General features: G+C 56.5%; 6 protein-coding genes across 32 annotated transcripts; 3 read left to right on the forward strand and 3 right to left on the reverse strand.

The window, feature by feature from the left end:
• Positions 1-2,638: 2,638 nt before the first annotated feature.
• Positions 2,639-8,419, forward strand: ABHD16B (abhydrolase domain containing 16B). Its single transcript, XM_064382910.1, is given in 9 exon segments — positions 2,639-2,853; positions 3,427-3,540; positions 3,660-3,757; positions 4,108-4,201; positions 6,283-6,349; positions 7,145-7,436; positions 7,439-7,670; positions 7,672-8,016; positions 8,018-8,419. Coding segments are annotated over 9 exon segments (1,806 nt in total). The 3' UTR covers positions 8,367-8,419.
• Positions 8,420-10,539: 2,120 nt separating this feature from the next.
• TPD52L2 (TPD52 like 2) lies at positions 10,540-30,536 on the forward strand. 9 transcript variants are annotated; one of them, XM_012440500.2, is made up of 9 exons: positions 10,540-10,654; positions 13,758-13,903; positions 15,856-16,004; positions 18,114-18,173; positions 23,055-23,156; positions 26,331-26,357; positions 27,287-27,328; positions 28,325-28,373; positions 28,875-30,536. In XM_012440500.2, the coding sequence occupies exons 1-9, from the start codon at positions 10,636-10,638 to the stop codon at positions 28,968-28,970; spliced, it is 690 nt and encodes a 229-aa protein (XP_012295923.2). In that variant the 5' UTR covers positions 10,540-10,635; the 3' UTR covers positions 28,971-30,536. The 9 variants fall into 9 exon arrangements, with proteins under 9 accessions (XP_012295923.2, XP_064238671.1, XP_012295924.2 ...); XM_064382601.1 differs by lacking the exon at positions 26,331-26,357; XM_012440501.2 differs by lacking the exon at positions 18,114-18,173.
• A 5,650-nt stretch (positions 30,537-36,186) lies between these two features.
• Positions 36,187-73,750, forward strand: DNAJC5 (DnaJ heat shock protein family (Hsp40) member C5). Of its 3 annotated transcripts, XR_001105393.3 has the most exons (6): positions 43,260-43,435; positions 66,564-66,681; positions 67,523-67,736; positions 68,847-69,018; positions 69,104-69,177; positions 69,462-69,550. XR_001105393.3 is itself a non-coding variant. In XM_064382611.1 (5 exons), exons 2-5 carry the CDS (start codon positions 66,575-66,577, stop codon positions 69,563-69,565), a joined length of 597 nt encoding a protein of 198 aa, XP_064238681.1. In that variant the 5' UTR covers positions 36,187-36,209; positions 66,564-66,574; the 3' UTR covers positions 69,566-73,750. The 3 variants fall into 3 exon arrangements, 2 of the variants coding, with proteins under 2 accessions (XP_064238681.1, XP_012295936.1); XM_064382611.1 differs by lacking the exons at positions 43,260-43,435; positions 69,104-69,177 and adding an exon at positions 36,187-36,209 and having other exon boundaries at positions 69,462-73,750; XM_012440513.3 differs by lacking the exon at positions 69,104-69,177 and having other exon boundaries at positions 43,281-43,435; positions 69,462-73,750.
• A 3,274-nt stretch (positions 73,751-77,024) lies between these two features.
• UCKL1 (uridine-cytidine kinase 1 like 1) lies at positions 77,025-90,853 on the reverse strand. 15 transcript variants are annotated; one of them, XM_064382609.1, is made up of 15 exons: positions 90,699-90,853; positions 83,190-83,377; positions 82,941-83,047; positions 82,584-82,754; positions 82,431-82,502; positions 81,515-81,704; positions 81,368-81,429; positions 79,467-79,486; positions 78,295-78,393; positions 78,132-78,225; positions 77,986-78,048; positions 77,786-77,908; positions 77,570-77,677; positions 77,343-77,499; positions 77,025-77,254 (listed from the first exon to the last, which is right to left on the reverse strand). In XM_064382609.1, the coding sequence occupies exons 1-15, from the start codon at positions 90,809-90,811 to the stop codon at positions 77,178-77,180; spliced, it is 1,644 nt and encodes a 547-aa protein (XP_064238679.1). In that variant the 5' UTR covers positions 90,812-90,853; the 3' UTR covers positions 77,025-77,177. The 15 variants fall into 15 exon arrangements, 14 of the variants coding, with proteins under 14 accessions (XP_064238679.1, XP_064238680.1, XP_064238677.1 ...); XM_064382610.1 differs by lacking the exon at positions 79,467-79,486 and adding an exon at positions 80,617-80,633; XM_064382607.1 differs by having other exon boundaries at positions 83,190-83,380.
• A 1,936-nt stretch (positions 90,854-92,789) lies between these two features.
• On the reverse strand, positions 92,790-102,853 carry ZNF512B (zinc finger protein 512B). 2 transcript variants are annotated; one of them, XM_064382614.1, is made up of 17 exons: positions 102,774-102,853; positions 100,104-100,226; positions 99,663-99,742; positions 99,079-99,207; positions 98,344-98,984; positions 98,033-98,259; positions 97,864-97,935; positions 97,621-97,758; positions 97,342-97,466; positions 97,154-97,246; positions 96,935-97,033; positions 96,566-96,736; positions 96,046-96,240; positions 95,737-95,838; positions 95,407-95,469; positions 94,730-94,828; positions 92,790-94,367 (listed from the first exon to the last, which is right to left on the reverse strand). In XM_064382614.1, exons 2-17 carry the CDS (start codon positions 100,222-100,224, stop codon positions 94,116-94,118), a joined length of 2,607 nt encoding a protein of 868 aa, XP_064238684.1. In that variant the 5' UTR covers positions 100,225-100,226; positions 102,774-102,853; the 3' UTR covers positions 92,790-94,115. The 2 variants fall into 2 exon arrangements, with proteins under 2 accessions (XP_064238684.1, XP_064238683.1); XM_064382613.1 differs by having other exon boundaries at positions 99,663-99,805.
• A 3,636-nt stretch (positions 102,854-106,489) lies between these two features.
• SAMD10 (sterile alpha motif domain containing 10) lies at positions 106,490-109,818 on the reverse strand. Of its 2 annotated transcripts, XM_012440544.2 has the most exons (4): positions 109,382-109,818; positions 109,128-109,299; positions 107,948-108,088; positions 106,490-107,803 (listed from the first exon to the last, which is right to left on the reverse strand). In XM_012440544.2, the coding sequence occupies exons 1-4, from the start codon at positions 109,643-109,645 to the stop codon at positions 107,781-107,783; spliced, it is 600 nt and encodes a 199-aa protein (XP_012295967.1). In that variant the 5' UTR covers positions 109,646-109,818; the 3' UTR covers positions 106,490-107,780. The 2 variants fall into 2 exon arrangements, with proteins under 2 accessions (XP_012295967.1, XP_012295966.1); XM_012440543.2 differs by lacking the exon at positions 106,490-107,803 and having other exon boundaries at positions 107,832-108,088.
• Between the last annotated feature and the right edge of the window lie 547 nt (positions 109,819-110,365).

The following is a 110,365-nucleotide window of genomic DNA, read 5'->3' on the forward strand; positions in this document are numbered from 1 at the left end:
CCAGAAGGACACCAGCTGGCCGACGGGGAAGCCCACCTGGACCGTGAGGGACTCCAGCCACACTCACCCTCCTGGTCCCTGCCCCCACTCAGGTCGCAGGCACTGCCTGGGACTTTCCAGGGGGCTGAGCAGCTGACCAGGAGCCTTTGCTGGGGTGGCCAGGGCACCCAGGCACTTCCTGCACCTCCTCCCTCCTTGCAGCCCCAGCTCCCGGGCCGCTCCTTCCTCCCCCGCCCCAGGGGCTTTCCACAAAGCCTGAGACCTGCTATTTTTAGCCGAGGGAAGAGGGACCAGTTCCTGGCCCCATTGCCGCCCTGAAGGAGCCTGGGCTAAACTGGGGCTGGGGTTGTTGGACCTAGGGTTGGGGGAGAGGCTGCCATCCCCAGCTCAGGCACACCTGCGGTGCAGAGAGGAGGCTGCAGGCCTGGGCTCCCAGCCCGCTTGGTCGGCTGAGCGGCTCACCCTGGGGAGGTTGGGCTCAGGGCCTGGGTGGGCTGCCGCCCGCTTCCTGTGGCCGCACCCCAGCACTTCAAAAGCTGCTGGCCGCCCTGTGGTCAATCCAGGCTCCCACGCAGCTGGAGGGGCTGGGAGGGCACACGCAACCCGGCAGCTGCCACCTCCCCTCAGGGCAGCTTCAAAGCAGCAGTGGGGTGGGCAGCCCCCTCCTGCCACCCCCCCCACCCCATGGTCAGCTTCAATCCCAGCACTTGCACGGGAGACAAGAGGCAGTGACTGGGGCCCTAGCTGAGCCCCTGCTCTGCTGCTCTGCTCCCCATCCCACAGCCGTCCTGGGTGGGCTTGGGGCAAAGACCCAGGTGGTTCCTGGCCCCCAGATCCCGTCCTGAGGCAGGGGCCACCTTTAGGGGTGCCTGTGGGTTTAGGCAGCCTGGCCATGGAGTCAGTACCCCTTCAGGACCCCTCAGGACAGCCTCTCTTTCTTCCTCCTTCCCTCCCTTTCTCCCTCCTCATCTCCAACTGGAAGTGGGCAGGAGGGGAGGGGCCGTAAGGGAGAAGGGGCTCCCTGTCCCGGCCTCCGGGCTGTGGTGGGGCTTGACCAGGCGCCAGCTCCCGAGGGATGGCCAGGGATGGCCAGGGCGGAGGTGTTGGGGGCAGGGACCGAGAAGCAGCCGCCCCAGAGGACAGAGAGTGCCGGGGGGGCGGGGGACAGCTTTCAGGGTCCCCTGGGGTCAGCTCTGGGACGGTTGCCATTTTTAATCTGCACAAGTGATTTAGAAGGAGTCGCCAGGGCTGCAACCTAGATCCACTCGGAGCGAGCTCAGGAAGTGCGGGAGGCGCAGCCCAAGTCCCACCCCCTCCTCCCAGCTGTGACCGCAGGGCAGTAAGGACCCTGGAGGAAGCTTCCTCCTCTCCTGCCGGCCAGAGCCTGGGCTCACGGTGACCCTGAATGTCCGAAGTCTGTCTGCGGCCTTGCTGGGCCCCTCCCGCTCCGGGCTGGCTCTCCCCTCCCTGCACCCCCTCCCCTCCTCCTCCACTCTGGGGCATCCACGGACCGAGGCCCAACCCGGCTGCAGGGCCAGGGGGTCCCCAAGACCTAGGGCCTGGAAGGATCCCCATCCCTGGGCTCGCAGCACAAACGCCAGGCCCTAGTGGATCCCCACTTTCAGCCCACCTGCTCGGCAAGTGGGAGCCACACGCCCCGGGAAGGAAGGCCTGGGGGTGGGCAAGCTGCCGGGGTCCCCACCAGGACCTTGACTTGGCTGCCAGCGACCACCCCACCCCTGCTGACGCAAGCTCCGGGCACAGGGAGGGAGGGAGGGAGGAAGGGAGGGAAGGAGGGCTCAGTCCCCAGTCCCTCTGACCACCCCAAGACCTGTGCCTGCTTGCGGCCCCATCCCCACCACCCACCACCCGAGTTGCAGGTGTGGTAGAGGCAGGGAGGGGAGAACGCACAGGAGTCCTTGGGCCACTGCCCTGAGGGATTTTCGATGGTTCCACGACTTGGGAAGCAGGAAAGAGGGACATGCTCTGTGGCTTCCTGTGGACTGGGCGCCCCTCGTGGACTTGGAGTTCCCAGGAGAGACTCCTATGGGGAAGCATGTGCTGAACCCTCTGGGCTGGGCCCCTGGCCTGCCCGAGTCACAGGCTGGCGAGGCCAGAGGCAGGGGCCAGGAAGCACCGAACCAGCTCTTAGGCCAAGAGCTAAGGGACCCCCATCCCTTCCATTCATCAGCTGTCAGGGCCCAGCGGCAGTGCCGCCTCCCCTCCTCCCCGCCCCCCCAGGGCTGACAGGCCCAGATCCACATCGTGGTCTCCTTCGCCTCACGGGGTGCCCCCCAGGTGAGGGTCTCCATAGGGCAGCGCGGGAAAAGCTGGAGCGGAGCACCTCACGGGGCGGAATGGCTGCTGGTGCCGCCTGCTCAGAGGCCAGGATCAGTATTCGCTGAATACACAACACAGAGGGACCAATGAAAATACGGATAAAAGTGTGGAGCCGCCGGTGTGGCAGGAAGAGCCTGCAGAGAAGCTCCCTCAAGGACTCACAGGCGACACAAGCACAACCCGTGGAAAGCGATCGGGCAAAGCTCCTGGCTTAGGAACGCCCCCTTGGACTGAGCCCGGCGCTGTGGAAATCTGGCCTGTAAGAGAAGCCCCTAGAGGCCACGGTCCTTGGACAAACATGCGCGACGCAGCGTGTCTGCAGCAGGGACAGACCTGGAGCCCGTGTGTCCGGCAGCAGAAGTGGACACGGTGGTGCCAGGGCAGGAACTCCCGGGGGAGGCGGGGCCTTCGCGGGCCTGTGCACGAGTGTGCAGCGAGCTCAGGACGCAGCTCAGAGAAGAGCAAGCCCGCTGCAGAGCGACGTGCACGCCAGGTCTGTTTCCGTGCAAGCAAGTGACAGACGACCCCTAGAAAAGGCTCTGTGCACGTGTATGATTGTCGCAAATAGAGAGGGTGTGAAAGGACAGACCGGCAGCTCTGGACATCCGGGAGGGAACGCAGAAGGAACAGTTAATCGCCTTCCATCCCTGTGCCGCTGGATGCCATGAGCATGTTACATTTTGAGTAACAAAAATAAGCACTCATCTTATATCAGAAACTGGCTACTGTGCTAGAGTTTTCAAAGCCGGGGTGAGCCTGGGCCCTGAACATACCCTTCACACTGTGTGTATGCGGCCCAGGGGACGGTCTACCATTCCTGCATGGAGTCTGCAGACATGGTGGACTGCCCCAGAAGAATTCGGCCCACATCACACAGGCCAGCAGGACTTTCTTTTTACGCGCAGCACTGCCATCATAGCTCACTGCAGCTTTGTACTCCCGGCCTCGAGCAATCCTCCCCCTTCAGCCACCGAAGTGGCTGGAACCTTAGGCTTGACCCACCATGCCTGGCACCTGCAGGGCTCTTGACCCCCAACCCAGACTTTACCTTGATGTGGGGAGCCGTCCCCCCTCCCTCCCTGACAGTGCAGGTGACATCAAGGATTCTGGAGGGACCCTGGCTCATTCCCACAGCTGGGAGCACACCTGGGAGGAGCCGAACGCCAGCGTGGGGGTCCAGAGGCTCCAGTGGTGGTGCTTGTAGGCAGGGAGGACGGTGAGTCTTCCACACACACAGCACAGTCACCCAGGGGTGTGTGCTGGGAAGGGCGTTGGGGGGTGCCCTGGGGAGGGCTGCTCACTGGTGTCCTCCATCCTAGGCAGGAGAGAGGCCGGAGCACAGGCCATGCGGGGATCCAGGACCGAGAAGGCCGTGTGCAGCACTCCCCACCAACGCCACCGTCCTTGAGGGCGCTGAGTAATTAATTCTCTGCGACTCCAGATGTTCAGCAGCTGTCTTGGCCATTTCCGCCCCTTTCCTGACCCTGCATCCTCCAGGAAGCATCCCCTCCTGTCCTTGGGCTCCAAGCCACCCCCACCTTCCCTGCACCCCATTTCCTGAGCAGAGGCGTTTGTGCAGACTCAGTTTCTGCACCCACCAGGGTAGCTTCAGTTTTCCCAAGGCCTGGGCACTGCTCCCTGAGTCCGGGGCTGCTGTGGTGGGCTGACTCCCTGATGGATGCCCTCTGCCTAGGGCTCTGATCCTGGCTCCTGCCCCTCCGGCCTCTGGGACTGGTTTTCTCTCTCTCCTCTCCTTTCTTCTCCAAGGTTGGCTCTGCAGGCTCCTGTGGCATAAATCAAGGGCCTCCAGGGAGGCCCAGCAGAACTGGCCCGGGAGCGAGCCCTGCCCCAGTGTGGGAGGGTGGGAACCAAGGGGTGGAGGGCTCAGAGACAAGCAGGCCCTGTGGGGGTGGGGTGCACACTCAGATGTCTGCCTGGAGGGCACTGGGGTGCCAAGGGGAGTGGTTGCCTCCACAAACTGATCAGCAGGGACACAGGCCCCCCTCCACCTTGTGGACACTTCCCTGAGCTGATGGGGGTGGGGGCACGAGGTCACGGCTGCTGCAGCTGGTCCAGTCTGGGGGCTCTTCTGCAGAGGGGACAGCTCCCTTCCTGTCACATGCTTTCCTGTCTCAATAGAGCTGGGGGTTCTGGGGCACTTGGGCTCCCGTGGTCTGGTGGGGCCAGGGACTGGGCCAGACACAGGATAAGGCATGGAACCCCTGGGGGCCAGTGGCTCCAGCCCGCTGACCTCTGCCCCTCAGAATCCGGTCCCAGGCTCTCCCCTCCTCCTCTCAAGAACTTCCTGCTGTGTGTGTGTGTGTGTGTGTGTGTGTGTGTGTTTGTGTGTGTGTGTGTGTGTGTGTGTGTGTGTGTGTTGTGGAGGAAGCTAAGGGCAGGTGGGCCTGGCTAAAGAAAAGCCTCCATTTTCAAACAAGTCCCAGAGCAGATCAAGCTGGGAGACTCCCCAGGAGGATGAGGCTTCTCTAAGCAGAATCTGTTCAGGGGAATCAAAATAAGCTTAGTGCATCCAACATCCTGGGTGGACAGCCCTCCTGGACCCCGGCCGCCACCAGGATCTGAATGGGGAGGCAGGGACCCCCCTCAGGGCCTCAGCTCTGTTGCTGGGTTCACTCCTGTGGTCTCACACAAAATGGGCCGGGAGCCTTTGGGCCCACAGCCCCCACCCACCTAGGGCAGGCAGCCGCTGAGTTTATGAAAGAGGCTCCTGGAAAAAGGAACCCTCTCCTGCCCTTTGCAGAAGTTCTCATCTCCACCCCTAGCCACAGGAGGCTCCTCTCTCCTCAGGGCCAGGGGTGGACACCTGAGTGGGACTGAGAAGCCCTCTGTCCTGGGGCAGGGCTCCTGTCGCTGTCCAGGACCCAGTGGAAAGGACGGTGTGACAGGTGCACCAGTGGACCCCAAGACACTCTCTTTGTCCTTAGAGCCTGAACAATCAGCACAGCAGCCAATCTGAGCTCAAAGCTGGATAACCAGGAAAATCTGGATCTCAGCTGTGTGTGCGCCTGGGGATAGGGCTGCCGGATTTAGCAAAACAAAAACAAACTGAAAAACAGAATATCCAAGGTGCGGTGGCTCACGTCGGTAATCCCAGCTACTCAGGAGGCTAGGGCAGAAGAATCGCTTGAACCAGGGAGGCAGAAGTTAGAGTGAGCCGAGATGGCACCATTGCACTCCAGCCTGGGCGACAAGAGTGAGACTCCATCTTTTTTTTTTTTTTGAGACGGAGTTTCACTCTTCTTACCCAGGCTGGAGTGCAATGGCGCGATCTCGGCTCACCTCAACCTCCGCCTCCTGGGTTCAGGCAATTCTCCTGCCTCAGCCTCCTGAGTAGCTGGGATTACAGGCATGCGCCACCATGCCCAGCTAATTTTTTTGTATTTTTAGTAGAGACGGGGTTTCACCATGTTGATCAGGATGGTCTCGATCTCTTGACCTCGTGATCCACCCGCCTCGGCCTCCCAAAGTGCTGGGATTATAGGCGTGAGCCACCACGCCCGGACTGTAATTCCAATTTAACTGGTCTATTATTCTGTATTTAATCTGGCAACTGGAATGGGGGTAATAGCCCCCAAATCACTTGCTTTGTCAGTTGGTCCCTGTCCTTCTGTTCCCCAACCCCTAACGACAGCAGCAGTCCTCAGCTGACTCCCCAAGGTGGGGGCGGGGGGGCTGTTTGGGTCAGGTAGTGCCTCTAACCCAGACTTAGAGCAGGAGGGCAGAGAGAGGGTGCTTCAGCCTGGAACTTTCCTAGAAGGCTGGGGTCAGGCAGACATGGCACCTGGCTCAGAGGCTCTGGCTGGATTTGCAAAACTCCTTGATGGTAGCATTTCTGTTTTTGGTCTGGGGAGCTGTTGAGTCCCTTGAGCCACCCCCTCCCTGGGGCTCCCCCTGGCGGACAGCCTCTGACCCTGCCCTCAGGTGGGCTGGCCCTTTCCAGGGCCGGGGAAAAAGGGGAACCCACCAGATCCCTCCAGAAAAGAAGGAGGTACAGCCTGGGAGTTGGGTCAACCAGGGACTGAGAAAGAGGAACCCCAGCCAGGCAGGACCTGTCCGAGGTCACTGCTGCTCCTGGCAGCCAGTGAAAAGAGGACCCAGAAAAGGAGGGGGGCTTGTTTCTGGTCTGCACCCGAGAAGGAAGGTGTACAGGGGAGGGGCCAGCAGGCCAACAGCAAACGCTGCCTTTCTGGTGCAGCAGCTCCACCGGGGAGATGAGATGCAGACCAGCGGACCCTGGAGGGGCAGGGGAGGGAACCCACTGCAAGCCTGGCACAGGCGGAGGAAGCCTTGCCTTCTTCCTAGTGAGACCCTGGCCCTGGCAGGGAGAAGTCAAGGCTGCCCCTTTCTGGCCTGTGAGGTTGCCCATCTCCAGGTTAAGGAAGAGGGAGGCTGGGCACAGGGATTCGCACCTGTAATCCCAGCACTGTGGGAGGCAGAGACCAGAGGATGGCTTGAGCCCAGGAGTTCAAGACCAGCCTGGGCAGCATAGTGAGACCCCATTTCCATTTAATAAATAAATAAGGAAGAGGGAGGCAGTTGCTGCTCAAAGCATGGGTGGAAGGCTGGGCCTGGAAGTGTTTCACTGGTGGGGTCCTAGCCAGGGGGTGACAGGCAGAACCCTGGGTCCATCATCTCCGGGAAGCCTTTGTGTGCTCATCACGGAGCAGCAGGATGCAGCCTCCCCTGGCCCTGGAAGGCCAAGTCACAAAGGCCATCAGGGCCGGCCAGGTGCCAGCATGTCCTAAGACGGCTGGGTGCCCCTCACGGAGGGGAGTGACCGCAGCGACCGCCCGTGTGCTTCATCCGCTTCGTGAAGGCGCTGGTGCACATGTTCAAGAGCTACCTGACCGCCAGCTACACCGACACCTTCCGCGGCTGGCCCGTGGACTTCCGCTGGGATGACGTGGGCGCGGCGGGCGTGTGGCTGCTGCGGGACGCAGCGCGGGGCGCGCAGAGCCTCCTGCAGCAGCTCCGCGAGCTGCCCGGACACCTCGCCAGCTATGCGCTGGCCCGCTCGCTGGGCCGCTGGCTCGCGTACCCCGGCTCCGTGTCCCTGATGACGCGCACTGCTGCCTCCATCAGGAGCGCCTCCTGGAGCGGCACCACGGCCGGCGCGCCAAGCTGGTGGCCTGCGACGGCGGGATCGACGGCACGTTCCTGGACCGCCGCCAGCAGCCGGGCGGCCTGTCTGCGCCGCTCGAGGCCGGCCACTCCATGCTGGGCTGGACCCCCCCTGGCTTCGGCGGCAGCACGGGCGTGCCCTTCCCGCAGCACGACGCCGACGCCGTGGACGTGGTGGTCAAGTACTCCCCGTCTGCGCTTCACGCCCGCGCACGTGGCGGTCCACGGCTGGTCCGTCGGCGGCTTCACGGCCACCTGGGCCACCATGACCTACCCAGAGCTAGGCGCACCGGTCCTGGACGCCACCTTCGACGACCTCGTGCTGCTGGCGCTGAAGGTCATGCCGCACAGCTGGAAGGGGCTGGTGGTGCGCACCGTGCGCGAGCACTTCAACCTCAACGTGGCCGAGCAGCCGTGCTGCTACCCGGGGCCGGTGCCGCTGCTCCGACGCACGCAGGACGACGTGGTCAGCACCTCGGGCCGCCTGCGGCCCCTGCAGCCCGGCAACGTGGAAGGCAACCGCGGCAATGAGCTAGCGCTACCCCGCCGTGATGGCGGGAGAGGGCCAGGCCGTGGTCACGCGCTGGCTGCGCGCTGGTAGCCTGGCACAGGCGGCTGCCTTCTATGCATGCTACCGCGTGGACAAGGAGCGGTGCCTGGCGCTGCTGCGCTCCTACCGTGCACGCTGCGAAGAAAAGCTGGAGGGCGAGGAGGCCCAGGGGCCGCACGGACCCGGCTTTCCACGGCTGGTGGGTCAGGGCCTGAGGTCAAGGCGGCGGTGGCAGCTCGCACTGTTCCTGGCTCGGGAGCACCTCAACAATGTGGAGGCGACTCACTGCAGCCCTCTGGAGCCTGAGGACTTTCAGTTGCCCTGGGGGTTGTGACCGATGCCCCTGCGGGGGATCATGCACTGAAACACCTTCCTGGCCTTCCTGGTTCCCCTCTCCAAACCCCCAACCAGTAACCCTGGCCCTGCGTGGGGCGCGGCGGCGGGAGGCTCCCAACTTGCTGTTTGGGGGCAAATGGGCAGAACGCAGGAACCTGGTGCTCTCCGTCCTTCCCTGGGGCATTCTGACCTTCCCTCTGTTCTTCCTTGCTCTGCCCCCTCCTTTCTGTCTCTTCCTCCCACAAATACTTTTGGACGCACCCACCCAGCTCCTAAAGGAAATGCAAAAATTAACCTGACCCAGTTTACGGCAATCCTGTGTGATGGGTGCCTCTATCACCACATAAGGATGATGGGAAGAGGGGCTGTGGGGTCACAGGGAGGAGCCCCTCACCTAGCCTGGGTTACAGCTGGCTCCCAGGAAAACGATGCCAGCTGTGCGCTGAAAGTCTGTGTAAGCTGCTCTGTGACAGGAGGACACTGGCATTGCAGGGTTGTAAGCAGGTCTCAGTGGCTGAACATTCCCAGGAGTTTACACTCTGCAGGGCTCCCTCCCACCTCCAAACTATGGGCTTCCACACCAGGGCATTCACAGATGGACTGCAGACTCACATGGTGGCATGTGAGGCTACAGATACACCTGCACAGGCCAGGGGACACTACTGGGTGTCCCCTGGAGCCAGGCCTGGGCTGGCCTGGTTAGATTGAGCAAAAATCTTTGGAAAGAAAGAAAGGCAGGAACTGAAGAAAACATTACTGAGAGCACCAGAGCAGCATAAGGCCACGATGGTAAGAGACTCCGGCCTGTGCAAGAGTACCAGGAAGACACCTGTGGGAGGAGGTGGCCAGGTGAAGGAAGGGGCAGTGGGAGGAGGGTCCGGAACCACCCCAGGCTGGAAGGCCAGGGTGCAGTCCTAAGACCTCAGATCCTAAAGGGCTTGAATACCATTTAAGGCTTTTCTTCCAGGAGCAAATAGGAGCCAAAGAAGGGAAGCTGTGGGACTTGTTTTTTTCGTGGGGCCAGTTGCCTGGTGGTTCCACGCCTCTCCTCTGAGATCAGGCATCCTGTTCCAGAGTATCCTGGTAGCACTTGCGGAGTGACCTGGGGCAAGTCACTTTAACCTCAGCTTCCTCATCTGTGGAGTGGGGAGGGCCCAGAGTTGCCTGGGTCGCGGTGAACAGGAAGTGAGACAAGCCCCGGGGTGCATGGCACACTGGCCGGAGCTCCAGGGTCCACGCCCAAGGGTGGCAGAGTAGAGGACTTGAGGAGCCGAGTCACCTCCAGTCGGGTCTCGGCCACCGGGTGGGCAGCGGCGCCTGCAGGGCGACGGGCCGAATCGCGGTCTTTTTCACCGCAATCCGCATACAGTAAAAAGTCCCCATCAAAAGGACAAACTAGCCGGGCGCTGTGGCTCACGCCTGTAAACCTAACACTCTGGGAGTCCGAGGCGGGGGGATCACCTGAGGCCAGGAGTTCGACACCAGCCTGGCCCACGTGGAGAAACCTCGTCTCTACTAAAAATACGAATATCAGCCGGACGTGCTGGGCGCACCTGTAATCCCAGCTAATGGGGAGGCTGAGGTAGGAGAATCCCTTGAACCTGGGGACGGAGGTTTCAGTGAGCAGAGATCGCACCACTGGACTCCAGCCTGGGCAACAGGGGTGAAACTCCGTCTCGGAAAAAAAAAGGACAAACTAAAAAACAGAAAATAAACACAGGACTCACGGGGGAAGGCTGACCCCCAAAGTCAAGCGTCGGGCTGGAAAGGATCTCACGGGGTCAGAGTCGGAGCCGCCAAGGCGCGCGAGCCCCGGCACCAGTCCGCAGCTGCATCCGCCCCGGAAGGTCCCCTGGGACCCTGCGGCGGCTGCCCACAGCGCCATGTTGGACGGTCCTCCCAGTTCCCACCCCGCCGCGCTCCCGCTACTCTGACCGTTCTACCTGTGCGTCTCGCTGGTAGAGTCAACCTGGAATGGATTCCCTCCGAACCCCTCCTCCCTTTCCGGCTTCGCCCGCAGTTTCGGCCTATCGGGTTGAGTCAGATAAACCAGGACGGGTCAAACGACACTCTGATTGGACATCACTGGTGGGGCGGGAGGAAGGCGGAGCCCGCGCCCGAGCGGAAGTAGCCGTCGCGTCGCTGATTACGTAACGTTGCGGGGCCGAAGCAGTTCCGCTGGCCAGTGTGTACGCGGCGAGCCACTCCCGGCGCCGCCCGTTCGGCTCTTTTAGCGCCCGCGACAGCGGTCCGGACGCCGCCTGAACATGGACTCCGCCGGCCAAGGTACCTGCGGGGCCCGGCGCCTCCGCCGCAGATGGGCCCAGGCCGCCGGGTGTGCCCCCATTCCCGGGGTCGCGTGTGCGACTCTCGGTCCTCGCAGCCTCTGTTCGCCCACCCCTCGCTCGCCCCTCTTCAGCTCCCGGGCCGCTGACCTCGAAGCTCACGATGGTCGTGCTGTGCGTCTTTCGCCCGCGGCCCAGACCGCTCCCTGCGCCCTCTCCAGCCGCCCTCCCGGTCTTCTCTGGGACCTCGCCGGGGTCTGGTTCCCTGGCGGCTGCTGTTGCTCCCGTATTTGGGTTCCCTCGCTCCAAGCAGGTCTTACTTATGCCGCCCCTCTCCCCGCTGTCCCGTCTTTGCTCGCTCTGCCACCGCGGGGTCCCTGCGCGGGGCACCTGGACCCAGTCCGAGGTGTTGACGGCTCCCGAGAAGGGAGAAGGGGTGGTGAAACAGTCTTCGCGTTCAGCAGAGCTCCCCTTAGGTGGCAGCTGTGCTCGGAGCTCAGCCTACTTAGGGGTTGCCTCATGGAGAGGGGTGGAGGGGGTCAGGGGCACGCCCAGGATACCATGCTTGTTTTCAGAACAGTCACCTCGGAGCAATACAAGATGGCCACTGAGGGATATGGAGCGAACCCAGGAGATTAAAATCTTGAGAAGATGGTACACATCTGTCTAGCATTTTGGGCTCTAGAGAGGGATGCTAAATTTCTAAGTCAAGATAACCACACAGGATAAGTTCAGGAAGCTTTTCCACTGTTTAACCTGCAGCTGCATAGTAAGCATTATATATATTTGAGAGGGAGTCTTGCTCTGTCGTCAGGATGGAGTGCAGTGGCACCGTCTTGGCTCACTGGATTCTCCTGCCTCAGCCTCCCAAGTAGCTGGGGCTACAGGCACGTGCCACCACGCCCAGCTAATTTTTGTGTTTTTAGTAGAGACAGGGTTTCACTCTTTTGGCCAGGATGGTCTCGATCTCGACCTCGTGATCCACCTTGGCCTCCCAAAGTGCTGGGATTGCAGGCGTGAGCCACTGCACCAGGTTGCATATGCATTATAATTCCTGGGTGCCGCTTTGTTCTGCAAGGCATTTATTTATTTAGAGACAGCGTCTGTCTCTGTCACCCAGGCTGGAGTGCAGTGGTAGCTCACTGCAATCTTCAACTCCTGGGCTCAAGCGACCTTCCTGCCTCAACCTCCCGAGTAGCTGGGACTATAGGACTACAGGCGCACCACGCCAGGTTAATTGGTCTTTCTACTTTTTTGGCGGGGGCAGGGAGGGGGCAGAATTTTCGCTCTTGTTGCCCAGGCTGGAGTGCAATGGCATGATCTAGGCTCACTGCAACCTCCACCTCCTGGTTCAAGCGATTCTCCTGCCTCAGCCTCCCGAGTAGCTGGGATTGCAGGCATGCACCACCATGCCCTGCTAATTTTTTATTATTAGTGGAGACGGGGTTTCTTCATGTTGGTCAGGCTGGTCTTGAACTCCTGACCTCAGGTGATCTGCCTGGTTTGGCGTCCCACAGTCCTGGGATTATAGGCGTGAGCCACCGAGTCTGGCCTTATTTATCTTTTTTCAAATAGAAGAGAAAGGCTGGGCTTGGTGACTGACGCCTATAATCCCAACGCTTTGGGAGGCCGAGGCCGGTGGATCACTTGAGGTGAGGCGTTTGAGACCAGCCTGGCCAACATGACGAAACCTGGTCTCTACTAAATTAGCCAGGCATAGTGGTTCGAGCCTGTAGCCCCAGCTGCTTTGGAGGCTGAGGCAGGAGAATTGATTGAACCCAGGAGGTGGAGGTTGCAGTAAGCAGAGATCACGCCACTGCACTCCAGCCTGGGTGACAGGAAGACTCGTCTCAAAAAAAAAAAAAAATCAGAATCAGTTGATAAAACAGAGGATAAACTTCACGTAGTAAGCATTTCTCGAGCGCCAAGAAAGCGCACAGCTCCAGTCCTATGGGACGTTTGAAGGGAGTGAACTGCCTCCAGCTTTTAAAAAGGGTATCTTGCTTAAGTGCATTCAATCTGCTTGTTTTGTTTTTTAATTGAAAAGGCATAGTTTTTCTTATTTTTTTTAAATAATTTTTTTCATACCAGATCAAGTTGTTAGTAGACTCCTTAGGATTTACACAGTTGACAAACATATCTGTCATTAGGGACACTTCTACATCTTTCCAATCTATGCCTTTTATTTTAACTTACTTTTTTTTTTTTGAAACAGAGTCTCACTGTTGCCCAGGCTGGAGTGCAGTGGTGCAATCTTGGCTCACCGCAACCTCCGCCTCCCAGGTTCAAGTGATTCTTCTGTCTCAGCCTCCCGAGTAGCTGGGATTACAGGCGTATGCCACCATGCCCAGCTAATTTTTTGCATTTTTAATAGAGAAGGGGTTTCACCATGTTAGCCAGGATGGTCTTGATCTCCTAACCTTGTGATCTGCCCGTCTCGGCCTCCTAAAGTGCTGGGATTACAGGCGTAAGCCACCATGCCCAGACTTATTTTAGTTTACTTTTAAGGTCGGCTCAGTTGCTCACGCCTTTAATCCCAGCACTTTGAGAGACCAGGGTGGTCACGAGGTCAGGAGTACAAGACCAGCCTGGCCAAGATGGTGAAACCCTGTCTGTACTAAAAGTACAGAAAAATTAGCCAGGTGTAGTGGTGGGCACCTGTAATCCCAGCTACTTGGGAGGTTGAGGCAGAGAATTGCTTGAACCTAGGATTTAGAGGTCGCGTGAGCCATTGGCGCCATTGCACTCTTGCCTAGGTGACAGACTCCATCACCAAAAAAAAAAAAAAAAAGTGGAAGATCTGTTAGATTGAGCTGTTTTCTTCGTAGCAAGGGTTTCCTGCCTCTGAAGGTGCTATTCTCACTGGGAAGCTGTCTTGGGCCAGCATTTCTCATGCTCTGAAGCAGCACACGTGGTGGCCTGAGGTGTGGCTGCCCTAGTCTGACGCCCGAGCTGTCCTCACAGACCTTTCAGAGAAGAGGTGTGAGTCTCTGGGGTCTCCCTCCCTCCCACCTTTGCTTTTGTCCTGCTAGAGGCCTCCACCGTATTTACTTAGAAGTAAGTAACTTACTTGACACTTTCTGGCCTCATTTTGTCTCTGGCAGATATCAACCTGAATTCTCCTAACAAAGGTCTGCTGTCTGATTCCATGACCGACGTCCCTGTCGACACAGGTGTGGCTGCCCGGACTCCTGCTGCTGAGGGTCTGACAGAGGCTGAGGAGGAGGAGCTCAGGGCTGAGCTGACCAAGGTGCTGTGGCTTGACTGTCTGTTCTGGTGGCGTTAAGGCCCTCTTGGATTAATGAGAGGCCAGGGTACTGGCCATGTTCTGGAGGAATTGCCTTGGGTGGCCACCCACCCTGCTCTGCCTTCCCACGGATAGTGGGGCTCTCTTTGTATGTGCCCAGCTCCATGCACTGGACTCAGAGCCACCTGGCAGTAGAGACAGGGCATGACTTCCTCTCCACACCTCTGCCTGGTCCTTCCCCAGTGCTCCAGGGAGAGTATTCACACACAAACTGCCTCTGAGCAGCCATCTGCTGGGAATGTCTCTGTTGGAATTAACACTTGATAATCTTTTTTTTTTTTCGAGATGGAGTCTTGCTCTGTCGCCCAGGCTGGAGTACAGTGGTACGATCTTTGCTCACTGCAACCTCCGCCTCCCGAATTCGAGCAATTCTCCTGCCTTACGCTCCTGAGTAGCTGGGACTGCAGGCCCCCGCCACCACGCCTGGCTAATTTTTTGTATTTTTAGTAGAGATGGGGTTTTACCATGTTAGCCAGGGTGGTCTCAATCTCCTGACCATGTGATCCGCCCACCTCAGCAGGCGTGAACCATTGCACCCAGCCTAATTTTCGTATTTTTAGAGACAGAATTTTACCATGTTGGTCAGGTTGGTCTCGAACTCCCAGCCTCGAGATCTGCCTGGCTCAGCTTCCCAAAGTGCTAGGATTGTAGTCTCGAGCCATGTGCCCAGCCAAGAAAGAGAATTTTTTTTTTTTTTAGGACGGAGTCTCACTCTGTTGCCCAGGCTGGAGTGTAGTGGCATGATCTTGGCTCACTGCAGCCTCCACCTCCCAAGTTCAAGTGATTCTCTTGCCTCAGTCTTCTGAGTAGCTGAGATTATGGGTGCATACCACCACGCCTGGCTAATTTTTGTATTTTTAGTAGAGACGGGGTTTTGCCATGTTGGCCAGGTTGGTCTTTAACTCCTGACTGTAGGTAATCCGCCTGCCTTGGCCTCCCAAAGTGCTGGGATTACAAGGAAGAAAGATAATTCATTTTTTTATTTTTTTGAGACGGAGTTTCACTCTCGTTGCCCAGGCTGGAGTGCAATGGCGCAATCTCGGCTCACTGCAGCCTCCGCCTCCCGAGTTCAAGAGATTCTCCTGCCTCCCGAGTAGCTGGGATTACAGGCGAATGCCAGCACACACGGCTAATTTTTGTATTTTTAGTAGAAATGGGGTTTCATCATATTGGTCAGGCTGGTCTCAAACTCCTGACCTTGTGATCCACCCACCTCGGCCTCCCAAAGTGCTGGGATTACAGGCACAAGCCACTGAGCCCGGCCAGGGTTTTCACCTTTTTAAAAACATGCCCAGTCCCAGGAAAGAGCTTGGACAAGCCTGGCATGGTCATCCTGGGTGATTCCTCATGACTGCAAATGGACACAGTGATTGGTAGCTCTACCAGAACCATTTAGCTCGGGGGCATGGGACAGTTCTCCAGAGTCAAGTTCCTAGTCCCAGATTAAAACAGATGTCTGCTGGCTGGGTGCAGTGGCTCTTGCCTGTAATCCCAGCACTTTGGGAGGCCAAGGCTAGTGGATCACCTGAGGTTGGGAGTTCAAGACCAGCCTACCCAACATGGCGAAACCCCGTCTCTACTAAAAATATAAAATTAGCCAGGCGTAGTGGTGCACCTGTAATCCCAGCTACTCGGGAGGCTGAGGCAGGAGAATCGCTAGAACCTGGGAGGCGGAGGTTGTGGTGAGCCGAGATTGCACCATTGCACTCCAGCCTGGGCAACAAGAGCGAAACTGTTTTAAAAAAAAGAAAATCTGCTGTAGACACTATTCCTAGGATGAGTTAATGCTTCGGTAAGCGGAAAGTTCTTGTGTAACTCTTCTGGCACTGGGTGTGAGGATGTCAGTCACTTCCTGCAGTAGTGATGGCTCATCATGTCAACTGTGTGCTTTGCAGGTGGAAGAGGAAATAGTCACTCTACGCCAGGTCCTGGCAGCCAAGGAGAGGCACTGCGGGGAGCTCAAGAGGAGGCTGGGCCTCTCCACCCTGGGGGGCTTGAAACAGAACCTGTCCAGGAGCTGGCACGATATGCAGGTCTCTAACGCGTAGGTACCTGCCCCGGCCGCACGCCGGGGGGCAGGAGGGAATGTGGACCACAGATGTGTTTCTGGCTTGTGGTCGGGGGAGTGTCTTCATGCTCAGTGTCCAGCCATGGAGTTGAGTGGCCTGTTTGGAAGGAGCCAGTGGGAGGCTCTGAGCTCTTGACCCAGGGACTCTGCCTTTTTTGGAGAGCTTGGAGTCTACATGTGTTTTATTTATTTTTAAATTTTTGTATATATATTTTTTGAGACAGAGTCTCTCTGTCGCCCATGGTAAAGTGATCTCGGCTCACCACAACCTCTGCCTCCCAGATTCTAGCGATTCTCCTGCCTCAGCCTCCCGAGTAGCTGGGATTACAGGTGCCTGCCATCACATCTGGCTAACTTTTACATTTTTAGTAGAGACGTGGTTTTGCCATGTTGTCCAGGCTGGTCTCGAACTCCTGACCTCAGGTGATCTGCCCACCTCTGCCTCCCAAAGTGCTGGGATTACAGGCGTGAGCCACCACACCTGGCCTTTTTTTCTTTTTTGTGGTGGTCTCACTCTGTCACCCAGGCTGGAGTGCAGTGGCGTAATCATGACTCACTGCAACCTCAGCCTCTTGGGGTCAAGCAGTCCTTCCATCTCAACTCCCTAGCAGCTGGGACTATAGGTGTGCAGCACAATGCCTGGCTAATGTTTTCACGTTTTGTAGAGACAATGTCCTGCTTTGTTGCTTAGGCTGGTCTGAAATTCCTGGTCTTAAGCAATCCTCCTGTCTCGGCCTCCCAAAATGCTTGGGATTACAGGTGTGTGCCACCACACCCAGCTTATGTGTTTTAAAAAGGCAGATGGACACACTGGCAAGTTGTCCAGGTGGAAATTGATAGGAAGAATGTGTTTCAGGGTCCAGACTTGGGAGAGCACTGATCAGGTCCTTACTGTGGGTGTGGCATGGTCACAGCCTGTGACCCAGATTTGACCACATGGGCTGGACTCAGTGGCTCATGCCTGTAATTCCAGCACTTTGGGAGGCTGAGGTGGGTGGATCACTTGAGGTTAGGGGTTCAAGACCAGCCTTGCCAACATGGTGAAACCTCCTCTCTACTAAAAAATACAAAAATTTGGCTGGGCATGGTGGTGTGCACCTGTGATCCCAGCTGCTGGGGAGGCTGAGGCAGGAGAATCTCTTGAACCTGGGAGGTGGAGGTTGCAATAAGCCAAGATTGTGCCACTGTACTCCATCCTGGGCAACAGAGCAAGACTCTGTCTTAAAAAAAAAAATACAGGGCCGGGCCTGGTGGCTCACGCCTGTAATCCCAGCACTTGGGGAGGTCGAGGCAGGCAGATCACGAGGTCAAGAGATCGAGACCATCCTGGCCAACATGGTGAAAACCCGTCTCTACTAAAAATACAAAAAACAGCCGGGCATGGTGGCACGTGCCTGTGGTCCCAGCTACTTGGGAGGCTGAGGCAGAAGAATCTCGCTTGAACCCAGGAGGTGGAAGTTGCAGTGAGCCGAGATTGCGCCACTGCACTCCAGCCTGGCGACAGAGCAAGACTCCGTCTCAAAAAAATAAATAAAATTTAAAAAATTAAAAAAAAATACAGATATGATCATATTGTCCCACAACCGTAGGACCTCTGACCTTTTATGACTACATGGTCCTATAACCCTCGGATCTCTGTCCCAGATGTGGCCCAGCTCTCTGAATTTGGGGCCTGCTGCTTTCTCTCACTTGGCCGTTTCCACGTGGCTTTTCTGAAACATGACCTTCAAGGTGGGGGCGGGCGTGGAATGTTTCCCAGAAGCCATGTTCCCACAGAAAGATCAAGTCCGCTTCATAAATGTCACGTATGAAAAGCCCATGTTTTTGTCCTAGGACATCATAAGTTTTGAATCCCAAGGTGTTCTGGAGCTATGGGCTGTGCCCTCCCAGTCCCCTGAAGCTCACCGGCGGCCTGGGGCCTGCACAGGGCGTGTTGGGGCCGTGGACCCTGTTCTCGGGCTGTCTGTGGAGCTGATGTTCCTGCCAGCTGGTCCTTCTTTGTCTTCCTTGGAACCTCACTTGCAGTTTGAAGCCGGAGTTAAAATTGTTCTTCTAAATAATTCACTGTAGACTTTCTGTTTTTAGCTATGTGAAAACTTCTGAGAAACTTGGAGAGTGGAATGAGAAGGTGACCCAGTCAGACCTGTGAGTGCCTGTGCCCTCAACACCTGCTCCTTCCTCCTCCCCGTCTCAGTCGGAAGGGGGCTGTGCGCGCTTAGCACAAAGCTTGTTTTGGTGTTTGCTGGCTCTATTTTCTTAATCTTACTTTTCCTCTCTCAGCTAAACTATCCTTTAAACTTCTGTGGAACAGGGAGTCGTAGCTGAAGGACACTCTCTCAGCTACCTGACCACACCTAAAACTCCCCTCTGCCTGACACATCCCTTGGATAAGAGGCCTGCACTGGTCCCGGCTTCACCTCTCACTGATAGAGCTGCTTGGCTTCCCACAGTGCACAAGCCGGACAACACCACTTGGCCTGATTTTGACGGTGGCAAATTTTTGTTTGTTCTAGCCCTAAGCCTTTTCCCTGCTTAGCTCCAGCTGGTGAGTCTCAGAATTCCTTTCATCCATTAGAGGTAGTTCTTGAGTGGAGGGTGTGGTGTAGGATGTGCTGGTGGAATTCAAAGTCCTGGTGGTCTGGGTGGCGCCGCACTGTCGGAGCATCAGCCAGTGTGGATTAGGTGTGGGTAGTTGTGTATGTGTGTGTCCGGTATAGTTCAGAGGGACTCCTAATGTTTGGAGATCCTTCAACTAGATAATTGCACTTCATTGATTTGTGCTCCGTATGATTATAACTTCTTTAAACTGAGTAGAGGAATATTTTTAAACCGTCTCTGTGGGAGTTTTCCATCAGTTATTTAGAAGGAAGCCCTGTCATTGTTGCCACAGAAGACCGGCAGAAAGTCCTCCCATTTTTGGCTGAAAGGAAGCGGTTGCTGGCAAGCTTGTCTTGAAGGTCCTGGGGGGTCAGGCTGGCGCTCTGTGTACCTGGAGCCTTTGTGTCTAGTGTCACAGTGAGGGGCGGTGTCAGGACCTGGCAGTTTATGGGCGTGGCCACAGCAGCCAGCTGTTGACCTAGGTATTCTAGGAGCACTGGCCGGCTATGTCTTTAGGGCTGCATTGAACAGTGACTTTGCTGGGCTGCAGATGTTTCTTAGGTTGGGACAGTGATGGTCATCCTTACAGTCTGAGCATCAGGCAGATGCACAGTGCAGACTCAGTCTGCAGATAGTCTTAGGAGACTTCATTGCTGTCTGTAAAACCAGCTGACCTAAAAAAGCTGCCGGGATCCTATTCCAAACAGTGTTTCAGAGGGCTTGCTTGCAGCACTCAGAATCCTGACCCCTCTGGAGAAACCTGTGGCTCAGCATGGATGCATATGGCCGGTGCATCACCTGGCAGAGGCCATTTCCTTGAGGTTTCACCCCCAGTTCTGGGGGGAGACCTGTCAAACTGGCAGCTCCAGAGTGGAAGCGTTTCTGTACCAACAGCCTAGGGCGGGGGAGTGGATGGCGGCGGACGGGGCGGGGCAGGGCAGGGCAGTGGTCTCTACCTGGGGGGTGGTGATGGTCTCTACCGGGACAGGGCGGCCCACGCAGAGGATGATGGTCTCTACTGGGACGGCCCTGGTGGGGGTGATGGCCTCTACCGGGACAGCCCAGGCTGAGGGCGATGGTCTGTACTGGGATGGCCCAGGAGGAAGGGACGCGGCGCGGCACGTGGAGCCTGAGGATGTGGCCGAGGCATATGCTTCTCCGGCTGGTGCCTCTCCTAGTCAGGTTTCAGGAGATGGGCTGCAGGCCGCCTCCACTGCCCAGAGCTCTTGCAGAGGAAGGCAATCAAAGCTCCCTGCACCCTGACCCGTTTGTTTGTAGACCCTTTCAGCCAGGGGCAGCCTGGAGGGTGGGAAGGAGTGGAGTGGAGTGGCTGGGTGGAGTGGAGTGCCGGTGCTTGGCCCTGTGAGGCTACAGTGCGGCCACGTTCTCCTCAGTGGGTCATGTCTGTCTGCGAGAGCAGCCCTGTTCTGTGAGTGGTGAAACGATTGCCTTGTTGGATTCTATTTACAGGCAGAGCTAACTAAAAATCCCAGTGCTGAGAGGGGCATTGTGTAGATTCTGGAGTTACGAGCTGGTTCACTTTGCTTTGTTTTGGTTGTAGGTGACAGACAGCATGACTCAAGGTAGCATCAACCAAACAGGGAGTGGGGAGCACTCACCCGGCAGAGAAGCCCCAGGGAGGGGGAGCGCTCACCCGGCAGAGAAGCCCCAGGGAGGGGGAGCACTCACCCGGCAGAGAAGCCCCAGGGAGTAGGGAGCGCTCACCCGGCAGAGAAGCCCCAGGGAGGGGGAGCGCTCACCTGGCAGAGAAGCCCCAGGGAGGGGGAGCGCTCACCCGGCAGAAAAGCCGCAGGGAGTAGGGAGCACTCACCCAGCAGAGAAGCCCCTGGGAATAGGGAGCGCTCACCCGGCAGAGAAGTCCCAGGGAGGGGGAGCACTCACCCGGCGGAGAAGCCCCTGCTCCAGCGCTGCAGCCTAGCAGTGTGGCCCCGTGTGGGTCTCCCTGGACCAATGGCTGTGGCCTGGGACGTGGTGTGCTCTGGCCAGGCCTGGATCACCCGTCTACCCTGAGTGGGAGTGGCGGCAGCCACCAGAGGAAGACTCAGGAGAGCGGGAGTGCCAGGATGTCCACCAGATACCCTGTGCTGGCCAGGGGACAGCTCAAACTGCTCTGTCCAGGGCTTTCTTCCTAGAAGGTCTTAGTGACTCCCAAATGGGTGTTGGCTGGGGTTGCCCGGCCTGGCGCTCTCAAGTACAGCTGAAGGTGGTTATTGGGTGCAGATGCTGGCTCTGAGCCCTGCCCCTTCCTCCTGGGCCCAGCTTCCTCATCTGTCACAGAGTAATAACAGCACTGCCTTCTGGTTCATTTGAGGAATGTGTGTGCCTGCGTATTTGAGGCTCTCAGAACAGACTTGCGGCCCTGTGAGCCTTGGAAGGGGGACCTCACAGCTGCTGCTGCTGCCACTCCGGAAGCCCAGGATGGGACTAAGAAGGGGAAAGGAAGGCTGGGCACGGTGGCTCACGCCTGTAATCCCAGCACTTTGGGAGGCCGAGGTGGGTGGATCACGAGGTCAAGAGATCGAGACCATCCTGGTCAACATGGTGAAACCCCGTCTCTACTAAAAATACAAAAAATTAGCTGGGCATGGTGGCGCGTGCCTGTAATCCCAGCTACTCGGGAGGCTGAGGCAGGAGAATTGCCTGAACCCAGGAGGCAGAGGTTGCGGTGAGTCGAGATCACGCCATTGCACTCCAGCCTGGGTAACGAGCGAAACTCCGTCTCAAAAAAAATAAAAATAAAAATAAATAAAATAAAAACAACAACAAAAAACAAAAACAGCCATGGTTCTAGCTGCGCAGTCAGGATGGGAAAGTGCATCCTCTGGGCCAAGCATGGTGGCTCACACCTGTAATGCCAGCACTCTGGGAGGCCGAGACGGGCGTATCACCTGAGGTCAGGAGTTCGAGACCAGCCTGGCCAACATGATGAAACCTTGTCTGTACCAAAAATACACAATTAGCCGGGCATGGTGGTGGGTGCCTGTAATCCCAGCTACTTGGGAGGCTGAGGCAGGAGAATCTCTTGAACCCAGAGGCAGAGGTTGCAGTGAGCCAAGATCATACCACTGCACTCCAGCCTGGGTGACAGAGTGAGACTCCATCTCAAAAAAAAAAAACAAAAATAGTGCATCATCTGGGTAGGTCTTGGGCTGGGGGCCCGAGCAGGCACTGGGCGGGCACGAGAGCTCTGTGCTAGGATGTGCTGTCGGCGCTCACTTGCCGTGTCCCACATTCATGTCAGCTGCTGGGGGCTGGAGAGTAGCGGCACGGCTCACGTGGGGCCTCCTGCAGGGAGTGCTTCGAGGGCCTGTGAGTGAGGGCTCCGGAAGGCTCGTCGTTGGTGCCTGCTGGGATCTGGTGTCGCCAGTGGGAGTGGGTGGAGCTTGTGCCTTCTCTGGCACCCATTCCAGATGCCACCCAGTCAGGGCCGGGGCTTGCCAGCTCTCCAGGTTGGCACTGGCAACGCCAGGACGGCCCTGGGAGCCTGTCTCTACTCAGCCTTGAGCTCCCTGACTTCATTCAGGGAGGAGCTGTGGTGAGTGGCCGTCGGTTCACATTTCGGTTGTGGGCTTTGTTACTGGAGGTGCCGTATTCTGTGCTTACGGTGGCAGCTGGATGAGGGCCAGAGATGTCAGGTGCTGACTGCTGCGGTGGCCCACGTGTCCCTGCAGCCGCAGCATCCTGCCCGCTGCCCTTGGCCTGTCCCGTGGACGCTGAGGCCCTGGAAATTTCGTTTGGTGGGATGCACCGTGTTGGGGGGACACTTGGGGACCTGGAGGGGATGGAAGCACGGCCTTCGCTAGGGGCACTGTCAGAAGACGCCTGGGGACAGAACTGTCCCGTGTCCCCGTGGAGCACGCTGTGAAGCTCGTCTCCCACAGGCCTGGTTGAGCTGCGTTTTCTCCCCTCAGCACGGTCTCGTGGGAAGAGGAAAGGGGGCCTGTACCGATGTGTTAGGGTTAAGGATCCGAGAGGCCTTTCTGCTCTGGTGCTGCCTACACGCCTGCACCTCATGGGGCCCGTCGCTCTCTAGCAGGCAGCTGGGGCATCTTCTCTGTAGTCAGAGGGACTGTGAGAAGTCAGGAGAGTGGGCTCAGTAGGTGTCGGGTGAGGGGTGAGTTGGACTGTGAGATGAGAAGGCAGCGTCATTGCAGAGCTGCGGGCCGTGACTCAGTGTTGCTGAGAGCTCCTGGGCGAGCACCGCATGGGCTGCTCCTTGCTGCAGGGGCCTCTGGGGGCCGAGGGGCTCTGGGTCTGCACCCCTCTGCGGCCACCTGGCGAGCATCCACCCTTCGCTCCAGCTCCTTTCCTCGGTTTCCCTCGGGCTCGCTCCCGGTGCTTTGCCTGGCTGTGGATGGTGGCCCACCCATGCTTTCTGGTTGGTTTAACTGGTGTGTATTCTTCCAGCTACAAGAAGACTCAGGAAACTCTTTCACAGGCAGGACAGAAGACTTCAGCTGCCCTGTCCACAGTGGGCTCTGCCATCAGCAGGAAGTTTGGAGACATGAGGTGAGACCTGACCCTGACCCTGCTGCCTTGAGACCTGGCCAGGGCCAGTGCAGGGTGAGACATCGGAGGCGCCACGGGAAGCCTGCCTGGAGATCAGGGCTCAGGCGCACTGGCTGAGGGATGTGGCTGTCACGGCCCCCGACAGTCCGTGTGCAGACCCTCGCCTGGGAGGTTTGTCCGTTCCCATTGGCTGCTGTTCTGCCATTTGTTTTTATTTATTTGTAAGATAGGGTTTCACCGTGATGGCCAAGCTGGTCTTGAACTCCTGACCTCAGGTGATCCACCCACCTCGGCCTCCCAAAGTGTTAGGATTACAGGCGTGAGCCACCGCGCCTGGCCTGTTCTGCCATTTCTGTGTTCTTCAAGGAGGGTGGCTGCTAGAGCCGTTGGGTGACTTGTAGTGCTCAGGGTTGGTGAGGGGGGAGTGTGCTCCTTGAGGCCTCACTGAGAGGCAGCGACCCCAGCCTGGGGGGCAGGGGCAGGCAGGACGACAGTCCCCCCCATCTCCAGGACAGGTGCTCGGCGTGGCGCGTCCTCAGGGTGATGCCGAGGTCTCAGAGCGCGGTCAGACACCAGGAGGCTGTAAATGAGCCTTCTCTCCTGGAGGCTGGTGACAGCCACCTGGCCGTCAGAGGTCCCTCAGCAAGCAGTCCTGGGCCCAAGGATTGAGCAGGGGGCCGGCGCATCTGCCCTGCCTGCCCTGCTCTGGGCTCCTTGACCACAGCATGGTGATGAGGGGATCGAGCCAGAGGCCTGGGTATGATGCTCAGCTGGGCTACCTCCTGGCTGGGCCTTGGTCGGACCTGCCTTCACAGGGCTGTATGAGTGGGTGATGTGGGTTGTCCCCGTCACTGGCATGTTCCAGCCTCTGGGTGCTGCTGCCCACCCTGCCCTGACTCCTTTCCCATTCTCAGAAGTGGTCTTCTGGCTTTTGGATCTCAGGGAGTGCCTCCCTGCAGCTCCGACCCAGTCATGGCAAAGGTGGGTGCGGGGTTCCTGGAGGGCCGGTGTGCGGTCACAGCACTGACCCCCCGAGTCCTCCCCTCTTCCCCTCTTGTGACCTGTGCAGCATTCAGAGATAGGTGCATCTCCTGCTGGGCTGGCTCGCCGCTCTCCGCCTGCCTGCCTTAGGTTAGGTGTGTCCTGCCTTCCCGCCTGGGGTTGCTAGGTGGGGGTCGTCCTGCACCAGCCCCTTCCCCTGACCACTGAGCCAGAGGCCAGGACAGACGGCCACACACCCAGGCACCCACCCTGCCAAGCAGAGGGGACAGCCAGTGCCCAGGAGCTGTGCCCACTTTTAATTTTGTTTGTTTGAGGTAATGTACCCTCCCACACCTGAAACTTTTATTTCGAGAGGTGTTCAAGCCGCACAGTCATCAGTACGCAGTGTGTGTTTCCTCTGCACACCCTCACGTCCAGGGCTCCACGCTCCCTAGCAGCTGTGACTCGGGGGGTCCTTGTGGGGCACTCTATAATGCAGGTCTCACCGCCCGCTGAGCTCTGGGCTCGGCCTCGCAGGGCTGTTTCTTCCTGAAAATGCCGGTGTCAGCACAGAGCATCTTCAGGAAGCAGCCGGTGTCTGCCATGCCTAAGTTACGCCAGCCATCAGCAGGCATCTCGCCCACCGTAAGTGTCCTCACTCCCTTTTGAGTTTGTTCAGAGCATCGTGGTGGAAATCCACGGCGCAGGCAGAGCCTGGGCACTGACCGGAACGGCCGTGCACAAGCCAGTCCTGGCTGCTTTGATCCGGGCAGTTCTGTGTGCGGCCTGTTTTTCTCGGGAAGCCCAGGGACACAGTCCCAGTTCCCTGCTCCCTCTCCTCTGACGGGAGAAAGGCTCTTGCTCTCTGCAGGCCTGGGGTTGGCAGCTCTCTGTTGTGTAGCCTCAGGGTGCGGCTGGAGGTGAGCAGAGTTCCTGTTGCAGTGACACCGGCACAGCTCTGTCAGCGTGCCCGGCCACACTGTGTCACGTGTTTGTACATGTGCCCTAATACATGGGGCTGGCTGGAGTGCGCGGGGCCTCAGGCTGACCTGGGAGGAGCCAGCTCGCTCCAGTTGGTCGGCCGTGTTCACGGTGCCCGTGGTGATGTCCTGTGTGCTGCTGTGCCTTGCCCCGCTTGCTCTTCCATTTGTGTTTGTAGTGGTGGTGGAAACTCTGACATCTGGAGCCCCTGGTGCATCCCCCTCATCTCCAGGCAGTCACAGTTGGTTTCTGAGGTCTGGGCCCCTTAACATCTTGACTTAGAGACTGAGATTGAGAGCTCTCTGCTCCCTGAAAGTGAAAATTAGGCTCCGGGAGGGTTATACCCTGAGTTAGGGCTGGATAAACCCAACAGACCCTCCTGACCCTTGGGTGGAAGCTCCTTGGGCCAGCTGCCAGCACCCACGTCTGTGATGGGCCTGCCCTGGAGCACCGGTGATGGGGATGGGGGAACAGGTCAGAGAGGGGTTTACACCGGGGTCGGTCCCCATCCGGCTCTGTGGTCTCCTAGACAAGGCACCTGCCCTCTCGGAACCTCGAGTGAGCTGAGCATTTGTGAGTTCTTCACTGGTTCCCTCCATGTCGGAGTGGACCTGGCTGCAGTACGTGGTGGCAGCCGCCCTCGGACACACCGGTTTCCGGGTTGGGGTCTGCGTGCATGGATGGAGCTCAGGGCAGACGTGCTCGGCACCAGGGGTGTCCCACATCCTCCCACAGTACTTGTGTTCCCACAGCTGACGCGCTTTGGGGCACACAGGCTGCTCTGGTTCTATGGAGCTGGCCAAGCCCAGCTGTGGTGCCGTGACACGTTTCACACCTTCGTGTGGCTCGATGGGGCCAGTCGTGCTCCAGGTGCTGTGGCTTCTTCTCTCCAGCCTCCAAACGGGTGTGTCCTGGGACGTAAGACGTGGACAGGGCATGGACGGGGGCCTCTTGTGCACAGCCACAGGGCCGAGCACTTGCTAGTGATGAGCTCACAGGTCCTCCTGTTGAGTCAGGATTTGAGGAGACTGGAGACAGGGCTGTTCTCCCTGACCGTGTGTGGACTGGAGGAGCCATCCTGGATGGTCTTCCCCTGCTGGACCTTCTGAGCATGAGCGGGGGGCTTGGGGCTCCCCACAGAGGGCCGTGAGTAGGTGCTGGCCTCCCTCGCTTACGCTTCATTTCCTCTTCTCTCCTGCTGCCACCTTCCAGGGCTCATCCATTCTCACACTCCTTTAGGTAAGGCTGAGCCTGGACACCTGTGGAAGACTTTTCTGTGAATCGGGGCAAGGTGGGCTCTGGCAGGGCCTGTGGGAGACTGTGCTGCTGGAGGGCTGGTAAACATGGGATCACCCCTCTCAGCGGTGCCAGCCAGGCGGTTGCTGCATCTCAGGGAACAAAGCAGCACCGTGGGATGGACGCAGAGCTCCCCCTGGAACCACCCCCCAGCTCCCGGCACTTCCACGTCCCCTCCTTGTGCTTCCCACCCAGGCTCGCAGGCCACCTGCTCCTGGGTCAGTGAATAGCCGACCTGGCGTCCACTCCTGAGCTCACGTGGGAGAGCTGTGCCGACCCTCTCACCGCCCTTCCTGCTAAACATGAGTCCTGTTTCCTGGTTTTCCTTCAGATCGAGTTTTGTCATGTTTCTGACCTGAGAGCGTAGCTGCTCCTCCCACAGGGCTCTCCTGCGGACCAGAGCCGGCTTCTCCAGGCCAGCCCAGGCGCTGCCGCACCCGCCCTTCTGGCTGGAATTCGGAGGCCTGGAGTCAGGTCCAGAACAACCTGTGATTTCATGTTTTTACTTGACCTGGTTGTTTCTTTTTTGCCAAAAGGCCCTTTAACTTGCTGAAGTTGAGTAAGGACATCTGAAGGCTATTTGTACCAAATACTTTTCAAAAGCCCAGGCCTGGTCCCCTTCCAGCTTCCCTGCGCCCCTGCTCTCCTCCCCCGTGCTGTGCGCTGGGCAATTTGGGGTGCCCCCCATTAGGCCAAGGGAGGGCCCTGGGGTGCAATTTTCCTTCGGGGGCGTGGTGTGGAGGGGCAGGCAGCTCTCGCCAACTGCTGGGAGTAGGGGAGTCCCAGATCCGGCCGTGCCCGCCAGGTCGGTCGTGTGTGGGCCTTGGTGTTAACTCTGCTTCCTTCTCTGCTTCTGCCATGCTTCCGAGCAGCAGCTACTCCATCCGCCACTCAATCAGTATGCCGGCCATGAGGTTAGTGTGCTGCTCGCCGCGGCTCCGGAGCCGGGTGGCTCTGGTGGGGGTTGGGGCGGCTCCCACGGTCACTCCTGGCCCTTCCGATATCCCTGGATTAATTAAGGACGCCATTCCCTTGGCAACCTCCCGAGGGCTGAGGGCTGGGAAAGACCCCCTTCTGGGCTGGCGAGGAATCCTGGTAGGGGTCAGGCTGTCATCCTGCAGCCTCCAGAGGAGATCCTTGTGTCACACTGGGCCATGTCCTTTCCAAGTCCTGGCCCCGGCCGGGGCGGGGTTCGAGAGGCTCACACACGGATCCTGGCACTTGCTCTCAGGACATGTCACGGGCTCAGCCTTCATGGAAACACCCAGAGCTGTGGCCCGTGATTTTCAAGAGAGCCCTGTTCTCCTTGTAGGGACTCTGGCCGGGTGTTGCAGACGTGCTGGCCTCCGGAGGCCCCGGGCCTGGGGCGGGTATCTGGTTGTGTGGGAGGGACTGAGTGGGATGGAGCTGGCCTGCCCTGCTTTCTCCTCCTCTGTCTCTTTATCCATCACTCTGCTGTCCCAGAAGCATCCTTGGTTTTTCCCTTCGATTCTCTAGAGATGTGCGTGAAGAACCCCTGACTTCATAACCCCAGTACAGGAGCCAAAGGTGTGCCTTTAGGGTATAGCACGGAGGGCCGATACCCCCAGCTGCACAGTCACGGGGGGGCCGATAGCCCCAGCTGGGTATAGCACGGGGGCCGATACCCGCAGCTGCACAGTCACGGGGGGCCGATACCCCCAGCTGCACAGTCACGGGGTTTACAGTGGCCTTGGTTGATGTCTGGGCCTGGGCGACCTCACTTCTGACCTGGGGAGTCTCTGGAATGACCTGGATGTGTCCCATTTTTGCAGTGAGATCTTGGGCTGTTGTTAGGGGCCCTTCGGAGGCTGGCCCTCGCCCCGAGGCCCTTCAGTTAGGAGGGCACCACCATTTGCTCTTGACACCAGCACTCTTCCCTCTCTTTAAAGGAACTCTGCAACCTTCAAGTCATTTGAGGACCGAGTTGGGACCATAAAGGTAATTGAACCAGGACCATCCGAGGGATGTTCTTAACGGGCTGCGACCCGTCACTCACATCAGCTTGTGGATTCACATGCAGTTGTAGGAGGTAACACACAGAGCCCGTGTGCCTCTTACACAGGCCTCTCCTGCAGTAACATCTTGGTAAGCACTGGAGCGCAGCCTCGCCCTCAGGACGTAGAACGCCTCCCCGCTGCCGTCCGGTACCTCCTGCCCTACCCCCGGCAACCGCTAGTCCACTCTCCATTTGTATAATGTTGTCATTTCAGAATGTCACATGAATGGAATGGCACCGCGTAGCGTTTTGGCGGTCACCGTCTTCCTTCAGCTTAGTTTTCTGGAGGCCTGTCTGGGCTGGTGCCTGCCCGAGATTTGCTCCCTGTTCTGAGCAGTGTTCATGTGACAGAAGCTTTTGTAGAGCATTGAGCATGGGCCTGGGGTCTGCGTCCTGTGTGTGCTCCATCTCAGGTTTTTCTTTCTTGATTTTCTCTCCTGTAGTCTAAGGTTGTGGGTGACAGAGAGAATGGCAGTGACAGCCTCCCTTCCTCAGCGGGGAGCGGTGACAAGCCCCTGCCGGATCCGGCACCTTTCTAAGCCTGCGGTTGCTTCTCCCGCCGCGGAGCACACGCGGCACACCCTCAGCATCGCAGCCGCAGCTCTGCGCAGGGGAGCAACCAGCCAGGCGGACGAGCAGGGTGGCTTGGAGGACAGTCCTGCCCAGCCATACAGAGATGCGGCTGCTGCGTTCGCATGAATTAGAGAACACAGTCTTGTACACAGACGTTTTACACTAAAGTTTGTAGATGAAGCAGATCACTGTGCTGTGTCCTTCCTAGGGGTGCAGGAAGCGGACGGGGTGGAGGCTTTCAGAGGATTGAGCCAAAGCCCAGGCTCCCTTTGGGAATCTTGCTAGACCATCAGAATGTTGAAGGATTGAAGAGTCCTAAGCATAAACTAAGTGGGATTTTCTGCCCTCTTCCTCCTCTTCCTTCCCTGACTCTCAGAAGGAATGCAATCACCCAGCAAGTCCTATCTATTCGCAATTTTTTAATCTCAAAATGCTGAACCAGAAAACTGTTTCCTGAGACCCCCCAGAAAGGAAACTGATCAGCAGCAGCTGCCTAATTGTTCACTAATCTAGCTTTAACGGAAGCACATTCATTATTTTTTAAATGCAGTGGACTTTTCAAAAATTAAAATTAGGCAAAGCAGCTTTAGCCTTATAGAGAATATTATTTCTTCGGACTCAAGCTGAAATACGAGCCTTACGTTGCCTTATGCTTTATTTCTTTGTAATTTTTAAATGTATATAGGTGAGGGTTCCTTAATGGTGTGAGCACAGCGGGGAATTTTACACCCGCCTGCGTGGCAGCCTGTTCAGTTGGGTGTTTTATTTCACGCAAACTCCACCGCGGTGGACACAACCTGCGTGTCTTCTCAACCTTGGCCGCTCCCACTGGATGCCCCGCTCTGCCCCAAAAAGCTTGAGCTGCTGGGGTTGGGAGGGGCCAAGGAAGGAAAAGCTTGTCTTTAGCACCCTTTAAAAAGAGCTGTGCCCCTTCACAGTGCTGCCTCTGCATGGGCCCGGCCCGGCCGGCTGGCACTCGTCAGTGACTCCAGCCCGCCTGTGTGATGCACTTGGGATGAAACCACCCCACAGGTCAGGTGGAGGGTGGGGCGTGGGCATCAGCCAGGATTGCTATCGCCTTTTCTCATGAGCCACAAAGATCTCTTGTTTTTAAGCGGTCAGACCCCGACAGCCTCTCTCACACCGGGGCCCCACGTGTCAGGTGGCGTGGTCTGCAGGGGCAGCTCTGTGCCTTAGTGACTCTTGGAAGGATGCTGAGGGCTGCCTGCCGTGTACACGGCTCTGCCACTCCTGGGGGGAAGGGCTGCTCAGCTCCAGGTGCTCTGCTTGTAGAGCCTGTGTCCTCTGACAGCCGTGTCCCCAGACAGTTCAGACACCCTTGGGGATGGCACTCCACATGATAAAGACGCAGGGGCTGGGGAACCCCAGCACTCGGCGCCCTTTGTCCAGGGTTAAGATCGGCCTGTGGGATGTGGCGAGAAGGCAGGCTGCACAGGTGTAACAGGTATCTTTTCCTTAAAGTTGTAATAATGAGTAATTTGTCAATAAAGCATTCCTTGGGGGAAAGTCCACCTCGGCTTGTGTGATGTGTCCTTCAGGACCACGACGAGAGTGGTGAAGAAACCACGTGGTACCTGCCCCAGTGAGTCCACACCCTTGGGAGAGGCAGGCAGGGGACAGGCCAAGAGACAAAGGGCAGGTCCTCAATGCTGGGACGACAAGTGGAGCCGGTTGTGAGGGGAGAGTGGCATATGGCCAACCTGTAGGGCCAGACCCAGCACCTTGGGCACTGAGCCCCGGGAGGGTGAGGAGGAGCTCACCAGGCTCCAGGTTGGGCCAGCTGCCCCTGCAGGTACTGAGCTGCTGCCAGGCACACCTGTAGTCCCAGCCATCCTGGAGGCTGAGGCAGATCACCTGAGTCCAGGAGTTCAAGACCAGCCTGGGCAACTTACCAGGATTCCATCTCCAGTAAAAAGAATAGGCCAGGTGTGCTGGCTAATGTCTGTAAGGTCGGGACTTTGGGAGGTCAAGACGGGAGGATCACTTGATCCTGGAAGTTTGAGACCAGCCTGGGCAACATAGCCAGACCCCCAACTCTACGAAAAAGTAAAATAATTAGCCAAGAGTGGTGGTGCACACCTGTGGTCCCAGCTACTCAGGAGGCTGAAGTGGGAGAGCCCATTGAGTCCAGGAGGTTGAGAGTGCAGTGAGCCATGATCACGCCACTGCACTCCAGTCTGGGTGACAGATTGAGACCCTGTCTCAAAACAATAGTTGTAGTCTAGAGCCTGTGCCCTGGAAAAGCCACATGCTGCCCCACTCGTCCCAGGTGAAAAGCTAGGCTGCATCAGACCCAAGTGGCGGGAGCCCACTGGGTGAAAGTGAGTGGAAGTGGGTGGGCAGGAGATGGCTGTCAGGGTCGCGTCACTCCATGCTCAGTGGCCCTTCAAAGGCATGATCTTGTTGTAGGGAAGAACAGTAGGTCGCTGCAGCCCCTCCGGTGCTGAATCAACAGGGCAGGTTTGGACTGTTTGGCTCAGGTCAGAAGACCAGCCAAGATGGCACAGATGAAGCCGGGCCCTCTCTCAGGGCGGCTCTGACAGTGGCGACAGCGGCAGCGGCAGCCCCATCAGTTGCTGCAGGAAGGGTGAGGTCTCCACCTGCCGCTGTGCGGAAAGCTTGCTTCTGCGGGTTAGGCCAGTGCACGTGACTCAAGGACGTCCCACGGTGGTGCAAGGGCTGCTTGTTCTTCTTTTTGAGATGAAGTCTCACTGTTGCCAGGCTGGAGTGTAATGGCCATGATCTCGGCTCACTGCAGCTTCCGCTTCCCAGGTTCAAGCGATTCTCCTGCCTCAGTCTCGGGAGTAGCTGGGATTAAAGGCATGTGCCACCACGCCCAGCTAATTTTTTTTTTTTTTTTTTTTTTCTAAGTAGAGATGGAGTTTCACCATGTTGGCCAGGATGGTCTCGATCTCTTGGCCTCGTGACCTGCCCGCCTTGGCCTCCCAAAGTGCTGGGATTACAGGCGTGAGCCACCGCACCCAGCCAAGGGCTGCTTTGTTGTTAGGTGTTTTAAGGTAACTTACAGGATTCTAAAGTCAAAACTGGATACAAAGCATGCTCAGAAACAGGCTCCGCTCCCCACCCACCCTCTGTCGTGACTTACTGCTCATCCTCCCAGTGTGTTTTCATGAAAAAGGAAGCAAATATGAAGACGTGTTCTCACTCCCTTCCTCGGTCAAGCAGTGGCGGACAGTGTTCTGCAATCGCTCTTCCTCCCTGACAACACTCCGGAGTGCTCACTGAATCATCTGTACAGACCCTTGAGGTGGGGCTGGGCGCCATGGCTCACGCCTGCAATCCCAGCACTTTGGGAGGCTGAGGCAGGTGGATCACCTGAGGTCAGAAGTTTGAGACCAGCCTGGCCAACACAGTGAAACCCCATTTCTACTAAAAATACAAAAAGCCAGGTGTGGTGATGCATTCCTATAATCCCAGTTACTCGGGAGGCTGAGGCAGGAGAATCGCTTGAACCCAGGAGGCGGAGATTTCAGTGAGCCGAGATCACGCCACTGCACTCCAGCCTGGCGACAGAGCGAGGCCCCTGAGGGGAAACCTCCACTCTGGGCCCTGGTCTGGCACGTTGCATGTACCCATTCCTAGTCTTCAGAGTTCCCATTGGAAAACTCTAGTGGGAGCACCACACTTCCCTTGGAGGTCAGAGGTAGCCAGGCTCACCTGAGATGTAATCAGCAGCGCAAGTTAGGTGACGTCTAACTGTATGGCACAGGAGCCCCAGTACGACAGGGAGCTGGCACCAGTAAAGGGTGAATGAAATGCGCTGTTGCTGCTGCAGTCAGTATTCACCTGAGCTCGTTTCAGAAATGAGTTCCATGTGGTCTTCATTTATCGAACAGGTACTGTAACTGGCTGCGGGAAAGAGTCTGCTAGGTTTTGTGGGGTCCAAGGGTGAACGCAATGTGGACCCAGTGCTCAAGGACTTCGTAACCCATACGTTGGGGAAGACGTATTCCTTTGTGTAACTGGCTCACGTGTGACGAGGTGAAACGCTTGCAGAGCTTCGGGGACGGACGGAGCAAGTGGAGTGAGTGGACCGGAGGAGCAGGCAGCAATGCCTGAAGGCTGTCTTCCCCTCTTCTCAGAGTGAGGGTGATGGTATCTGCCTCATCCGATTGAAGGGCTGAAAGCTTGTAAAGCACTTAACACAGGGCCTGATGTATCACAGGTAGACATGAGACTCTTCCAGACCGTAGCCACTGTCAGCCTTTCACAGGAACCTTCCTGCCTTCTTTTCTCCAAACAGGCTGGCCTGTTCATGGATAGACACGGGTGCGATAATGTGCTTTTTACATATCATGCAGCCTGCTCCTTTTGCTTTCAGGAGCTCTTTGCTCTTATGTAGCCTTTGTATACATTATCTTTCTTTTTTTCTTACTTCTTTTATTTTTAATCTAATTTAATTAAATTTTTTAATTTTAACATTTTTAGAAATGGGGTTTCACCATGTTGGCCAGGCTGGTCTTGAACTTCTGACCTCAGGTGATCCACCCACCTTGGCCTCCCAAAGTGCTGGGATTACAGGCGTGAGCCACCGCACCTGGCCTATTTTATTTTATTTTTTGTTCTCATTGTTTTGAGATGGAGTCTCGCTCTGTAGCCCAGGCTGGAGCGCAGTGAGGTGATCTTGGCTCACTGCAACCTCCGCCTCCCTGGTCCCGGTTCAAGCAATTCTCCTACCTCAGCCTCCCAAGTAGGTGGGATTAAAGGCAGGAGCCACCATGCACAGCTAATTTTTGTATTTTTTAGTAGAGATGGGGTTTCACTATGTTGGCCAGTCTGGTCTTGAACTCCTGACCTCGTGATCTGCCCGCCTCGGCCTCCCAAAGTGCTGGGATTACAGATGTGAGCCACCGTACCTGGCCCTATTTTATTTTATTTTTTTAGAGGTTTCACCATGTGGGCCAGGCTGGTCTTGAACTCCTGACCTCAAGTGATCCGCCTGCCTCAGCCTCCCAAAGTGCTAGGATTACAGGCGTGAGCCACTGCTCCCGGCTTTTCTTCTTTTTAAATAGAGATGCGGTCTTGTTCTGTCACCTAGGCAGGAATGCAGTGGGACAATACTAGCTCATTGCAGCCTTGACCTCCCACCCGATCCAGCCTCCTGAGTAGCTGAGACTACAGGGGCATGCCTGCCACCAAGGCCTGACTAATTAAAAAAATTTCTTTGGCCGGGCATGGTGGCTCATGCCTGTAATCCCAGCACTTTGGGAGGCAGAGGTGGGTGGATCACCTGAGGTCAGGAGTTCAAGACCAGCCTGGCCAACATGGTGAAACCCCATCTCTACTAAAAATACAAAAATTAGCTGGGCGTGGTGGCACACGCCTATAATCCCAGCTACTTGGGAGGCTGAGGCAGGAGAATCGCTTGAACCTGGGAGCTGGACGTTGCAGTGAGCTGAGATTGCACCATTGCACTCCAGCCTGGGCAACAGAGCAAGACTCAGTCTCAAAAAAGAAAAAAAAAATTTTTTTTTTGGTAGAGATGGGGGTTTCACTATGTTGCCCAGGCAGGTCTCAAACTCCTGGGCTCCAGTGACCGTCCTGCGTTGGCCTACCAAAGTGCTGAGATTCCAGGCGTCAGCCATGTTGCCCCACTATACATTTCAGTAACTCTAACAATCCCTTTGAGTGCAGGTTTCCATTCTCACTGTTATGAACAGTGCCATTGTGAACATTTCGGTGCGTATGCTTCTTTCCATATTCGGGAGTATTTGGAAGAATGTCCCTAAAGTGAAGCTACCAGGTCTCAGAGGGACTTGCCTAAGGCCTGGGTCATTCACTCCTGCAGCTCAGCACAAGCTGGATACAGCTTCAGTCTCAGATCGGTACCAGGTCCATTTTGTTCTCTCATTCCTCGTTCTGGCCTGATGTCTTTCATTCTCTTGAATCAATAGTTGCAGATACGAACCTCGCCTTTCTGCTTCTCGGGTTCCATAGGCCTTTTCTTGCACAGTTTAAGGACTGCTAGGAGGCTCTCAAGCTCTCTGACACTTCCAGGCTTGGAGACTAGAAGGAGCTTGGCAATTCAAGGTGAGCTTCACAATTCACATTATGACAGTGAGTTACTCGGACCGCGGAAGAAGGAGGCCAGAGCGTGTCGGGAAAGAATCTGGGTTTCACTCAGTGTGTCACGGGAAGCCTTGGATGCCATCGGGTTTGTTTTAAAAAGATGACTGCAGTGAATGGACGCAGGCAAACGGGCAAGGGTGGACGCCAGGAGGCAGGAGCGCCGCGGCAGGATTTTGGGAGCTTCTAGGATGGAACGTGGCACACGCCGCGTGTGCAGGGCAGGGCGTCAGTGAGAGGCAGAGCTTGCAGTTTCAGGGACAGGGAAGGGTGAGCCGCGGGTCCCCACGCCCGCAGCGGGCCGACGGGGTGGGCAAGGGCAGGGGGAGGTGGAGCGGACGCTCGTCGTCCTGCGCCTCCACGCCGTTTTTTGGCGACGGCATTGCAGTGAGTGGACGGGAAGGAAGGAAGTCGCCTCTCGGCGCTCCAGGGATGAGCAAATGTCAGTCCCAAGACGGAGGCTCGGGGTGGGAGCGGGGCCGACGGTCCGCACCGCCTCCCACCAGCTCTCGGTTCAGTTCTTTGATGAGAACGATTACGTTTTCTCGATCTTGAAGCGCTAAGTAAACTCCACTGCAAGACCAGCAAGCCCTGGACCTCTCTTTCTACCCGGTTCCCTGCGGCACGTGCCAGCCCACCCGGGGCCCGGGACGCACCTGCGGCCACCAGAAGACTGGGAGGGCTGGCTCCGCCCCCGGGCCTTGGTCCCGCCCCACAGTCGGCACCGCGAACCCCGCCCACTCGTGGGCGGAGCCTCCGTCTGTCGCCTCTGCCCCGGGCTGTCACTCGGGGCTCCGCCCCCCGTGGGCGGAGCCTCCGCTCGACGCCCTGAGCGCACGCGCAGCCGGTCCCGCCCGCAGCTCCGACCCGCTGGAGCCCACGTCCCTCCGGGAGCGCGCGCGCCGGTGCGGGTGCGTGCGTGAGCGTGCGCGTCTCCGCTGTCGCTGCCGCTGCCGGTGCTGCACCCGCGCCCTCCGCCGCCGCCGTCGCCGCCGCCCGGGGTCTCCAGACTGAGGAGTGCGTCGGCCGCTGCCCAGCAGCGCCGCGGAGCGGGGAGCGGAGCCGGCGGGAGGGCGGGCGGGCGGGCGGACGGGCAGGTGAGCTCGCTGCGGGCCGGGCGGGCGGGTCGGCCCACGTCAGGCCGGGGCGGACGCGGGCGCGGGCGGGGGCGGGGGCGGGGGTGGGGGCGGCGCGCCGGAGCCGGAAATGGCGGCGACCCCCGGGCCGGTCCCGCGCGGGCGCTCGGGGCCGGAGCTGCTGCGACGCCGCGGCCTGAGCCGGGCCGGGGCGGGGGCGCGGGAAGGTCGGCGTCGGGGCCTGCGGGAGCCGGGCCGGGCCGGGGGTCCGAGCGCCGCGCCTCGCGGTGGGGGCCGGGGCCGCGCTCTCCGCGGATCTCCCCGGCCCGGGACGCCTCCTCCGTGTTTCCGGTCCCACGCCCGCCCCCGGCCCCTTGGGGTCTCCCCCTCCCGCGGGACCACCCGAGAAGCTGAAGCGCCGCTGGTTTAGGGAGACAGATAATTTAGTTTCTGGGTCGCTGTGTTTATAGCTCGGGGAACTGAAAATTGTTCCTTAACGCACCGTAAATTCATCTTTCAGACGTTGTAAATTCCAAAAAGCGTTTGGTTTGCAAGAAAAAAACCTGTTTTATCCGCTTTATAAAAACGTTTTTAGCCATGCTCTATATTGAACTCTTAGGGAGAGAGTATTAGGAACTCATCCGTTCAGGTTCTAACTTGTTGGTGTTAAGTGTCTGGATTAAAGGCTCTTTTTCGTGTGCCGAAGCCATGATTTCTCAAATTCATGCAGTTGTGTCATACAGGAAAAGGAAGCAAAAATTTCAGCTTTATTTTTGTTTTCTGGCTTAGGCCTGGTTGGGAAGATTTGGTGGTGGTTGGCTACTTCTGCCCTTATTTGTCGGTTTAGAAAAACCTGTTCTAATGACAAAGTTATATTGCTCCATCTATTGTCATGGTTACCTGAAGGCAAAACTTTACCCAGAGCTTTTGAGGTTTAATGTTCGTTTATTTGCTTCTCTTTTAAAACAATGTCATGCTGAGTTTCAAGAATGAGTAATCTGTCAAACGGGAGATTAAATTAGAAGCCTGGGTCTGAGGGCTCCAGGGAAGTTTCATGGTTCTCTTTTCGCTTGTGTCGGTGCAGTGGGACTCAGAGTGGCTCCAGCTGGCTTCTGGCCCAGCAGAGAGCTGGAGGGGCCTGCTCCGGTTGGCTGGTTGTGTGGCCTCTGATGGACATCCCTGGCGATGGTGATACTGAGACTGCAGCATCCGAGTCCGCGCCCTCTGACTGTGGCCCCTGACTCACTCTACCTGCCGTATCGGCCTCCTTGCTAGTTCTGAACAGACTCACACGCTCTGTCCTTGGAATGCCTGGTGACTGCCTGCTTACAGTGCCGCCTAACTTCCTGTCTCCTTCCTCACCTAATTTTCCTACAGCACTGAATCCTAGTAATGTCCTGTTTAATGCATTTATCATACTTAATATTTTACTATGAGGTGAGGTCCATGAAGAGACTTTTGTGAAAAGAGCAGCTGCTGGCACATGGTCTGGGCCCAGTAAATATTTGTTCAGTGAATGAACGTGAGGAGCTTAGCAGCAGCTGTGCATGGTGCTGGCCTTGTCACGTGGAAGTTGTTATGGGTGAGGACTGAGCAGGTAGAGGTAAGGGTTCCTGGAATGTAGGCCCTCAGGACAGAGAGCCACCAGCTCTCACCTGCCCACTGGGGAAAGACAGCCAGCTAAGAGGTGGCTTGGAAGGGCGCATGGGACCCTTGTAAATCTTTTTTTTTTGGCAACTTTGAATCTATAATTATTTCAAAGTTAAAACGTTTTTTTTTTTTTTTCTTTTTTTTCTTATTATTCTATGAAGAAGTTAAAACGTTTCTAAAAAGTCAGTTCTGTTTGGGCGCAGTGGCTCCCGCCTGTAATCCCAGCCCTTTGGGAGGCCAATTTGGGCTGATCACTTGAGGTCGGGAGTTTGAGACCAGCCTGGCCCACATGGTGAAACCCTGTCTCTACTAAAAATGCAAAATTAGCTGGGTGTGGTGGTGCACAGCTGTAATCCCAGTTACTCGGGAGGCTGAAGCAGGAGAATCAAACCCGGGAGGCGGAAGTTGTAGTGAGCCGAGATCTCACTACTGCACTCCAGCCTGGGCGATAGAGCAAGACTCAGTCTCAAAAAAATGAAATAATTTAAAAAAAGATCTGCCACTGGTAATAATGCTTTTAGAAATTTTGTCTTTAAATACCAGGAAAAACCCTACACACTAGTCCTTATACTCTGTTGTGACATTTGGTAATTAAGTAGCGTGAGGTGGAATGATCTGCCTGGCTCTTACTTCAGGAGAACTCCCTGAGAGTGACTGTTGCTGATCCACTTAGAATGAGGCCCATCAGCTGTGACAGAGCAGCAGCGCCTGCTAAGTGACTCGCAGACTCCAGAGTTCTTCCCACAGCCTCCACCTCTTGCCCATGTTAATACAGAGTAAGTGGGCTTTAGGGCTTTCCTGCATCCCTGAAGATGCTTGTATTTACGTGGTTCCGAGATTGAACAGGTGTTGTATGTTTCTCAGTCATGTTGTTCCTCAGTTCCCCTCGCTTGTGGAGGGTGGATGCTGCTGAGCCCGGTTGTACAGCTGCCCCCGTGGCCAGCACCTCTGCTCAGGGTCTCCCTGTTACTCGTCAGACCTGGAACTTGAAGTCAAGTCTTCTCTAGACCAGGTTTTTTCTAAGTATTTGTTGACCACCTCCCTGGCACCACCAGGAAGAGCCCTGTACAAGGTGCTGGTTGTGTTATCTTTAGAGCCCAGATGCGAGATGCCCACATGTATACCTAGGGTATAACAGTTCAATAGCTGTTTGTTGAATCAGTGATTAAATTGCAGTGGGGCGGGGAGTGACGGTAAGGTAGAATTTTGTCTAAATCAGGCAGTGAGGTGACTGATACCCAGTTAGGAGCACTGTGTCAGCAAATGAAAGCAGGTTTTCTCCAGTGAGGTAGATCCCTGGGTCATCAGGGGCCAGGTTAGAAGAAGCTATCTAGGGAAATGAAACGTGATGACTTGTCCTGCACGAGAGGTGGAGAAGAGGCCCTGACACTCCGGTATATCCAAGTGGGAGTTAAAACTGTAGTGCTGGCCGGGTGCAGTGGCTCACGCCTGTAACCCCAGCACTTTGGAAGGCCAAGGCGGGTGGATCACGAGGTCAAGAGATCGAGACCATCCTGGCCAACATGGTGAAACTCTGTCTCTACTAAAAAAAAAATGCAAAAAAAATTAGCTGGGTGTGGTGGCACGCACCTGTAGTCCCAGCTACTCGAGAGGCTGAGGCAGGAGAATCGCTTGAACCTGGGAGGCGGAGATTGCAATGAGCCGAGATTGCGCCACTGCACTCCAGCCTGGCGCCTGGTGACAGAGCTAGACTCTGTCTCAAAGAAAAAAAAACTGTAGTGCTTCTAAAACGAGGCTCATTGTGATGTTTTAATGAGAACATTCTCATGCTGCAAAGTCCTGAGATGTGTCCAGGGAGCATGGCATAGGCCTTCCCACTATGGCAGCAGACTGCGCTGGACCTTCCTTCCTAAAGGAGGACAAGACCAGGGCTCACATGACTGGGACTGCTCTGTCGCTGAGCCGCTGCATTCTGCAAAATGAGGGTAGTGGTGCCTCCCCTGCCTGCCTGCTGGGAGAGAAAAGGAGACGATAAATGGAAAGGTGTCTCATCACCTGCAAGACGCTGAAAACAGAGTCTTGTTTTATGAAAATGCTTCTCCTCATCTCGGAGCTGGGACTGCCTTGCCAGGACCCCTCAGGTAATGACATCCCTGAAGAGGATTACCAGCTAGTCTGTTACCAGTCACAGGCAATTCGACCCAGAAGATTTAAGGATTAGATTACCCAGCAACCTTTAGTGTAGATTTTGTCTCTCGTCACCCTTTGCATTAACTTCGGGTGCATTGTGTGTGAATGAGGAAGTGTGTTCTGCTTTACTGGTACATGGCAGACATTTAAGGTCATTAGAAATAAAAATTGTTTTAACAAAAAGAAAAATAAAAAAATTGTTTTAACAATTTTTAACCTCTATGAGTTTTGTAAACATTGATATTTCACATTGAAGTTGCAGAAATTAGGACAGCATTGCATTTTCTCTCATTTTTTTTTTCTTTTTTGAAATGGAGTCTCATGCTCTCACCCAGGCTGGAGTGCAGTGGCACGATCTCGGCTCATCACAACCTCCGCCTCCTGGGTTCAAGCGATTCTCCTGCCTCAGCATCCCTAGTAGCTGGGATTACAGGCGCCTGCCATAGCACCCAGCTAATTTTTGTATTTTCAGTAGAGACAGGGTTTTGCCATGTTGGCCAGGCTGGCCTTGAACTCCTGACCTCAGGTGATCGACCCACCTCGGCCTCCCAAAGTGCTGGGATTATAGGTGTGAGCCACCGTGCCCGGCTCCAGGTTGGTCTTGAGCTCCTGGACTCAAGTGGTCTTCCTGCCTCAGCCTACCAGAATGTTAGAATGACTAGTGTGAGCCACTGTGTCTGGCCAGCATCTCGTTTGCTAAAGAAAGAAGTACTCAGACCAGGTTTGGGACATGTCTCTCAAAATTCTGGGCTGGTGCTGTGGCTCATGCCTGTAATCTCAGCACTTCGAGAGGGCAAGGCAGGCGGATTGCTTGAGTCCAGGAGTCAAGACCAGCCTGGCCAACCTGACAAAACCCCATCTCTACTAAAAATACAAAAATTAGCTGACTGTCGTGGCAGGCGCCTGTAATTCCAGCTTCTTGGGAGGCTGAGGTGGTAGGATCACCTGAGCCTGGGAGGTTGAGGCTGCAGCAAGCCACAATTGTGATACTGCACTCCAGCATGGGCGACAGAGCAAGACACTGTCTCAAAAAAAAAAAAAAAAGGAAGTTTTGTCTTGATCAATAATCTCCTCCTCAGGACAGACCTGCATATGCCAGAATTTAACTTTGTTCCAAAATCGTTCTACATTTTACATGAATGATTTTGAAAAACTTATTTCTGTGCCAGAGAACTTTGTCATTTATTCTTGACGTATTAAACATGACTGATATTTATAAACTTTGTGATGTGTCATGAGTGCTTAGTGAGTATCGTTGAATGTGGATAAGAATGAACCTGATTTTTCATGAGTATATAATTTCATTGTCCTTTTTAGTATTCTACTTTGAACGTGTATCACCAGCAGAAATGATCATTTACGAGATAGAGTGTCTGGAGTCATGCAGTGTCTGCATTGCTATGTTCAAGGCATTTTTCGTTTGTTTGAGACGGAGTCTTGCTCTGTCATCCAGGCTGGAGTGCAGTGGTGCGATCGTGGGTCACTGCAGCCTCTGTCTCCCAGGTTCAAGTGATTCTTCTGCCTCAGCCTCTTGAGTAACTGGAATTACAGGTGCGCACCACCACCTGTAATTCCTGGCGAATTTTTGTATTTTTAGTAGAGACAGGGTTTTGCCATGTTGGTCAGGCTGGTCTTGAACTCCTGATGTCAGGTGATGTGACCACCTCGGCCCCCCAAATTGCTGGGATTACAGGCCTGAGCCACTGTGCTTGACCTGTGTTCTGAGGCATTCTGTGCCCATTGGTTATGAAATTATGATTCTCGCAGCTTGGAAGATGGAATGGATTCGCCAGCCCCATCGGCTGTGCCCTGCTCTCCTTGCCGTCTCTAGAGTGTGACTGACATCCAGGAGAGTTCTCCCTGCCCTGTGCCTGTACTTTTTCACCAGGTAGAGTGGAAATGTGTTCTAGTGAAACTGCGGAACCAAAATATCCTATCTTACTCTAACCCTTGAAGAAGCAGGAGCTGAATGCAGGTGCTAGAGGTCCAGTCTGCGTGCTCCGCATCAGTCTCAGAATGGAGGCCAGCCCAGGTCGGAGGCCTCAACCTCTGCCTGGACTGCAGGTGCCTGGCAAGAGGAGTGGCCGCGTCAGCAGAGGAAGTGTGCAGCACTGCCTGGCTTTTCTTTTTCTCCTTCTATTATTGGTAGGGAGGAGTAGCAGAGCAAATACTTGATTTTTTTGGTAGGCAGTCCCATTGGCTTTTTCTTTATTAAATAGGCTCGTCTTTTATTATAAGAGGGTTTCCCTAAGACAAGTAATGAAAGAAATCCTGGCTCCAGGAGTACAGACTGTAATTTTTGTCATCTGTTGCCAAGTTTGTATCCCTCATGCAGTGTCTGTCTTCCCTTTGCTCACAGGGCATTTTAATACAGTATTTTGGTGTTAATTTAGCTACTGTAATAGGGCTTGCTGTTAAAATCTGAGATTTTAAATTTTTATCAGTTGCAATGAATTTTATTAGTCTTCTCTTGATGTGTTCTTTAAAATAGGAAATTTCTTATGAGCCTGGTGTGGTGGCGTGCATTGGTGGTCTCAGCTGCTTGGGAGGCAAGGGCTGGAGGGTTGTTTGAGCCCATGCTGGGTAACATAGCAAGGCCTTGTCTCTTAAAAAATAATTAATTCCTTGTTATAAATAGATTTTTTTTTTTGAGACAGAGTTTCACTCTTGTTGCCCAGGATGGAGTGCAATGGCGTGATCTCAACTCACTGCAACTTCTGCCTCCCAGGTTCAGACAATTCTCCTGCCTCAGCCTCCTGAGTCACTGGGATGACAGGCTCCTGCCACCATGCCTGGCTAATTTTTTTTGTATTTTTAGTAGAGATGGGGTTTCATCATGTTGGCCAGGCTGGTCTTGAACTCCTGACTTCAGGAGATCCACCTGCCTCAGCCTTCCAAAGTGCTGGGATTACAGGTGTGAGCCACCGCATCCGGCTCATTTTTGTTTTTTTGAGACGGAGTTTTGCTCTTGTTATCCAGGCTGGAGTACAGTGGCGCAATCTCAGCTCACCTTCCAGGTTCAAGCGATTCTCCTGCCTCAGCCTCCCAAGTAGCTGGGATTACAGGCATGTGCCACCACACCTGGCTAGTTCGTATTTTTAGTAGAGACAGGGTTTCTCCATGTTGGTCAGTCAGGTCTCAAACTCCCGACCTCAGATGATCTGCCCTCCTTGGCCTCCCAAAGTGCTGGGATTACAGGCATGAGCCACTGAGCCCAGCATAAATGGACTTTTAAAAATGTACAAAACCAGCCAATGTCTGTATTTTAAATTAATTGACAAAGAATCTGTATTCACATAAAGGCTTTACCTGGGCTGTATCCATCCTTTTTTCTTCTTTACAACAGGGTCTCACTTTGTCTCTTGCCCAGGTCAGAGTGGAGTGGCGCGGTCTCAGCTCACTGCATTCTCCCAGGCCCAAGCAGTCCTCCTGTCTCAGCCTCCCAAGTAAGTGGAACTTTAGGTGTGTGTCACCACAGTTGACTAATGTTTTAATTTTTGTAGAGATGGGGCCTCCTCATATGTTGCCCAGGTTGGCCTTGAACTCCTGGACTTGATCCTCCTGCCTCGGCCTCCCATGGTGGTGTGTGCCTACAGTCTCAGTAGCTTAGACTCATCCTAACCCTCAGCTGAGACTGTAGGCATGCACCACCTCACTGACTTGTCTCAAACTTTTAATAAGTCTCTTCACATAGAAATTTTTTAAAATTTTGTTTATTTTTTTCATATTTTCCACAGTATGATAGTAAGAAATTTTTAAAAAATTAAAATAAAATGGGCTGGGCATGGTGGCTCACGCCCGTAATCTCAGCACTTTGGGAGGCCGAGGTGGGCAGATTGTGAGGTTGGGAGATTGAGACCGCCCTGGCCAACATTGTGAAACCCCGTATCTACTAAAGATACAAAAATTAGCTGGGCATGGCGGCATGTGCCTGTAGTCCCAGCTACTCATGAGGCTGAGGCAGGAGAATCGCTTGAACCTGGGAGGCGGAGGTTGCGGTGAGCCGAGATCGTGCCACTGCACTCCAGCCTGGGTGACAGAGCGAGACTCCATCTCAAAATGAATAAATAAATAAAAATTTTTGGCTAGGCATAGTGGCTCATGCCTGTAATCCCAGCACTTTGGGAGGCCAAGACAAGCAGATCACATGAGGCAAGGAGTTTGAGACCAGCCTGGCCAGCATGGCGAAACCCTGCCTCTACTAAAAATGCTAAAATTTGGGCAGGTGCGGTGGCTCACGCGTGTAATCCCAACACTTTGGGAGGCTGAGGCTGGTAGATCTCTTGAGTTCGGGAATTTTAGACCAGAGTGGGCAACAGGAGGAAACCCCATCTCTACAGAAAATACGAAAATTAGCTGGGCATGGTGGTGCATGCCAGCGGTCCCAGCTACTTGAGAAGCTGAGGTGGGAGGATCCCTTGAGCCTGGGAGGCGGAGGTTGCAGTGGGGGTGAAAAAGAGAATACCCCACGTCCAAATAGCAGACACTCTGAAGTGAGACAAACTGGGGTTTGTTGAACAGGCATTCTGGGACAAGGTTACCTAATACCCATTCGCCATAATCCCCAGGACAGCCTTGCAGAGTGGGTTTTTTATTTTCTCTTTTCTTTTTCCGGATCACAGGAAAAGATTTAACCTTACAGGGTGGGTCTTAAACAGTTTTTTAAATTCTCACATATAAAGGTATAATATTAACGAATAAGCACAAATAATGCCATCATACATGTAAAAATGACAACACAGTATTTACAAAATTACCTTTTTTCCCCCCAAATTACCACTTACCGTATGGTTTCTGTTGGGGCTGTTTCTCTTGCATCATCCTGCGGGTTGGGTCATCCTAACTGATTGTCACCAACAGACGGATGCACAGCATCCTTCTCTCTGGTGTGAGCACTGCTTAATTCATGTTATGAAAATGCTTTAAGACGAGGGCACGGTAACTCATGTAGAATCTGAAGTGGCCTTGAATAGGCAACTGGTCCAGCTGCCTCTTAGTATGTCTTATTTCCGGGTGGGTGGATTGAGATGCATAGAGGTGTTCATGGCATAGGCATCCTTGTGAACCTGCTTAGTTTAGGATAAATAGTCAGAATTTTACTAATGCTGTTCCTGGTGTGGGCTAGTGGTCTTTACCCTGGACTCCAGAACAGCTGTCCAACTGACTGACAGCTACCTCCCCCTAAAGCCTTAAACCGACTTCTATGTTTTTAAAAGGCAAAGGACAATAAGTCAACTTAATAAACTGTGTGGGGATTTTTTTTTTTTTTTTTTTTTTGGTATGTGTGTGATGAGGTCTCGCTCTGTCACCTAGGCTGGAGTGCAGTGGCACAATCTCAGCTCACTGCAATCTCCACTTCCTGGGTTCAAGTGATTCTCCTTCCTCAGCCTCTCGAGTAGCTGGAACTCCAGGCATGCACCACTACACTCAGCTAATTTTTGTATTTTTAGTAGAGATGGGGTTTCACTGTGTTGGCCATGCTGATCTTGAACTCATGATCTCAAGTGATCCACCCGACTTGGCCTCTCAAAGTATTGGGATTACAGGCGTGAGCCACCGTGCCCAGCTGGATTTTTTTGTTTTTAGAGACAGGGTCTCACTCTCCTGCCCAGGCTAGGGTACAGTGCTGCAGTTACCACTCACTGCAGCCTTGAACGCAAGTGACCCTCCCATCTCACCTTCCTGAGTAGTTGGGGTTTCGGGTGCGTGCCACCATGCCTGGCTAATTTTTTTCATGTTTTTTGAGACATGGTCTTACTTTGAACTCTTGGCTTCAAGTGATTCTCCTGCTTCAGCCTCCTGTGGCGGATTTTTCTTTCTTTCTTTCCTTTTTTTTTTGATTGAGTCTGGCTGTTGTTGACCACGCTGGAGTGTAATGGTGCAATCTCAACTCGTTGCAATCTTCGCCTCCTGGGTTCAAGCAATTCTCCTTCCACAGCCTCCCTAGTAATCTCAGTGGGAGGCTGAGGTGTGTGCCACCGAGCCCAGCTAATTTTTGTATTTTTAATAGAGGTGGGGTTTTACCATGTTGGCCAGGCTGGTCTTGAACCCCTGACCTCAGGTGATCTGCCTTGGCCTCCCAAAGTGCTGGGATTACAGACATGAACCACTGTGCCTGGCCCAGGATTTTTTTAAATTAAGGAAAGTATTTTTGGCCAGGCGCGGTGGCTCACACCTATAATCCCAGCACTTTGGGAGGCTGAGGCAGTCAGATCATGAGGTCAAGAGATCAAGACCATCCTGGCCAACATGATGAAACCCCGTCTTTACTAAAAATACAAAAATTAGCTGGGTGTGGTGGCATGCACCTGTAATCCCTGCTACTCGGGAGGCTGAGGCAGGACAATTGCTTGAACCCAGAAGGTGGAGGTTGCAGTGAGCCAAGGTTGCTCCACTGCACTCCGGCTTAGGTGATAGAGAGACTCTGTCTTAATAAATAAATTAATAAAAACAGGACAAGGCTCTGAGTGCAATGGGTCACACCTGTAATCCCAGCACATTGGGAACTGAGGTGGATCACTTGAGCCCAGGAGTTTGCCCAGCCTGGGCAACTTAGGGAGACCCTGCCTCTACAAAAAAATAAAAAATTATCCAGGTGTGGTGGTTGCACACCTGTAATCCCAACTCCTTAGGTAGCTGAGGTGGGAGGATCGCATGAGTCCAGGAGGTCAAGGCTGTAGTGAGCTGTGATTGAGCCACTGCACTCCAGCCTGGGTGATACAGTGAGACTCTGTCTCTACAACAAAATAAATGACAGTGGTCAACATAGTACCTTATTCAGAAGAGTCTTGATGTACAAGAAAATAAGTTATTTGTGATCAGGACAGAGAAGAATTACTGCCTTTTGTGAAGTGGATACTGAGAATCAGTCACAATGTGGGAAGCTGACTTAGATTTGAGTTCCAGCCCTGTCGATCCCTAGCACGGGGACCGCAGGTGGGTTGCTCAGCCTTCCTGAGTCATAGTCTTCTTAGCCGAAAAGTGCAGATCATCATCATAATATCTCACGTTTACTGTGTGCCTGGCATAGGTCTGACCGCTGTACACAAGCTAGCTCCCAGACATACCTTGCTTGACTGTTTAATCCCCATTTGACAGAGAGGAGATTGAGATAGGGAGATGTTGGGTTACTTGCCTGGTCACTGAGTCCCTGTAAATGGCAGTCCAGACAGGTGACCCTAGAGCTCCCTCCCACCCGCTTGACCAGGCCTGTCTCAGGCCTCTTAGGAAGGGCTCTGTTCAGCAGATGGAGGCACATGGTGAGTGTTTGCTAAGCTGCAGCTGCTGCGCAGATGAAACATGTTATCGCAAGTTTTGTCAGATCATACTGTCTCAATTTTGAGGTGCATTGCCTGTGTTTTAACACTTAACTTCCTCTGAAATTTAGCACGTTTTACAGTTGGCTTGTCATGGTTAATTTTTACACCTTATATTTGGTTGCATACTAGACTCATTGGAATCATTTGCCATTCGTCATAGTTACAGGGGTACTCTGAAACCCTGTGTGTGCTTCACCAGGGACAGCCCGCACACGGGAGGTACTGGCCAGCCATCCCCCCACCCCGCTGAATTTCTCTAAGAGCAGCCCTAGGCCGGGGGTGAGTGTAGGAAAATTGGGGCTGTTTCCATCAGTTACGTTGCAGAATGGGTTCCCACTGGAAGTGGTGGAAATACCCAGATGCCATCTGTAGCATTTTTTTTTTTAAGAGATGGGGTCTCGCTATGTTGCCCAGGCTGGAGTGTGGAGTGCAGTGGCTATTCACAGGCGCGATCCCACTACTGATCAGCATGGGAGTTTTGACCTGCTCCGTTTCCGACCTGGGCCGTTTCACCCCTCCTTAGGCAACCTGGTGGTCCCCTGCTCCCGGGAGGTCACCATATTGATGCCGAACTTAGTGCGGACACCCGATCGGCATAGCGCACTACAGCCCAGAACTCCTGGGCTCAAGCGATCCTCCCACCTCAGCCTCCCAGCGAGTAGCTGGGACTACAGGCAAGCGCCACCGCGCCTGGCCGTCTGTAACATTTTATGCACTGTGGCTTATCCACTGTCTATGTCTTAAGCTTCAGCTCTGCAGTCTGCTCAGCGGAAGCCTCCGGTCCGCTGCATGGTGGGGAAGCCACAGCCAGGGTGGGTGTGCCATTTGATTAGTCACAGAATGAACAGGGCAGAGGTCACTAAGAAAATATGATATTGCCAGTAGGTTTGTGGTCATAATTTTTTTTTTTTTTTTGAGACAGAGTCTCACTCTTGTCACTTAGGCTGGAGTGCAGTGGCGGGATCTCGGCTCACTGCAACCTCTGCCTCCCGGGTTCAGGCAGTTCTCCTGCCTCAGCCTCCCGAGTAGCTGGGACTACAGGTGCGCATCACCATGCCCAGCTAATTTTTGTATTTTTAGTAGAGACGGGGTTTCACCCACCTGCCTCGGCCTCCCAAAGTGCTGGGATTATAGGCGTGAGCCACTGCGCCCGGCCTAATTTTTGTATTTTTAATAGAGACGGAGTTTCACCATGTTGGTCAGGCTGGTCTCGAACTCCTGACCTCGTGATCCACCTGCCTCAGCCTCCCAAAGTGCTGGGATTACAGGCGTGAGCCACCTCACCTGGCCGGTCACAAATATTTTTATGAATTTATGTGTTCTTTGAAGTTGAGTATTTGAATGTTGTGATTATTATGTCCAGATAAAAATTTCTAGCCCGGCACAGTGCAGACATGTATGTGCCTGTGGTCCCAGCTACTTGAAGTGGGAGGATAGCTTGAGCCCAGGATTTCGAGGCTGTAGGGAGCTGTAATCCTACCATTGCACTCCAGCCTGGGTGACAGAGTGAGACCCCATCTCAAAAAGAGGCCAGGTGCAGTGGTTCATGCCTGTAATCCCAGCACTTTTGGAGGCTGAGGCAGGCAGATCACTTGAGGTCTGGAATTTGAGATCAGCCTGGCCAACATGGTAAAACCTCATCTCTACTAAAAATAGAAAAATTAGCAGGGAGTGGTGACGCATGCTTGTGGTCCCAGCTACTCTGGAGGCTGAGACAGGAGAATCGCTCGCGCCCAGGAGGTAGAGGCTATAGTGAGCAGAGATTGCGCCACTACACTCCAGCCTAGGTGACAGAGGGAAACCTCATCAAAAAAAAGACGGGGGGCCAGGTATGGTGGCTCATGCCTGTAATCCCAGCACTTTGGGAGGCCAAGGCAGCCGGACCATGAGGTCCGGAGATCAAGACCATCCTGGCTAACACGGTGAAACCCCGTCTCTACTAAAAATACAAAAAGAATTAATGGGGTGTGGTGGTGGGCACCTGTAATTCTAGCTACTCGAGAGGCTGAGGCAGGAGAATCACTTGAACTTGGGAGGTGAAGGTTGCAGTGAGCTGAGATTGTGCCACTGCACTCCAGCCTGGATGACAGAGCAAGACTCTGTCTCAAACAAAAAAAAAGAGAGAAAAAAGAAAAAAAAATCTTCCTTGAGAGTAGATTTCTACTGAATCAATTGCTAGTTTTATGGCCTTCCATCCCAGATGCGAAGTATCTCCAGATTCATCTGGCCGGTGATCCTCAGGAGAGCCTGTGGGGGCAGCAGAGGCCTGCCGGGGCCAGCGTGCCCCAGACTTTAGAATCCTGTGGATTTAGGTATTGTGAGGGCAGAACGCCAGCACCCCAGATGCCCTCATGCTCGCTAGCTTTATGAAGAGTTCTTTGTCTTTCCCATTTGGGAGTGTGTGAAGATTTTCTGGAATATTTTTGGTCATAGTAACGATTCTGCTGTGGCACCATTATTCTCCAGCATGGTACATAGATGAATAGCTTTAACGGCAGCGCTGTGATGATGGAAGTGTCACTTGTCTTCAGACTTATTCTGTTCCAGGGGTGCTTGCTTGTTCTGTGCCCCCTTTATATGGAGACGTTCAAACCTTGATTGGATAGTGGCTGCCCAGGTGTCGTGTCCTGTGGCCTCAATGGTGTCCCCTGGACCTTTTCTCTGCTGTTTGCACCATCAAAAGCGATGTGTGCTTAGGACTGGGAGGGCGAGGCCCCAGGGTGCTTGGGCACCTGGTGCCTGGGAGGGCAAGAGTTGGAGTGTCGTATTGATAATTGGGTTTTGAGAATGTTTGATTCTTTTTTTTTTTTTTTTTGAGACAGAGTCTCACTCTGTTGCCCAGGCTGTAGTGCAGTGGTGTGATCTCAGCTCACTGCAACCTCTACCTCCTGGGTTCAAGCGATATTCATGCCTCAGCCTCCCGAGTAGCTGGAATTATAGCCATGCACCACCACGCCCAGCTAATTTTTGTATTTTTAGTAGAGATGGGGTTTCACCATGTTGGCTAGGATGGTCTTGATCTCCTGACTTCATGATCTGACCACCTCAGCCTCCCAAAGTGCTGGGATTATAGGCATGAGCGACCACGTCTGGCCTTTTTTTGGAAATGGAGTATTGCTCTATCGCCCAGGCTAAAGTGCAGTGGCACGATTTTGGCTCACTGAAACCTCTGCCTCCCAGGTTCAAGCGATTCTCCTGTGTCAGCCTCGAAAGTAGCTGGGACTATAGGTGTGTGCCAACACACCTGGCTAATTTTTTGTATTTTTAGTAGAGATGGTGTTTCACCATGTCGGCCAGGATGGTCTTGTCCTCCTGAACTGGTGATCCACTTACCTTGGCCTCCCAAAGTACTGGGATTATAGGTGTGAGCCACTGCGCCTGGCTGGCAGTCAGTTTTTACATGGTTCATCACAGATTTTAAATTAAGTTTCCTCAGCAGGTTTAGAAAAATGCCAATTTTATTTCATTTTCATATTTTTAGCAAAGTTTTTCTTCAGTGGAATGAACCAAGGGCATCTAAAGCAAAGAAGTAGTTCCCTGCCCCGTCTCCATCTCCCCGTCTGCACCGTCTCTCCCTGCCCCGTCTCGATCTCTCCATCTGCACCATCTCTCCCTGCCCCGTCTACATCTCCCCGTCTACACCATCTCTCCCTGCCCCGTCTCCATCTCCCCGTCTCCATCTCCCCATCTGCACCGTCTCTCCCTGCCCCATCTCCATCTCCCCATCTACACCATCTCTCCCTGCCCCGTCTCCATCTCCCCGTCTGCACCGTCTCTCCCTGCCCCGTCTCCATCTCCCCGTTTGCACCGTCTCTCCCTGCCCCGTCTCCATCTCCCTGTCTCCACCATCTCTCCCTGCCCCATCTCCATCTCCCCGTCTACACCATCTCTCCCTGCCCCGTCTCCATCTCCCCGTCTGCCCCGTCTCCATCTCCCCGTCTGCACTGTCTCTCCCTGCCCCGTCTACATCTCCCCGTCTCCATCTCCCCGTCTACACCATCTCTCCCTGCTCCGTCTCCATCTCCCCGTCTGCACCATCTCTCCCTGCCCCGTCTCCATCTCCCTGTCTCCACCGTCTCTCCCTGCCCCATCTCCATCTCCCCGTCTACACCATCTCTCCCTGCCCCGTCTCCATCTCCCCGTCTGCCCCGTCTCCATCTCCCGGTCTGCACCGTCTCTCCCTGACCCATCTCCATCTCCCCGTCTACACCATCTCTCCCTGCCCCGTCTCCATCTCCCCGTCTGCCCCGTCTCCATCTCCCCGTCTGCACCGTCTCTCCCTGCCCCGTCTCCATCTCCCAGTTTCCACCGTCTCTCCCTGCCCCGTCTCCATCTCCCTGTCTGCACCGTCTGTCGTGCCCTGTCTCCCAATCTGTACCATCTCTCCCAGAGGTGTTTGCTGGGGCTCCTTTGCAGCTGCCCCTGCTGTGTCATGCCCAGGTGCTGACACACATACCCACTCCTGTGTCTTCACCTTCCCGTGTGATTGTCGCTCTTTGTAGTTCCTCCGTGTTTCCTTCGTATCCTTAGGTGACTTGACAACACACAGCAACACACAGCACCTGTTGTCTCCTCGGTGTTGTTTCTTCCTCCCCTTTTCTTCCCCCTCTCCTTAGACATAGTCTGTTCTTTCTAGAGTTGTTCCCCTTACCCCAAGACTCCTGACAGCCTTCTTTTTTTTTTTTTTTTTTTTGGTGAGATGGAGTCTCTCTCTGTCGCCCAGGCAGGAGTGCAGTGTTGAGATGTCGGCTCACTACAACATCCGTCTCCTAGGTTCAAGCAATTCTCCTGCCTCAGTTTCCTGACCAGCTGGGACTACAAGTGTACGCCACCATGCCCGGCTAATTTTTGTATTTTTATTTATTTTTGAGACAGAGTCTCTCTCTTGCCCATCCCGGCTGGAGTGCATTGCGATCTCAGCTCACTGCAACTTCCTTCTCCTGGGTTCAAGCCATTCTCCTGCCTCAGCCTCCTGACCTCAGGTGATCTGCCTGCCTTGGCCTCCCAAAGTGCTGGGATCGCAGGTGTCAGCCGCCGTGCTGGCCCTAACAGTCTTCTTCTTAGTATCTGTATTTTCAGACTGTCCATTGCAAGATGTGTTATCTCTGTGGCCTGGAATGTCTTTCTCAGCAATCTTCATCCCCCCACCCTGACTGGGCAGTGTCTCTTGAGGCCACCTGTCTAGCCACTGTCTTGGGATGACCATGGGAAGCTGGGGAGAAGAGTCAGGCAGTAATCAGAAGCCTGACACTCACCATTGACACCTGCTTCTGCTCTCTTGCCGAAAGCATCACTGAGACTTCAGTCCTTACACCTTGGAACTTAGGGAAGCGTGTAGGTGCTGTAACTCACAGGGGTTACCTTGTAATTGCTGTTAAAACCCTTCTGGGCTTCATAATTGAATGCTTGTTTTTAAAATACCATTTTAATTACTATTATCTATGATGTGGTTAGAAGTGCCAAATAATTTTTACCTTTTCTTTCTTGAGACAGAGTCTCACTCTGTTGCCCAGTCTGGAGTGCAGTGGTGCAATCTTGGCTCACTGCAGCTTCCACCTCCCAGGTTCAAGCAATTCTCCTGCCTCAGCCTCCCGAGTAGCTGGGATTACAGGCACGCGCCACCCTGCCCAGCTAATTTTTTTGTATTTTTTTAGTAGAGATGGGGTTTCACCATGTTGACCAGGATGGTCTTGATCTCTTGACCTCGTAATCCACCCACCTCGGCCTCCCAAAGTGCTGGGATTACAGGCGTGAGCCACCGCGCCCGGCCCTGGCTAATTTTTATATGTGTAGTAGAGATGGGTTTCACCATGTTGCCCAGGCTGGTCTCGAACTCCTGACCTTAGTGATCCACCAGCTCGGCCTCCCAAGGTGCTGGGATTACAGGTATGAGCCACTGCACCCAGCCAGAATTGTAGCTTTTGTAAAAATTTTGGAAATAGCCTCAGATAATTTCAGAGGTTTTCCAATAAAGGATGCTGAAAATGGAGAGCCCCTGATAGATCTCCCGCGTGGAGGTTTGCAGTCAGCCAGAGGCACCTGTGGGTCCCAGGGAAAGATGGGCTGCTCTGTGGGTGCTCCTGGCACCTGGGGTGCTGGACAGGACTCAGACAGATGGGAGCTGGTCTGTACCTCTTGCCACTCCCAGACCAACAAGTGTTAGAGATAGTGTAGGACCTCAGGGTCAGGAAGGGTTTCTTGAACAAAAACCGGGGAAAGCAGATGGATCGGTTCAGCAAGCTGCGAACGTTCAGCAGCCTCAAAGGCGACTTGGAGGAGAGCTGCTGTGCAGCGAGCTGCCTATGCTGAGCAGTGTTGTGCACTTGAATGGTTCAGATGCTATGTTTATATTAGATGTTTTTACTGCAATCGGAAAAAGCTTGTGTTCATCAAAAGACACCATAATAAGTAAAGAAAGAACTGTGAACTGGGAGGTACTTTTAACACTTTTAACCAGGGGCGCGTCGGTGTCCTGGATACGTCCATGGGGCACCGCAGAGAGAATGTATGGAGATGCTCACCCTCGTCGGTCCGTATGAGGATGAGGACTCGGGCCAGGCGGGCGCCAGGGGATCTGGCCGTACCAGTCATGGTTGAGGCTGCAGGAGTGGCAGCGAGCCCTGGTGCAGTCCCTGGAGGGTAGTCGGCACCTTGCCAGGCCGAGCCTGCTCGTTCTTGCTCACCCAGAAGTTAAGTATACACTAGAAGGATTCTTCCTAAACTGTTTGTGCTGAAAGACCAGATTTCAGTTTTTAAAATTTCCAGTGTCACAGACTGATGATTTTTTTTTTTTTTTTTTTTGAGACGGAGTTTCGCTCTTGTTACCCAGGCTGGAGTGCAATGGCACGATCTCGGCTCACCGCAACCTCCGCCTCCTGGGTTCAGGCAATTCTCCTGCCTCAGCCTCCTGGGTAGCTGGGATTACAGGCACGCGCCACCATGCCCAGCTAATTTTTTGTATTAGTAGAGACGGGGTTTCACCATGTTGACCAGGATGGTCGCAATCTCTTGACCTCGTGATCCACCCGCCTTGGCCTCCCAAAGTGCTGGGATTACAGGCCTGATGATATTTTTGTAAACTACAACAAAAGTGACTGACTAGAAAAGGAAATGGCAGAATTAAAGTACAAACCCATGTTATCATTATTATTAATCTTTTGAGGCAGAGTCTCGCTTTGTCACCCACGCTGGAGGGCAGTGTGCGATCTCAGCACATTGCAGCCTCGACCTCCTGGGCTCAAGTGATGCTTCTGCCTCAGCCTCCCAAATCCCAAGTAGCTGGGACCATAGGCACTCGCTGCCTGGCCTGGCTGATTTTTTTTTTTTTTTTTGAGACAGAGTCTTGCTCTGTCGCCCAGGCTGGAGTGCAGTGGCGCGATCTTGGCTCACTGCACTCTCTGTCTCCCAGCTTCAAATGACTTTCCTGCCTCAGCCTTCCAAGTAACTGGGATTACAGGCAGGTACCACTATGCCTGGCTAATTACGCCTGGCTGATTTTCGTATTTTTAGTAGAGACAGGGTTTAGCCATGTTGGCCGGGCGACTGGTCTTGAACTCCTGGCTTCAAGTGATCTGCCTTCTTGGGCCTCCCAGAGTGCTAGGATTACAGGCATGAGCCATCATGCCTGGCTCTATTATTATCTTTTTAATTTAATTAACTTTTTTTTTTTTTGAGATGGAGTCTTGCTTTGTTGCCCAGGCTGGAGTACAGTGGCACAATCTTGGCTCACTGCAACCTCCACCTCCCAGGTTCAAGCGATTCTCCTGCCTCAGCCTCCCAAGTAGTTGAGACTATAGGTGTGATACAAAAAATGCAAAGTTTTTGTATTTTTTGTAGAGGTGGAGTTTCACCATGTTAGCCAGGCTGGTCTTGAACTCCTGACCTCAAGCCATCCATCCACCTTGGCCTCACAAAATTCTGGGACTACTTTTTTTTTTTTTTGAGATGGAGTCTTCTCTCTATCGCCAGGCGGGAGTGCAGTGGCATGATCTCAGCTCACTGCAGTCTCTGCCTCCAGGGTTCAGGTGATTCTCCTGCCTCAGCCTCTCGAGTAGCTGAGATTACAGGCATGCACCACCATGCCTGCCGGGTTTTCAAGCAGTTTTGATAGGTGTGCAAGAAGTAGTGCTCCGTGGTTTAATTTGCATTTCCTGGGGAGTGGGGGTGCTGCGTGTCTTCTCACACCTCAGTTCCTTGTTTGCTGTTGACGGTCGCCCACTCTTGCCAGTGTCTGTGCTCACTGCGGCTGCCTCAGCCCCACGCTGTCTGCCCCTTGTCATCCACAGCGCCTGCTGCTCAGGAATGTTCAGAGTAACTTGGTGAAACAGAAGCTGAGAACAGCCAGATGGCCTTTGGTGGAAGAGTGGGTCGATCAGCTGTGGTCCATTCACAGGATAGAATGTGTCCACGCTGGGGATGAATGAATTGAAGCTATACCCGGCAGTGTAGATGAATCTTAAAAACACAGGGGTTTCAGAAGCAGATCACGCTGGGCACGATGCTGCCTGTCTGTAGTCCCAGCTACTCAGAGCCTGAAGGTGGGAGGAGCACTTCAGCCCAGGAGTTGGAGGCCAGCCTGGGCAACATAGCAAGACCCTGTCTCAAAGGAAAAGCAGGTCGCAGAAAAGCAAGTGCAGTGCTAGGCTGTTTTTTTAAGCTCAAGAAATTAAAACTAAATAGTGTTTAGGGATAAACATGAGGTTTTTTTTTTTTTTAGTAGTTTCAAAGATATGTTTCTTCTGTGTTTTACTGGTAGTAAACGTGAGGTGATTTTTTTTTTTTTTTAGAAGCAAAAGAGTAACATTAAATTTAAGGTAATATATTTGGAGAAAACGGAACTTCCAGGTAATTGGTAATTTTCCAGTTTTTAAATTAGACATGGGATCATGGTGTATATTTTATTACTATGCATTATAACTTAAATGTTGCATGTACTTCTGTATTTCACATAATACATAGTAAACTATTTAAAACAGAACAAAAATAGGCTTCCTTTTAAGATGTTTTCAAATCTGTTCTTGCAAAGTTCGCCACAGTTTTTTCCCCCAGCAGTAGGTTGAGTTCAACAGCAGCTCTTTTATGAAACATTTGCTGCACACTGAGATTGTACCTGGAAGTATGGAAATAGAACACTTATTTTTTTTAACCTCTAGAGATCTTTAAGTCTTTTGAGGAGTATGGACCTGCTATGCCGCAAGCTGCTGCAGGCAGGGATTTTTGCCTGTTTGGTTTATTTTGTTACCATTGAGTCCCAGCTCTGAGGACAGAGCGTGGCATGTGATAGATGCTTCTTAACTGTCTGATGAACAAATGAATGCCGCGCTGTGACGGCCCTGACGTGTGCTTAGGCCCAGGACAGTGTCAGAAGAGGACACACTCTTCTGTGTGGCAGGAGAGGTTTCCCAAGGGCAGGTTCAGGGTTCTGGGGTTTGAGTGAGAGCTCTCCAGATGGTAGGGAGCAGGGCAGTGTGTTGAAGAGATGGCAGGGTGCGTCAGGGGCTGATGTGGGACTCGGCGCTCTGTCTCTTCCCAGACTGTGAAGTGTGGTGGGTGTGGTGAGGGAAGGGGCTGGTGTCAGCAGGACTTGCATCCACCAGTGTCTCGTGGGGCTGGCCACCATGCTGGGGCCTCAGGCTATAGCCAGGGTAGTGAAGGAGCCGAGGTCATGGAGTGGCTGCCCTGGCCTAGGGAGGGGGGCACGGGTCCCAGCCACATCCCTGCATGTGTGCAGTCTTGTCTGCCCAGGCACACGTGCAGGCCCTGGGGCTACTTCCAGCAGCACGGACTGGGATACACTAGATTTGTAAAATGTGCCCCTGGTTGTTTGCTTTTTACTTTTACTTATTTATTTGTGAGATGGAGGCTTACTCTGTTACCCAGGCTGGAGTGCAGTGGTGCGATCTTGGCTCACTGCAACCTCTGCCTCCCGGGTTCAAGTGATTCTCCTGCCTCAGCCTCTTGAGTAGCTGGGATTACAGTCATGTACCACCACGCCTGGCTAATTTTTGTATTTTTTGTGGAGATGGGGTTTCACCATGTTGGCCAAGCTGGTCTTGAACTCCTGGCCTCAAGAAGCAATACACCCGCCTCGACCTCCCAAAGCCTTGTTTGCTTTTTAGATAATGGTGTCACTAAAGGAGTGCCGACTAAATGTTGGAACTTAGCCCTTCAGAAATGAAGACTGAGTAACTCTGATGGCTGCTTGTCACTTGCAGCAGGTGCTGTTCCTGTAGATGCGGCTGCACACCAGGCCTCTCCTTTAACTGTGTTATATAACCTTTCTGTTGACATAGGGGTCCCCTTGACTTTTTTTTTTTTTTGAGACAGAGTCTTGTTCTGTTGCCCAGGCTGAGGTCCAGTGGTGTGATCTTGGCTCACTGTAACCTCCTCCTCCCAGGTTCAAGTCATTTTCCTGCCTCAGCCTCCCGAGTAGCTGGGATTATGGGTGCGCGCCACCACGCCTGCCTGCTTTTTGTATTTTTAGTAGAGATGGGGTTTCACCATGTTGGCCAGGTTGGTCTCAAACTCCTGACCTCAGGTGATCTGCCTGCCTTAGCCTCCTAAAGTGCTGGGATTACAGGCGTGAGCCACTGCTCTCGGCCCCGTTGGAATTTAATTACACCAAGTTTAGGAAGAATGAAGTTATGAGGTGCTACTTCAAACAGCAGGTGATAAACTCCTAGACTCCTTGCCCCAAGAAAATAGAAACTCCGGGCGTGGTGGCTCACACCTGTAATCCTAGCACTTTGAGAAGCCAAGGCGGTCAGATAACCTGAGATTAGGAGTTCAAGACTTTTCTGGCCAACATGGTGAAAACTCATCTGCACAAAAAAATTAGCCAGGTGTGGTGGTATGCACCTGTAATCCCAGTTACTAAGGAGGCTGAGGCAGGAGAATCACTTGAGCCCCGTGGCAGAGCCAAGATTGCACCATTGCACTCCCTCCAGTCTGGGAAACAGGGAGACTCAGTCTCCAAAAAAAAAAAAAAGGAAAAACATCAGAAAGGATTGGCTCCTGTGATCCCAGCGCTTCGGTGACCGTGACCCAAGGCAGTAGGATCATTTGAGCCAAGGAGTTCATGACCAGCCTGAGCTGATCAGCCTGAGCAACACAGTGAGACCCCGTCTCTGCAGAAGATTTCTAAAAACTTAGCTGGCATGATGGCTCACACCTGTAGTCCCATCTACTTAGGAGGATGAGGTAGGAGGATCACTTGAGTCTGAGAGGTTGAGGCTGCCATGATCCATTATCACACCACTGCATTCCAGCCGGGGTGACAGAGCAAGACCCTGTGTCAGAAAAAAAAAAAAAAAAAAGCAAAAAGTGGTCTTTTACCTAGATATTTACCATTTCCAGTGGTCTTCATTCTTTTCTAAAAATCTAGATTTTAGCGGGGCGCAGTGGCTCACGCCTGTAATCCCAGCACTGTGGGAGGCTGAGGAGGTGGATCACCTGAGGTCAGGAGTTCAAGACCAGCCTGACCTACATGGTGAAATCCCGTCTCTACTAAAAATACAAAAATTAAGGCTGAGTGTGGTGGCTCACGCCTGTAATCCCAGCACTTTGGAAGGCTGAGATGGGCGGATCACAAGGTCAGTAGTTTGAGACCAGCCTGACCAACATGGTGAAATCCTTTCTCTACTAAAAATACAAAAATTAGCTGGGGACGTGGTGGCACATGCCTGTAGTCCCAGCTACTCAGGAGGCTGAGGCAGGAGAATCACTTGAATCCAAGAGGCAGAAGTTGCAGTGAGCCGAGATCACACCACTGCACTCCAGCCTGGGTGACAGTTAGAGTCCGTCTCAAAAAAACAAAAAACACCCAGCGGGGCGCAGTGGTTCACGCCTGTAATCCCAGCACTTTGGGAGGCCGAGGCAGGTGGATCACTTGAGGTTAGGAGTTCAAGACCAGCCTGATCTACATGGTGAAGCCCCATCTCTACTAAAAATACAAAAATTAGCCAGGTGTGGTGACACATGCCTGTAATTCCAGCTACTTGGGAGGCTGAGGCAGAAGAATCACTTGAACCTGGGAGGCAGAGGTTGCAGTGAGCAGAGATTGTGCCACTGCACTCCAGCCTGGGCAGCAAGAGTGAAACTGTATGTCAAAAAACAAAAAACTTGGTTTTACTCAGGTATCATTTCCTTTTAGCCCAAATAACTTTGACATTTCTTGTATTTTAGGTCTTTGTGATAGGTTCTTCTAGCTTCTTTTTAATCTGAAAATGTCTTTGTTTCACCTTCATTTGTATAGAGTGTTTTTGCTGGGAATAGAATTGTTTTTTTTTTGTTTTGTCTTATTAAATAAATTATATTGTGTATATTTGTCTGGGTACAGTGGGTCACACCTATAATCCCAGCACTTTGAGAGGCCAAGGCAGGTGGATCACTTGAACCCAGGAATTTGCGACCAGCCTAGCCACCTATGGTGAAACCCTGTCTCTACTAAAAATACAAAACTAGCTAGGCGTTGTGGCACATGCCCATAATCCTAGCTACTCAGGAGGCTGAGGCATGAGAATCACTTGAGGCTGGAAGGTAGAGGTTCCGGTGAGCTGCAGTTACACCACTGCACTCCAGCCTGGGCAACAGAGCGAGACTCTGTCTCAAAAAAAAAAAGTGTGTCACATTTTGGTGGGGAGCAGTGGCTCATGCCTGTAATCCCAGCACTTTGGGAGGCTGAGGCAGGATCATCACTTGAGATCAGGAGTTTGAGACCAGCCTGGGCAAGAAAGCCAGACTCTGTCTCTATAGAAAATTTAAAAATTAGCTGGGCATAATGGCACATGCCTATAGTCTTAGCTACTCAGGATGCCGAGGAGGGTGGATCTCTTGAGTCCAGGAGTTCAAGGCTGTAGTGAGCCAGGATCACACCATGCACTCCAGCCTGGGCAACAGAGAAAAACCTTCTTTCTAAAGAAACAAAATTATGCTGAGTGGAGTGGCTCACACCTGTAATCCTAGCACTTTGGGACGCCGTGGCAGGCAGATTGCTTGAATCTAGGAGTTTCAGACCAGCGAGATCCTGCCTCTGTAAAAAATTTTTAAAAATAGCTCAGTGTGGTAGTGCATACCTGTAGTCCCAGCTGCTCAGGAGGCTGAGGTAGGAAGATCACCAGAGCCCAGGAGGTCAAGGTTGCAGTGAGGCGAAATCTGGCCACTGCACTCCAGCCTAGGCAACAAAGCCGGGGGAAAAAAAAAGAATGAGTCACATTTTTTCAGCTTTGTATGCTGAGAATTTTGGATTCTGTGCTGAAATGGTAAGAATGAAAGAGTATCTGCCGAGCCCGTCCCTTCCTGCGCTCTCACTGCCTCCCAGTCATTCTGCGCTCTTCAGCCAGAACCATCTGGCCGGTTTCAAAAGTCGAGTTTATGCCTTAGCGATTGAGTTGTGTGAGAGCTCTGTCCGTATTCCACTTGTGAATTGTTTTTCATATGTACAGAGTGTGAGTATTTTCTCCCATTCTGTGGTCTGCCTTCGGTGCGAATCTGTCTGGTCTCTGTTCTGCTGTTGGGGTGTGTGTCTGTGTTTTCCTCAGAACCAAATGGTCTTGATTACTGTAGATTTACAGTATGTGTCCTAAATCAATAGGGTATGTTCTCTAACTTTTGTTCTTTTTATTAATGTTGTTGTGGCTCATCTGCCTGTTGAATTTCCTTGTTACATTTAAAAAAATCAGTTTATCAATTTCTGTGGGAAAAAAACCCTTGAGATTAGAGTTAGGATTGTGTCAAATCTATACATCAGTTTGGGGAGAGCTGACATCTTAATATTGAGGCTTCTAATCCATGAACATGGGAAATCTTTTTTATTTTTAATATCTTAGCAATGTGTGGTTTTCAGTGTATAGATTTCATATGTCTTGTTACTGCTTTTTCTTTTTTTGAAACGGGCTCACCCTGTCACCCAGGCTGGAGTGCAATGGCACGATCATGGCTCACTGCAGCCTCAAGTGCCTGGGCTCAAGCCATCCTCCCATCTCAACTGCCTGAGTCACTGGCACCACAGACACGCGCCACCATGCCTATTTAATTTAATAAAGCCGGGCGCGGTGGCTCACGCCTGTAAGCCCAGCGCTTTGGGACGCCAAGGCAGGTGGATCACCTGAGGTCGGGAGTTTGAGACCAGCCTGACCAACATGGAGAAACCCAGTCTCTACTTAGCTGGCCATGGTGGCACATGCCTGTAGTCCCAACTACTCAAGAAGCTGAGGCAGGAGAATTGCTTGAACCCAGGAGTTGGGGGTTGCGGTAAGCCAAGATCACCCCATTGTATTCTAGCCTGGGTAACAAGAGTGAAACTCTGTCTCAAAAAAAAAAAAAAAAAAATCGATCGGACATGATGGCTCAATGCCTGTAATCCCAGCACTTTGGGAGGCTGAGGCAGGCAGATCACTTGGAAGTCAGGAGTTTAAGACCAACCTGGCCAACATGGTGAAACCCCATCTCTACTAAAAATATAAAACTTAGCTGGGTGTGGTTGCACATGCCCAGCTTCTTGGGAGGCTGAGGCAGGAGAATCACTTGAACCCGGGAGGCAGAGGTTGCAGTGAGCCAAGATGGTGCCACTTCACTCCAGCCTGGGGGACAGAGTGAGACTCCATCTCAAAAAATAATAATAATATTTGGGTGGGGTGGGGTGGAGGTCTTAGTTGTTGCTAGGCTGGTCTTGAAGTCCTGATCTCAGGAGATCCTCCCACATCAGCCTTCCAAAGTGCTAGGATTACAGGTAGAAGAAACTGCATCCACCTTTTCGAGGGGGCAGTACAGGCATCACCCACCCAGCTAAGTTTTTGTAGAGACAGGGTTTTAGCATGTTGCCTAGGCTGGTCTTGAACTCTTGGATCCTTTTCCTCAGCCTTCCAGAGTGCCGGCATTATGGACATGAGTCAGTGTGCCTAGCTTTTTTAAAATTCTGTTTTAAAGTAATGTCTTCATCAGGTACTAGTAGCAAGGTTATGCTGGCTTCCGAAAATAAGCTGGGGAATGTTCCCTCCTCCTCTGTTTTTGAAAGTGTTACTCTAAAATTGATGTCATTTTTTGGGCCAGGCATGGTGGCCCATGTCTGTAATCCCAGCGCTTTGGGAGTCCGAGGTGGGTGGATCAGTTGAGGCCAGGGGTTCATGACCAACCTGGACAACATGGCGAAACCCTGCCTCTATTAAAAATACAAAAATTGGCCGGACGAGGTGGCTCATGGCTGTAATCCCAGCACTTTGGGAGGCCAAGGCGGGCAAATTACGAGGTCAGGAGATCAAGACAATCCTGGCCAACACCCTGTCTCTACTAAAATACAAAAAATTAGCCGGGCATGGTGGTGCGCACCTGTAGTCCCAGCTACTCAGGAGGCTGAGGCAGGGGAATTGCTTGAACCCAGGAGGTGGAGGCAGAAGGATTGCTTGAACCCACGAGGCAGAGACTGCGAAAGAAAACCAATCAGGACAGGGTAGATATGTGTAAAATGGTGACGGGTAGGATCAAGCAGAGGAAAGTGCGCCAAACAGGACAAGTTCTCAATCTAGTCCGAGTTTACCTGTCCTTGGCTTGGACCTGGCTTCCCCGGGGCCCCGCCCCATCTGCCTGGGCCTCCTGCTGCCTCCTGCCACTGTCACCGGCCTGGGCAACACAGTGAGACTCTGTCTCAAAAAAACCCACATTGATGTCCTTCTTAAATATTTGAAAAGAAAACACACACACACACACACACACATCTAGGCCTGGAATTTCTATGGGGTAGGTGTTTATTACAAATATAACTTTATTGACAGATGCAAGGCTATTCAGATTTTCTGTTTCATTTCTCATCAGTCTTGGTAAACTGTAGTTTTCAAGGTATTTGTCCATTTCATCTCATTTTCCTAATTTCTTGGCGTGAAGTTGTTGGTATTTTATCTTTTTCATGCCTCTAGGATCTGTAGTGATGAACCTTCTTTCCTCCTGTTGCTCAAAGAACCAACTTTTTTGGCTTTGTTAAATGTATCTGTTTGTTTTCATTGATTTCTGTTCCTTATGATTTCCTTCCATTTATGTTGGGTTTGTTACTTTGTAGCTTCCTGAGGTGGAGCCTTAGGCCTTGATTAATCTGTTGTGCTAGTCGGCATTCTCTAGAGAAACATTGCCGCTATCTGTGCCTCTTTCTAAAAAAGATTTATTATGAGGAATTGGCCCATGTGATGATGGAGACAAAAGTCCCCTGCTTTGCCGTTTGCTGGAGGTTGAGGAACGCGTTGGAATAATACAGTCCAAGGCAGGCAGGAAGGAACGGAGTCAAACCCCTCCCACCCCTTTCTGTTCAGGACCCTGTGGATTGGGGTGACGCTTACCTGCACTGGGGAGGGCCGTTGGCGTTCCTGAGCCCCCAGCTCAGGGGCTGATGTTACCCAGAAACACCCAGACATACCCACAAGTCATGTTTAATCTGAGTACCCCACAGTACAGCCAAGGGAACATACAATTAATTGTCACAATCATTGTATTTATTACTCAATTCAAAATATTTTCTAATCTCCCCTGTGACTTTGAGCTACACGTTAGCTGGAGGTGTATTGTTGAATATGAAGGGTACTTGGGGCCGGATGCAGTGGCTCACGCCTGTAATCCTAGCACTTTGGGAGGCTGAGGCGGGTAGATCACCTGAGGTCAGCAGTTCAAGACCAGCCGGACCAACATGGTGAATCCTTGTCTCTACTAAAAATATAAAAAATTATCCGGGTGTGGTGGCTCATGCCTGTAGTCACAGCTACTCTGGAGGCTGAGGCAGGAGAATCACTTGAACCTGGGAGGCGGAGGTTGCAGTGAGCCAAGATAGTGCCAATATACTCCAGCCTGGGCCACAGAGCGAGACTTTGTCTCAAAAAAAAAAAAAAAGGAGTACTTGAAGTTTTCTGCTATTATCTTACTCCTGGGTTTCCACTTTATAGCTGTTAAGTCGGGGAGTGTACTGTGTATGATTTCTTTCCATTTAAACTTCTTGAAACCAGTTTTAAGCCCTAACGTGGTATGTCTTGGTCAATACACAATGTTCACTTAAAAAGAACATATATTCTATAGGTGTTGGGTGTTCTATGAATATCAGGTCACAGTGGTAGATGTTGGGTGTTCTGTGAGTGTCAGGTCACGGTGGTAGATATTGGGTGTTCTGTGAGAGTCAGGTCACGGTGGTAGATGGTGGGTGTTCTGTGAGTGTCAGGTCACGGTGGTAGATGGTGGGTGTTCTGTGAGTGTCAGGTCACGGTGGTAGATGGTGGGTGTTCTGTGAGTGTCAGGTCACGGTGGTAGATGGTGGGTGTTCTGTGAGTGTCAGGTCACGGTGGTAGATGGTGGGTGTTCTGTGAGTGTCAGGTCACGGTGGTAGATGTTGGGTGTTCTGTGAGTGTCAGGTCACGGTGGTAGATGTTGGGTGTTCTGTGAGTGTCAGATCACGGTGGTAGATGTTGGGTGTTCTGTGAGTGTCAGGTCACGGTGGTAGATGGTGGGTGTTCTGTGTCAGGTCACGGTGGTAGATGGTGGGTGTTCTGTGAGTGTCAGGTCATGGTGGTAGATGGTGGGTGTTCTGTGAGTGTCAGGTCACGGTGGTAGATGTTGGGTGTTCTGTGAGTGTCAGGTCACGGTGGTAGATGTTGGATGTTCTGTGAGTGTCAGGTCATGTTGGTAGAGATTGGGTGTTCTGTGAATATCAGGTCACGGTGGTAGATGTTGGGTGTTTTGTGAATATCAGGTCACGGTGGTAGATGGTGGGTGTTCTGTAAATACCAGGTCACGGTCATAGACGGTGGGTGTTCTATGAATATCAGGTAATGGTGGTTGATAGTGTTGTTCAGAACATCGATGTTTTTCCTGATTCTATTGTTGGTCTGTTCTGTCAATTTCTGAGAAAGGTATTAAAATTAGAGTTGCGTCTTGCATTTTTATTCATTCTGGCGGTCCCTTCCTTTAATTGAAGTTTTTTGTCTACTAGCATTAAATTTAATTATTGATATGTTTAGATTTAGATCTACCAACTAATTTTCTATTTGTTTCCTATGTTAAGAGTTTCATTTTCGGGCCGGGCGCGGTGGCTCACGCCTGTAATCCCAGCACTTTGGGAGGCTGAGGCGGGTGGATCACGAGGTCAGGAGATCGAGACCATCCTGGTCAACATGGTGAAACCTCGTCTCTACTTAAAAATACAAAAAATTAGCTGGGCACGGTGGCGCGTGCCTGTAATCCCAGCTACTCAGGAGGCTGAGGCAGGAAGAATTGCCTGAACCTAGGAGGCGGAGGTTGCATTGAGCTGAGATCGCGCCATTGCGCTCCAGCCTGGGTAACAAGAGCGAAACTCTGTCTCAAAAAAAAAAAAAAAAAAGTTTCATTTTCATTTTTCTTTCTTGAAATGAAGTCTTACTCTTGTCGCCCAGGCTGGAGTGCAATGGCACGATCTCAGCTCACTGCAACCTCTGCCTCCTGGGTTCAAGCATTTCTCCTGCCTCAGCTCCTAAGTAGCTGGGATTACAGGTGCCTGCCACCACGCCCGGCTAATTTTTGTGTTTAGTGGAGATGGGGTTTCACCATGTTTGCCAGGCTGGTCTCGAACTCCTGACCTCAGGTGATCTTCCTGCCTCGGCCTCCCAGAGTGCTGGGATTACAGGTGTGAGCCACTGTGCCTGGCCTCATTTTCAGTTTTCTTTTAACTTTTTAGCTTATACCACTTTGCTGCCTTTTTTTTTTTTTTTTTTGAGATGGAGTCTCGCTCTGTAGCCCAAGCTGGAGTTCAGTGGCGCGATCTCAGCTCACTGCAACCTTTGCTTCCCAGGTCCCAGGTCCTGGTTCAACCGCTTTACATTTTTTATGCAGAGGTTGCTCTAGGGATTACAATATTCATGTTTAATTTAATTTTTTTTTTTTAGGAATAGGGTCTCACTCTGTCTCCTGGGCTGGAGCGCAGTGGTGTGATCATAGCTCACTGCAGCTTCAAACTCCTGGGCTGAAGTGATGCTCTCGCCTCAGTCTCCCAAAGTGCTGGGATTACAGGTGTGAGCCACTGCACCCAGCCTACAGTATGTAGCTCTAACTCTTCAGGATCTGCTTGGGGTAGCCATATTGCAGCCCTCTGTCCCCCGTTGAGGGCTGTCTCTTAGACCCCTGCGTGCAGTAAACTCCACGAGGCAGCGTTTGATTCTTGTGCCTCGAATGGTCTTAGGGAATAAAGTCCATCAGCTCTGCACTTGGTCATTTCATCTATACTTTGTGATCCTTTCTTTTTATTTCTTTCTTCTAGATTAGCCTAACATGGCAGACCAGAGACAGCGCTCACTGTCTACCTCTGGGGAATCGTTGTACCATGTTCTTGGGCTGGACAAGAACGCAACCTCAGATGACATTAAAAAATCCTATCGGTAAGCAGACAAGTGTGGGCCCCGCATCCCCGCAGGAAGACACGCACGCCCCATGTTTTTTAGTCTGCATTTTACCAAGGACCATTGCACATACTTTATCCTGGCCGACTCGGCTTTTAACTGGTCACAGCTCTGTAACACCTGTGTGTGTGTAATGTGCTCCTTATAGCTTAAAATTATTATATTCGTGTTCTCTTGCCAACGAAAAATAGCACTTAGTAGTTACTGACTGTTCACGGTTCCACAGGGAATCAGGGTCAGAGCCTGTTTCGGGCCCCCCTGGGCAGGAGCAGGCGGCACTTTCCTGTGGTCCAGATGGTCCAGTGGCCTCCTGTTTTAGCACAGTGATGACAGAGACCCCATGCTGCTGTGGCCTTTTCTGATTGAACTTGAAGGACTGCACTGTTAGGTACAGTGTCATCGAGTAACCTAAAAGACACAACATCACTAATCCAGACCTTCAGATCGTCCTCCTCTTATGTGCGAGCGTTGTGTAGTTCAGAAAGCACACATTAAAAGGTCATCATTACACCCCGCCATGCTTACCATCCGCTTGGCACACGTGCGGTTAGTGGGCTGGGACACCAGGGCTGGCCTTGGTGCTGCAGAGCTCGGGTTAACCAGGCCCTCCCTGCCCTTGGGGCTCCCTCTTCTGAGGCTGGGTCAGAGCGGGAGTTTTCACTGAAACGACTGTAGCGCTTGCTTCTGTCCCTGGCCTCTGCAACCCTGGAGGGTCGGACAGTGAGGTGGCCTGCGTGGACATTCCCTCCGCCGCGCCCTGCAGTGGATGCAGGTGGGACAGAAGGCCGGGAGAGAGCCAGGACATGGTTTTGGTTTGCAGGAAACTTGCCTTGAAATATCACCCCGACAAGAACCCTGACAACCCGGAGGCTGCAGACAAGTTCAAGGAGATCAACAACGCCCACGCCATCCTGACGGACGCCACAAAGAGGAACATCTACGACAAGTACGGCTCGCTGGGGCTCTACGTGGCCGAGCAGTTCGGGGAGGAGAACGTGAACACCTACTTCGTGCTGTCCAGCTGGTGGGCCAAGGTGAGGGGCACTGAGGTCACTCCATGCCTGCAGGGTTTCCAGCACTGAGGAGGCCGTGTGTTTGATGCCAGCACTCTGCACTCCTGAGAAATGGTTTCTGGGCATATGGAGCCTTTCTCCACACCCTGCATGATGGGTAGGGTGTGTCACTGACTTGATGTCCTGCCTGGAAGAAGCCAAAGTGCACAGATTGCCCCAAGGAAGAGCCGTGCGGAGCCACCAGATTCTCTTCTGTAGGTGGCTCCCAGTCCTTTGCAAGATAGAGGAGGAGATAAACCTTGATGTTGATGTTATAGTGATGTTTCTTCATTTCCTTGTTTTGTTCCAAATGTCTGTCATATATAAGGCCAGAGAGTTTGAATGACCGCATGGCCTTTGTGAGAAGCCTGTATTTGACTTTGACTCGTCGGCCTCCTCACTTGCATCCTTATAAAGCGTTTTTTATTTAGTTAGTTTTAGAGACAGAGTCTTGCTCAGTTGCCCGGACTGTAGTGCAGTGGTAAATTCCTAGCTAGCTTTTTTTTTTTTTTTTTGAGATGGAGTCTTGCTCTGTCGCCCAGGCTGGAGTGCAGTGGTGTAATCTTGACTCACTGCAACCTCTGCCTTCTGGGTTCGAGTGATTCTCCTGCCTCAGCCTCCCCAGTAGCTGGGATTACACGTGCCCGCCACCACACCCAGCTAATTTTTTATGTTTTTGGTAGAGATAGGGTTTTACCATGTTGGCCAGGCTGGTCTTGAACTGACCTCAGGTGATCCCCACCTCGGCCTCCCAAAGTGCTTGGATTACAGGCGTGAGCCACTGCGCCCGGCCGACCCTAGGTTACTTTCACCTTCAACTCCTGGATTCAAGTGATGCTCCCACTTCAGGCTCCCGAACTGCCGGGATTACAGGCGTGAGCCCCATGCACAGCCTGGAGGCTGCTTTTCTTGAAGCAGCGGACGTCGTTCTGTGTCTCCCCTCGTCCCTGCCTCAGTGCTTTCCTTCTGCTTCCTGTCCAGAAGGCACTGTCCCTGCCTGTCCGCCCCCTGCCTTATGCTGGAGGCGTTCGGGAGCCCTGCCCTCTCTAGGGGCCTCGGACGCCGTGCGATGCCGCCTCCTTCTCCCCGCAGGCCCTGTTCGTCTTCTGCGGCCTCCTGACGTGCTGCTACTGCTGCTGCTGCCTGTGCTGCTGCTTCAACTGCTGCTGCGGCAAGTGTAAGCCCAAGGCACCCGAGGGCGAGGAGACGGAGTTCTATGTGTCCCCCGAGGACCTGGAGGCACAGCTGCAGTCCGACGAGAGGGGTGAGTGCCCGCCCTAGGGCCAGAGTGTGTGTGTGGGGCAGAGCCAGACTGGGCCCTGAACGTGTCAACCTGTCTTGTCAAACAGGAGGGCACTGACACTGTGCCGCGAGTGTTTGTGGTGGCAGCTGGGACTGTTGAGGTGTGAACGTGGACCCTGAGGTAAAGCAGGCGCATAGAGCTGTCCCCGCCGCGACCTGACCTGCGGTAGCCGTAGAACCCAGGGACTGCGAGGCGGGGCAGGGCGGCAGGCAGGCGGGGCGGGCCGAGGGCCGAGGGCTGGTGGTGACCCGAGGCCACGGAGGAAAGCCGTACGGGGTGGAGGTCGGCGAGTAGCCTCTCCCCGTGAGCGTTTGTCCAGGTGCCCGGAGTCATCCTGCAGGACCGGTGTGGTGGCCCCGCCAGGCTGCGGCCCTCGTGCAGTGCGCTGTGTGCTTGCTTTTCAGAGGCCACAGACACGCCAATCGTCATACAGCCGGCGTCTGCCACCGAGACCACTCAGCTCACAGCCGACTCCCACCCCAGCTACCACACCGACGGGTTCAACTAAAGCCAGGAGCAGCTGTGGTCAGGGGAGGAGCCAGTGCCGGCCACGCCAACCTTAGAATCATGAACTGTAGTCACAGATGGGAAGGCGGCCTCCTGCCCGCCCTGGCCACGCCCCTCCTGCCTCCACGCCCGCCCAGCGTCGACCCTTGACCCACGAAGTGCGTAGCATGCAGTATTTAAAGCAGTGTAGCTACGGTCTTCTGTTCTTTTTCCTTTTTTAATAGCATGTGCGGGGTTCTGTTCCATGTCTGTGTTGTGGACGTTCCGCGGCGTGGCCGCGTTAACCGCACGGTGGAGCTGCCTCCCGGCTTTCGGTCAGGGCGATCTGGTGAGGGGTGACGGCAGCTGGTCAGGGGGGCGAGGAGAACGGGGCTGCCCTTCCTCCCTGTGCTGGAGGGGCCGGAGGCAGGTGGTGCCTGGCGGAGCTGTGTTACTGTCCTGGCCTCGGGGTCTGGGCCACACGCTGTGCTCCCAGCCTTGAGCAAGCGGCAGCAGGGCCCTCCTCCTGCCCGAGAAGGGGTGGGGCGTGTCTTCCCTGCATCACCATCATTCCTTGGCTTCTGCTGGGTACAGCTGGCTTGGGGACTGTGGTTTCCCGGGCCTTGTGGCAGGGTTTCTCCCGTGGGCGAATTTGGTGTGGAAAGCGTCACAGGCTCTTCTGAGATGGATGCCACGTCATCTGCACAGTGTTCTAGCCTGGTCTCCTTGTCGCGTGGACTCTTGGTTTAGGTCCTTGGAGGTGTGTCCTTCGCCCGCATTCGGGTTGTCTGTGTTCCTGCACTTTTCCGGGGCTGTGAGCTGGATCGATGGGGCCAGTCTCCCCCCTCCCAGTCCTGGGGTCATTCTCCACATTCCTTCCAGCCCACCAGACTCTTCCGGAGCCGTTTTTGGACCTTTAGAACCACAGATGGTAGGACCAGCCCGAGGAGCCACAGTCAGAGAGTAGATCGTGCACGTGTGAGCACCCAGCTGCTGGGGATGGCGGCTCTCCCAAGACCCCTCCTCCCGTGTTGGCCAGAGCTCCCGTCTGCCCCACTTGCCTTTGCCCCGTCATCGATGATTCAGGCAGAGCCAGATTCGTTAGGTCCCTGGAGGAAGGGCTGACTGGACCAGAGGGACCCTCTGACTCAGGAGGGTTGGGTCCCTGGGAGGCAGCAGCCAGACCACGGAATCCACACGTGGACCATTGGAAGTCAGTCTCTTGTCCATCCTAGACCTTGTAGGTGGTGCCCGGAGTAGGGGAGCGAGCCTGTGCTGGCCGAGGGCTCAGAGCTGCTCCCACTCGGTGGCTCTTGGGACGTGCTGGGCCTGCCCTTGGCCCCGTGCTGCAGACTCCAGTGGGCCTGGTTTCTGCAGAACGTCCACGGTGGCTGCCGCAGAGTTCCCAGTAGAGATGAAGCCGAGGGAGAGGCCGTGTCTCGGCTCTGGCTTAGACCAACCAGATGAGCCTCCTGCAGCTCCCTTTCCCCGCCTGCCTGCGGACTCGTGGCCCCAGCTCACTCATTGCCCTCAGCGGCCCACCCAAGGCTGTGCGGAGGGGTAGGTTCCGGGTGACCGGGAAGTTGCCAGAAGGGGCGTGGATGTGAGGCAGATCTGGACGTGCTTAGGAGTGGTTCCGGTCCTTGGTGCTGGTTGCCCCCAGCTGCCCCCGGCTGCAGATGCCCACGTGGGCCGTGAGTCGGCTGCCAACGCCGGGTCCTGGGGCGGTTGTGTTTGTCCCACTTTTCTTTGGTTTTTCTCACTAAAATGATCATGAAGACATTTGATGAGGAGAGATACGCACTGTGTTATTAAGTTAGAAATAATTTGTCAAAATCAGACTTCTCCTAAAAGAATGAGACTCATCGTTTGGCCCGTCCTGAGTAAGAGGCGGTGAGACAGTGAGAGCTTCCGTGCCACTCAACATAGCAGCAAGGTCAGCCTGAGAGGCCAGCCATAGGCAGCCTTTGCAATTTTTATAGATGTAACTTAGGAAGTGAGTTATTTTTCCCCAGACTGGCCAAGAGCCAGGTTCTAAGCTCGGACCTAAGGTAGAAAGCAGCCTGTCTGGGGCTGGCTCAGCCCCACAGGCCCTCTGTCGGCTCACACAGCTCTGTGGCTAGAACCCTCCAGGGCCCTTTGGTACCATCAGAGCAGGCCACTTGCCAGGTGGCTTTTCAGTTACAGAGTCCAGTGGAAGATTTTTTAGAACCATGCAGCTCCCCAAAGAGGGTGGGGTAGGGTGGGGGAGAGGAGCAGGTCTGGAGGATTGTGGAACTGAGTCCCCTGCAGAATTTGTAAAACCTAAATAAATCATGCCCATGACAATTCTCACGGTAGTGATTGTGATTAGAAGACCCCCAGGAAGCCCAGACCCTCGGGCCTGGAGTTCCTCTCACTGCCTGACCTGGAAGCAAACCCTGTTTTCCGTGTTCTGCGCTGTTGCTTTTAAGGCCTTGTCTTAATTCAAGGAAAAAGATACCCCTGGGTTTTATTTCTCTTTTTCTTGAGTAGACCGTTACCCTGTTAATTAAAAGAGCTGATGAGCCCCTGGGGGCAGCTTACAGGCCTCCCTGTCCACATGCTAGCTGACCAGGATGCCCCCGGCACCCCAGCCTGCTGGTGGCAGTGACAGGAGCTTCCTGACTCTGCACTCGGGCCGCGGGCGATGAGTGAGCGAGTGTGGCCTGGGCAAAGAGCAGCCCATCGGGCACGGCTGCCAGGGGCCTGCTGGGGTCATTGTGCTTCAGGGCCTGTCCGGTTCACGAGGAGTCCAGGCAATATGGCCAGCCTCGGACCTGCAGGAGGTGTGGGAGCGGCCCCATGGCCCTTTCACGGCAGCTGCTGGTGTGGAGATTTGTCCCCCCTTGGTGACGTGGGATTTTTGTCTTCCTTTTGGCTTTATTTTTAAACTGCTTTAGGTATTACTGCTCAGTGTCTGTGAACTCGCCTAGTTCTGATGTTCAGTTAATGCAGCCGGCACCTAGTGGGGAGCTGTTAGCAAAAGAAACTGGCACGTGCGCACGCCCGGCGGGACGCGTCATCTCCCTGTCGGCTGAGACTGCTCTCGGGTGCTGCGTGTCCCCTGCCAAGCCCAGGGCACCTGTTTGGGGTGGGCCGGGTGCTGTGGGGGCACCGGCACACAGGCTGCGGCTGGAGGGTCTGGGTGCTGTGGGCAGAGCTCGACTGGGTCTTGTCCGCCCTCCCTTGGCTCTGACACAGTGCATCCTACTGTGGGGCATCTCCTGAGGGGACACGAGGTGACCGATCTCACCCTTTCCCGGTATTTGGAGCTGTGAACCCATGTGGCGCAGGACCAACCTCTGTCTGTCATTTTGATTGTGAATCATCCTCCTGTGGAATCGGCAAAAGCTACATTTTTACTGTCCTTACCAGCAACGGTTCGCGTCGTCACATGCTGTGAGTGTGGGCTGTGATGTGTCCGTGTGTGTACATATGTGTATATGTATATATCACGCAGCCAGCGTGTCATGCTGCTGTCAGCCGGCAGCAACGAGTACAATAAACAGCCTCTGGTTCTGGACGAGAAGGGCCGGCCGAGCCCACTGTGTGCAGAGTGTGTGTGCCCAGGGCACTGCCATGGCCCCACCAGCATTGGCCTCTGGTCTGCAGGGTCGGGTGCCCGTCCTGGGGGCTCTGTGCTGTGCTCACCTGACCCAGGTGTGAAATCTAGGAGGTGACTGGAAACCCTTCCCTCCCTTGAAACATTAAAGCCAATTTTCTAAGCAACAGATACAATCAGTGGCAAAGCTGCATCTGGAGGGCAGCCTGGGAAAGGGACCTGTCCTGGCCCCAGGTCCGCCCCAGAGGAGTTCACACGGCACCACGCTCCAGAAGGGGCTGGGCCTGGGGTCCTGCCAGTGGCACCTTTTGCTAGATTTTGTTTTCCTGGATATTGGGGAGATGTTTCAAGCCAGGTGGGGGAAGAAGTTAACACTGAAGTATGTATTGTTTTTAAAAATCCAGTGCAGACGCATGGAAGCTGGTTGTCCATGCCCTGGTTTGGTCGCTGGCGCCCTGGAGTTCCGACCGTGTTGGGTGCAGGCGCTGTCAGACCTCCGGCTGACCCTGGCCCGGGCATACACTTCCAAGGGCCAGGCTGGTTTCGCATGGTGATCTCCGTCTTGTATGTCCGAATGTTGACCTAAAATAAAGATTATGTTGTAAAATAAATGTTTTCACTGCACACCCCACGTGTCTTACTTACTGGTCCTGCAGATCCATGGTTTTGGAGACTCTAGCAGTTGACCTTAGGAGCCCCCCTGCACCCTTTGTGGCTGGAACCTCACTTCCCTCCTGCCTGGTCCAAATGTGGACAAACGCTCCCATCCGCTGGGTTTTCTTTTCACCTGCATTTTCTTTCTTTCTTTTCTTTTCTCTCTTCTCTTTTCTCTCTTCTCTTCTCTTCTTCTCTTCTCTCTTCTCTTCTTTTCTTTCTTTTTTTTTAGACGGAGTTTTGCTCTGTCACCCAGGCTGGAGTGCAGTGGTGCATTCTCGGCTCACTGCAACCTCCACCTCCTGGGTTCAAGCAATTCTCCTGCCTTAGCCTCCCAAGTAGCTCCATGCTCAGCTAATTTTTTTGTATTTTTGGTAGAGACAGGGTTTCACCATGTTGGCCAGGCTGGTCTTGAACTCCTGACCTCAGGTGATCTGCCTGCCTTGGCCTCCCAAAGTGTTGGGATTACAGGCGTGAGCCAACATGCCTGGCCTTTTTACCTCCATTTTCTAAATATCAAGACGGGAGCAAAGAGGCTGGGTGTGGTGGCTCACGCCTGTTATCCCAGCACTTTGGGAGGCCAAGGCAGGTGGATCATCTGAGGTTAGGAGTTCGAGACCAGCCTGACCAACATGGTGAACCCCGTCTTTACTAGAAATGCAAAAATCAGCTGGGTGGTGGAGGTGCATGCCTTTAATCCCAGCTACTTGGGAGGCTGAGGCAGGAGAATCGCCTGAACCCAGGAGGCGTAGGTTGCATTGAGCTGAGATTGCACCACTGCACTCCAGGCTGGGCAACAAGAGCAAAACTCCGTCTCGGGGGGGAAAAATACAAAAGAATTGGCCAAGCATGGTGGCTCACGCCTGTAATCACAGCACTCTGGGAGGTCAAGGTGGGCAGGTCACAAGGTCAGGAGTTCAAGACCAGACTGGCCAACATGGTGAAACCCCATCTCTACTAAAAATACAAAAACTAGCCAGGCATGGTGGGGCATGCCTATAATCCCAGCTACTCAGGAAGCTCAGGCAGGAGAATTGCTTGAACCGGGACCTGGGAGGCGGAGCTTGCAGTGAACCGACATTGCAGCACTGCACTCCAGCCTGGGCTATACAGAGCAAGACTCCATTAAAAAAAAAAAAAAAAATTAGCTGAGTGTGGTGGGGTGCTCCTATAATCCCAGCTACTTGGAAGGCTGAAGCAGGAGAATTGCTTGAACCTGGGAGGTGGAGGTTGCAGTGAGCTGAGATTGTGCCACTGCACTGCAGCCTGGGTGACAGAGCCAAATTCCGCCTCAAAAAAAAAAAAAAAAAAAAGGTTTGGGAGTTGGGCACAGTGGTGCGCAGCAGTAATCCCAGCTCCTTGGGAGGCTGAGATGAAAGGATTGCTTGAGCCTGGGGGTTCCAGACTAGCCTGGCCAACACAGTGAGACCTTGTCTCTTGAAAATAAATGCAAATAGTTTGGGAGAAAAAGTATAAAAATACTCAGAATACGCCTGGTGTGGTGCTCACGCCTGTAATCCCAGCACTCTGGGAGGCCCAGGTGGGAGGATTGCTTGAGCCCAGGAGTTCAAGAGCGAACTGTGCAGCAGCGAGATCGTGTCTCTACAAAACAAGGTCTAAAATTACCTGGGCGTAGTGTCTGTGCCTGTGGTCCCAGCTGTTCAGGAGGATGAGGCGGGATGATCACTTGAGCCCAGAAGTCCAGGCTACCATGAGCTGTGGTTGCACCACCAAACTCCAGCCTGGGCGACAGGGAGATCCTGTCTTAAAACAAAAGTCAGTCAGTAAGTCTGTCTATATAAAATGTAACACCTTGAAATCCTCTATTCAGACTTAAGAAATGTAAAGTAATTTGCGTCAGATTTTCCATTTTTAAGAAATGGCAGCGCCAAAGACCAGTTTGTACCTCCCTTCCCATCTCCTTCCACTGCTTCCATAGTTTCAAACATTGGCACTTTCAGGTCCAATAAAATGTACCACTGGTTTATACCATTTTACAGAAATTGTACTACACTGTACCACCTACCGTAGGACTCTCTCATCCTATATAGTAGTAGTATAAAAATCAAGCCATGTGGTTATATTAGGTCTGGTTCATTTTACCTTCTGTACAGAATAGTCACGAATTAATCACAGCCGCTCCTGGGCTAATTGGCCACCGGCTTGTAGTTTTTCACTGTGGAAACAAAGGGGAAACGTCGCTGCTGAGCCGTCCCTGCGGTGGGATCGCTGGGAGCGGGACCGGGGCCAAGAGGCGCTGCGGCAGAGCTCTCCATCCGCCCGGCGCCCCAGCCATCTCCGTCTACGAGACAGAGTCGGACCACCCTCCCCGCGGCTATGCCTTCCTCGCTCCAGGCGACCCAGAGAGCGCTTCCTACCGCCAGCCGGGCCGCGGTGCGAGGGCGTGGTCACTCCGGTGGGGCGGGGCAAGTGGGGTGGGCCGCCCACGTGTGGTCTTACGGGCAGCGGGAGACCCCACTGCAGCTCAAGGCTTTGCGGCATCTGGAAGACCGGCCTTGAGCCATCCCTTCGTCCGCAGATCACTGCCCGAGATCCGGGATCCGGCATAACCCAGGTGCGGGGCTCCAAGGACACGGCGCTCCTGGCCATGGACTTCCATGCAGGAAGACGCTAGAGCCTGAGAGACCTCAACCGCTGCGAAGAGCCGCCGGAGGACTGGTGTCAGATGCGCCTGGCCCGTGGACTGAGCCCCCAGTGTCATCCCTGGAGGCTGATTCAGTTATCCCGGCGTCTTCCCACGCTCCAGGGCCTGTCACATGGGTGCCGCGCGCACGCCTCCTCTTCCTCAGTAAACCACCGACGTGGGCCCCGCCTCCGAGCACTCGGCCCTCCCCCGCCCCCACTTCGGCCCTGGTCAGGCTCGCGGCTCTGAGGGCTCCAGAGACTTGTCCTGGTGGGAAGGACCTCCGACTGTGGGGAGGCCCTTGATGGTACAAATATGTGGGTCGGGGGAAAACAGTCACTGGCTGCCTCTTGTGAGACCCAGAGCACCAGGGGGCCCTGTCCCCTTCCGGGTCCAGGCCAGGTGGCCACCAAGCTGTGGGTTGTAGGAGCCCCATCTAGCAGAGGTAGGAGCTGCAGGGCCCAGTTCTACGCCTTCTTTGATCTGGTCCTGCAGGAGAGAAGGCAGGGCCTTCAGCGCTCTCCCTTTCCATGGGGAGTCTCCACAAACCCAGGCCTCAGCCAGGACACCACTCCTGTGCGGTAACCAACCAATCACATCTTCATTTTTCTAAAGCTTTATTATTTTATAAAATGCATATAAATTATACTGGTAACATTTTAAAAATTAAAATAAATTAACATCTTTGTATTCAGCAATCCTGGGTCTGGAGGCAGGAGGAGGGCAGTGGCGAAAGGGTGGCTCACTGAGCGGCTAACCCGTGTAGGGTTCCTCCTCGTCACTGCCGTCGGGCACCGCGTCCGTCCCAAAGTAGCGGTCGCCAAAGTTCCCTGGAGAAAGAAGCAGACCAGTGCGGTGGGGCCTCCCAGGGCCATCCCCCCGCCCTCATGCGCGGCTGAGGGGCCTGGGCAGCCTCACCAATGCCTGGGATGATGCGGAAAAGGTCATTAACTCGCTTGTCCACCGCCGTGGTGATGATTCTCACTCGTGGAAATGCATAGGCCACTGAGTGCACGCCCATCTCTGCCATAAGTAGTGACAGCAGAAAGATCTTGTCCTCAGGCACGTCGTGGTCCTGCCGAGTGTACGGGCAGGTCAATCCCACGTCTGCCTGAACCTGGCCCGCCTACCCAGGGCCCACTCACCAGGAGCACGCGCACTGCCATCATGGCCGCAGCGCCAGTGGACACGGTGCAGTCCATGAGAATCACGTGGTCATCGCTGATGTCCTTGGGCAGCCTTAGGTAGTGGAGCTACCGGCAGCATGGGTCAGGCTGCAGGTGGAGCTCCCCGTGCCCCCTTGCTGGGAGCTCCCTCTGCCCCCCACCCCCGGGCTCATCGCCCCGGCCGCCCCCAGGCACCTCAGGCTCTCCCGTGAGCTGGTTGGTCTGGATGAGGATGGTACCGATGCGCACGTCTTTGCACACGGCGCGCAGCGCGGGCTCCATGGTCTCACCGGCGCGCAGGATGGACACGCCGGTGATCTATGGGGAGGGGAGGCTGAGCGCTCACATCCTGCCCTAGCTGCCTGTCCCGCGTCCAGGTGTGCCCAGGCAGGTACCTGCTTCCCTGCGTAGCACTTGCCCGCGTAGTCCTGCCCCTGCGGGGTCTGCACGACACAGTCCTGTGGGGAGCAGGGTGAGGGCGCCCGTGAGCGCAGGGAGCCTCATGGGTCCGGGACCCACCTGCCGCCTCGCGGCTACGGACCTGAAAGGGCAGGAAGGAGAGCGCGTGCTCGATGAGCAGCCGCATCAGCCTTTTAGAGTAGAAGATGAACTCGTCACGACTGGTCTCCTTGTCCCTGTGGGGCCAACGGTTGAGCCGGGGCACGCGCGCGGGGCGTCCTGTCCCCCTACCAGGCGGGCCTTACCTGATGATGGTGTGCATGCCCCGGACCTGCGGCGTGCTCTTCAGGACGCTCAGCGTCCGGGGCAGGGGGTGGCACTGGTGTGCAGAGGCCAGTGCAGCCCTGGGGACAAACCCATTAGGAACACTCAGGAAGGGATCTTCTCCCACATCCTCCCTCCCCACAGGACGGATGTGCGTCACTGCGAGGGGAACACGTGGGCCAGGTGCAGCCGGAGGTGCAGAGCGGGCCTCACTGCTGCCTGGGGCTGACCCGGAGGGAGATGTCACCATCCTGAGCTGCCAGGCAAAGGTGAAAGATGGCGGCCAACAGCCAGGCAGCTCACCATCAGGCAGAAAGCTAGGTGGATAGGGTGTGAGGGCCTCTCCTGGGCTAAGAGGAAGCAGAAGTGGGCCAGGCACAGGGCGGGCTAACACGTGCGGATGATAGGTCTCAGAACCCAGAATGGGTGGCTTGGCCCCAGGCTCTCCCTGGGGGAAATAAAACTTGGTGGGATCAAGCCCTGCCCTGGCTCCTCCCCGAGGTGTTGTGTGGCCTCTCTCAAGAGACGGGGGTGGGGGCAAAGCTGGCTAGAGCCGCCTGGCTACCCCACCACGCTGCTCAAGCCTGGGGAGGGCCGGGGCAGGAGCAGGTCTAGGAGCAGAGCAGGGGCAGGCAGGAAAAGGGCGGGGCAGAGGCAAGAAAGAGGCGGGATAGGAAGCAGAGAGCAGAAAGGAGGCGTGACAGGGGCGGGGCGTGGCACAAGCAGGAAAGGGGCGTGGCAGAGGCAAGAAAGGTGATAAGGCAGAGCAGAAAAGGGGCGTGACAGGGATTTCGGTTTGGCGGGGCAGGAAAGGAGCGTGGCAGAGAATGGGGGAGGGCAGAAGAGGAAAAGGGGCGGGGCAGGGGAGGGGTATGGCAGGGGCAAAAAAGGTGTAAAAGGGGCAGGGTAGGGAATTGGATGTGGTGGGGACAAAAGGGGAAAGAGGTGGGGCAGGAGCAGGAAAGGCAGGTTATGGAAGGGGTGTGGCAGGGGCAGAAAAGAGGCGTGAAAGGGGCAGGGCAGAAAAGGGGCGTGACAACCGCAGGGAAGGGGGCGGGGCAGGAGCAGGAAACGGGCAGTGCATGGCGGAGAGGGGGGCAAGGGGCTACGGGAAGGCGGGGCACACAGCAGCACCACAGAGCACTCTGCTCACATATCCCAACGTAGCTTCCTCTGCTTGCCAGGTGAAGAGCATGTTCAGGGAGGAAACAAGGCAGGAAACGGGGTTTACAAAGAGAAGGAAAAGAACAAAGAGAAGGCTGCTTAGTTGGGGAACAGGGCATTCCCCGCAGGCCTGAGGAGGAGCGTGGGGTGGGCGGCCACGCCCCCAGCCCTGCCTGGCCCTCCCTCCTTCCCCCAAGCAAGGCCTCCTGGGGCTGAAAGAGGTGAGTGGGGCCGCAGGCCAACAATTCCTTGGCTGACCAGACTATGGAAAATGTGTCTGGCTGTGTTCAGGTGTTTTTTCAAGTTTGAAACCCTGGAAACTTTTTTTCTCATAACAAAGGCTTCAGGAGGAACCTGACGGGACAAGACTTGCGGGTTCCCTGGCTGCCCAGAGGGCCAAGCAGAGACTCGTGCAGGCACAGGAGGCTGGCGGACGGGCCCTGGAGGCATTTCCAACATTTGGTAAACTCTTTGGGACGCCCTGAACGTGACGGCTCTCCCACCAGATGGCTCAGCCAGGAGCCTCCCAACCCACAGAAGGCGGGGAGAGGGCAGGTCCCTCATGGCTGACCCCCTGCCCACCTGCCCTTGGGGAGGGGCGGTGGGATGTGGCCCCGGCCCAGCCCAAGCTTCTTGCTGCCCCTGTTCCTGCTGACAGCTTTGACGGCTGTGTGGACAAAGCTGGGCAGGGCAGGGCAGGGCAGGACCCGGGTGGGCAGGAGGACAGGGATGCGGCCCTCCAGCCTCCAACCAGGGAAAGCTGACTGGTCCCGTGAGGCACAGGAGGCACTCCAGGCTCCCTCGAAGCTGGGACATGTCTGCAGTCACTGCCCCAAGGGCCTGGTAGTGCTGGCTCAGGAGGACAGCTGCGCCCTCTGGTGTCACAGAGCCTCCAGCAAAGTCTGGCCAGGCCAGGGTCAGGACCCTGTGACCCCAGGCAAGCTACTTCACCTCTCTGTGCCTCAGCGTCCTCATCTGCCGGCAAGGAGCAGCAGAAGCAGGGCTGGGACCATTCCATACCACCCCTCTGTGTCTGGGGAAGAGCCGGCTGCCTGCCTGGCTGGATCACAGCCCAGACCCAGGGATCCCTGTGGGTGTTGGAAATGCCTCCATCTGTGCAGACAGCTGTGAAGTCTTACCTGACGCTGAGTTCACGCTGTGGCAGCAACACAGGGAGACACAAGGGAATGGTGACTTGTCAGTGACCAGGGCAGGTGGCCAGGCCACCCCACCCAGGAATGGACATGCTGCAGGCCCGCCGGGACAGGGCCAGCCATCGGGGGTGGCAAGCTTCTAATGGCCTCTAATCTGGGGACCACTTGGGCCAGACCTGCAGTTCTGGGCTGGGGCAGTCAGAACAGGACCCTGGGCTCTGTTCTGCAGGCCTCAGACCTTCAACATCCTGTTAGGAAGTGTGCTCAAGCCGGCCCAGGCTCCCAGGCCCAGCCATAGAATGCCTCAGGGAGCACAGGACCTCTGGTGGGGGCGTCACTCCTGGGGTGACCCCCTGAGAGAGGAGCCTGGCCTGACGTGGGACTCAGCAGTGAAACCCCACAGTCCCGGGCCAGCAGGTCATCCCTGTCATTCCCAAAAGCTCGGGCTGGGTATGCTGCATGGACTGCACCCTCAGCTGGATCCTGAGCACCTGTACCCCCACCCCAGCTTCCTCAGGGAACCCAGGCCCTGCATACTGCAACGAGCTGGGGTCTGGGCCGGACGACCAGGCTGACCAAGCAGGCTCAGGACACTCAGGGCTGGCACCGACAGGGGACGGTGAATGCAGGGGGATGGGGTGAGCAGGCCACTGAAGGCGGTGGCAGCGGAGAAGCAAGCAGCAGGGCTGGGCCAGGCTCTGGGGTTGTGGGACCTGCTGGGCTGCAGGCCACTCACCTCCTCCAGCTGGCTGTGCACGTGCTGCACGATCAGATCGATGGCCACCGTGTTGCCACTCCCTGGGGCAGGACGAGGGGAGGGTGACTGGGGGCTGGACTGTTGGCCCGTCCGATGCCCGCCCGACAGGTGGCCCAGTAGGCTCACCTCTGGGCACCACGATGTCTGCCAGGCGCATGGTGGGCTGGATGTACTGGTCGAAGGCCGGCTTGACAAACTTGTTGTACTGCTTGATGACACCCTCGATGTCCCGGCCGCGCTCACTGATGTCCCGGCGCAGCCGCCGCACCAGGCGGATGTCAGAGTCTGTGTCCACAAAGATCTTCATGTCCAGGAGCTGGTGGAGACGGCGAGCCAGTGAGCGGCCAGTGAGACCACCTGGTCTGTGGGCCTGGCCAGAGCCACTTGCCCTAGGGCACCCTGGCAGGTGGAGAGGGGTGTGGAGGTGGGGATGTCTGGGGATGGGGTGCTGTCGCCAGGGGCTTAGGTGAAGAGGCATGGCATGGTGTCTGGCTATGGAGTTAGGCAGGAATGGGGCTGGGCGCACGTGATCTCCTTTGCTTGAGGAAACTCGCACAGACACACTGCAAGAGGGGCATGGCGAGTTTAGGGTCTGTCCGCACGCTCCGCAGAGTTGGCCCCTGAGAGGCCTTGTGGGGGCCGGGGCTGCTATGTGCTGGACAGTGGGGCCCTCTAGGCCTGTGCCAGGGGCAGGACCTGGGGCCTGGGGTCAGGCCAACCTGAGCCACACTCAGCTCTGTCCTGAAGGTCCCTGTGACCTATAGCAAAGTCTCAAACGCACCAGCCCCGGTTCCCCACCTGTCCCTCAGGACCACAGCAGGGGACGAGAATGACAACATTTCAGGTGTGAGCACGGCCTCAGCCACTGGAGAGGGAGGCCCCAGCTGTGCCATGCCTGGGGTCGAGGTTGGGGTGGGGAGTGGCTGGCCTAGGCCTATAAAGTGTGGAGGCCCTGGGGACGGGGCAGGAGGACGCACACCTCAGGGACAGGGTAGCCGGGGCTGAGACACCAGTGGGGTGGGCGTTCCCGGCAGGTGCTCACCTCCAGCAGCGTCTTGTCAGCAAAGGCCATGATGCCCTCAAAGATGATGACGTTTGCACCATACAGCGTTTTCTGCAAAGAAACCCGGAGTTGTGGAACCCTGCTCCAGTGCCTGTGGCCCCCCAAAGCCCCCTTGGCGGGGCCCCGGCCTACCCAGTCCTTCTTCCGGCTGTGTGTGGTGAAGTCATAGATGGGCACCTTGACGCTCTTCCCCTGCTTCAGCTTCTTGAGGGTGGAAATGATGAGGTCGAAGTCAAAGGCGTCCGGGTGGTCAAAGTTGAAGTTGTTGTGTGCGGCCTGTTCCTGCTGCTGCTCAGTCAGCACCTGGTGGGGGAGACTGTGGAGCGGCTGCGGGCACTGCAGGACCCTCGCCCAGTGCCAGCGGGCAGGAGCTCTAGGCCTCCCGGGAGTAGCCACACTGGGGCTCAGAGACCAGGGACCTGCATTGTGGAGGGCCCAGGGTCAGGAAGAGGACAAGGGGGTCCTCGGAGGAGCTGGGCGGGGGCCCACCTTGTAGAAGGAGTCCATGGACAGCAAGACCACCCAGGGCACGTCCAGGGCCTCGATGATCATTCTGGCCACGGTGGTCTTCCCAGAGGCACTGCCACCTCCCAGGCCTGCCGGGGGGAGTGGAGAGCAGACAGGCTGGCCGCACAGACGGGTCCTGGAGGTGAGGGCTTCCCTCTCGCGCTCCACGCGCATCGGAGGGAGCCAGAGGCAGGCGCCTGGCAGCAGGTCCCACCCTCCCGCTGCTCTCACCGATAGCGAAGGCCTCTTTGGATTGAGTGCCATGCTCATTGTACCAGGGTGGCCGCCCCGCCGTGTAGATGGTGCGTTTGCTGGTGCGCAGCAGGGGAGGCTCCGACTTGCACTGGCTGGTGGTGCGCTTCCGGGGAGAGCGCCCAGCGCCCACAGGTGGCAGGAGCCTGTCCAAGGACTCCGCATTGCTGCTGCAGAGAGGGATGTGCTCAGATTTGGCCCAGGGCTGTCCACCTTCCAGGCACCAGCTAGTGTGGCCGGCCCACGGGGCACCCCTGCACCCCCCAACAGGCAAGGCTGAGGCGGGCAGGCTCATTGGGGTGAATAAGAACTCTTCCTGGGCTGGGCACTGTGGCTCACACCTATCATCTCAGCACTTTGGGAGGCTGAGGCAGGTGGATCATTTGAGGTCAGGAGTTTGGGACCAGCCTGGCCAACATGGTGAAACCCCATCTCTACTAAAAAAAAAAAAAATACCCAGGCGTGGTTGTGAGCACCTGTAATCCCAGCTACTGGGGAGGCTGAGGCAGGAGAATTGCTTGAAAACCCAGGAGGCAGAGACTGCACTACTGCACTCCAGCCTGGGTGACAGAGAAAGACTCCACCTCAAAAAAAAAAAAAAAAACCCTGCCTGCAGTTGGGCCACAGGATACACAGACCAAAGTGCTCAGCCTGGCACAGGGCCTCAGATCATCACTGTCTACACAGCAAGGACAGAGGAACAGCAAGCAAGGACAAGGGAAGGAGGAAAGGCACTCTCTTGGGGCCATGCTCCTCCTGCTGTGTGGACGGGCACTGGCTGGGCTGGGCCAGGCCTTGTCCCCAAGGGAACTCCAGGTGGGAAGAGAAAGGCAGGTGAGACCCCAAAGTTGACCATGTTCCCTTCAACCCACCACACTCTCTGGGCAGCCAAATCGCTGCCATGCTGAAGGCTGGGTGCCCAAGGAGACGTGAGGGCAGCGTGTGGGTGGAGGTGAGGCCAGACCAGGCTGTGTGCACACACCCAGGGTGAGGTCCGCAGACATGACCAGCCACAGGGCTCAGGGAGAGAGGCCAGAGGGCTCAGCCAGGACCTGATCCTCCTGCAGTGACAGGACCCTGCACAGGGTGGTGCCACGGCCTGGCCTCTCTGGCTGTCAGAGTGCAGGATGGGGGACCCTGGGCTGGGAGCCTTATTGGAACCCCATTCATTCTTGCTGTGGCCCCTCTTGGGTCCCCAAGATAGAAACCTCCAGCATCCAGCAAACACCAGAGACCAAAGTGCTGCCACCTGTCTGGGCTGCCTGGGAGCTGACCTGTGAGCCTGCCTGGGGCAAGGGGGAGCCCCCAGAGGCTGCTGTGCCTCTCAGAGACATACAGGCTTGTCTGTCTCCATGCCACCTTCAGGGGAGTGAGCCCTCGGAGCCTCACTCAGCCTCCCTCTGTGGCTCCGGAGATCGCTGTGGAGCTGAGCGCTGACGTCAGCAGCGGGGCTGAGTGCAAACAACACAGCCAGGCGCCAAGACAACCAGGCGAGGGGGCCTGGGGACAGTGCCGCTCCACCAAGCACTGAAAGGGGAGCAGGTGCCATGGCACTGCTCCGTGACCGCATCGGGGCTGTGGCTGGAATGGGACCTACACCCCACTCAGGTCTGCTGAACAGTCATCCATCAAGAAGGAAGACGGGACCCAGCAAACAAACCACGACCGCCCAGGGGCCCAGACACCAGCAGTAAAGAAAAGGGCCTGCAAGGCTCACCCCCAGGGGCCACTCCCAGCAGGTGGGGAGGGTGGTGCAGCCCCCCTCAGGCTCCAGCAGCAGGTTCCCAGCAGACAGCAACACTCTGGGGGCCCTGGGGGCCGTGGTGGGCAAAGAACACATCCAGGCGGCCCCTCCCCTCGATGCTTAACCCTGGCATCTGCAGGGAATCACCCAGTCTTCAGCCTCAGGGAGGAAGCTCCAGCACAGACAATCTGACTTGCAAAGGGGCAGGGCTCCCCAGCGAAGCTCCCAACGCTGCCCTCGCAGCTGACAGCGCTTCCTCCACGCACCCTGGATTCCAAGGCTGAGCCCGCTAACGCACGAAGCTGGGACTAACTCGAGGGACGGACACCCAGCAGTGCAGGCCGGGCTTCCCGCTGCTGGTCTCCCGGTGCTCAGGCCTCCCCGCAGGAGGCTTCCAACCCCGCCTTTGTGACTCTTCCTCATCCCACTGAAGTAACAACCCGTCGCCACAGATCCCTCCTGAGGTGCACACTGCTGACCGCCAGGTGCTGGCCCTTCTGCTGGGAGCAGTGCCCATGTAGTGGAACGGTCACAAGCAGGCCAGGATGACTCTGCCAGAAACCCCCTCACCGCAGCCAAGTCTACACAAGCCTGCCCCTACCTTCTCCAAAGCAAGCCTGTCTCTGAGAGCCAAGGTCAAAGCCTCACCCAACTTTTCATGAGCAGCACCCCTCGAGGGGAATGTTGGCCAGGTGTGCTGGCTCACGCCTGGCACAGCCCTTGGGAGGCTGGGGTGGGAGGACTGCTTGAGGCCAAGAGTTCATGACCAGCCTGGGCAACATGGGGAGACCGTCTCCACACAAAAAAACTTTAGAATATTCAAAATAAATTAACAAATAAATATCGGACAGGAGAAAGTTCCACAGCAGACCTCATTTCCTGTGGAAAAAGGTGCTTCTGCCCACGAGGACAGAAGGTTAATTCCAAACCAGAGGGTTCGGAGCCGTGACCAACATGAGGCACACGCGGAACAGCAGCCCCATGCGAAACCGCGCCTCCAACCCCAGGCTCTGCCCGGTGCCCAGGAGCACCTGCCAGCCTGATTGATTCCTGATGTCCACAGACATGCACCAAACACAAGTCTGAGTGGCCAGGACCACAGCACAGGTGGGCGCCCCTCACAGCAGAGACATCCTGCCCAGACTCACCTGCCTTCTGCTCCAAGGGCCCGGCACCCTGAAATCCTGATGCCAGGGTAAGCTGGGGGGCTGCTCATGACGGAGAACACGGGTGGGTGCTCCTGGACAGCGAGTGGCCCCAGCGGGTGCATGGGGCGCATCACCACCTCAGACCCACGGCAGTCCCCTCGGGCAACTCAGGAGCTCTGGCCACCCAAACTGCCCTTCCATAGGCAGGACTAGTCCTATGGGCAGCACAGTGGGTGGAGAGCCGGAGGGCTGGGGTAAGACCCTTCGCTGGCAGAAGCTGCCTGCCAAACGTCAGCAGAGGCACGGCGGCTAGGAGGCCCCGGAGCCCCCACCGTACTGACAGAGCGGTGCTCACTGCCGTCCTCAGAGGCCAAGGCCGCGGGTCTAAGAGGATCACACAGCTGAGGGCTTGTGCGTGCCGGATATTAATAGCGCTGGCTTTGCTTGGTGTGGCCCGAACAATCCTCAGGCCAGCCCTCGGTGTGAACTGCCCCTCCTGTGTGTGGGCTGGCACACCCGGCCTGCAGAGGACCACCGTGTGCCTGCACCCCTCCCGGATTTCCTGGAAAAGGCTACTGTCCCCTCCCTGCCTGAGTCTGCAGAGTGAACACCCCACAGTGGGACAGGGAAATCTGAGGCGCCTCTTGGCCAGGTGTCCTGAATATCAGTGCTGAGCTGAGCACCCCACCCCAGCCCCAGAGTGCTTCCTACAGGCGTAAACAAATCTGAAACTCTATCCTCTGGCACCATCTGAAAATAACTGCCCTGCCCCACCCCCACGCATGGAGGCTCCTGCAGGGACCTGCAGCCACCCAGGGCTCAGCAGAGCGCAAGGGATGCAGCCACCTCCCACCCACAGAAACGGGGGGCGGGGTGGGGTCATCCCCACTCTCAGCAGAGTCAGTGTGCACAGAGAGGTCCTGGCAGCCCTAAGCCCTCTCCCAGGGTGGACACGTCAGCCACGGGTGTCAGCTTCTTGCTGCCACGTGTCTCTCTTGGAGCTCCTAACACCGAGGCAGGGTGCTGACTCCGTGTGGAGGTCACACTCCTGAAAAGTAGGCCACTCCTGGAGCTGCCTCAGAGGCAGGACCGGCCCATCTGTCTGTGTCCACAGGAGCTTCCTCTCCTCCTGCTCCTGGAGGCGGTTAAACCCCTACCTGGGAAGTGGGCAGAAGACAGCCCAGAGCCCAGGTCGGTGAGGCAGAGGCTGTCCTGAGTGGGGCGCAGAGTCCGGGCTCCTGGGGGCCATGTCACCGGCTGGGCAGTCTCAACAGCAGAGTGGACTCAGCCTGGTCAGCCTGGCATGGGCATGTACCCTGGGTGCCCCAGAGGCAAGGCTACAGGTCTGTGGAAGCCAGTTCTGTGCTGGCCAGGCAAGGGATGCATGAGCCCAGAGACAAAGCTGTGAATGGAAGCACCAGGCCCCACCCTGGAATCGTGTCACCTTGCTGCAGCCGCGTGGCCCCCAGCATGCCCCTCCACAAGGCTGCGCTCGGCCACAGCAGCCCACGGCGGGGAGGAGCCACCCACTGTGGGGAGGGGCCGCCAGCCCTGGCCCTGTTCCCAGGTTCTGACCCAAAGAACTGGAAGGGCCAGAGAAGCCCGTTCCCAGTCGACCCACAGGTGCTGATGCTGCACTGGGGCTGGCACTGCCCAGGGCACCTTCTGCCTGAGGCTGCCTCCTTGCAGGTGGGGCTGTCTGAGGCTAGTGGTGCTGGAGACTGCCTCAGCCACTGCAAGGCACCCCTCACCCCTCCCTCACCTTCAGCCAGCCATCCTGCTCTGGGCCACAGCGTAGTCGAGTGTGGCTCAGTCCCCTCCACGGAGCCACAGCTCACCTCCGTCTCCTCCTCAAGCACAATGGCAGGCACACTACAGGTGGGTCGGCTCGTGAAGACCAAGGCAGACGCCTCGGCAGCGATAAGGGCCCCATAAGTGATGTCATCGCAAAGAAGTAAGCACAGGCGACTGGGCATGGTGGCTCACACCTGTAATCCCAATACTTCGGGAGGCTGAGGCAGGTGGATCACGAGGTCAGGAGTTCAAGACCAGCCTGGAAATAGTGAAACTCTGTCTCTACTAAAAATACAAAAAATTAGCCAGGTATGGTGGTGCGCACCTGTAATCCCAGCTACTAGGAAGGCTGAGACAGAAGAATCATGTGAACAGGGGAGGCAGAAGTTGCAGTGACCCAAGATCACACCACTGCACTCCAGCCCGGGCGACAGTGTGAGACTCTGCCTCGAAAAACAAAACAAAAGGAAAGAAAGCAACACAGGCCTGTGTAGAGACCTGAGGCAGGGCTGCCCCTCACAAACCACAGACCATCCACAATGCCAAGGAAGCCAGAAGCAAACATCCAAGAGCAGGGAGTGCGAGGCACGTGAGCGTGATGCTGAGAAACAGCTGTGGAGGGAGCACACGCGGGGAAAGGCTGGGGCGCCCCCTTGCGGTGGTGCAGGGCTGTTTTGCCACCCTGGGGTCAGTATAACCCACGGACCTTCTGCCTGACAGGTCAGGCTGAAGGGAAGTTTGCTGGAGAACTAAACGGAGGCCGGAGGGAAGAGGGACAGGGAGGAGCTGGCCCACAGGAGCCAAAGTGGGCCTGACCCCACTGGTGCTGGACTGACTCAGGGTCAGAGCCATTAGGGCAGCTTTCTCAGGCTGGATGAGCACTGGGGGCTGGGGGCTTGCATAGGCCCACCCACCACTCTGGAAACCTTCGCCAGCAGGACCTGCTCTGCACGGTCATGGGCAGCCTTTCTCTGCTCCCCACAGCCACAGCCCCAGATTCCATCTCAGCCGCAGCCGGGAGTCACTGCTAACACCACAAAGGACCTGTTCCCGCACCAGCATGGGCCAGCTCTGGGGCAGGTGCCCAGGGCAGAGTCACAAGTGGCAAGCAGACAGTGAACAACGGGCAGGATGGACAGACTGGACGGCCACGCTGGATGATGTGTCAGGAGGAGCCCCAGACCACGGGCACAGACCTCCAAGCTGAGGGCAGCACCAGAGGTTGAAGCAGGAGCAGATGCAGGCACTTCGGGGGCCACGCTCGGGAACAGTGAGAAAAGCCCAGGCTGGGGCAGAGGAAGCCCTGGACGGCACAAGCAGGAGGACAAGGTGCAAGATGACGAGCGACAGTTCCAGGGCAGACCAGGCCCTTAGAGGAAGGCGCTGCGATCCATATTAGCCTGCAGCTTCCCTCTGTCCCTTGGTAACCACGGTCTCTGCCTCCTGTGACACCATGAGGGCCACTGTGCCCAGCCCACAGCCCATGCACAGGGCAGGCCCAGCTGACTGCTGCCACCAACCTATGTCATCCCGGAGTGCCTTTCTCAAGAGCCCTCAGTGCTCACCTCGTGTTGGCCTGCCCCGTCTTGGGTTAAATCAGACTCTGTGGTGGCCAGGCGCGTGGCTCATGCCTGTAATCCCAGGGAGGCCGAGGCGGGCAGATCACCTGAGGTCAGGAGTTTGAGACCAGCCTGGCCAACATGATAAAACTCCTCTATACTAAAAATACAAAAACGTTAGCCGGGCATGGTGGTGCAAGCCTGTAATTCCAGCTACTTGGGAGGATGAGCAGGAGGCAGAGGAGGCAGTGAGCAGTGATCCAGCCGCTGCGAGAGAGTGAGACTCCGTCTCAAAAGAAACGAAACGAAAAAAGCCTCTTTGGAACCCACAGAGGAACAGATCAGGTCCTATTAGACTCCAGCCATGCAAAACTCCTAGTCACTGCGCACTGGCAGGGTGTGGGCCTGAAAATTTGACACAGAGCCGGGGAAAGCTCTGTCTGCCCAGCAGCTCCTGGAGGAGAGCTACCCCGCGCTGGGAAGCTTCCCCCTGGGGCACCCAGCGCAGCCCATTCCCGAGGGAGTCCTGGCTCACAGCGTTTCTGACCAGAGTCACAGCCTGAACCCAGGCAAGAGGCGCCTGAGTGGGAACAACCTCTTTCCCTGGGGAACCCTCGGGCTCCCCGGGGGACACGTCAGACCCGGAAGGGAGGGGCAGCGCCCCGGGCACTGCGCGGCCAGCGCCCCCTGACGGTCACGGCCGCAAAGGCGCCGCGCAGGGCCCCGCTCCCCGAGGGGCCGCCCGGGGAGACGAACCCGGGTGCGAACTGGCTCCTCCGCTGCACCCCAACAACTTCCCCTCTTCACGCTCTTGCGAAGCCCCCGCAGAGCACAATCAGAAGGCGTTGTGCGCCGCAGCACCCCGAGTCCCGAGCCCTGGCCTCGCGGGTCAGGCAGGGCGGGACCCCGAGCCGAAAACAGAGCAGTTCGCACAGTCGAGTAGGCACAAGGCCCGCTGGCTGCTGGAGACCGAGGGCCGCACCCACTCGGGGCAGAAACCAAGGTCAACGCGGAGGTGCGCGCCCGGGCTCCTCCCCGAACCCCGAGGAGCCTGCCCGCCTGCGCCGGGTCCGTCCCCCTGGCCGCTACGAGCCGCGGGACCCCGCCCGGCCGCTGGGAGGACCGGGCGCCGCGGCGCGGCCTCCGGGCGTGGGGGACTCGGGCTCGCAGCGAGGACAGATCACCTGCCCGGCGCCTCCCGCTTCCCGCTCGCCGATGCACTGGAGGCAGCGCCCACGCCTACCGGTCCTCGCACGCGGTCTCGCTCTTCTCTGCCTGACGGCCTGGCGAATCTCGGGCCGCGGGTGGCGATGTGGGCGAGGGGGCGGCGTCCGCGCGGGCCGGGGGCGCAGCCATGGCGCTGGGAGGCCTCTCCACCGGCTCGGCCGGGCGGCGCGCGTGGGCCGCCGGGAGCTGGCGGTTCCCGCTCCCGCCCACCGCGGACTACAAGCCCCACGGGGTAGCGCGCCCCACCTACCGCGGACTACAAAGACCACAAGGCCGTGCGTCGCGGACTACAAGCCCCATAAGGCCGCCCGGCGGGCACGCGGGACTCGTAGTTCGCCCGCCGCCGCCACTTGACCGGAGGACCCCGCCCCCTGCGTTTCACCACAAACTCAGCCGCACAAAAACCCTGGAAAAAAAATCAATAAACATTTATTTGATACAGTCATTTCAGTACATACAGTGATGGCCCGTCCCCACGTCACTCGGGACCAGGGCGCGGGGCGGGGACGAGGACCGGGGACAGATGGTCACAAGGCGGGCGGGGCCCGAGCTCACCGTCGAAACATCTCGCAAATAAACGCTTTGTAGATAGAATATATATGTATATAGATATGGTTACAAGTGATAGCTGGAGCCTCTTTCAAAATGCACTTATGTACTGAGAACTGGCGTTCAAAGACCCGAAGCGCAGGACGCGCGGCGCGGGCAGGGGAGCGCACGGGCCGGCCCCGCAGGCTCCTTCCCTTCACCTCACCTGCCTCTGCACCAGCGAATAAAGTGCGCCCCACTTTCGTGGGTGTCGGCCCGGTGGGTCAGCCCTTCCGGGCCCCTTCTGCTCCGGGCAGGGGGCGTGCGCTGAGCCCGAGGTAGATCTGCAGAGAGGGCCCCGACTGGGCCTCGGGCAGGGCCGGCGCCCACCACGCCCCAGGGGTCCGTCCTGTTGGTCCCTCACTGATGGCTCCCGGAGGCCAGAGGGCGTGGGCAGACCCTGCTGAGCTCCACCCAGGGCCCGACCCCTCGGGAGGTGGGCTCTGCAGACCAGCACGTGGGCGAGGAGGGCAGAAGGGAGGGGTCAGACCCAACAGCCACATCTGGCGGTAGCCCCCACGCCTACCTTAGAGACCAAGGGGCTTAAAGTGCTAACATCAAGTTACCCAGGACTCCCCTTCCCACACCAGGGACTACTTGGGGGCTTTGGGAGCGTCCCGGAAACTCGCCCCCAGCAAAAACCAGACCCTCTTCTCTCCTCCCCAAGGGCCAGGTACCTGAGGCGCTGGGGCAGGCGCCACGCCCTGCAGAGGTGTTCAGGTCCAACCTCCTCCCGCCGTTGGTCGCCAGGCCAAAGTGCACCTAGGCCCCCCTGCCAGTTGCCTGCTCCCTTCACCTCGTGAGGCTGCCCCAGCAGCAGCTGCCAGACCCCACCCTCCTCCAGCTCCAGCTCCAGCTCCAGCTTCAGCTCCAGCTCCAGCTCCAGCTGCACCAGTGCAGCTCTGGGACTCAGGAAGCAAAGCCTCCCCTGACCGTCTGTCGCTGGGTCACGTCCACTCTGTCCAAGCCTTCATCCTCTCATGAGGCCGAGGTGTGTGTGCGTTGGGGGAGTCCAGGTCTCCACACTCCCTCCCTAGCACATCCAGCCAGGGCTGCTGAGGGTCAGAGCCTTGTGGCCGAAGGACAAAGCCAGAGACAGGAAGTGTACCACAACCCCAGTCCCCAAAGTGCTCCTGGAACCTGTCTCCCTACTACTCCAGGCCGAGCCCAGTGGGGCCCCTTCTCCCTGGGGGATGGGTGAGGGCGGGTGCTGGGGGCAGAGGCAGTGCCCAGTACTGCCTCCCTGAGCAGCAAGGGACCCAAACCCCAGAGGTCCCCGCCCAAACCCCAGGCCCACCATCTGCACCAGGAAACCCTTAGCACCAAATGTCAGATTGTTGTGAGTTTTTGTATAAAAAACAATTTTAAAAAAAAGGTTGTTACTTGTCACAGCAACAAGACTGGCATCCACTACACCCAGGAGACACACGCACACGGGCAAACATCAAAATTCACATCGTCCAGGGTCAGTGGGGATGAGCCCTCAGCCCACTCCCACCCACCCTGGAAAATGCCTCCCTCCAAACCCACCCGCTCTGAGCCTCATCCTCCCTGCAATGCTGTGGTTGGAAGGCAGGGCCCAGGGAAGGAGCCAGAGGCTGCGGCCACCTCTTCCAGGCACCCTGGACTCCCGGCCTGACCTCTGTTGAACCTATAGACCCAGCCACCCTCAGGGCCACAAAGCGGGCAAAGACAGCTCTGGAGCTGCCACCAAACTGCTGTGACTTTGGCCAAGCCCCTCCCTGGCTGGCCTTCAGTTCTCATCAAATGGCCATACAACCAGAAACAATGGGGACAGGTTAAAAAAAAGAAAGCGGGGAAGGGGCTCCCGTGAGAGCTTGGCCACTGGGCCTACCCAGATTGGCAGACAGAAGGCTGCCTTCCCCCAGTGGCCACTCAGAGCCAGGCCAGCTCTACCCAGCTTCCCGCCCCACAGCCCAAGGGCTCCGGGAAGACCCCAGGGCCCAAGTTAGTCCATCCCGACTCCGTGAGGCTGCTCCAACCTAGGCCCGCGGTGCCCAAAGGCTGAACACTGGAGGCAGAGCACACTCCAGGGGCCCTGCACCCCGAGGGCTGTGTTGGAGGGCATCAAGCTCCTGCTGCCCTGTAGGTGCCAGAAGCAAAACCCCTCCCTTACCACAAGCTGGGAGCACTACAGACAGGCCTGTGGGGCAGGGCCTGAGCACAGCAGGGATTGCAGTGACAGAGGAGGGGCAGGGGTTGGGGGAGGGGACCAGGCCTGGAGAGGTAGAACATAGAAGCGGGGGGACCAAGGGTGGCTGAGGGTTGGCAGGAGCTGGTCAGCTCAGCATGGCAGTGGTCAGACGGGGGTCTGTCCTGGGAGGTAGCTGGGGGTGCTGGAGTTCCAGTGTTGTGGGGAGGTGAGGCCAGGATGGTGGCTGCTGGCTGCCGGGTGGCTCAGGTGCCCTCACCAGCCCAGAACCACGGGTTACCAGGGATGCCTGAGCCTTGGGGGAGCCAGGGTGTGGCCCCAGCAGGGCCTGAGGAAGCAGAGCAGGGGAGGCGAAGGCCATCTGCCTGCTCTGCACTGCAGCCCCCGTGGCACCAAGGCCCCGGACACATTCCCACGGGGAGGGGCCCCCCTCCCGGCTATTGCACTTCTCCTGGGCACACCTTGGAGAGCCCCAACCCAGGTGTGCCCTGTGGCAGCCTTAACAGGGAAGGGCCACCTTTAGGAAAGGGAGAGTGGCTGGCTGCCCCCTCTGGACGGATGAAGAGGCAGGGATGGGGAAGAGAAACTGGAGGACGGAGGTCCTGGGGCTAGCCCTGCCCGGACGGAGCGCGGCGTGGCGGCTGCGTGGGGGCTAGGCCCCACCCACCAAGCTCACTTTTCAGGCGCCTTGCTGGCTCCCAGCTTCCGGCCAGTGGAGCCCCGGGCCCCCTTGTCCCTGCATCCCAGAGGCCAGTCGTCCCGGCGCAGGGGCAGCTTGGGCACAGGCTCCTCTGGGGGCCGTTCCTTCGGCTTTCGGCCCCGCTTCTTCCCGCCTGCCAGATTTTTCTTCTTTTCATTCTTGGGCACCACCGAGTCCTGGCTCCGGTGTTTAGGAGGTGGGTCTGCTGATGTTCGGAACCAGTTCTGGGGAGAGGAAAGCGCTGATGAAGACCTGGGACTGGACGCTGAGCACACGCACCAGGTGTGGCCTGAGAACTGAAGGCCTGGCAGCCTTCGAGACCAGGCAGGCACCTGCAGCCAGGCTGCCGGGGGCGGGACCAGTGGACACCCTCGGGGCGGCTCCAGCTCAGGGTGCAAGCCTCCCAGTTCTCCCAGGGAAGGCAGACCCCACTGAGGAGAAACCACCAGATTTCTCCATGTTGGACGCTCACCCAGGCACATTCCATGCAGGCCATTGACCTCCCACCCCCAAGGGGTGCCCAACCACGGCCCTGGCCCCTCCTGGGCTAGCCCCCAGCCACAGGCCCTGGTGATGGCCCTCGCACCTCTGCGTGGGTCTTGAGAATGTGGTATTTGACGCCACTCTCAGAGCTGAACTCCTTCGGACACAGCAGGCAGCGGTACTTCCCTGCCAGGTGGGCCCCCTGCAATGCACGGGCAGGCCAGCCCCCAAAGGTTAGACCCGCCCCAGCCCTTGGAGGACCCAAAGCACCCAGATCTGTCCTAAGCCCTTACTCATGGCTAAAGGGTCAGGGTCAGGGATGGCCAAAGGAAAGCTGAAGCAGTGCCGGGGACCATGCCCGAGCAATGCCAGGGACCATGCCCGAGCAGTGCTGGGGACCACTGGGTTGCCAGGGCTGCAGGGGTGGTGGGGGAGAGGAAGGGTCAGGAGAGGCAGGTGCTTGGGGAAGAGCTACAGATCTCTGCTGAGCATCCCTTATTCCGAGACAGCGTGCCCTCTGCCTGGATCGGGGTGCCCACTCATGCCCACATGAACCCAGAGCTCCAAGGACAAGGCGAGGATACACTGGCTTATGGTTGGGGCTAGGGGTCAGGGAGGTGTCCTAGGTTGGCCATCAGTCTCCAGCCAGTCTCTGGGTTCATGGAAGAGGCAGCTGAGTGGAAAAAGTGGGGGGCAGGGCAGGGTCCCACACTATTGTTGCGGGGGGGCCTGCTCTGGGTGAGCTGGGCAGCTGGCTGTGGGGCAGGCCCCAGAACTGACCTTGCTGCAGCTGGCAAGATGAGCCTTGAGTCCGGACACGCTGGAGTAGATGGCTTCGCAGCACTGCAGGGGAGGCAGCCGTGGGCGAGTGCCTCTGGCGGGCACCCCGCACCAAGATACACCCCTGCCCCAGCCCAGGGGATCTCTGAGGCCTCTTTGGAGCAAGTGAGGGTGTGTGAGTCCTGGGGATTGGGCAGGCTGGGCATGCAAGGCCTGGGTGGGCTGGGCACCTCCTGCAAGGTCTCAGCCTCCGCTCCTGCCCAGAGGGCCACACCCGGGCTCTGTCCCTGCATGGCTCCCCACGCGCCCCACCCGGCTGCCTCCGCTCACGTCGTTGGGACAGTTGACGTGGCCTTTCTCCTTCACTTCATTCTTCCACGCCTCTAGCAGCTGGGGGTTCAGCGTGGGGAGCCCTGGCCGAGTGTAGTTGAGCTGTGAATTCAACAGCACCAGGGTGAGCCCCAGGCCAGAAGACACCCCTGGCTGCTCTAACGCTTGCCTCGGCAGCAGGCGACACCCGCCACAGATGGGGAGGCAGCGGTCGGCCCAGGTCGCAGGAGTGGCCGTACCGAGGCTCAGGCCAAGGCAGATCCTGCCCAGAGGCCACCGCGCTTCCCCAGCACCGGGCGGGCAGCTCACCCGCGCAGTCTCAGGCACGAGGTCGTCCTTCATGCGCCGCTTGGTCCAGTCGCGGGCCAGCTCGTCCTCCGCTATCTCCTGCAGGTGGAACACGGCCACCTGGGCCGACGTGCGGCGGACGCGCCCGCTCGGGGTCCGCTCCACACCCAGCAGGTCCTCAGCCTCGGGGGACTTGTCTGTGGGCTCCTCGGGGGGCTGGAGGGCGTGGAGGCCAGAGTGAGCCACAGGAACAAGATGGCAAGAGGCAGGTCGGGTCAGCGCGCGGCGGGGCCACCCTGAAGGCCGGCGGACCTCCAGGCCTCGCAGCGTGCTGAGGACGCGGCTGACACAGCCAACCCCAGGGAACGTGCAGGTTTCACCCTCCCGCCTGCAGGGACACACGTCTTGTACAGAGAGGGTGGGAAACGCAGGCGTCAGGCGGCCCATGAACAGATACAGCTGGTACCCGAGGCACACACCAGGCACACAGCACATGAACAAGTGCCGCACCACGGCACGGGGCCACAGCAGAGCCACTCACAGGGGCCGTGTGCTCTGAGCGCACGTGGTAGTCGTGGCCGGCCTTGGATCGGTATGTCTTGCCGCAGTGGGCGCAGGGGAAGGAGGGACTGTCCACCTCACAGGGCGGCTTCCCGCAGCGCCGCTGGTGGTACTGGTAGCCCATGAGGCTGGAGAAGGCAGCCCCACAACCCTGGGGGTCAGACCAGAGGACGGGTGAGTGGCCAGCAGGGCGCCCCCCTGCCCTGCCCCACCCCACCCCTGTGCCCCCCCTGCCCTGCCCCGCCCCACCCGTGCCCCCCCTGCCCTGCCCCGCCCCGCCCCACCCCTGTGCCGCCCCGCCCCGGCCCCGCCCCGCCCCCGGCCCCGCCCCACCCCGGCCCCCGCTGACCTCCTGGGGGCAGCGCAGCCGTCCCATCTGCTTCAGCACCTTGCGCAGCCGCTCGCGCTCCTCCTGCTCGCCACCCTCAGAGGCCTCGGTGTCGGAGGGCTGGGGACAGGCTGAGCCTCAGTGACCCACCCCCACCATGGGGCCCTGCCCCGGCCCCACCCCACCCAGGCGTCGGGCCCCCGTCATCCAAGGCTGGGCGCTGGGGCTGGCCCGCGGTACCTTGGCACTGTGCTCCGCCATGGTGTGGTAGTTGAGGCCCGCCTTGGACTTGAACTGCTTCTGGCAGTGCTGGCACCTGAGCGCGTCCTGCAGCTGCAGCGGACCCACATGTGGGAAGCCTGCCCACGGCCGGGCCTCCCTCCCAAACCCGTGCCTGCCACCAAACCCATTTTGGTCCGCGGCCTTACCTTCTGACACACCTCCATGTGCTTCTTCAGCCCCACAAGAGTCTTCCGGGTGACCACGTTGCAGGTGGGGCAGACGGCTTCCCCGCGCTCATGGATGGCCCGCTGCCACTGCTCCTCGGGGCCGCCTGTGGGCAAGGCAGGGGCCTCGAAGGTTGTGGGGGTCCTGGGTGCCCTGGACGCCAGGCACAGAATCCAGTCTCCACACTCAGCCCCATCCCTGTCCTGTGGGATCTACCCGCAGTCTAGAGCTGCCCTGGGCCCCTGCCGGGCAGCCCCTACCTGGAGCTGGATGGGCCGGTGCCTCCTTGCTGACAGTGACGGGGGCAGCTGGCACCTTCTTCCGGACATCCTCAGGGCCCGGCCCCTCCTGCTTCTTGGAGCGGTGAACTCGGGCCTTGTCCTCAGCTTTGACCAGGCCTGTGGGCACACAGGGGATGGGGCGAGGCAGGGGTGGGCTCAGGGGCTGTCCCTCAGTGGACACCCCCAGCCCTGGATGTGCGCACGGGTTGGGGGGAGTCTTACCTTTGAGCCCAAAGGTCCCTGAGATGGATGGCTGCTCCCCTGTAAACTTCTTGGGTGTCTTCTGTTTCCTTCCTGACTCGGGGAGACAAAACGGGGGCCAAGACTCTGGTCAAATAACCTTCTGGAGGCGGAGCCGGCCCGGCCGCTGCCCCCGGGGCTCTCGTCTTACTGTGCTTTGAGCGCTCAGGATCCTCCTCGGGTGGGGAGGCGGGGCCCACAGCTCGCAGTGCCTCTGGGCCCCCTGAGGGCCTGCTGCCCGGCGACAAGGAACCGCTGCTGGTGTCTGCACTCAGCTGGAAGGCCGAGCTCTGGCCCACGGTGGAGGGGCCGTACTGCCCGTTCTCTGGCCTGGCCTGCTTGGGTGGAATTGGGCAGGCGTCCAGGCTGTCCGCAGCCCTGCAGGGAGCAGGTGAGGTGAGGCCCAGGAGGGCCTAACTTCTATGGCCGAGGAGCACCCCAAGCTGGAATGAGCCCCATTACCTTTTCTTACCACTGTTCCTCCCTGTGGCACGAGGTGCTTTGTTTTCTGACTTGGTCAGCAGCACCATTTTGCAGGGCGGTGTGTGTCTGCTGATGGCAATGGGCCTGCTGACCGTCACTGGCTTGCTGACCACAATGGGCCTGCTGACTGTCACTGGCTTGGTAACCGGCACGGGTTTTGTGACTGTCACAAGCTTTGTGACCGTAATGGGTTTGGTGACCGGCACAGACTTGGTGACTGTGATGGGTTTGGTGGCCGGCACGGGCCTGGTGACCTGCATGGCCTTGGTGACCGGCATGGGCCTGCTGATGGTGACAGGTTTGGTGGCCGGCACGGGCCTGGTGACCGGCATGGCCTTGGTGACCGGCATGGGCCTGCCGACCGAGACCGGCTTGCTGATGCCTATGGGTTTGCTGACACCCACGGGTTTGCCGATAGTGACAGGTTTGCTCACTCCGATGGGCTTGCTGACCCCAACGGGCCGGCTGATGGTGACCGGCCGGCTGATGGGCCCAGGCTTGGGGGCAGGCAGGGGCCGGTCCAAGTGGTTCCAAGTCCGGTGTTTCTCCAGCTGGGTCTTAGAGGTGAATGCGGCCTCACAGAAGGGGCAGGGGAAGGCCAGCCGATCTGAGATGGCGCCCTGGGCAGGTGTGGACAGGTGTGGGACAGGGCCCCAAGGGCCTCTGCGCAGACACACCCCGAGGCCTCCTCTTCCCCGACCCACAGCCCCTTACCCCTTGGCACCGCTGGTAATGGTACTTGAGCCCGTAGATGCTGGGGAACTCCAGCCAGCACCCCGAGTTTGGACACTTCACCCTCGAGTGTGCCTTGAACTCATCCTTCCAGTCGTTCATCAGGGAGAGCTGGGTGTGGGGAAAGGCAGCGATGCTGACCTGCAGCCACCAGGGCCACCGCCAGCCCGAGCCCGACTCAGAGCCCTCCCTGGGCCTGCAGGGCACACACACCATGTGAGCCCCTCAACCTCGGGACTGCGGTGGGAATTCAAGCCATCCCGGCAGTGGCCAGGCACAAGGCCTGTTCTGGGAGCCCACCAATGTGACTCCCGGAATCTCACGGCACATCAAATACAAAGCCAGGCCTCAGGAAGCCTGCCAGCCCAGTGCCCACACCTGAAGCATAGAGTTGGTACCAGATGTGCAGAGGACAGATGAGGCCAGGACAGTGGCTGGACAGGGAGACCCCAGATGAGCCCCACTGTGGCCCTGATTGACAGAGAGACCCCAGAATAGCCCTACCGTGGCCCTGATTGATAGGGAGACCCCAGCGTGAGCCCCACCGTGGCCCTGAGGGAGCTCACAGGAATGTCTCGGAGGGTCTGGGTCTCAGCTTTTGGCCGCCCCTTTTTCTTCCCTTCTGTCTTGTCGCTGGCTGGACTTCCTGGGTCAAAGCAGAGAGGGGCTTGGCCGGGCACTGTCTGTCCACCACGGACCACCGGCATCCCTGCAGCACACAACACAGCAAGGCTGGAAGCCGTGCAGCACTGCGTACCGCCAGGAGCTGCACAGGCCCACGATGAGCACCACTGTTCCAACACCAGGGCGCCGGCTCAGGGGCTGCGGCCAGCTGAGGACAAGAACCCAGGGCCCTGGGCTACGTCCAAGGCGATGCCACCCTGCTTAGGTCCTCAGGAACTCCATGGCCTGGCTGGGTGCCTGGAGACAGGACGTCGGGAAGTGGCCCACTCCTAACACTTGCTGCCCAGAACCACCTGGAATCGACTTTGGCCGACTCCTCTTACCCATCTTTGGTGGGTCGTGCAGCATCGGCAGTCGGACCTCCTTTCGGCTGCCATCCTTCCCGGGACCACTCTTGCTGGACCCTGGGAGCCGACGGCCTCCAACGCAGAAAGGATCCGTCATCTCTGCAGAGCAAGTGGACATTCTGTGAAGCCTGACGGGTCCCCTGCGAACACGCGATGGGGCTCCTGGAGCCCCTTCCTCCGCAGGCCCTCTCTGATCGGGGAAGAGGAGCCTGGCCTCACATGGGAAAGCAAGTGATGGGGGCTTCGGATGTAGCGGGAGCTGCCTGTCAAGGTCTCCCCAGACAACCCAGGAGGCATCATCAGTTTGGAAGGACCTAGTCCTGTGCTGAGACCCTCACCAGCTTCCAGACCCCCTTCCTGACAGGTGTGCAGCTGCGAAGATGCTGCCGAAGCTGACGCACTCCTACCCAGAGCTGGGAGGGGTGTGTCCCCGGGAGAGGTGCCTGTGCAGGAGGAAGGAGGCTGGCAACATTCCTCCGGGGGCCAATTATGTCTCGAGTGATGGCTGCTGGCTCACAGGCTGCCTGGGCCCAGCAGGGGGGCCCAGCTTCTCACCGCGGCCCTCATCCCTTCCCAGGCAGACCTGATGCAGTGCCCCTCCCAGGCAGGCACCCTTGGAACCCTCACCAGACGCAGATGCAAAACAGTTGAGGTGGGCTGAGGACCCCTGGCCCACTCCAGCACTGCACCTAGCTCCTGTCCCCGCTCTTGGCGGCTGACCTGCCCCTCACCCCACCTCTCTCTGAAGCCTCGGTCCCGTCTACTGACCCGCCACCACCACTTCAACCAAACGAGTCTCAGAAGCACGGGCACTGAAGGCCCAGGCTGCTGGCCAGAGAGAACGCCCTGCTGCCCCAGGCTGGGCCCCCGAGGGCCTGTGCTGCGGGGAACCCCAACCCGAGAGCTGGGGAGCAGAGGAGATGCTGGGCCTAGCCCTGTGGAAAGGCCCTGGAAGGGGTGGGACAGGAAGCAGGGTGAGGGCTGAGCGGGGAGGTGGCCCCTCCTGACAGCTTCTAATTAACTTGGATCCCAGGGCATGGGAAGGGGCTGCTGTGTCCAGGAGGGCCAGAGAGCAGGGGTCAGAGGTCAGGACAGTCATCGCCCATTGCCAAGGGGGAGGCCAGTGTCGGGGACAAAGTTCTCTGGAAGGCCTCACTTTGCAACTTCGAAAGGAGACAGGGCCGGCAGGAGTCATCCCAGCCCCTGACCACGCCGGTGGCCTGGGGTGCAGGTGCCTGCTGAGGACCCGCATCCAGTTTTTTTGAAGCCTGGGCGAAGAATTCACAGTAGTGGGACCTGAGGCCAGGGCCGGGTTGGGGGCAGAGACGCGACTCGCCTCCCGGATGAGAAGGGGCTTCGGCCCTCCCGAGCACAGCGGGGCTACCAGGCCCTGGCGGGGAGAGGGGGCTGGCCGCGCTGCGCGCAGGAGACGCCGGCTGCGGGGCCGCCGCGTAGGCCGCTCGGCCCGGGACCCCGGCCCAGGCCGGGCGCGCGGGGGAGCGCGGCCCGGGACGCGCACCTGGGGCCCGCCTCGCCACCCACCTGTCACCTGGGGCCGGGCGCGGGGCGCGGGCCTCGGCCTGGCCGGGCAGGGCCGGGCGCGAGCGCGGGGTGGGGGGGCGAAGGCAGTGAACCAAAATGGCGACTTTTTCTGGAGAAGGAGGAGGCAGGAAGACGGCGCCGGCGCGGGGCGCGGGGCTCGGGCGCGGCGCGGGGCGGGGGGCTCCGGGCCCGGCCCCCTCCTCGGCCCGCGCGCGGGGTCGAGATCGGGGCGCGGCGGGCGCCGGGGCTGCGGCCGAGTCGGGGCTGGGGCGCGGCCGGGCGCTTACCTGCGGCGCCCAGCGGGGCTGCGGCCGGGCCGGGCCGGGCCGGGGCGGGGGGCGCGGGGCGCGGGGCGCGGGGTCCGGGCGGCGCAGGCTGCGCGCGGCGCTGCGCACATGCGCGCTCCCGCCCCTCCCACCTTTGACAGTTTTACTGCGGGGGGGAGGGGGCGAACTCTCGCGTTATTCCCGCGGCCGCCCCGCGACGGGGAGGGGGCGGGAGGGGCCGCCCCGCGCTGCCCCGCGCTGCCCCGCGTACCCCCTGCTCGCGGTGTCGCCCCTGTCGCCGGTCCCGCAGCCCAGAGTGGCCAGTTCTGCAGTCCTGGGGCGGGGGCCGTGTTTTGCACAGGGGGGTAAACTGAGGCCGCACAGCGGGGCTGGGCAGTGCCTGGAGCCCGGCGCGCGGATTGAGGCGGCCTGATTGCACCGCGTCCTGGCCGGCGCGGCGAGGGCGGCCTTGGGGCGCGGGATCCTGACCTCTGGCCCTGGGGCCGTGCACCCGCTGGGCAGGATTCAGCCTCTTTGCAGGTGGCCCCCAGCGGGGATCGCCTGGCTCCTGGCAGAGCCTGGCGGCTTGAGGCCATGGGGCTTTACCGGGGTCACTGACCACTGGATCAACCTTTCCCGGCCCTGGGGCAGTGGTTCTGAGCCAGTGCCCACGCCTTCTCTGCCCCACAGCCTGGGCTTCTGCAGGGGACACTGGGGTCCAGTGTGGGCTGGGCGGTCGGAGGTGACCGAGCACTGACAGCACGGGACTGGGGAATGAATAAGGCAGAGAAAGGTGTGCTCTCCTCAAGAGCACCCGGAGGAGGTCCGTGCGCCTTACCTGGGAGGCCCCGCACCGGTCTGGCACAGGACCCACAAGAATTTCCCCCAGGAGAGCCTGCCCACCTGTCCTTCCTTCCCTTCCTTCCTTTCCTCCCTCCCCTCCCTCTCCTCCCTCCCCTCCCTCTCCTCCCTCCCCTCCCCCTCCTCCCGCCCCCTCCTCCCTCCCTCCCTCTCTCCTTTCTTCTTTTCTTTTTTTCTTGAGATAGGGTCTCACTCTGTCATTTGGGCTGGAGTGCAGTGGTGTGATCTTGGCTCACTGCAGCCTCTACTACCTGGGATCAAGCAATCCTCCCACCTCACCCTTCCAAGTAGCTGGGACTACAGGTGTGTGCCACCACACCTGGCTAAGTTTTAAAGTATTCATACAGACGAGGTCTTTCTGTGTTGACCAGCCTGGCCTTGAACTCCTAGGCTCAAGCAGGGCCATTCTTACCTGATCACAGCACCCATCTCCCAGGGAACACCTCAGGCCTCAGGAGGGAAGAGTCAGGGAGACTCTGGGTTTTCATCTTGTGCCTACAGAGCTTTTTTTTTTTTTTTTTTTTTGAGAAAGAGTCTAGTTCTGTCACTCAGGCTGGAGTGCAGTGGTGCAATCTCGGCTCATTGCAACCTCTGCCTCCCCGGTTCAAGCAATTCTTCTGCCTCAGCCTCCCGAGTAGCTGGGATTACAGGCGCATGCCAGCCACTACGCCCAGCTAATTTTTTGTATTTTTAGTAGAGACAGCGTTTCACCAAGTTGACCAGGCTGGTCTCGAACTCCTGACCTTGTGATCCACCCACATCGGCCTCTCAGAGTGCTGGAATTACAGGCATGAAACACTGCGCCCAGCTAGCATTTATTTATTTTTTAACCATGTGCATATATTACTTTTGCAATTAAAACAGACTTTTAGGCTGGGGTGGTGGCTCACGCCTGTAATCCCAACCCTTTGGGAGGCCGAGGAAGGTGGATCATGAGGTCAAGAGATGGAGACCATCCTGGCCAACATGGTGAAACTCTATCTGTACTAAAAATACACAAATTAGCTGGGCGTGGTGGTGCACACCTGTAGTTCCAGCTACTTGGGAGGCTGAAGCAGAAGAATCGCCTGAACCCAGGAGGCAGAGGTTGCAGTGAGCCGGGATATTACCACTGCACTGCAGCCTGGCAACAGAGCAAGACTCCGTCTCAAAAAAACAAACAATAGACTTTTAAAAGTTTCGTAATGCCTCTTTTTGCATACTACAAACATTCTGGACTCCTTAAAATTCATGTGGGCTGGAAATTGCTAGTCAGGAAATGGAGCTACAAAGTGTAGCTCCTTCGCTGGGGTCCTTCCGGCCCAGTTGGCACTTTCCCTGTTGCCCCAGGAGAAAGCTCAGCGGACCTGCTGGGGGACTGGGCAGGGAAGAATTGTGCCTTTCCTCGAAGGGGCCTGGGATCTGCTTCACTCAAGCCTGGCGCAGAGCAGAGCACTCACATGGAGATGGGCTTTTGTGGAAGACGCAGTCAGGTGGTCCTTCCCTTGGGACTCTGAGCCAGAGAGAGGCCAGTGCGCACCAGCCTGTGTGACCCGAGGAGTAAGGGCAGGACATTTCCTGCGAGGCTAGTGCCATCATGTCCTTTGCTTGCTGACATTTCCCCCTGGGGATAGGACCAGCAGGACTTCCCGAGGGCCGGTGTGTGTCCCCTCAGGTGCATCCAAGGTGGTCAGCTGTCCCTGTGTGAGCCTCGGTGTCCACACGTGCGATCTGTTTGGACATTGCCGCGTCCCATGCTGGGTGAGGCCAACGCCTGTCTGTGTGTTAGCATCTGGGCAACTAGACATCAGGGCGCATGGGGACAGTGTGTCTGGATTTCAGCATATGTGTGTCTAGGCTGTGACATGTCACAGCATCAGGGTGCTGGTTGATGTCCATGAGAGGACGGTTGTGTTCTGTGTGCAGCTAGATGCCAGGGTGTTGTGTAATGCAGCCTGTTTGTGTGTGTCGGGGACGTGCGGGGTCCCATGTGTTTCTACATATTAGGAGGTCGTTGTGTGTCTGCATGCTAGTGTTTGTGTGTCTGTTGATGGCATGTTTGTAGGTGGGCATGCTGTCACGTACCTTTGTGTCTGTGTGTCTGGCCAACTGCATGCACGTGTTTGTGTTGGTGTTTGCTGGTGTCAGCGTCATTGAGACTGTGTGTGTGGTTTATGCCTCCGAGTTCTTTTTTTTTTTTTTTTTGAGACAGAGTCTTGTTCTGTTGCCAGGCACCAGCGTGGAGTGCAGTGGCGCAATCTTGGCTCACTGCAACCTCCACCTCCCGGGTTCAAGCAATTCTCCTGCCTCAGCTTCCTGAGTAGCTGGGACTACAGGCGTGCGCCACTACGCCCAGCTAATTTTTGTATTTTTAGTAGAAACGGGATTTCACCATGTTGACCAGGATGGTCTCGATCTCTTGACCTCGTGATCCACCCGCCTCGGCCTCCCAAAGTGCTGGGATTACAGGCGTGAGCCACCGCGCCCGGCGCCTCTGAGTTCTTAGGTGTCCGATTGCTCTGTGTCAGGGTGTGTCCTGTGATCTGTATGTGTTTAAGACAGGGTCTTGCTCTGTTGCCCAGGCCGGAGTACAGTTGAGTGGTCAGAGCTCACTGTGCCTTGAACTCCTGGACGCAAGGAATCCTCCAGCCTCAGCCCTCCAAGTAGCTGGGACTACAGGTATGTGCCACCATGCCTGGCTAGTTTAAAAAGTTGTTTTGTAGAGATGGGGTCTTGCTATGTTGCACAGGCTAGTCTTGAACTCCTGGCCTCAAGCGACACTCCTGCCTTGGTCTTCCAGTGCTGGGATTGCAGGCCTGAGCCACTGCGCCTGGCCTTCTGTGTTTCTCACATCAGGGCACTCACTGCTGACTCGGGAACCCCCATCAGATGTTCACAGATTCTTGTTTTTGAGACGGAACTTGGTTCTAGTTGTCCAGGCTGGAGTGCAATGGCACGATCTCGGTTCACTACAACCTCCACCTCCTGGGTTTAAGTGATTCTCCTGCCTCGGCCTCCCAAGTAGCTGGGATTACAGGTGCCTGCCATCACACCCAGCTACTTTTTTATATTTTTAGTAGAGATGGGGTTTCACCATGTTGGCCGGGCTGGTCTCAAACTCCTGACCTCAGGTGATCCACCCGCCTCAGGCTCCCAAAGTGTTGGGATTACAGGCGTGAGCCCTGCAACCGGCCGGATGTTCATGTTTCATTTCTGAGTGTGTGGATGGGACCTTATTGGGAAAAGGGTATTTGCAGATTGTCTAAGGATCTTGAGATGAAGAGATCATCCTGTATTACCCAGGTGGGCCCCAAATCCAAGTCTCCTCCTAAGAGGGAAGCAGAGGGAGATTTGAGAGACGGAAGAGGAGGAGGTGATCTGATTACAGAGGCGGAGACGCCAGTAATGCCCACGAGCCCGAGTTCTCCCGGAGGCTCCGGGGGAGCTGGACTTTGGACTGCGGCCTCCAGAATTCAGCACCCCTCGTGGTCCTGTGTCATGGCAGCTGCAGGACCCTCTCGCGTGTGCCTGGGCTGTGCCTTCCAGCGAGTCGGGTGTTGAGTTCAGGCCTGGGGGCTGCCCGCTAGGGTGGCTTTAGCCCCCTTTCCAGCCTCAGCGCTGGGGTGGCTCAGATGCCCCTCGAGGACGCGACGCCACTGCCCCCTGGTGGTCGTGGCTGCCCGGACGCCCTCTCCTCGCAGACCCAGCACTTGGGAACCAGCTTTATTTTTGATTTTTTGTGTGTGTCAGGGTGTAAAAAAGTGAGCACAAAACAAGGAAGACGAGACAGGCGTGCGTGGAGCAGGGCAAGACAGAGGAGGAGGGAGGGGAAAGGAACCGGAGGGGCCCCCTGGGCGAAGGCTGATGGTGGGCGGAATCCTCTCTCGGGCTGCCACACGGGACAGGGATGCGGGTTTCCCCGAGGTGGGGGCTCACAGGATGGGAGCGGTCAGGCCAGTTGTCCAAATTCTACCTGGGACCCACAGTGACCAGCCTGGAGTCTGGAGGCTGGCTGAGGGCTCAGCCTCATCTGTCCCTGAGATTTTCAGAAGCCCCGAGGGGATCAGGAGAGGGCAGGGGCGCAAGAGGGCGGGGGCAGCCAGGGCTGCCCTCACTGTCCTGCCAGGCAGCACCAGCCCCAAACCACCCAGGGAGGGGCTGCTTGGGCCTCTGGGCGGGTCTCGGGGGAGCAGCCCCGGGAAGGCCTCCCCCGAATCCAGGCCTTCTTGGGAAAGCGGGAATGGGAAGACCCACACGCAAGGCCCTAGTTCCTTGAAGGTGGGAGTGGGGAAGATGCGTGAAAGACAGGGCGGGGGGCACTCCTGAGCCTGAGCCCCCGGCGTGGAGCCACCCGGACGGGGCTGGGCCCTTGTTGTGTCACATTTTGTCTCTGGCGCTTGGTCAGTCTGGGCCTTCCTCAGCTTCACGTCTCATGAATAGAGGGGTGTGGTGAGGATGCATAAATAATGATGAAAGTGCTTGGCATGATCCCTTTGGGTGGGTGCTGATGGCCACTACTCTAGATGACTCCTGCTGGGCCCTGGCAGAGGAAGCCCAGGCAACTCATGACACCTGTGTGGGCCAACCTGGAGGTGCTGGGGAACGGCTGAGAACTGGGCTAGGGGGTGGACAGACAAGTGACTCAGCAGGCGACGGGGGATGGACATCGCATGGGGAAGGGAATGTAAATAAACAGACTCCCTCAGAGTCCAGGCAGCTGCCTCACGTGCTACCAGCAGCACCGGGGGAGAGCTTGGGCTCAGGTCCCAGAAGGTGGGGCCCCACTCAAGCAGCCCTCTGCCCACCCAGACCCAGGGTGCAGCCTGGAATGTCCAACCAGAGGTGCCCGGAGCTGGTGATCCTGGTGTTGTCTGTCCATTGGGCCAGCCTGGCCACCGGGGCATCCCGCAGGGTCCAGGAGGGGGTACAGGGCCAGCTCTGCCCCCTCCCTAGTCCTGGACTCCGGTCACAGTGCTGGGGTCTGGGGTTCAAGCCTCAGCAGTAGCTAGGACATTTTTCCGAAGGAAGCTGCAGGGTGGAAGAGGGTGAGGAAGGGGTGGGGTCTTCGGTGTCATCTGCATTATGGCCCTTACTGGGGCCCGCAGCCACCCTCCTGAGGTCATTCCACCCGGCACGCAGAGGGGCTTGGCCTCTCTGGCACCTCACACTGACCTTGGCTGAGCAGCTGCAGGCTCCGCCCCTCCTCGCGCACCTGCAGGCGGAGCACCTGCTGCAGCACCTCCTGCCTCTGGGCCTCCTGGGCCAGCCCCATCCGCTGCAGCTTCTCCGCATTCAGCCGTAGCAGTGCCCGGCCTGGGGAGAGGAAAAAGGGGCTGAGCGGAGGCCAGCAGAGGCATCAAGACCCAGGGCAAGGCTGGTGCGGCGGCTCACGCCTGTAATCCCAGCACTGTGGGAGGCCAAGGTGGGCAGATCACCTGAGATCAGGAGTTCAAGACCAGCCTGGACAACATGGTGAAACCCCATTTCTACTACAAATACAAAAATTAGCTGGGCTTAGTGGCATGCATCTGTAGTCCCAACTAATTAGCTGAGGCAGGAGAATCACTTGAACCCAGGAGGCAGAGGTTGCAGTGAGCCGAGATCCTGCCACTGCACTCCAGCCTGGTGACAGAGTGAGACTCCGTCTCAGAAACAGACAGACAGAGCCAAGGCAGAGGCAGGGACTGAGAGAGAAAGAGGGCGAGAGAGGGGAAGCAGAGGTACAGAGAGACTCAGGGGGAGAAAGAGATTCAGAGAAACAGACAAAGAGACTTGGAGAGAGGCAGAGGGAAAGGGTGAAGAGCAAACGGCAGAGATAGAGCAGAGGAAACCCAGATAAAGACGGCGCAGAGAGATGGGGAGAGACACAGAAAGAAAGGCAGAGAGGGCCGGCGTGGTGGCTCACGTCTCTAATCCCAGCACTGTGGGAGGCCAAGGTGGGCGGATCACAAGGTCAGAAGATCGAGACCATCCTGGCCAATATGGTGAAACCCCGTCTCTACTAAAATAACAAAAAATTAGCTAGGCGTGGTGGTGCGCCTGTAGTCTCAGCTACTTGGAAGCCTGAGGCAGGAGAATTGCCTGAACCCAGGAGCCGGAGGTTGCAAAGAGCTGAGATCGTGCCACTGCACTCCAGCCTGGGCGACAGAGCAAGACTCTATCTCAAAAAAAAAAAAAAAAAAAAGGCAGAGAAGTATGAAGAAAAGATTCTGCAAAGATCAAGACCGAGGGGAGGATGACACAGAGGAAGATCTAGACATAGGAAACAAGAGTAAGAGAAAGGCCGGGAGTGTGGGGAGGAGGCGCTCGGAGGCACCCAGCCCCTCCCACAGCACCCTCGGCCCCGCTGTACCGGTGATGGCGTGCTGTGTGAAGGCCTCCACATAGGTGAGGTAGTTGTGGGGACAGTGCTTCTTGAGCCACTTGCACACGTCCTGCTGGCTCCACAGGACCACAGGCCGGGTCAGGCCACCCAGTGAGGGGCTCGTGTGGTACAGCCCATAGTGGTCAGAGAACAGCCGGCCCTGCAGGGGAGGGGCACGGCAGGCAGAGTGAGGGTGGCAGAGAGGGAGGGCAGGGGCGGAGGCGGGTGGCGTGGGTGCGTACCTGGGGGGTCTCTGTGCCCGGCTGCTGCAGGAGCTTGACTGGCCTGCTGCCGGCCACCCTCTGGCTGCGGGAGTCATGCCACGTGAGGCTGGTGCCAGGTGTCCGAGGCAAGCGGCAGGTGATGCTCTCGGCTGACACCGTGTGCTCCAGGAGGGTCCGGCAGAAGTTGAAGTGGGCGGTGGCTGTGTGTGGGGGTGCCTGGTCAGGGCGGTTGAGGGCAGGGGCAGAGGCTTCCTCTACTTGAGAGCTGGCTCCCTGCCCCATCTCCCCTACATCAGTTTGGAAATCCCTTCCCCAGTGAGGGGCTCCCAAGCCTCCGAAGGCAGAAGGAAGTGTGCAGGCCCTGTTTTGAGGACCTTACCCAGCACAAGAGGTGAAGAACTGGAAACACCTTTCCTCTTGCAAGTCTACAGCCCTCACCCTGGGGAAGCAGGATGGATGCTGCTTAGATCAGAGGATGTGCCACTAGGGAAGGGAACCTAAGACATACGGCCGGGCAAGAGGGGCTAACCTGGAACCCTTGGGCTGGCGCACAAGCCTTGCACACATCACACCAGACCAGAAGTGCACACACGACCTGCTTTGAGGAAAGGCAGGTCCCAAATCTGGGGATATCGTCTGTGGTGGGGAAACCTGGCTGAGGGTGCTGCCTGCCCGTCACCATCGAAGCACCCAGTTCACACAGCCCTATTTGGTGTTGGGGCCCAACTCGCTATGGCTCATTGATAGCCTGAACTCGTGGCCAACCCACAAGCAGGGTTCCCTCCCCAAACACACGCTGGGCTCTCCGGCTGTGCCACCGCCAACGGGGCCTGCCGAAAACCCAGCACAGTTCTTGGCCGTTCCCTGGCACCTCCAGGTTGGCCCACACAGGTGCCATAAGCTGCCTGGGCTCCCTGTGGCTTGGGCCCATACCCCTGCCAGGACCCAGCAGGCCGACCCATCATCTAGAGTAGTGGCAGGCCCAGGACAACACCGGCCGTG

Source organism: Aotus nancymaae, unplaced genomic scaffold, assembly GCF_030222135.1.
Source record: "Aotus nancymaae isolate 86718 unplaced genomic scaffold, 86718_ANA_hifiasm-v0.15.2.pri h1tg000029l, whole genome shotgun sequence".
Lineage (NCBI taxonomy): Eukaryota > Metazoa > Chordata > Mammalia > Primates > Aotidae > Aotus > Aotus nancymaae.

Bases quoted from the DNA above. Each gene is read 5' to 3' on its own strand.
- TPD52L2 (XM_012440506.2), top strand. The intron at 16,005-18,113 runs GTAGGTACCTGC...TTCTGTTTTTAG, and splicing joins GATATGCAGGTCTCTAACGC to CTATGTGAAAACTTCTGAGA. The intron at 18,174-23,054 runs GTGAGTGCCTGT...GTATTCTTCCAG, and splicing joins AAGGTGACCCAGTCAGACCT to CTACAAGAAGACTCAGGAAA.
- DNAJC5 (XM_064382611.1), top strand. From the start codon at position 66,575: ATGGCAGACCAGAGACAGCGCTCACTGTCTACCTCTGGGGAATCGTTG. The intron at 66,682-67,522 runs GTAAGCAGACAA...TTTGGTTTGCAG, and splicing joins GACATTAAAAAATCCTATCG to GAAACTTGCCTTGAAATATC. The intron at 69,019-69,461 runs GTGAGTGCCCGC...CTTGCTTTTCAG, and splicing joins GCTGCAGTCCGACGAGAGGG to AGGCCACAGACACGCCAATC.
- UCKL1 (XM_012440507.3), bottom strand. From the start codon at position 86,233: ATGCGCCCCATGCACCCGCTGGGGCCACTCGCTGTCCAGGAGCACCCA. The intron at 83,381-86,102 runs GTGAGTCTGGGC...CCCTCTCTGCAG, and splicing joins GCCCTTGGAGCAGAAGGCAG to CAGCAATGCGGAGTCCTTGG. The intron at 77,255-77,342 runs GTGAGGCTGCCC...TTCTTTCTCCAG, and splicing joins CCGCATCATCCCAGGCATTG to GGAACTTTGGCGACCGCTAC.
- ZNF512B (XM_064382613.1), bottom strand. From the start codon at position 100,224: ATGACGGATCCTTTCTGCGTTGGAGGCCGTCGGCTCCCAGGGTCCAGC. The intron at 97,247-97,341 runs GTAAGGCCGCGG...GGTCCGCTGCAG, and splicing joins ACATGGAGGTGTGTCAGAAG to CTGCAGGACGCGCTCAGGTG. The intron at 96,241-96,565 runs GTGAGTGGCTCT...CACGCCCTCCAG, and splicing joins GCTCAGAGCACACGGCCCCT to CCCCCCGAGGAGCCCACAGA.
- SAMD10 (XM_012440543.2), bottom strand. From the start codon at position 109,645: ATGGGGCAGGGAGCCAGCTCTCAAGTAGAGGAAGCCTCTGCCCCTGCC. The intron at 109,300-109,381 runs GTACGCACCCAC...CCTCCCCTGCAG, and splicing joins CGGGCACAGAGACCCCCCAG to GGCCGGCTGTTCTCTGACCA. The intron at 108,089-109,127 runs GTACAGCGGGGC...TCCTCTCCCCAG, and splicing joins CACACAGCACGCCATCACCG to GCCGGGCACTGCTACGGCTG.